The 144,179-nt window shown below is 39.2% G+C and overlaps 4 protein-coding genes, 1 long non-coding RNA gene and 1 pseudogene across 19 annotated transcripts; 5 read left to right on the plus strand and 1 right to left on the minus strand.

Annotated features, from left to right (window-relative positions):
* The first annotated feature begins 23,244 nt into the window (after window positions 1-23,244).
* LOC107778821 (protein argonaute 5-like) lies at window positions 23,245-29,176 on the plus strand. The gene is made up of 21 exons (XM_016599131.2): window positions 23,245-23,610; window positions 24,167-24,363; window positions 24,438-24,587; window positions 24,682-24,815; window positions 24,907-25,019; window positions 25,138-25,241; window positions 25,525-25,657; window positions 25,767-25,883; window positions 26,362-26,436; window positions 26,742-26,864; window positions 26,952-27,096; window positions 27,212-27,345; window positions 27,424-27,549; window positions 27,653-27,792; window positions 27,872-27,934; window positions 28,017-28,080; window positions 28,202-28,328; window positions 28,440-28,513; window positions 28,587-28,681; window positions 28,748-28,779; window positions 28,882-29,176. The coding sequence occupies exons 1-21, from the start codon at window positions 23,332-23,334 to the stop codon at window positions 28,998-29,000; spliced, it is 2,544 nt and encodes an 847-aa protein (XP_016454617.2). The 5' UTR covers window positions 23,245-23,331; the 3' UTR covers window positions 29,001-29,176.
* Window positions 29,177-30,234: 1,058 nt separating this feature from the next.
* On the plus strand, window positions 30,235-32,543 carry LOC107778822 (putative dolichyl-diphosphooligosaccharide--protein glycosyltransferase subunit 3B). Of its 2 annotated transcripts, XM_075227598.1 has the most exons (2): window positions 30,235-31,229; window positions 32,388-32,543. In XM_075227598.1, exons 1-2 carry the CDS (start codon window positions 30,322-30,324, stop codon window positions 32,446-32,448), a joined length of 969 nt encoding a protein of 322 aa, XP_075083699.1. In that variant the 5' UTR covers window positions 30,235-30,321; the 3' UTR covers window positions 32,449-32,543. The 2 variants fall into 2 exon arrangements, with proteins under 2 accessions (XP_075083699.1, XP_016454618.2); XM_016599132.2 differs by lacking the exon at window positions 32,388-32,543 and having other exon boundaries at window positions 30,235-31,375.
* A 344-nt stretch (window positions 32,544-32,887) lies between these two features.
* On the plus strand, window positions 32,888-33,488 carry LOC107778824 (uncharacterized). Its single transcript, XR_001646489.2, has 3 exons — window positions 32,888-33,104; window positions 33,255-33,320; window positions 33,411-33,488. It is a non-coding gene; the product is annotated as an uncharacterized LOC107778824 (long non-coding RNA).
* A 3,160-nt stretch (window positions 33,489-36,648) lies between these two features.
* LOC107778823 (F-box protein CPR1-like) lies at window positions 36,649-39,326 on the plus strand. 2 transcript variants are annotated; one of them, XM_075227599.1, is made up of 3 exons: window positions 36,649-36,739; window positions 38,063-38,756; window positions 38,864-39,326. In XM_075227599.1, the coding sequence occupies exons 1-3, from the start codon at window positions 36,674-36,676 to the stop codon at window positions 38,953-38,955; spliced, it is 852 nt and encodes a 283-aa protein (XP_075083700.1). In that variant the 5' UTR covers window positions 36,649-36,673; the 3' UTR covers window positions 38,956-39,326. The 2 variants fall into 2 exon arrangements, with proteins under 2 accessions (XP_075083700.1, XP_016454619.2); XM_016599133.2 differs by having other exon boundaries at window positions 38,063-39,326.
* Window positions 39,327-39,726: 400 nt separating this feature from the next.
* LOC107761742 (protein FORGETTER 1-like) lies at window positions 39,727-101,924 on the minus strand. Of its 13 annotated transcripts, none has more exons than XM_075226961.1 (8): window positions 101,663-101,923; window positions 101,518-101,595; window positions 101,318-101,436; window positions 99,843-99,896; window positions 99,390-99,669; window positions 98,886-99,014; window positions 70,280-70,391; window positions 40,320-46,007 (listed from the first exon to the last, which is right to left on the minus strand). In XM_075226961.1, the coding sequence occupies exon 8, from the start codon at window positions 42,148-42,150 to the stop codon at window positions 41,197-41,199; it is 954 nt and encodes a 317-aa protein (XP_075083062.1). In that variant the 5' UTR covers window positions 42,151-46,007; window positions 70,280-70,391; window positions 98,886-99,014; window positions 99,390-99,669; window positions 99,843-99,896; window positions 101,318-101,436; window positions 101,518-101,595; window positions 101,663-101,923; the 3' UTR covers window positions 40,320-41,196. The 13 variants fall into 13 exon arrangements, 12 of the variants coding, with proteins under 12 accessions (XP_075083067.1, XP_075083062.1, XP_075083060.1 ...); XM_075226959.1 differs by having other exon boundaries at window positions 99,390-99,710; XM_075226956.1 differs by lacking the exon at window positions 99,390-99,669 and having other exon boundaries at window positions 101,663-101,920.
* Window positions 66,828-70,285, plus strand: LOC107761740 (putative dolichyl-diphosphooligosaccharide--protein glycosyltransferase subunit 3B; annotated as a pseudogene).
* Window positions 101,925-144,179: the final 42,255 nt, after the last annotated feature.

Here is a 144,179-nt window from a genome sequence, read left to right on the forward strand (position 1 = left end):
ACTGGGATGATAAGGTGTTGATAGGATCCTTTTGATTTTGTGAATTTTGATAAATTTGGTTACTTTGCTTCCGATGAATTGTACATACAATCTCAGATGCTATCCTGAACCGACGTATGATGTGGTCCCAAATGAAGTCTATCACCTCCTTTTCTCTGACTTTCTCGAAAGCCTATGCTTCAACCCATTTAGAGAAATAATCAGTCATTAACAAAATAAATTGAGCCTTACCTGGGGCCGATGGAAGGGGGCCGACGATGTCCATTCCCCATTTCATGAAAGGCCAAGAATATAGGACCGAGTGGAGAAGCTCCCCGGGTTGATGAATCATGGGCGCATGTCTCTGACATTTATTGCATTTTTCGAATGAACTCCCTTGCATCTTTGTCCATATCGATCCAATAATATCCTGCTCTGATTGTTTTGTGGACCAAAGAATTGGCACCGGAATGATTCCCACAAGTTCCATCGTGAATCTCACGTAGGATGTAATCGGTGTCTCTCTGCCCCAAACATATTGCCAATGGAACATCGAACGTCCTCCTAAATAGCGTTCCGTCTTCGGACAAGGTGAAATATGATGCCTTTGGGCTTAGAGCCCTCGATTCTTTTGGGTCTGATGGAAGCTTCCCATTCTTGAAGTACTCTATATATTTGTTTCTCCAATCCCATGTTTGACTTGTGGAGTTTATCTCGGCATGAACTTCTTCGATGATCGATTTCATGAGTTGTACGATAGTCCCCGAGTTGAGTTCATCATCTTTGACCGACGAACCTATGTTTGCCAGAGCATCGGCCTCACTGTTCTTCTCCCGAAGTATATGTTGCAAAGTCCATTCCTTAAATCGATGTAGAGTCACTTGTAATTTATCCAAGTACCTCTGCATTCAATCTTCTCGGACTTCAAAAGTCCTGTTGACTTGATTTACCACAAGGATGGAATCACATTTAGCCTCAACGACCTCGGCTCCCAAACTTCTGGCTAGTTCGAGACCTGCAATCACGGCCTCATACTCGGCCTCATTGTTGGTCAATTTTATAGTTTTAATAGACTGTCTAACTACATTACAAGTGGGAAATTTTAGTACGATGCCCAGTCTGGACCCTTTCGGTTCGAGGTACCGTCCGTAAAGAAGGTCTAGACTCCCAAAGAGATACCCGATTTTATCAGTAATTCTTTTTCAATCTCGGGTACAAAGGCCGGCGTAAATTCATCCACGGAGTCCGCTAAGATTTGAGATTTGATGGCGGTTCGAGGTCGATACTCGATGTCGTACCCGCCAATCTCTATGGCCCATTTGGCCAATCTCTATGGAATTGCGTACCTCGTTCGTCTCGAATTAGGACTCCACTCACCGCTATCTCCGAGACAGCTAGATACAGATAAAGTTATTCATCTGCCTTCGGGGTATAAAATAATGGAGGGCTCGATAAATACAGTTTTAGCTCTTCCAAAGCCTGCTGACATTCCGGAGTCCATGAAAAATTACTTTTCTTTTTAAGCAAATAGAAAAATCGGTGGCTCCTATCCGAGGATCTCGAAATGAATCGTCCCAGCGCGGCTATCCGTCCTGTTAGCCTTTGCACGGTCTTTACATTATCTACCACTGTGATGTCCTCGGTTGCTTTGATTTTATCGAGGTTAATCTCGATTCCTAGATTGGACACCATGAAACCGAGAAACTTGCCCGAGACAACCCTGAAAGCACAGTTTTCGGGATTTAGCTTCATATTGTACTCCCTTAGTATGTCAAAAGTTTCCTGCAAATGCTTTAAATTGTCCTTTTCTCGCAGTGATTTAACTAACATGTCATCAATATAAACTTCCATTAATTTTCCTATTTACTTTTCGAACATTCTGTTTACTAGGCGTTGATAAGTTGCACCAGCATTTTTAGGCCAAATGGCATTACATTATAATAGTAGGTCCCGTACTTAGTGATAAATGAGGTCTTTTCCTGATCCTCCGAGTTCATCTGTATTTTGTTGTACCGGAAATAGGCATCGAGAAAACTGAGAGTCTCGTGGCCGGCCGTGGCATCGATCATACGATCGATATTAGGCAAAGGAAGAATCCCTCGGGAAGAGTTAGAATGGCAGTTCCCGCCCCTTGGGCGGTACCAAATAAAAGAGTCCTTAGGACATGCTTTATTCAGGTCTTTATAATCTATACACATTCTAAGTTTGCTCTCCTTTTTAGAGACTACCACCACATTTGCTAGCCATTCGGGGTACTTTACTTCCCGAATGGACCCTATTTTAAGAAGTTTGGTTACCTCATTTTGTATGAAGGCGTGTTTGACCTCGAACTGGGCCTTCTATTTTGTTTTACCGGGTGAAATTTTGGGTCCAAGCTCGACTTATGAGTGGTGATTCCCGGTGGGATCCATGTCATGTCAAGATGGGACCAAGCGAAATAATATATGTTACCTATAAGAAATTGAATAAGCTTTCTTCTGAGCTCGGGATCTAACCCCGTGCCCAGGTATACCTTTCGTTCGGGCAGATATTCAATTAGTATGACTTGCTTCAGTTCTTTGATTATTGATTGGGTGGCGTCAGAATCATCGGGAACCACAAAATATCGAGTGATCCTATGTTCATCATCTTTGTCAGTCTTCTGATTCTCTAATTGGGTCGAAGCTGACGTTTTATGATTGCTATTTGGTATGTCATTCCTCCTTAAAATTCGATCCTTTTGGTGATGAAAATGATGATATCAGAATCACTTCATCGACGACAAACATTTATTTTATGGTCGGTTGCTCCCGGTAGACCGTTTTGATTCCCTCCGATGTTGGGAACTTCAAAACCTGGTGGAGGGTCGAGGGTACAACCCTCATATTGTGGATCCACGACCTTCCAAACAGGGCGTTGTATCTCATATCACCTTCGATCACGTGGAACTTCGTTTCTTGGATGGCTCCGGCCACGTTAACTGGCAGGTTTATTTCGCCCTTAGTAGTTTCACATGCTATATTGAATTCATTTAGTACCAAGGTTACATGCACAACTTGGTCCTGTAGACCGAGTTTCTCTACGACCCTCGATCGAATGATGTTGGCCGAACTACCTAGAATAATTAACACACGTTTAACTTGAGTTTTATTCATAAGTATAGATATTACCAGTGCATCGTTATGTGGTTGCATGATTCCTTTCGCGTCTTCGTTATTAAAGGACAAGGTTCCTTCCGGGGTGTAATCATGAGTCCAGGATCGCTTTTCTCTTACAACTGACTTCTTAGTGCCCACCGGCACCTGGGGGGTATCGATCCCACCAATGATCATGTGGATGATGTGTTGTGGCTCTTCTTGTTCGTTTTGTCTATTGAAATTCCTATTTTTGAAATGGTTGTTGGCCCTATCACTTAAAAATTCTCGAAGGTGCCCTTTGTTGAATAACCGAGCTAACTTCTTCTCTTAGTTCCTTGCAATATTCCGTTCTATGGCCATGAGTGCCATGATATTTGCACATTTGATTGGGATTCCTCTGGGGAGGATCGGTCTGCATAGGTCGAGGCCATTTAGTATCTTTGACGCGTCCGATAGTGGATGCATCAATGCTGATGTTATACTCCGATAACCGAGGTGCTTCCTTAGGTTTGGTATGCATGTCGAACCCATTCCTATTCATCAGCCCCCGAGACTCTTGGCCTCGATCATTTCTTCTTTCACCTCGTACGGGGATGTGTGAAGGTTTGCTACCCCTACGATCTTCGTTATACGGCCGATATCGATCCTTGTTTGACCTTGGTTCTCGGTCGATATCCCTTTAAATATCGGACCCAGAACCCAACTGGTCATCTTCGACTCTTATTTTGGATTGATACCGATTGTGCACATCGGCCCAAGTAATAGCTGGGTACTCGATCAGGTTATGCTTCAGCTGCCGTGAATCCATCGAGCTTCGTTTGTTTAGACCTTGGGTGAAAGCTTGAACATCCCAATCGCCTGTGACTGATGGTAGATCCATTCGCTCCATTTGGAAACGAGATACGAATTCTCTTAGCATCTCGTTATCATTTTGTCTTACCTTGAATATGTCCAACTTCCTGGTCTCGACCTTTATGGCCCCAGCATGTGCTTTTACGAAAGAATCTGCAAGCATAGCAAAAGAATCAATAGAGTTAGACGGTAAATTATGATACCATATAATTGCTTCCTTTGACAGGGTTTCACCGAATTTTTTCAATAATACAGATTCGATCTCATCGTCCTCTAGATCGTTCCCTTTGATGGCACATGTGTAAGAAGTGACATGTTCATTGGGGTCGGTCGTTCCATTATATTTAGGAATCTCGGGCATGCGAAACTTCTTTGGGATCGGTTTCACTCAGGGGGAAAGGCTTTTGTATGAATTTTTTGGAATCTAAGCCCTTCAATATCGGTGGTGCCCCCGGGATCTGATCAACCGTGAAGTTATATGTTTCCACTTTTTTTTCGTTTGCCTCGATCCTCCTTTCTCCTGACTCTATTTGTTTTTTCAGTTCTTCGAGCATCTTAACAATTTCAGGATTAGTCCCCGATTCTTGCTCATTTGACCTTACTATAGCTTGCCTCGTTTTGTGGGTGACTTTTTGGGGTGGACTGGGCTCGAGTCTGGTCGGTGCCTGGGTTTGGCTCTGCAACTGGGATATTGCTACTTGTTGAGCTTGCAACATCTCGAAAATCATACGCAAACTGATTCCGTTTTCCTCAGCATTTTGTGTATTTCGAGCTGCAGACCGAGTTTCACCATGAATGTTATTTTCAAGGTCGTAATGTTGGTTCGCCTCGATGGCTGCATGTGAATTGACGTCTATTAGCTCTTCGACCCGATCTCCAACGGGATCGACGAGTGGCCTTCCACCCCCGGGGGTTAAGTTGTTGTTCTCATCTTGAAAGCCAGCTTCGTTGTCAATAGGTAGAGCCATTAATTGAGAATTCATCGGTTTCAACCTGAAATTAAAGATACTTCCAATAGTAAGTGTAAAATGGTGTGTTTTGTAGAGATTCATACTAAACAACCACTATTATCCTTAGCCCCACGGTGGGCGCCAAACTGTTTACCCGAAAAATGAATAAAGTTAAATTTATACGTAGTTCTAAGGGTACGTAGTATAACTTGGCACAAATCGTAAAAGTAAGTAGAAATATATTGAGTATTGACTATGTAAAGAATGAAATGCAAATCAAATTGAATATATGACTACTTTATGAACAAGCAAGGTGAATCAATGTATAAATCTCACAAGAGAATAATCTCAATATGAATATCAGTATGTTTTTCTCTGTGAATATCAATAATGTGAGAGTGTATATATGCCTTAATGTTCGATTCTTTACAGAAATATTAGTTATCCCTCTTATAGTGGAAGAATCCTACTTTAGATATAATTTAAAATATATAGTGGAGATTCCATGATAGATTAGCTTTTTCCTAATTCCCGCCGAGATTCTCTCCCTTGGTGCGACTATAACGGCTCTTGTCTTTTGACTCGATCTTGGTCGGATTCGATATTGGTCGATTTCAAGATTTAGAACTCGATATTAACTCGAGCTCGATATTGACTCGAGCTCAATATTAGCTCGGGGCTCGGTATCGAATCGGACTCGATATTGGTCGGTCTCTGGCTCTTAAGCTCGACGACACCGCTTCACTTCATAGTTCGATTTGTACTCGGGTTCGGTAATGACTTCGAGCTCGGTATTTGATCGGTCCCAGAAATTTGAGCTCGGTAACCTGGATTCGAATCTCATACCCGATATTATGAAGATGACTTTCGGTCCATTATGTTCCAATCTTGATTAATCATACGAAGGTCGAAACCGATTTTGACCGTATACAACTAATTATTTATTATTTGGTCAATTATAATTTTTTTTCTTTTCAAATCCTACCAAATTAGGAGGATTTATAATATTTTCACACTTTTTCTCTAGCGTGATTCGAACCCAAGACCTAACGGTCGTGGATAAAGGTACTTTTACCAACTAAGGAAGCTCACATAATGACATAAAATGAATTTGTTAAGTGTGGAAGAAGTTACGTTACTATTCCAAAGGTTGTTATAAATAAAAATTGGTTGGGAGATTCCAAAGCACGTGAAGACGAATGACATACAAAAACAAAGAGGAGAGCTCAAGAGGTTACGTGGATAACTGTAAAGTCTTGCCACCTGAAGCAGCAAATTGAAGAAGCAAGGCGACGCGAGATTGTTTCCTCGCGTTTAAGCTCGCGACGCGCGGCGTAACACGAGGTTCTTCCTTTGGTTACGCGCTTCGACGCACGGTATTGGGTTTCGAGGCTATTTTGTCTTTTTTTAATTTTTGATTTGATTATTTCGTCTAATTTTTTTTTCTATACCTTTAAATAGTCATTAAATATAATTTTTATATTCTTTTGATCGAGAGAGCGCACGAAGCCACCGTGGATACCGAATTTCATCTCTTCATCTATCAAACTTAGTAATTTTATATTTTTTTGGATGATTTATTATTTCGCTACCATATCTATGTGGAGCTAAACTTTACTTTCTTGATTTGTGGTTCTTCCATGATTATTGTTATTCGAATATTGATTTCGATTTCTTGATTTATCATATTGGTTTATTTATTAAATCATGTGCTTAATTATTTGATTGCTTGATCACCAATTAAATACTATCTACGAATCTAGAGTTGAACTCGAAAGTGAAAATTATGGATTACATATAGGATTGAGTAGAGCAAGTCCTTTAACCTGGGCATCGGAGAATAGATTCGCGGTTAGGATAGACATATGCTAATTGCTTGTTTGATTATTATACGAGAATTATAAACATATCCTTGTTGATTCTAACTCTATAGACGTATATGTGTTAGGTTAACTTGAATAGGCGGGTAAGAGATCGACATATTCTTATGAGCAATATTAACCTCGTCAACCAATAAACCAGATAAATTAATTAGCCAAGTCAAGTGAAGAATACAATAGGATTGTTAGATAGCTCATAACCCTAGATCGTTTTTATCATATTGATAACATAAAAAATTGCTCTTCTTTTGTTCAAGTTCACTGTTTGTTTTTCTTTATTTTAATTAGTTTAGAATCAAATACTTCTAGATAGTTTAGGATCGTCTAATTTATTTAATAATTAATCACAAGTCCTTGTGAATTCGACATCTGACTTCTAGTCACTTTATTACTTAACGACTTCGTATACTTGCGTGTGTGTTTGGCCGCAAAAATATACCATGCTTATTACACTTATAAATCCTCGAGGCAGTCAAATTGAGTTGCAACGTAAAAATTTCTCCTATTATAATTATGTTACATAGTTCACATACGAACGAATTTATATAAGGCAAAATATTAATTGATTTTAAAGTACTGAATTTTAGGTGTTTTTGTTTAAGAAATCAATATTTTAGTTGAGTAAAAAAATTTAAATATTAGGAAGATAAGTAATGATTATTTTATCCAGTATAAAATAAGTATATTTTTAAAGGGTAAAAAAGTAAATAATATTTCGCTAAGGGTGTTCATACTTTTAATATAGTAGGTAGATAGATAAATAGATAGATAGATATAAAAGATAAATATAAATTTTTATATTTAATATTAACAGGGCGAAGCACAAACACCATAAATATTAAATATAATACGGAGTATTTTATAAACAATAGATTAAGCACATTCACTATTTCAAAGTTTTCTTACTACGGTGATATTATTTCAAACTTATGAAGAAAATATGGTTCAAAGGAAATGTGTTTTGTTAGTTAGTTTTTTTATAAGAAAAAAGCTATAGAGTATAGTTGAATTCCTTGGACAAAAATATTTACAAGGTAAAATTTGTGCAGAACAAAATTCTGTTCCGTTAGATATCCTGAAAGAAAGACTTAGGTGCTCTATGAGTGTTCTCAAAAGGTTATTTTAGAAAATCGCTTCAAGAAACTTTCAACAAAAAAAAGCTGAAAATTTTGAAAATTATCAAATAAATTTTGAGAAACTTTATGAACAGATGGTCATTCAAGGATGACGGACCCATTAATTGTCTTTTAAATGTTATACTAGATAGGTTTGTCCTTAAATATTAATGTTTTCTTCAAAATCTATTGCATAGCAGGGGAATAATTGTAATTATTGCATTAAACAAGCAAAAGATAAAATATGAGGTGAAAGGAGCAACTTTTGTTGCCAATAAAAGCTCCACACAAAAACAAACAAAGGGAATGTAATATAATGTGGATGGTAATTGTTGCTCCAAAGTCCAAACGCACACGCAAGTATACATGATCGTACAAGTAATAAAATGATAAGTCGAGTGTCGAACCCATAGAGACTTGTATTAACTACCCACTAAATTCACCAAGATTGTTATTCAGTCGAGCCAATCCGAGTTCAAAAGTGTAATTATACTAAACAATAATTCTAACTAGTAACTAAATTATCAAGCAATAAAATAGTTGTTGTGTATTCGATAGAGACAAATATTCCATAGTTGTGATCGATTCACCAATCCTATTGTGTTTTAGTTAACTGTCTCTTTCATATAATTCACTCATGATTGCTAATTAATCGAACAATTGCTCTCGTAACCTTCTCCCAAAGTACTACTCGCCTATTCAAAATAGATTAACGTCTATATACATATGAAATCAATCTATTAAGAACTCATTAAGATTACGATATTTAATTAAGCACGGTGACTAGGTATATTCCTATCCTAACCACAAATTCTCCCTACCCCCCAGAGTTAAGATCGTGCTCTCTTCAATTATTCTCTAATCTAAACACGACTTTCCAAAGCATATCATAGATAGTAAATAGAACCTAACTATTGACCAGACAATTAAGCAATTAATCACAGAATTGAAGAACACAACCATATGTTGGTGAATTATAATTAAGGTTAAGTCAACGTTAAACAACAATATTCATGGCTAAATCACAACCCAAAAACTATGGATTTTAGCCAGTCATGGTAATATCAAACAATTTCATAAGGGTTGGATAATTGAAAATACTAAGAAAAGATGAAAAAACTGAGATATCCTCGCTCCCGAATATTTCTCGTATGTATTTTTCCTTCAAAGTGATGTCTCTCCTATCAAAATAGGCTTAGTCTTGCTTTTATACGAGTTGGGTAGGTCTAGGGCCGGAATAACCTTGTCCCGGGCAAAGTTGGAGAAATTTTCATCACCAGAGTCCAGGGTAGAGCATGGCGCTGGCCTGCTGAACATTCTGTAAACGGCGCCACAGGTGGCTCGGGGCACTGCCTGTGACGCTGGAATTCAACATTTTCCATTTTTCTCCGTTTTGACTCTAATCTCGCACCTTTCGCCCCATATTACATTCGGATGATTCCTACATATTAAAACACCACGAATTAACATAAATTAATATATTTTACATCTGAAATCCATGAAACACGACTAAAATATGAGGCGATATACATATAAATATATATACTTTAAGCTAAATATCAACACCCCACACTTAGACTCTTACTAAATATCAGATTTTGACTCAACTGTTGTGAAGCCAATGAGCTTCAAGTATTGAGTCCTTGGGTGAAGGCTTGAGCGACCCAATCATCTGCGACCAGAGGTAGGTCAATCCTTTCCATTTGAAATCTCGATACGAATAACCTCAACATCTCGTTATCCCGTTGCTTTACCTTGAAAAGGTCTGATTTTCTGATCTCGACCTTAATGGCCCCTACGTGTGCTTTTACAAAGGCATCTGCAAGCATAGCAGACGTGTCAATAGAATTATGGGGTAAGTTGTGATACCATATCATGCCTCCTTTCGACAAGGTCTCTCTGAACTTTTTCAGCAGAACGGATTCGGTTTCATTATCTTCCAAGTTGTTTCCCTTGATGTCGCACGTGTAGGAGGTCACATGTTCATTTGGATCGGTTGTTCCGTTGTACTTCAAAATTTCGGGCATGCGGAATTTCTTTGGGATCGGCTTTGGAGCTGCACTCGGAGGGAAAGGTTTTTGAACAAACTTCTTGGAATCCAAGCACTTCAATATTAGTGGTGCTCCTGGGATTTGGTCGACCTTAGAGTTGAAGGTTTCTACTTTTTTGTCATTAGTTTCGATTTTCTTTCCCCCCGATTCCACCCGTTTCGTCAGTTTCTTAAGCATCTTTATTATCTCAGGGTAGGTCCAGGGCTCTGCTTCATCCGGCCTTTCTGTGGCCGGTTCATTTTTACGAAAGTTTTTTCGGGACGATTCAGGCTCAACTCTGCTAGGGGCGCGACTTTGGTTCAGAAACTGGGCTATCACTGTCTGTTGAGCCTGTAACATCTCAAAGATCACACGAAAGTTGATCCCGTCACCTTCGCCGTCGTGTGTACTCCTGGCCATCGACCAGGCTCCCACGCGAATGCTATTTTCGGGGTCAGTAGACAAGTTTGCCTCAATAGCCACATGTGAGTTAGCGTCGATCGGATCGGCGACTGGACTCCATTGGGGTCAACAAGGGGTACCCCGTTACTGGGTACTACATTGCTGTTCTCGCCATGGTGGCTAGACGGAGCATCCTTATTCAAAGGGGCAAATTGGGAGTTCGACATTTTAAATTTTGACTTGAAATTAAAAGCTCAAAGAACAAGTGAAAAACAGAGTGTGTTATGAAAATTTGTATCAAATTTTCACATTATCCTTAGCCCCACGGTGGACGCCAAGCTATTTACCCTCGAAAACGGGTTACAATTAAATTAATAATTGATTTTAAGGATACATTGATTAATTCAATACAAGCCATTAATTATGTTAGATTAAATAAATAAATGATGTGATAAATTGTCAAACCGCTCTATGGGTGATTCCGGACTCAATAACAACCTTTAAGAGATGCATACCCTCGATCCAGGACTCACAGTAACGAAACACTGATGAACAAAAGCGAGAACTTTGAATAAGAAAGAAAAATAAAAGTATATTGCCTTGATATGTGTGTTATAGTGTTGTTAATGAACAATCAGACCCCATTTTTATAGTAGGGAAGTCCTACTCTAAATACAATTTTATAAAAGGTAAAAATCTTTCGTTTAACCAATCACCGGATTCCTGCCGATGCGTGCCGAGATCCACACCGTGATATCCGGTTAGTCACGGATATCACAATCTTTTGTTGGTCGTGTTCGATTGCCTGGTACTGGTAGTGCTCCCCGAGGCCTTTGGGATTCAAACCGAACCCGGAGTCATGGGCCCGATAATTCCAAGGCCGGGCGCTTTGCCCGGACCCCGGCTCGAGAAGACCCTTGCCTCGATTCCGATTCCTTGTCATCACGTCTCTTACTCGATTTACCTTATTGGAAATCGAGGCGTCTCATGAGCCCGATTTTACTTAAACTTTTAATATCAATCCTACTTCATCGTAACTAAAAGCCTCCTATAAATGATTTAGGTATTTTCCTTTTGCTAGACACACACACAAAAGAAAGAAAGAGGAAACGACAACCAACGACTATATGGCATTGAATGTAAATCAACTTCATAGTCCGCCAATGTAGGTCTGTGTCACTTTAAAGGACAAACGTCGACCACAATCTGCAAAATGAATGATTGGTGCTTTTTGCCGTATCTTTATATGGGCCCACTTGAGCAAAACATGTTTGTTCCTGTTCACACGACTCCAATTTTTCTTCTCATGATGATTACCCTTTATTAACGAGTACGTTACCCTTTATTAAAGAAGTTCTCAGTCCCTGTGCTCTGTACACACGCTGCGGGAGTCTTGCGGCAATGATAGTGACAGCGACAGCGACAGCGACAGCGGAGTGTACGTAATTCAGAAATTCATATGGAAGGAAATCTGAGTGTATGTTATTCAGAAATTCACAGCTTCTATCTACTGCATATGCAAGAATTTCTGTTCATTGTCTTTTTTTTCTCTTTTCGTCATGGAAGACTTTTTTCAACATGCACAAATTTTGGTGCTTAATTTTAATTCTTTCAACAGTTTATGATATTTTACGGAAAAGGGCCATAATTACTCATCTATGTCGAAAACTAGTAATATTTATCATTGGTTTTATTTTTTAATTAAAAATAACGTTACCATAATTTACTATTGGTTTTACCCTCATGCGTTAAATTCTCTTCCAAAACTTATAAAGCCATGTTGCACGATGTGATTGCCCGTAAAAGACCCATTCCAAATATTTACCCGCCCAATTAATTTTCTTTGTATTTTTTACTTCTCCTTCGTTGAAAAATTCCTCATGGTCGGTTCTTGCTCCTATATTAGATTAAAAGACACAGTAGCAAAGCATGTTGTGTACGAGTGAAATTGGGGGCAAAAGTCTTCTCCGATTCCCCGATGAGAGAACGAAGGAGAAGCATGGATTGGCGTAATTATAATCGAGGCCAAAACCCCCTCATATCGAAGCCTGGGAAGAATAAACGATGTATCCGATATCGACATGGTAAAGCGACGTATCCCAGACCGAGTATAACTTATTGACCTCAGGAAATCCTCATGCCGAGATCCAGGAAGGACGAACGATATATCTGGGATCGGACACATCAAAGCAATGTACCCGGATCAAACACGACTCCTGGATCTCGGGAGACGGGGTAGGCAGTTATGCATGACGGATAGGGGACCGTAATATTCACCCGAATTTTACGGCGTGAATTCTGTCGGTATCAATTATGAATTCACAATTAACGGGAAAACTAAATTTTTACCTTTTTTAGATTTGTATTAGAGTTGAAATTCATCTACTATATAAAAGGAGAAATATTTCTCTAGTCTGACACATTATAACACGTAATTCAAGGTAATAAAAAGCTTTTTTTTGTCCTCTAGCTATTGTTCGACTTGTTTGTTCTATCCTTTACTCATGATCGAGCTTGTACCGAGGTCCGATCAATGGCGAATCCCACTGCTTAGTCTAAGAACAAGCTTGGTCATCATATCACAATTGGTTTGATCGTTTATTTTGTGTTCAATCCATCTATTTGTTGTTCTTAATAATTCGTATTGGATTAAATCACGTATTCTTTAAATCGTGTACAAATTTAATTATTATCTATTTTTGGGAAAGACACATATAAATGATCTAAATGGAATTTTCAAGATTTCAGCTTCATTTTTTCTGTTTTTCTTTTTTAATCTTGTTGAAGTGACGGACTCCCTTTATTGTTGTTGGTTTTACAATAGCATGAAGGTGTTTGCCCTCTTTATTCTGTTATTCCCGGTCAATATTCCTGTATTTGTAAATATTAATTCTGCAAAATATAAGTTAACGTAATGAAACAATAATAATGAATTCGAGCCCACTGAATTCACAGTGTTTCCTTAAGGAATTTAATCCCCTCCTAGTACCCAAGGTAATGGATTATTTCCTCCCAGGATAGAACGAATTACACACTGGTGTAGCGGTACTTCAAACCCCAGTGTTTCGGCGAACACAAAGTTCGGTAGCAAATCACACTTACAGTTGCTTTGTTTGAAGTTTAAAAACAATGCAGAACAAAGGAGGAGATACTCAGAAAATCGAATGGAAATGCTGAGAGGAAGGAATGCAATGTATAGCTAATTGTATGTTGAGTTCTTGTTTTTTCCTTCAACATTGCTGCTCATTTATATAGCAACCAAGAAGGAGTGCAAGACCAAAACGTCCACCCTTCATGGTGGAGCAAGCATTAAGTGTTTGTGGAGCAAGCACTTCATGGTGTGTGGAGCAAGCACTTCATGGTGGGAAGACCATTATCCGGCTGCCAATTATCAATACACGGATTGGAAAATATCCGTTACAAATACGGATAATCTTACGTTAATATTTACTATTAACAAATAAATTTGGTCCAAAAAATTAATCAATCAATCGATCATTTGACCAAATCCAAATCCGAATCCGTATCCGTAGCCGTAGCCGTAGCCGTAGCCGTAGCCGTAGCCGAAGCCGAGCCGAGCGAGCGAGCGACGACGACGGCGCGAGGCTTGCTTTCTTCTTAACTCTTTAAGAGCTACAAGAAGAGCAATCATATATATACCCACCAAAAATGTCTTCCACTTCCAATATGGGACAATGTCTTATTGTTAAGAGGGGAAACTTAAAATTTTACTCAAAATTTTATTTTCCCTCCATTTCCCATTCACCCTCATTTTAAGAATATTACATCTTAAAATAAAACCTCAACAATCCCCCACATGAATGGGGAATGGCTATATCACGGAAGTATGCATGAAAAACTGTGTGATTTACAAGCAAGGATTAATTGCATCTGGATAAGTAGGTTTCCCTTTGAACTTTCCGTAGTAAACTTATGTCGGATATACTCGGTCAATCGGTAGATTTGATATCTTTGAACCGTCGATCTTTGGTGTATACCTAGACAACCATAAGTCACACAATCAACCCTTAACCGTCTTTGGTTCTCATTGTTGTGTTCGTTTCAGCCATGAACACCGCCTGGTTCATAAGTGCGTAGAGAACTGGCCTTACAAAGTTCTCCTTGAAGCGGCTCACACTTCACACTTAAATAGGTGATTCCTAAACGTGTCATCCTGTAGATACACTATTTGATATACCCCGTATCAAATTTAGAAATTATTAAAAAGCCTTAATGCTCTATCCTTGGTACTGAACATTGTCTCATCACGAGAATGGACTAAAATTTTATTTGACAATGTTGAACCGTCATTAATGACTTTGTTTGATCTCTTTGAACCTAGATCTTGGGATCTCCAGTCTTCTAGGTAGAGTTACCGCCACAATGACTTGTTCTCGGCCATAGCCCCATTCCCCTTGATGATTTCTCAACTACCTCTCTAGTTAGGCCTTTTGTAAGTGGATCCGACACATTATCACTTGACTTTACATAGTCAATTGTGATAATTCCTCTAGAGAGTAATTGCCTAACGGTTTTATGTCTTCGTCGTATATGACGAGATTTACCGTTATACATGACGCTCCCAGCCCTTCCAATTGCCGCTTGACTATCACAATGTATGCATATTGATGTCAACGGTTTGGGCCAAAATGGAATGTCTTCCAAGAAATTCCGGAGCCATTCAGCTTCTTCACCGGCTTTATCTAAGGCTATGAATTCAGCCTCCATTGTAGAGCGGGCAATACATGTTTGTTTGGACGACTTCCAAGATACCGCTCCTCCACCAATAGTGAAAACATATCCACTCGTGGACTTAGAATCAGTTGAACCGGTGATCCAATTTGCATCACAGTATCCCTCAATCACCGCAGGGAAATTACTGTAGTGCAATTCAAAGTTCTGGGTATGTTCTAAATATCCCAAAACTCGTTTCATTGCCATCCAATGAGATTGGCCTGGATTGCTCGTATATCGACTCAGTTTACTTATAGCACAAGCTATGTCTGGTCGTGTACAATTCATGATATACATTAAGCATCCCAATACACGAGCATAATCCAATTGTGATATGCTTTGGCCTTTGTTCTTTGCTAATGCAAGATTCACGTCAATTGGAGTCTTTGCAACTTTAAAGCCCAAGTGCTTGAATTTTTCAAGTACTGTCTTAATATAATGAGATTGTGACAATGCCAGACCTTGAGGAGTCTTATTGATCTTAATTCCCAGAATTAAATCAGCAACTCCCAAGTCTTTCATATCAAATTTGCTATTGAACATACGCTTAGTAGCATTTATGTTGGCAATGTCATTACTCATTATCAACATATCATCCACATATAGGCAAACAATGACTATGTGATTTGGAACATTTTTAATGTACACGCATTTATCACATTCATTTATCTTAAAACCATTTGACAACATTGTTTGGTCAAATTTCGCATGCCATTGTTTGGGTGCTTGTTTTAGTCCGTAAAGAGACTTAACAAGTCTACATACCTTCTTTTCTTTACCTGGAACCACAAACCCTTCGGGTTGTTCCATGTAAATTTCTTCCTCCAACTCTCCATTTAAGAAGGCCGTCTTAACATCCATTTGATGAATTTCAAGACCATACACTGCAACTAATGCTACTAACATCCGTATGGACGTAATTCTTGTAACTGGAGAGTATGTATCAAAGTAGTCTAGACCTTCTCGTTGTCTATACCCTTTGACTACGAGCCTTGCCTTGAATTTATCAATAGTGCCATCATCTTTGATTTTTCTCTTAAAAATCCATTTAGAACCCAAAGGTTTATTTCCAGGAGGAAGATCAACCAATTCCCAGGTATGGTTGTTCAATATGGATTCTATTTCACTATTGACTGCCTCTTTCCAAAACAATGATTCCGAAGAAGTCATAGCTTCTTTAAATGTTTGAGGCTCATTCTCCAATAAGAAAGTCACAAAATCTGGTCCAAATGAAGTAGACGTTCTTTGACGTTTACTACGTCTTGGATTCTCCTGATTACATGTACTTTCTTTTGTTTCTTCCCGAGGTCGTTTAGATCCTTCACCAAACGACTCACATTCCTTTTTATACGGATATATATTTTCAAAAAACTCAGCATTATCTGATTCTATAACCGTATTATTATGAATCTCGGGATTTTCTGATTTATGAACCAGAAATCGATATGCTTTACTATTTGTCGCATATCCTATGAAAACACAATCAACGGTTTTCGGTCCTATCTTTACCCTTTTGGGTTTAGGAACTTGCACTTTTGCCAAACACCCCCACACTTTAAAATAATTCAAGTTGGGCTTCCTTCCTTTCCATTGTTCATAAGGAATGGATTGTGTTTTGCTATGGGGCACTCGATTTAATATTCGATTAGCCGTAAGAATGGCTTCCCCCACAAGTTCTGTGGCAAACCAGAACTTATCAACAACGCATTCATCATCTCCTTTAATGTGCGATTCTTTCTTTCCGCAATCCCATTAGATTGGGGCGTGTAAGGGGCTGTTGTTTGATGAATAATTCCATATTCTAAACATATTTCTTCAAAAGGAGATTCATATTCACCACCCCTATCACTTCTTATCATTTTTACTTTCTTGTTAAGTTGCGTTTCAACTTCATTTTTGTATTGCCTGAATGCGTCTATTGCTTCATCTTTACTATTCAGTAAGTAAACATAGCAATATCGAGTACCATCGTCAATAAAAGTTATGAAATACTTCTTTCCACCGCGAGATGGTATTGACTTCATGTCACAAATATCTGTGTGAATTAAGTCTAAAGGATTCGAATTCCTTTCAACTGACTTATAAGGATGTTTAACATACTTACATTCCACACATATTTGACATTTTGATTTTTCGCATTCAAACTTGGGCAGTACTTCCAAGTTAATCATTTTCCGCAAGGTTTTATAATTGACATGACCCAAACGCACATGCCATAAATCATTTGACTCAAGTAAGTAAGAAGAAGCTGGAATATTATTATTATTTTCAACAACCATTACATTGAGATTGAAAAGGCCCTCGGTGAGGTAACCTTTTCCCACAAATATTCCATTCTTACTAATTACAACCTTGTTGGATACAAAAACGCACTTAAAACTGTGCTTAACAAGAAGTCCAGTAGAGACTAAATTCTTTCTCATTTCGGGAACATGAAGGACATTGTTCAAAGTCATGACCTTGCCAGAAGTCATTTTTAGAAATACCTTCCCATATCCTTCAACTTTTGCTGTTGAAGCATTTCCCATATAAACTGTCTCTCCGGGTTAAGCAAGAGCATAGGTAGCAAAAGCCTCTCTAACTCCACAAACATGGCGAGTGGCTCCTGAATCAAACCACCACAGTTTAGGATTTCCCACCAAGTTACATTCAGAGAGCATGGCACACAAGTTATCAACATCATCATGGTTTACTACCATGTTTGCTTGACCCCTTTTCTTGTCTTTCTTCGGAGCACGACACTCCGTAGATTTGTGTCCGGATTTCCCACAGTTGTAGCAGTTTCCACTGAACCGCTTCTTGCTTGGGTTGTATTTCGGACCAGAAGCCTTCTTCCTCTTTTTGTTAGCTTCAACAATATTTGCTCCCATTATTGTTGAATTTCCACGGCCTCTCCTTTCAGCAGCTTTATTGTCCTCTTCGATTCTCAACCGAACAATGAGATCTTCAAGGGACATTTCCTTTCGTTTGTGTTTCAAATAATTTTTGAAGTCCTTCCACAACGGAGGCAACTTCTCAATCATTGCTGCTACTTGGAATGCTTCGTTGATTACAAGACCTTCAGCAAGTAGATCATGAATAATCACTTGCAATTCCTGGACTTGAGTAATAACAGACTTGCTATCTATCATTTTGTAGTCCAGAAATTTTGCGGCAACGAATTTCTTCATCCCGGCATCTTCAGTCTTATATTTCTTTTCAAGCGCATTCCACAATTCTTTGGATGTCTCCATGCTACTGTATACATTATACAGATTATCATCCAGTCCGCTAAGAATATAATTCTTGCATAAAAAATCAGAATGCTTCCACGCTTCAATCACGAGAAAGCGTTCATTATCTGGAGTTTTATCCGGCAGATCAGGAACATCTTCCTTGATGAACTTCTGTAAACATAACGTAGTTAAGTAGAAGAACATCTTCTGCTGCCAGCGTTTGAAATCAATCCCGGAAAATTTTTCGGGTTTTTCTGCCGGTGCCAACGCCGGTGTTCGGCTTGTCGTTGCGTTGGCAGTCGCCATCGGAACAGCTTGGTTTTCGTTTTCAGTCATCATCTTTTCAGGGAAAAGAATGACACAAACAAACGTTTAATACACGTTTTCAAACTGGAGTAAAAATCACGTAGATTTTAATATCCAACAAAACGCCACGAAGGCTTTACTCTCCAAAACGGGAGTACACAAAACCACAAAGGTTTTAGTTTGCAGAATAATAAGAATAACACAAGTACAGAAATAAATATTAAATTCATTTTTTCTGTTTTTCTTTTTTAATCTTGTTGAAGTGACGGACTCCCTTTATTGTTGTTGGTTTTACAATAGCATGAAGGTGTTTGCCCTCTTTATTCTGTTATTCCCGGTCAATATTCCTGTATTTGTAAATATTAATTCTGCAAAATATAAGTTAACGTAATGAAACAATAATAATGAATTCGAGCCCACTGAATTCACAGTGTTTCCTTAAGGAATTTAATCCCCTCCTAGTACCCAAGGTAATGGATTATTTCCTCCCAGGATAGAACGAATTACACACTGGTGTAGCGGTACTTCAAACCCCAGTGTTTCGGCGAACACAAAGTTCGGTAGCAAATCACACTTACAGTTGCTTTGTTTGAAGTTTAAAAACAATGCAGAACAAAGGAGGAGATACTCAGAAAATCGAATGGAAATGCTGAGAGGAAGGAATGCAATGTATAGCTAATTGTATGTTGAGTTCTTGTTTTTTCCTTCAACATTGCTGCTCATTTATATAGCAACCAAGAAGGAGTGCAAGACCAAAACGTCCACCCTTCATGGTGGAGCAAGCATTAAGTGTTTGTGGAGCAAGCACTTCATGGTGTGTGGAGCAAGCACTTCATGGTGGGAAGACCATTATCCGGCTGCCAATTATCAATACACGGATTGGAAAATATCCGTTACAAATACGGATCAATCGATCATTTGACCAAATCCGAATCCGTAGCCGTAGCCGTAGCCGTAGCCGTAGCCGTAGCCGTAGCCGTAGCCGTAGCCGTAGCCGTAGCCGTAGCCGTAGCCGAGCCGAGCGAGCGAGCGACGACGACGGCGCGAGGCTTGCTTTCTTCTTAACTCTTTAAGAGCTACAAGAAGAGCAATCATATATATACCCACCAAAAATGTCTTCCACTTCCAATATGGGACAATGTCTTATTGTTAAGAGGGGGAAACTTAAAATTTTACTCAAAATTTCATTTTCCCTCCATTTCCCATTCACCCTCATTTTAAGAATATTACATCTTAAAATAAAACCTCAACATATTCTTCATTTCTTTCTCCCTTGTAAATTTTCTTCTGGGTGTTGTTAATCGTGATGGATTCTCTGTCTTTATTCTTAGTATTTGTCATTTCGATAATTGCAAAGATATACTCCTATATTGCAATAGGTTAATATTGCGTCCTATTTGTTTGAATATTCTAGAGCATGTGATCTTGAGGTGTAATATTCACGGGGAGAAAGATTTTGGTTGAGTTATGAGTTTGGTTGGAAATACGGTGCATAGTGGAATTAAATTTGGCTGATCAACAACAGGGGCCGGATGTAGCTATCCGAGTACGGGTTTAACCGACGCTACTAGAAAACTAGCATATTTCGTCCAAGGCATATCGAATGAAATCGCTCGAAAAAAAACCCGACCGAAATCGATCGAAAATTGCTAAATTGGTCGCAAAAGTCAACAAAAATATTTCTGACAACGGAAATAGTGGTCCTACAGCAAAAAAAATAAAAATTTCGACCGATTTCAGTCGGAAATTGGTCAATATTTGACCAACACCTTGTCATACTTGTATATAATGTACAAAAATAATTTTTCCAAATTTCCGGCAGAATTCGGTCGGAAAATTTGAAATTATTATTTCCCGCCTAAGAAAATTGGTTTTAATATAACAAAAATTATATATATTTAATTAACCAACCGGAATAAGTTATAATTAAATATTTCCGACCGAGTTCGGTCGAAAAAATAATTTTAAAATAATTAAAATATAAATTTAATAATATTACCGACCGAAGTCAGTCGGTTTTTATCACCCTTTATATAAATAGCTTTTAAATAAATAATATTTAATACTTATTTGATATATATATATATATATATATATATATATATATATATATATATATATATAGAGCTTATCAATAGCTTTAAAATAAACAATAAATTGTGTGTGTGTGTTTTAAAATTACTTTTATATGGACACTATATCCTATATCTATGTATATATATATATATATATATATATATATATCTATGTATATATATAGCCTATATATACATATATACACTATACTATATGTACATTTTATATAACTTATATACTATACACTTAGTATATATACTACACTACACTATATCGAATATAGCCTATATATATAGCTTATAGCTTCTATACCAATTACTTAATCAATGTATGATATATTTAATTCTGGTTTGTTAATATATTTTTTTTATATAAAACAATTAATGTGTTATTTTAGGTTTATAAATGAAATTTTAGAAAAAATAACTAAGCATATTTTTACATTAAAATGTAATGATAATTTTATTCACTTGAAATATTGTTTTTTGATTTATAGAATCCTTATTTAATGCACTCTTTTTTTCATAAAAAAGAAAGAAAGAAACAAATAATAAAATGGATAGATTAGTAAATAAATATTCCATGGGAAGAGAAGTAGTGGGGTTTTCCATGGGAAAATAAGTTTTTATTAAAATGTTTCAAAAATTATGACCGATTACGGTCGAAATTTGAAGTTATTTTCTTGTCCCACATCGGCTGAAATGGAAAAATAATTTTTTATTAAATGTTTTCAAAAATTTCGACCGATTTCGGTCGGAAATTGGCTTGTCCCACATCGACTGAAAGATGTGAGCTTTTCCATCTTATAAGTTGAGCTTTGATGCATAGAGTCCAACAATTGTGGACTAACAAAAAATAAGCAAATATAGGAAGGGTTGTAGTTAGTGCTTAGTAATAAGATTTAAAAATTCTATATTTAGAATTAGAATTCAATAAAATAATAATGATAATATATACTAGTACTAATTAGTAATATAGTGAGATATAATATTGTGGTGCTATGATATCTAGGGTTGTGGAGTATACATGCGATACAAAAAAATATATATCTGTAATATTTCTAAAATTATTATATATTTAAAATTCTCTGACCAATTTCGGTTGGTATTTTAAAAATTAAATAAAAAATAATTTAATTAATACCAACCGATTTCGATCGGTATTTTTAAAATTAAATATAAAAAAATTAATTAATACCGACCGATTTCGGTCGGTATTTTGAAAATTAAATTTAAAAAAAATTAATTAATACCGAGCGATTCGGTCGGTAAATGTAATTTGACTGTCAGTTAACGCATTGAAATTTCTGTCCGATTTCGGTCGAAACACCTTAGCGACCATCATTTTTCTGACTAATGAAAAACGGTCAAAAATCGGTCGCTTTTTCTCAATTTTCGACCGATTTCGGTCGGTTTTTCTAGACGAAATTAGCTAATTTTTTAGTAGTGTGTGTTTATCCTAAAAACGAATAACAGTTAAATTTGTACGTGATTTTAGGAATATGTGAATTGATTCAATATAAATACCACGTTTTAAACCCATAATGTTAATTGTATAATGAGTTCAATAATAAATACATAGAGATTGAACCCCATCAAATTAAAATCCTTAATCTGCCTTTGCTCATCAATGTTTCCAATTTAAAGTGTTACGTGATCTGGTTTGGTGATTTTATTTGTTCTAGCAAAGTCATAATATAGTGGTTCCGAAAAAAGATAAGCATGGACGATCATATATGATTATGGTGACAAGGAAGAAAATAGTTTGGAATAGTTAAAGCTAGATCTCTAAGCACGCTGCCTGCTTGATTAAAAAGAGTAACAAATAAATATTCCATAATTTAGTGTTATTTCATGTAATCAAACGAGTTGGAATTAACAGTTAATGTTTGTTATCTGCAATTTCTAGTATGTTTTTTCAAGACTTAGCTAAGGAAATTTCACCATAGTGTGTTCTTTTCATGAGTTTTCTCTATTTGCTTTTCTTGATTAATTTGCTTCCTTTAGCATTTTGATATACTCTTTTCGGTACTATTCATGGGTTTAATAAAGTTTGTTTTCTGCTTGGGACAAGCCACTATACTCGTTATTCCTTAGTGTTGTTGTTACAATACTAATTAAGGAAAGAAAGAATGAGAAAGCATGCAAAACTACTGCTTAGTGTTGCATGGACAAGCCACTGCTTAGTGTTGTTGTTACAATACTATACTAATTAGCAATAACTTCTTGCACAATTAAGGAAAGGAAGAATGAGAAAGCATGCAAAACTACTATAACATAGTCCAACTCCATCATGGACTAAAAGCCTACTATAAATGACTACTATAACATTTAGTTGCCAAGAATAAGAAATGTTTTTATTAAAGTAAATTGGACTAGACGATATTCCAATAAAAAATGAAGAACTATTGGGGGCTGCTTATTCCCTAAGTAAGAAAGAAATTGCGTTTCAAATCCTTTTTAAGTTGCAGCTTTTCCCCTACATTCCACCTTTTCTCTCTCTTCTCTCCACGTGCAAATACATGTATATATATATATATAGACACACCAATCCCAACTTCTTTTTAAGTTGCAGCTTTTCCCCCTACATTCCACCTTTTCTCTCTCTCTCCGCTCTCCCTATTTCCTTTTTCCTTTCTCTAGGCGTTTCCGGCGTTTCAGAAGGCTTTTCCTTACAATGTTTTCGAAGGAGGGGCCGTCTTATGCGCATGTACTTGTCCAAGGGAAGAAAAGCTCGGCGTCAAAAACTGATCAGTCGCCGTCAAAAGCAGTTCAGTCGCCTGTAAAAACTGATAAGACGCCTGTACAAACTGATAAGACGCCTATAAAAACTGATGAGTCGCCGTCAAAGCTTCCGAGGAGACCAGGGTACGGTAAAAGTGGAGTTCCTTGTAAAGTGAGAGCTAATCTTCTTTGCACTCAGCTGCAAAAGGAGGTTAAAATGTATTTCTACGAAGTAAGTCCTGATTCATTTGTGTAAGTCATTTTTTTATGTTTTTGTGAGTACTATTACATGTGTGTAAGTCAGCGTAAGTCATTTGTATGTTTTTGTGTCTCTGTGTATATATTTTTTTATTTTTGTATATCCTTCTAGAGTTCTGTTATGTGTAATATATGTATATGGCATTTGTATGACGGTATTTTTTGTCAATGAATCTGTGTGTGTAAATAAAATTGGAACACCATATTTTTGTTGTGTCAAGGTATATAGCATTGAAGTGTCTTTGTGTCTCTGTATTTTGGATAATATGAAATGTGCATCGATATTTATTAGTCTGTATGCGAGCCTCTATATGTTTAGCATGTGTGTATGTCATTGTATTAGGGTCTTTTAATGAAAAGCAGATGTGTTATCATGGACCAATATTAGAGTTTGTCATAGCTTTTGGTGAATAAGAGTTCATACTTTTTGTGAGCTCCACTTGCTTCAATTTTTATCTTGTTACTCCATCCTTCAATGCTGCATGTCGAATTCTCCAGTTATTAAACAACTTTTAAATTTTGACTTTCAGGTGAAATTCTCTCCCGCGATTTGGTCAAAGAAATGGTCAACAAAAGTTATACTCCAGCTCTATGTGGACTCTAAGCATCTCTTGAATCAACACAAATTAGCATATGATGGTAAAAGCTGTGTTTACACTTCTAAGCGGCTTCCATTTGAGTCTGAAGACTTTGATGTCAAGCTTACTGGAACTAATGGTGGAAAAGAGTAAGTTTGATTTTGGTGTTTGAGTTCTTAAACACTACAATATGAATACCTTTGGGCTGTTTTTTGTTTTTCAGGTGGTTAATGGAATACAAAGTCTCTTTCAAGTTTATTAGAGAAGTTGATATAACCAGTTTGAATCAGTTCATAGAAAGGTCAAGAACGGACTATCCACAAGAAGCTATAAAAGCTCTGAATGTGGTGCTTCAAACACCACCATTAGCCACGTATAATTCCTTCATTTTTCTTATTCGTTTCATTTACTTTTGAATGATAGTAAATGATAATATATAGGTCTAAACTGAATTCTTTCAATTGTAGATACGAATTAGTGGGAGATTCATTTTTCGATAGATCGTTGGGAGATCCTCGTTCCCTAACTGAAGGTTTAGAATTGTGGGTTGGCTATTTTCAGAGCCTTCGGCCAAGACAGATGGGGCTGTCTTTGAATATTAGTAAGTGGTCCCCCCCCCCCCCCCCTCTTTCTTTTGTCCAATCTTATTGGATAATTTCCTCTAAAACCCTTGTCCTGCTACTATGCTCCAGATAGTTTAGCCAGACCATTCTACCAGACAATAGATGTATATGAATTTGTTGCAAAGAACCTTGAAGTCAGGGATCTTAGTGGGTACATTATGTCTGATAAGGACCGTATCAAGGTACCAGAAAATTGCTTATTTGTTTATTGCTATGTTCTAGCCACAATTTGAAGACTTCAAATCACTCTCTCTAAGCAAATTTAAGATATGTAGGATGATACTAGTTTCATAATTTCAGGCCATATGCCTTTTGAAAGATCTTATGGTGGAGATGCTTCACGAGGGTCGTGTCGTTCGCTACAAAGTCTATGCATTGTCGGATCAACCAGCGGTAGAGTTAATGTATGTTATGATTTCAGTTATTTGATGCTTTAAACATTAATATGCTTTAAGTTGCCATCAAGTCTTAATGTTGTTATATATATATATATATATATATATATATATATATATATATATATATATATATATATATTCTATTGTTGCTATGACTGGTTTAAAAGAATATGTTCTTAGATTGTTATTGCCTTGTTAAATAGTTTTACTTTTCTTGTGTTGTTTTTACAGTTTCTTTACAGGAACTTTTCGTGTTTTCGACTAATTTTTGACGATTATGTTGTTTAAGGGTCTCCCATGATCCCGAAGGGGAGATATCTCTTTTCGATCGCTACAGTAAACTCTACCTGACTCAAATGAAATACCCAAATTTGCATGCTATTCAGATTCGAAAGAGTACTCCTGAATATATTCCCATGGAGGTTACTTACTCTTATTGTCATTCTGCATCTTTTCATTTTATTTTTCAACTTTTCTATGGCTATTATCTCTTCATGTACTTTTTTTCCTTTCTCATATATTTAATTTCAGTTATTCAAAATTGCCCCGGGACAAAGATATAGAAGTACACTAAATGCCAAGCAGGTCTCAGGGATGCGAAAAGCAAATTGTCAAAAACCAACTGATAGAGAGAAAATTATTAAGAAGGCATGTATACGCCACATATGTCTTACATAAGACCAGTCCGGCTCGCAATTGATTTCACATGCTTTTAAAATCTATTTTTAATTAGATGTCGCTTCTTCCTGTAGGTTGTGAAGTCTAATATCTATGATGCTGAGAACATGCCTTCCCAAAAAGATAATGCTGATGAAACGATGATTGACAAGGTATTTCAATAGCCAGTCTCAGTTATCCTCTGAGTAAATAGTGATTCATCTAAGGAGTTTTTGTTCAAAGCTTATAATTGATTTCACGTGCTTTTTAACATCTGTATTTTAATTAGATGATGTTGATGATGAACGAATTCGGTATTTCGGTTCAGAATGGCCTCACCACCATTGATGCACATGTTCTTTCGGCTCCACAGGCAATTTCTTGGGCTATGCTTGTTTTAGGCATCTATGGATTCATTGAAACGTTAGCTCATGGGATTTTAACATCTTCATTGTTTCTGGTCTTGCAGCTGAAGTATAATCTTGAATCAGGGAAACAAATACAAGTGCTGCCTGAGGATGGTCACTGGAATATGATCGACAAGGTTCTTCGATAGTCACGTATATTAGTTGACTATATAGCGATTCATTAGAGGAGTAATATTGTTCTAACATTTCTGTTTGTTATTATTGTTAACGTTGATATTATTTATACTATTTATCATTTCGTGCATGTAAAGTGAGTTTACTCAGAAGTCATAAAGAACACGAACTGAGTTTCATATGCATCTCTTGCCATTTTGTCGAAATCTGTCATATTGGTTATTAATGTTCTTTACCTTTTTTTTAATCAGTGACATTATTTTACTGCTAGTATTTAGGTCTCGATCTGTGATTTTTTTTTTTCTAGAAAATGATCAATGGTGGCAGCGTAACATCCTGGACATGTGTCAGCTTCTCAAGGACTAAGTTATCGTCGCAGCCAGAGGAGTTCTGCAAATCACTGATTAGAATGTGTCGCTGTTTAGGAATGGTAAGGCAATATGTCACTTTCATAATTTGTAAGTATTTGCTTCTGCTTATCATGTCACATTCTTAGTCTTGTTGTATTTGGTTGTAGAAGTTCAACAACGATCCTTTGGTTCCTATTCGCTCAGCTGATGCTGGTCAAATAGAGGAAACTCTGGTCGGTATCGTTGAAGAGTCTGGGAAGACACCTCTTCAGCTTTTAATTGTGATTCTACCAAAGGATTCAGGATATTATGGTCAGTGATAAAGATTGTTCGAATTACTGATAAGGAATAGGAACATTCACGATAAAGATTGAAGTTATGTGGTTTAATGGTGATTTCGCTTCGAATGACATCTTTATCTTTTCAGGAGAGATCAAAACTATATGTGAAACTAGACTTGGTCTTGTTTCCCAATGCTGTCAGTCAAAGAAAGCATTTTCCAAAGATACAGAGTTTATTGAGCGGTACCTTGAGTACTTAGCACTGAAGATAAACGTCAAGGTTTGCTAATTAAGCTGTGCGTTTTTAAAAGACATTCTGTCAGTCCTTTACCAAATTCTGATGTGCAATTTACTTTAGGTAGGTGGAAGAAACTTCGTATTGCAGCACGCAATACTGGCTCTCACTGCTGTCCCAACTATTGTCTTTGGTTCTGATGTGTCACATCCTTCACCAGGAGATGTTTGTAGTCCATCCATAGCTGCAGTATGTGAAGTCTATTACTTAACATCTGTTAATTATAAATTGTTTTACTATTGTTGCTTATGCTCTTCCCGCGGAACTAATAGTATAATATTTTCTTTTATAGATGGTCGCGTCTATGGATTGGCCAGAGCTTACTAAATATAGGAGTGTGGTTTCTGCACAGAGCAGTAGGCAAGAGATCATTATGGACCTGTACAAAGAAGACACAAATGATGGAAAGACTGTTGGTGCTGGAATGATTAGGTACAAGTCCCTGGTTATAATGTTACATTGTGTTTTCCATACCATAGTTCTTGTCTTAGAAATTAATTGTTTTTCCCAGGGAATTGCTACTTGCTTTTAAAGAGTCTACAGGGATATGTCCTCAAAGAATAATCTTCTATAGGTAAGTCTTTTTTCCTGTTGATTCGTGATTTTGTCTCCCTTTTCAAAGTTATGATCCAGTCAAACTTTGCCGTGAATGACAGAGATGGAGTGGGAGAAAGTCAGTTCAGTGAGGTTTTGGAAAAAGAAGTAGCTGCTATTCGCATGGTATAAATTCCTGTCTATTGTCTTGGGATCTGTCGCCAGTTCTGTTTTTGCACATTTGATTTTGATGAATCAACTCATCTTTATACATATTTTTTACATGCAAAGCTCACCTTTTTTTTAGGCATGTAAATCACTCGGCGAAACGTATAAGCCCCGACTTACCTTTGTGGTAGTACAGAAAAGACACCAGACACGTCTTTTTCCGGCTGATGAGAAGTTGATACCCAAGAGTGGAAACATTTTGCCAGGTTTCATAATTTTGTTCTTAGTATCTGGTAATAGAAGCATATGAAATTGTATTTGTATGAGTACTTTAATGAATACTTAATCATATGACTGCTACTATTTTTTAAAAATAGGTACCGTAGTAGATACCAAGATTTGCCACCCTATGGAGTTTGATTTTTATCTGTGCAGCCATGGTTCCATGGAGGTAAAGTTGTTATTTTAGTTCATTACCAGTTGTATGCTCCTTCATACGCTGATGTCTACTATTAATAAATCAGGGTACTAGTCATCCCGCGCATTACCACGTCTTATGCGATGATAATGGATTCGATGCAGAAACCATTCAGGATTTAACATACCACTTGTGTTACAGGTAATATCTTGAACTTAATTTCCTTGTATGCTTGAATATCTTGTAATCAACTTCCGTTCATCTCAGGGATGCAAGGTGCACATCATCGCTTGCCATCGGTTAGTTTTGCGCCTAGATTGTTGTTTATAAATATCTTGTCTCTCTTTCGAGTTATATTCAGGTATTTTTATTCTTTAACTAATTACATCTCTTATATGCAGTGGCACCAGCTTATTATGCCCACTTAGCTGCTGGTCGTGCACGTTATTATGTTGACAAGGCGGGGATCATGAGTCTTCCTAAGATTAAAAAGCAAAGTGAAATAATGTATTATTGCTGAGTGGTAGCTAATAAATGGACTTGATCCATCTATTATAGCTTCACTCCCAATATTTGTTTACAAGCAAAGTGATGACCATGACACGGATGAGGCAATTACTAATCCGATTGAGTGTTCAGTTTGTTTGAGTATTCTTGAAAATGGTGAAATTGCTAGGATTTTTGCCTGATTGCAAACACACTTTCCATAACTTGTCTTTGTACCAAACGACTCCTGAATGTGTTCGCGCCTATTAGTGTAATATCAAGCACGTGTTTGTTTGTGCGCCTAACTTTTACATTAAAAACTTTTGACAAACTTTCAGCTATAGAAGTTACATAATATAGCTTCTCAAATATTTATCAAACTCCCTTCAATATCCTTTACTAATTTTATGGTGGCTGGTCTAACATTAAAAGGATTATAGTTCATCTTTCTGTCTACTTTGCCTTGCATCGAAAGGAATGAAATGGACCAAAGGAAATACAAAGAAGCATTTACTTTTAATAGAGTAACCTAGCTTTTCTATCTAATTATTAACTAACCGCCAAAGATTATCGTGACGTGGTAAATACTTTTTCGTCCTTAATCAGAGGTTCAAGTCCGAACCCTGAATACGGAGTAGTCTTTGGTAGGGAGCGCTCTACCCCAAAGTGATTTTTCTTAGCTAGAACCCATATAGGCTACCGGACATTGGATAGGAATTTAAACAATAAAATCTATCTATTAAGATTTGTTTTCTCATTCTACCAAAGAAGCATTTACTTTTAAGAGGGTAACCTAGCTTTTCTATCTATTTATTAACTAACAACCAAAGATTATCATAGTGTAGTAAATAATCCTTCATCCTTAATTAGTGGTTCGGGTTCGAGCCTTGGATATAGAGCTGTCGTTGGTAAAAAGCGCTTTACCCTCAAAGTGGTACTTCGAAGTGCAAATCTAGATTAGTGAGAACCCAAATAGGCTACCGGACATCGGGTAGGAATTTAAACAAAAACAATCTATTTATTAGCTTTTCAAGGAGACATAATCTGCATTTAAAAGATTCTTCAGCCTCACGTAAAATTCAATAGTGCAAAGACTGTCATTAACATCATAATTTAGGTGTAGATGGAGATTTGCTGCTAAAAGTCCAGATAAATAGGATCATTTTTTAATATAATAAATAGATAGTAGTAAATCCAGAATTAAATGCTAAATATTGAATTCATAATCCTAAAATAGACAAATTTAATTAGGAACACACCATGTGGAGCCTAAGTATGGGCAAAATGTTTAGCAATCAACAGTACAAAAGTTCAGGTGATTGTATGAAACAGAACATTCAGAATTAACAGTTACAATGGCTATCTCATACAACACAACATCATTTTTCTTCACTTTCCTTTTACTCCTCGTACCCGAAAATCATCCCTTAACTTCAGATGATTTAGTTTCTGAATTGATCATCCTTCGTTCTAAATCTCCCACCGGTGTTATTCACCTTTCTAACAAACTACTTAGACGAATTTTATGGATACCTGTCCCTAGGCCATTTTCTTTCCTTATATTCTTCGATTCACAGAAGCTACATTCAGAGCCAGAGATTTCACTTCCAAGTCGTAAAAAAGAGTTCTTGATTCTCTCCTCCTCATTCCACACAAACAATCCACATAACAAGAAACTGTTTTTCTTTGACATTGTGTTTCAAGAATCACAAGCTTCTTTTGCTCTATTTGGAGTCAAGTCTCTCCCCTATATATGTTTAGTCCCCCCTTTAGCTACTGATTTCAAAAGGGATTCTATTCGAATGAAGTCTTCAGATTTCTCTGGGCATGCTGAATCGATGGCAGAATTCGTGGAGGCTAAAACTAAGCTCACTGTTGGTCCCATACAACGGCCAGGTTTCATTTCCAAGAAACAAAAGATAATTATCATCGCTTTGGGGCTAATCTTGACTCCATTTCTAGTGAAAAAGACTGTTGCTGGAAACACCCTTTTACATAACAAGCATATATGGATGGCGGGGTCAGTTTTCCTGTACTTCTTCAGTGTTTCAGGGACAATGTACAACATAATCAATAAAATACCAATTGCTGTGGTGGATAGAGATGATCCTAAAAAGTTGGTTTTCTTTTATAAAGGATTTGGGATGCAGTTAGAGTTAGGGGGCGAGGGGTTTACAGTCGGGTTCTTGTACACGATTTTCGGGCTGTTGTTGGCCTTTATCACTCATGTTCTTGTCCATGTGAAGAGTAGGAATATCCAGAGGTTGGTGATGCTTTTAGCTATCTTTGTTTCATTCTGGGCTGTAAAGAATGTGATTTACCTGTATAATTGGAAGACTGGGTCTGGTCTTCCTGCTTACTGACCTGTGTTGGAAATAATAGCAATGTTTGGCTGATATATACCATATATGTAAGAATATTGTACCATATAATCTCCTTCGTATATCCAATTCTGCTCCGATTATCTTGTTGATCGTTCTTATTTCGTGGGATGTTTGAAATTCTTGGGAAAAAATAGAAAATTTGTTGAAGAAAAACATATTTTTTCTTGTAAATTTTCCTTACTCCAACTGATGAGAAAACAAGCGAAAGAGTTAGGACATAGTTAAATCCTATATTAGTGATTATTAATTTGTTATAGCTACCATTTACTAAATTACTTCCTATAGCTATGTTTTCAGTTGTTATAGATTGTATTCAATGTATTTTTGCTACTATATACCATTTACTAAATTACTTCCTATAGCTATGTTTTCAGTTGTTATAGATTGTATTCAATGTATTTTTGCTACTATATTCATGAATATAGTAGCAAAACTCGGCAGAAAACAGGGGAGTCCAGCTAAGCATATAATGTTTAAAACTCCACCTTCACTAGTGAATTTGCACCCAAGGGATTCTAAAGTGCCCAAAGATATGAGATTTTTCTTCAACTCAGGAACATATCTAACATCGGTGAGAGTTCTCACCACATCATCGTGCATTCTGAACCGAATTGTACCTTTGCCAATAACGTTACAAGTAACATTGTTACCCAGTTGGACAACTCCACCTGCAACTGAATCATATGTAGAAAACAAGTCCCTGCTAGGACACATATGATATGAACAACCGGAATCTAAAATCCACTCATTGTCTAATCCGAAACTAGTTTCAGTTGCTAAAAATATAGTTCCCTCAATCTCATCAGTTGCTACACTAGCTTCGGCGGTGTCAACATTTTTGTTCTCATTTTTTCTTTCTTTATGCTTTTCTTTATTTTTCAATTTATAGCATTCAGAGATATTGTGGAAAGTTTGAATACGGCAAAGTGTTGAGATAGAGCCATCCCTGTGTACATGTAGAGAATTGGATTAGTTTATTTCAATCAGTTTGGGACTAAGAGTTTGATTTTTGATATTTGAGAATTTTTGTGTTGCAGAGGAATTTGTGAATGTGGCTGTAGACTGTGGTGCTGTTCCAGCTTTGGTGAAGCATCCTAAGGTGCCGTCCCTCGGGAGTGAATTAGGAGATAGTGGACAGATGCCGTACAAGCATGAGATCTAGAAAGGAAGTGCTTTTACACTTGGGCTTCTTGCAATAAAAGTTAGTATCTGGAATCGTATTTATGTTCTTTGAATTGCTCCATAATATCTGCAGTTCTGCACTTCAGCATATACAGGAGCTATGTTCTGTTATTGAATACACTAGCTTCCTTGCTTACAGAATAGAAGCTATGTCTTGTTATTGAATACATTCCACTTCAATTGGTATTTTGGTTTTACTTGCATATTTGCATGTATCATTTGGTTTAATTGTGCACACTCTCTTGCCACTTTTGAAAAAGATGCATTAGCAATGACAGTAGAATGATTGCATACTTGTGTTTCTTATCAGTTCTTTTTTGCTCAACGGGAATTTGGATTTCTAGTCTATCCTGTATGTACCTTCGTTTATTAAGTGTTTGTTTTTAACTGTTACTGTGTCTTTAAACAGCCGGAGCAACAGCAACTCATTGTTGATGCTGGAGCTCTGCCCCATCTTGTGGATCTGCTGAAGAGGCACAATAAAGCACAAAACCTCGTGCAGTCAATGGTGTTATCCGGAGAGCAGTTGATGCAATCACCAATCTTAATAACAGCATTAAAAGTCGCAGCAGGTTAATTTCTTTGTTCTCTGAAATTTTGGGTTTCTAAAAAAAAAATTCAAAAGAAGACATGTTGTTCATACTTCATCTGTATTTTGTATATGTAGGATTGAAGGTTGTATTCCTCCTCTTGTTGAATTGATTGAGTTTGTTGATTCGTAGGTGCAAAGAGCAGCTGCAGGAGCCTTGCGAACTTTGGCATTTAAAAACGATGAAAACAAAAATCAGGTTAGTAGCTTCATTCTGATTTATGGAAATTATCTTTGAACTTCTTGCATTATCTGTTCTAATGGGAGAATTTCTCCAAATTGATTTCAGATTGTTGATTGCAATGTACTACCTATTCTTATTCTATTGCTGCGGTCCAAAGATACGGGCATACAGTATGAAGCGGTTAGGCATCATTTTACAAGTTCATAATACTATTTCTATTTTTGTTTCATATTTAATTAGGTATAAAGTTCTGGCAATGCTTCAAGTGATAATCATCCTTAGACGTAACAAAATTGTGGCATGACAGGTTGGAGTCAATGGAAATCTGGTGCACTCATCATCAAATATCAAAAAGGAAGTTCTTCTTGCTGGAGCTTTACAACCTGTCATTGGGTTGCTTAGGTATAGTTGGATCTAGTAATTTGAGTGGCTGGTCATGTACAGCTTCTACTTCTTAGCTGCTTATCATATGCAGAATTCCATATATGACCTAGATGTTTTATGATTTGCTTTTTCTTTTCCTCTTTATGGTAAGTCTTTTTATATGATAGTTCCTCCTGTTCGGAGAGTCAAAGGGAAGCAGCTTTATTGCTTGGACAATTTGCAGCAACCAACACAGATTGCAAGGTTGATGATACCAATGTACTCTGTTAATGTCACGAAGAGTTGTAAAACTCTTGATTTATTATTATTTAAAGCAACTTTATCTGATTTATGCTTTAATATTTTGTGATGGTTTTGTAGATACACATTGTGCAAAGAGGTGCTGTACCACCACTAATTGAGATGCTCCAATCTCCTGATGCTCAACTTAGGGAAATGTCAGCCTTTGCCCTGGGAAGGTTGGCACAGGTGACTTGAAATCCTTACAGAACTTCTTTAGGGTACTTTGTTTCCTTGTGGTTAGCATGTAATATTTCTGTTCTGTTATTTGTTGTTCTCTGGGCCATTATTTTTCTGATTATTCTGTTTACCACTCGGATTTTTTCTGGCATTACTTGTGATGATAGTTGATGATCATTGACTTACCTTTAATGAATAATGGGGTCTGTTTTGAAGTGTGACACATGCTCGTGCCTAGGGGTGTACATAAGTCGGGTTGGTTCGGATTTTTAATTTATCAAACCAAATCAATGGTGTCAGGTTTTTAAATTTATAAACCAAACCAAACCAACAAAGTCGGGTTTTCCAATGTCGAATTTTCTCGGGTTTCTTGATTTTTTTCTGGTAAAGTCTTCATATCATAAAATATGTAACTTGTGCTCCAAATTTTTCTTAAGTCCTAGTAAAATACAACTATATAATGTGTTTTCCAAGAAACTAATCTAATAATGCTATGAGATAAGTCATAGCATTATACTAAAATATTCAATAACAAAGATAAAATAATAAAATTACATAAAACAAATATTGCTAATTAATAAGCCATAATAAAAATTAACATAATCTAAAAATACTATATAGGTCATGCTAAAATAAGTATAGCTAATAAGTACTAATATTAATTACATAACTAAGCACTAAAGAAAAAGATAAACTAAGTTATGCATTTTCATTATAAACCAATGTAAAACTAAAATAATTATCCAACACTTTCGTCATTTATAGTATTGAATTGAATTTCTTTTGTTAGCATTAGTATTGATTTAAACTTTGTTTGAGTTACTACATTTATGGGCTATAAAATTTATTTACCATAAAAGAATGTTAAGTTTAAATTTGAAATAATACGTTAAAAGATAAAACTGTGAAAAAGTTTAAGAAATATTTATAAATTACATTACAATAAATATTTATATGTATAATATATTTTTAAAAATTATATAAATGTACTATCGGGTTTGTTTGGTTTCAAGTTTGACTTTTTTTAGTTAAAACCAAACCAATTATGGTCGGGTTTTATTTTCCAATACCAAACCAAACCACATCGGATTTTTTTTCCGGTTTGACTCGGATTATCGGTTTGGTACGGTTTATCGGTTTTCTTTGTACACACCCTACTCGTGGCATCTTCGACATGGCCTTATCCCCTTTTATGAATCAAAACTTATACCAGAAAATATACTCATAGTAGTGGTTCCAGCAGACCATGTTTCTCTGATTATTCAGCAAATTTAGCATTCAAGAATTTATTTTCTGCCTTTACCTGTGTGTCGATAATGAATAGGCATGGGTTGTGCCTTAATGGAGTAGAATGATTACAGAGGATTCATATGGCATTGATTGATTGACTTGTATTTTTGGATGATGGATCATGTAGTGACACTTGATTACTTGTTTTTAGTTTTGTTGGTAGATTCAAATACTGTTGAGTATTTGATTATGGTATAACGTTGAATTCCACTGGCGGGAAGGACTAATAGTATGTTCTAAGAAGGTGCACTTCATATTATTGTTAATGGAAGAAAGAATTACTAGCATGTTTCTTTCTAAAAAAAGAAAAACGAATTACTAGCTTGTTAAATGATGAAGAAGTTCATGTTGATTATCGCCACTAACTCTGTCAGGGATGATCTTTTCTACTATGTTGTTGCTTGGGTAACTTACATCTAATCCATGTAATATGACTTCTTTACCATGAAATAGCATAAAATCCAACTAATGCGTCTTAACTAACACCTAATTTTGCTAGGGTAGAGAAGGAAATGTAATACTCCAAAATATATATGGAGTTAACGACAAACTTTTCTAGTCTACTTTCCTTTGGTAAAATTTTATTGACGGCAAAATTTTGTTGACTACTAGAAAAGTCGTACTCCAAAATATAAAATATTCCTAGATTAATTTTTATTAACTACAAAAAAAAATCTCCTAAGCCTAAAAGAAGAAATTTAATACTCCGAAATATAAAAGGAAAACTTTAATTCTCCAAAATATATATGGAGTTAACGGCAAAATATTTTGACTACAAGAAAAGTCTCCTAAACATAGAAGGAGAAATTTAGTACTCCAAAATATAAAAATTTCCAAGATTGTTAATATAGAAGAATGATTAATTTAGGGAAAATTAAATGACTATTTCTAAATTGTAGAAAATTAATTAAATAATTATTCCTAAATATTAAAAAAATACACAAATGACTATTTTTAAACGGTAAAAAAGACGAATGATATTTCGCTAAGGCTATTCGTATTTTTAATATAAAATATAAATATAAAATTTAAGTAAAAAATAAACAATATAGATATAGATATTGTAGGAAAAAAGTAATTATAGTAATAAAACAATTTCCAGTTGTGACGGCGTCGTACTTTTATAGTCGACCCAATTGACAAAACCTTGGCTTTATTTCTTATTTATATCGTTATGCCCTCCCACATTCTCCTTCATCTCTTTCCTTGCGGCATAGCAAAAAAATACTGAAACTATGAAGGAGTTTACTGTTACTCGAGGTAGACGGGTAAAATTTCAGAACTGGGAACTGCAAAAAAAGGTAGCAACTTCTTTTGATATTATGTATATGTATAAATTAGTATTAAAGCTGCGTAAATTTTGTATAAATATTTTATTTGAATCCACTTGACAACTACTATTTTACGACTAAAATTATGTACCTCTAAGATTGAACCCGCTTGCACAAAATTCTGGGTCCGCCACTGGTTACATTTTATATTGTATCGCATTATTACTTTAAATACAATATTTGTTTTGAATGTTATGGTATCATATTGTTAAATAATAACGAAAAGTGACATTTTATGTAAACGGTCGATTTGGTGTGGTCGCGTCTAAGGGTGTTCAAACGAATCGAAAAACCGCATCAAACTGATTAAAAAACCGATTAGGTTTGGTATTGAGTAAAAAAGTCAAACCAAACCGATATATAAATATATAATTTTTATATATACTTTTAAGTCTTTATATAGAATTTTCTTTAAAAAAATATCTAGAAATATTTGGGAACCTCTCATAGGATCATATGATCTATTATTTAATAGAACTATGAAGTGCTTCCATTTTATTTATTTTTAATAATGGATTGTATCATTACTTTTTTATCAAGTATTATTCTCTTTGTTCTTCTACATTCATATGTCAATATCTATTTAATTCTTATATCTTTTTCGAATTTGAAATAGTATTTCAATAATTTTAAACTTAAATATCTTTATTTAGGTTTCATATTGATTTTTATGTTTAATTATTAAATTCGGTTAACCTTGAAAACATACATCAATAAAACTATTGTTAGACGATTAAGAAAATAACTATAATGTGTTACAATGTTTGTCATTTGTTTTACTAAGCATATATTCACTTATCAAATTTTATCTCTAACTTTAACAAAATAAGATTTAAATAATATTTATATAACCGAAAAACCCGATAGAACCAAACCAATCCAAACCTATATAGTTGGTTTGGTTTGGTTTTGATAAAAAACGAACTAACACGGTCCACGTACAATTTTATTTATTCTTTACCCTACCTTTTTATATTCTACTTTATTCGTATCTTTTTTTCTTTATGAGTAATATTTCAAGTTTATTCTTCGTAATATTGGTGCATGACATTATAAAACGATGACAAAAAATACAATCTATATATCCAAACATTGAAAATATCAAAACGATACAGTTCAATGCAATATAATACGATACGATACATTATGAAACGACACATAACAACCATATATCCAAACAAGTTGTCAAGGGTTTAGATTAATTTTTAGTGTATTGATTGAAGTTTTTTGCTGAATGATATTGGGTTTAATTGAAATTATCGTAATATGTGCTGTTGTTTGATGCTATTGCAGCCTAACAAGTCAATACTAAGGAAAAGTACAGAGGAAGAGGAGGGGAATAATAATAATGAGTTTAACAATCTACCTGTTGATGTTATAAGCTCTATTTTTATAAGATGCCCGGCGAATACGTTATCCATGTTAAGGTGCGCATCAAAGTCGTGGAATGACTTGATTGCTAGTCCTTTGTTCGTTCATTCTCACCTGGAACATTCAACGGAAACTTCCCAACTTCTTTTTCTGCAACTCAATTATTTGCCACGGTCAAAGAGGCGCAGACTACGATTTGTTTCAGTCGACATGGAAGGAAATGAGGGAGAAAGCAATGAGTTATACGCTGTCACTTTATCTCGTTTCCCATGTTCCGGCCTTTCCGGTTTCCATGTTTCCGCTGGTTTAGTTTTCTTTTCAATGGGTGATCATCGCATGTATTTGTGCAATCCTGTGAAGCAACAATTCTTTGAATTGCCGAAATGTTCACCTACTGTTTTTGATGGAAGTGACAAATTTGGGTTTGGATATCTTCGTTCAACTAAGGAATATAAAGTGGTGCGTATTTTCAATGGGGATCCCGAGATTAATGATTGGAAACCTCAGCTAAGAGGCAAGGTGCTTACCCTAAATGGCATTATTTCTAGTGAATGGAAAGAAATTGCTGAGATTCCTCCATGTGGTCCGTATGGTCCAGGACTGCTAGTAAATGAATGTATGTATTGGCCGAATAATATGAATTCTTTTTGCGATCAAATTTTATCATTTGACTTTGAAAATGGAAAATTTCTAACTATATCTTGCCCATCATCTTATAATAAGGTTATGGAGTTGAGAATGGTGGATTTGAAAGGGATACTTTGCCTGCCAGATATGGATATGTGGAGTTCAACTCTAGACCTGTGGATACTTAAAGATAAAATAAGTTGCATTTGGGTGAAGGAGTGTAGCATCAATTTGGTTGGGCTCGGGTGTAATTCACCTATCTTGAGGACATGGAATGAAGAAATAATAGTTGGCGGTTGGTCAAATAGGTTTGTCTTCTATGACCTAAAAGGAAAATGCTTTAGAGAAAGGAGAATTAATATTGGACTTTGCCGAGACGCAGTGGGTTTTGAAATTTACCAGAAAACCTTGTTTTCATTAGGAAACACATAGGTCCTTCCCTTCCTATTTATTATGTTGCAGGAAATATGTATTATTGCATATGAAACATAATTGGTGAGGATTGTAACAAAGGTTAATGTTATTTTTGATAATCGAAAAATATAATGATGACTTATAACACTCTTCAGCAGTAGTTATTTGCAATTAAATTTATTAGTTGAATATTGATGGATTGATGATTCAGTTCCATGGTTAAAACCTGCAAAATTATAAAGCATTAATACTTATTTGTCAGTTGTCGTTCCTTTACTGACATATGTTCTTGAACTTGTAAAGACTAAATTGACAATTCGGGTAGAACTCTAATACCTTGTGCTTTTTCTTTGTTTGTGCAAATGGCATGTGAAATTGTGATTTTATTGACCTACTTGTCTGCAGGGAGGAGCTTATTTTGATATTATTAAATGGAATACAACATGAAATTCGAAACTGACAATTAGTATACAAGTTTATTTTGAACTATATATGTTAGGGAAACTAAAACTTCAATATTGACAAGACTGCCTACGTGGTTAAGATTGAGAATTAATCTTGATCCCTCTCGAATAAAATATAGATTACATAATGTATTATTCGTAAGTACCGAAATAACATTTCTTTGAAGAGGACCCATCATTTTATGAGCACAAAATGATGAGGAATGAGCAGCATCGAATATATATATATTTTTTAACTCATACTGTCATACACACCCTTTCAACTGCACGTATGACGACATATGAGAAGTTCCATTTGAGAAGTCCCGTGTTCAACCAAGTCACCCGAAGGGTCTTTTATTTAATATTGGCCAAACTCATAAGCGGCCCGGTTCCGCTTTTCATTTTGACACATTATTTAGGCCTTTTCCATTTTGACACTCCAACCCCTTACCTCATGTATCATTTAAACACAAAACACTGACATGTCACATTGAGTGATCCTCGTCGCGCGTGGGGCCTCTAGGAGGGGTAAAATCACTCCCCTTTTAACAGTATTAAATTTTACCGTTGGAGTCTCATTCATACCCGACTTTCCTCTACCCTTTCTCCATTATCAGATGTAAAAAAGGCCCTAATTCTCAAAAGCTCCATCTCCATGAATATTCAAAGCTGCTTTCTTTTCTGCAATTTGTCGAAGCTTTAGTCGAAATTAATAGGAAAGTGAACAAGTTAAAAAGGAAGAGAATAGTGAATGGTACTATCAGAAAATGGAATTCTATGTTGTCTAGCCATTGGACATACATTGCATAAAAATGGTTGTTTAGTTGACACCTTATTTGACAGAAATGAAATAGATCTCATCTTGGCAAATGGAATGTGACCTAATCTTTGATGCCAAAATACATCATCTTTATTACCAACAATAGATGGATTACAATATGAACTATGAGATACAGAATGATCAACAGAATTTGAAACAACAGTAGTGCTAGGATCAGAAACAGAAACATTAGACTGACCAGAAGAAGAAACAGAACTAGGAACAAATAAAGGAAAATGAGAATCAGTTGAATGCAGGAAGTACAATCCATTTGCAGCCTTACCAATATCTAGAGGCCTCCTCAGAGAAAGGCCCTATAAAATACAGTTAGAAATAGTGAAGATTGCAAGACATTTGAACTGAATAAGTAACTTGTGTACAAAGATCAAATTGAAATGGAATGAGGGAACTAATAAGACATTATGTAAAATCATATCTGCCCTGAGGATCAAAGAATCAGTAGATATGACTTTTACTTTATATCTATTAGGTAGAGTAATTAGGAAAGGTGTTACTAAAGGCTTAAGATTGTGAAGTAAGTGTTTATGTGGTGTCATGTGGTTGGTGGCACCAGAATCTATGATCCAAGGGTGGGTTTAAACCTAAGTGTGAAACTGTACATGCATGAAAATAAGCTGAATGCACCTCAGGGTGATTGTATAAACCTACAAAGTTGGCAAATCCTGCATTTTCAATGACAACATTCTCAGAATGAAGAGTAGGAGATGTGTGGACTTGTTGAAGCAGAGTCATGAGATGTTGGTATTGTTCTTTACTGAATCCATGTCCACTGTATCAAAGGAATTTGGTTTGGTAAAGGCAAGTTCCAGAAGATGTCCATCAGACTGAACACAAGTTGCAAACCTCCTATTCTTGGTAAACTTAAAATCTGAGGGGAAGCCATGTAGCTTATAACACTTATCAATGGTATGCCCGAGCTTCTTACAATATCTGCATGGAAGGTTGGAAGATGAACTAGAACCTCTATTTGTATCAAATTGGACCCTCTGATTAAAACCCTTAGAAGTGTTTAAAGAACCAGCTAAAGCATTGAAGGAGGCAAAATCATGGGAGAAACCAGGGACAGGAATATAAGTCTCTTTCTGTTTCTCATCATGTTGTAGCATGGAGTATGCCTTACTTAGGGAAGGAATGGATGGCATCCTAAGGATGTTGCTCTTGCAGGTACAGTACGACTCATTCAGACCACTGAGGAATTGATAGATTTTTTGCTCTTCAATGAATTTGGGGAGAGCACCACAGGAACAAACAAGACCAACATAAGCAGTACTAAGCTCATCCCAAAGACCTCCCAGTTTAGTAAAATAGGTAGCAATATCTAAATGAACTTGGGAAGTGAGACTAATTTCCCTTTGAAGTTGAATGTACTTAGAACCATTAGAAGTACCAAATCTCTCATTAATGTCAGTCCATACATCCTTAGCAGTGTCAAAACACATCACACTGTTGGCTATATCCCTAGACAAAGAGTTTGTTATCCATGCAATGATCATGTCATTGCACCTTCCCCAAAAATGATAATAAGGAGAGTTAAATTGTAGTTTGGATACCCTACCAGTGATGAGACCTAACTTGTTTTTAACAGAGAGGATAGTAAGCATGTTTTTGTGCCAAATGACAAAACCATCGCCATCAAAGGGATGGGATACCAGGTGATCACCTAGACTTTCCAAGGGATGCATGTAGAAAGGATGAGAGGGAGGTATAGTAAAATTATCAAAACTATCAACTGTAGTTGACGATCTCACTTCAGGACTACTCCATTTCTAAGTTAGGTCAAGTTTGTACACAAAAACATAAAATTGGTATCTACCAACACTTCAACCCAAAATTGAGTAATGAAAGGATATTATCGTCCTTCTTTGCGACCTAAAGAAAAAATGCCTTCAATTTATCACAAAGAAAACCACCACGACCTTTGATACCACCGGTAGAGTCGGAAATTGGGGATGAATGTACTCTGCAGAATCGAGCCACAAATTTGCCAAAGAAATAGCTCACCTTCTCTGAAACTCTTTAGCATTCATCATTTATGACCAAATCGTTCAAAAATCGAAGAAAAAATTCAGAAATTTTCCGGCAATGAAAATTTCGACAAGAAAGAAACTTGAGAAACAAACACCGTCAGTGGATATGTGGAGCCATAAACGATCGATAATAGGCTTTGATACCATGTTAATTCATTGATCCTTAGTGTAATCGAAAGATTTGATTTAGAATTGAAACTCTAATAATGAGAAGAGAGAGGTAAACGAAAAGAGAAAAATATTAGAGAGAGAGAAAATGAATTTATTCTTTTATTAGTTCTGTCCAAAATTTTCTATATGTATTGTATATACAAATGAATGAGTAAAATAAAAATGGGTCGGATATACAGAGAGGACCAAACTAAGTATAAAACTATGAGGCCCAACAGTTAATCATTTTAGTTGCTGTCAAGTGGCCCAGTATTGTCAACAAAGAAAAAGAGCAACCCTGTCACGCTAGTCAATAAAGAAGGAAATTGTGGTTAGAGAAGAAATCGTTTTCCATTTTCTTTCTCTTTTTTCCACTTCGGGCTACATGAAAAAGAAAATCAAATAAGGGAAATTGTTGGGCATTCTCTATAGTAGCAATGGAAGGTATCAACAAGATGAAAACAGGAAGCTGGAGTCTCTATCAGGACAAAAACTAGGACGAGATGTCAACAACAAGGTTTCAATAGTACATGGAGAAGTTTCTAACTTCATCGGGAAAGAAGGAATTATCCTTACATAGTAAAAACGATAAATGGTATAGAAAGATAAGCATTCATGGGGTACTAGTTGTGTTAAAGCGTGAGTTGACTGTGTTTACTCAAAAAATGGATAGAGTTAAATTTATACGTAGTTCTAAGGATATATGGTGTAACTTAACACAAATCGTAAGGATAAATAGAAATTATCAAATACGGATTGTAAAGAATGAAAAATATACAAGGTTGGAAAGAAGATGATTTAAGGACTAAGCAAGATGAATCAATATGTGAATTCAAAAAGTGTAATCCTTCAATATAGTGTATGGTATTTTGGTTACAATGTAAGCAAAAATTATTTTTTTTACAGAAATGTAGCCATCTTCTTTATAGTGGAGGATCCTACTTTAGATATAATTAAAAATACATAGTGGGGAACCAATGATAAATAAGCTTTTCCCTAATTCCCGCCGAGATTCTCTCCCTTAGTGCGGTTGCAACGACTCTTGTCTGTGAGCTCGAGCTAGATCGGATTCGGTGTTGGTCGATATTGTTTTTAGAGCTCGATGCGGAATTGAGCTCGATGCCGACTCGGGATCTGGTAATGACTCGGGCTCGGTATCGGTATCGATTGGCCTCTGCCCCTTAAGCTCGATTCCATAACATCTCATCATAGTTCGTTTCGGACCCGAGCTCGATAATGATTTTGAACTCGGTGTTTGACCTATACCTAAAATTTGAAGCTCGTTCGTTCCATCTTCGGAATTTATCTCGATATTATGAAGTCTTTCTTTGGTCCATTATGATACCATCTCGATCAATCGTACGATGACCGAAATCAGTTTCGACCGTATATAGACTGACGAGTAATACATGCCATTGCTATGTAAGCTAGTAGCTATCCTCTTAATAAGGAATCTTGCAAGAACCATTAATGTGCAAGAATCTCCTTAATAAGAGAGTCGGGTCTGAGCCCTGAATATAGAGTAGTCTATGGTAGGGAGCGCCTTACTCCCAAAGTTTTTTTTCAAAGTGCGAATCTAGATTAGCCAGAACCTAAATAGGCTACCGAAACGTTTGGTAGGAATTTAAACAAAAAAAATATATCTATTAACTTTTCAAGAAGATATAATCTTCATTTAAAAGATTCTTCTTCCTCACGTAAAATTCAATAGTGCAAAAGCTGTCATTAACATCATAACATAGGTGTAGATGGAGATTTCAGCTGCAAAAGGTCCAGACAAATATGACCATTTTAAAATATAATTAATAGAAAGTAGTAAATCCATAATTAAATGCTAATTATTGAATTATTAATCCTAAAACAGATAACTTTATTAGGAACACACCATGTGGACTCTAAGTATGGGCAAAATTTTATCAACCAGCAGTACAAAGGTATGAAACAGAACATTAAGAATTAATACAGCTACAATGGCTATCTCATACAAAGGTGAGGATATCAGAATTGCTTATTCGACGACAAACATTTCTCTCGCGGCCGGTTGTTCACCGTACATTGTTTTGACTCTCTTCGATGTTGGGAATTTAAGAACCTGGTGTAGGATTGACGGTACAGCTCTCATGTTGTGGATCCATGGCCTTCCAAAAAGGGCGTTGTACCTCATGTCGCCTTCGATTACGTGGAACTTCATTTCCTGGATGGTCCCGACCATATTTATCGGCAGAATTATCTCGCCTTTGGTGGTTTCACATGCCATATTGAATCCGTTTAGAACCAGGGCTGCGGGTACGACCTGGTCCTGTAAATCGAGTTATTTTACAACCTTCGATCTAATAATATTGGCCGAGCTACCTGGATCAATTAGCACACGCTTAACTTTAGTTTTATTCATAAGTACGGATATTATCAGTGCATCGTTATGAGGTTGCATGACTCCTTCTGCATCTTTATTATTAAAAGACAAAGTTCCTATGGGCGCGGAATCCTGAGTTTGAGGCCGCTTTTCTCTCATAACCGAGGTCTTAGTGCGTTTAAGCACCGACACTTGAGGGGTATCGACGTCGCCGATGATCATGTGGATGATGTACCGTGGTTCTTTTTGTTCGTTTTGTTTGCCGAAATCCCTATTTTTGAAATGGTTCTTGGCCCTGTCGCTTAAACATTCTTGAAGGTGCCCTTTATTGAATAACCGGGCTATCTCCTCTCTTAGTTGCCTGCAATCTTCCATTCTGTGGCCATGGGTACCATGATATTCACACATTTGATTGGGATTCCTCTGGGTAGGATCAATCTGCATGGGTCGAGGCCATTTAGTGTCTTTGATGCGTCCGATAGCCGACACGATGGCAGGTGCATCAATGCTGAAGTTATACTCCGATAACCGTAGTGCTTCTTTAGATCCGGTAGGTCTGTCGAACCCATTTCTGTTCATCAGCCCCCGAGACCCCTGGCCTCGATCACATTTTTTGTTGCTTTGTCCGGGGTTACGTCTCAATCATTGGTTCTGTGGTTTTCGCTATACGGTCGGTATCGGTCCCTGATCAGACCTTGTTCTCGATTGATATCCCTTCAAGCAGCGGGTTCAGACCCCAACTGATCATCTTCGACTCTAATTTTTGATTGGTATCGATTATGCACATCGGCCCAAGTAATAGTTGGGTACACGATCAGATTATGCTTCAACCGCCGTGAAGCCGTCGAATTTCGTTCGTTCAAACCTTAAGTGAAAGCCTGAACAGTCCAATCGTCTGTGACTGGTCTCGACTTTTATGGCCCCAGCGTGTGCTTTTGTCTTACTTTGAACAGGTCCGATTTCCTGGTCTCGACTTTTATGGCCCCGACGTGTGCTCTTACGAAGGAATCTGCAAGCATAGCAAAATAATCGATAGAATTATGTTACACCTCGTGTTTTCGTACGTGAAAGTACGCCATAAGTTAATTGATGAAAGCTAGGAAATGAGATATTACATCCCGTATTTTCGTATGTTAAAGTTTCGTAGTAAGTTAATCGACGTAAAATTTGGAAATGAGGTTATTTTTAAAATATAAGCATTATGCTATTTCAAACATGTGATGATTAAATTTGTGAAGGAAAAAGGGTAAGCAAATTGAAGAAAAGGAATTTCGTCTAAGTTTGACATTTTGGGATGAAATACGGTCCAAGCTATGATACCCGATATTTACGGACTAGTACCATACAAGGTACCACATGGCCATGATAGTAAGGTTTATATATGCAAAAAAATGAGCAATATTTTAAGTAATTTGGGATAATTATTAATTATACGGATAATTAATTAATTATCGAGTAACATGACATATAAGTTGGATAATGATTAAAATCCCCACCCCACCCTCACGTGGAGGCAAGCCACTAAACCAAGCAAATGACTCTTAAGTCATATTAGATTAGGTGGCAAACAAAGGATACTTATCTTCCAACATAAGGATTTCTAATTTCAAAACAAACGGTTACACATATTTGAACCATTTGGACTCGTCGTGAAAACCATTAGAAGGTGTATATCTTGGTAAAATCATGACCAAGGAGATAAGGACCATATACTTATCTTTCAACATCAAAGAATAGCAACTCAATCTGGAGCAACATAGGAAAGTGCGGATATTCAATGATTCAAACCGAGATTTCATAGCATCTTAAGCAATGTGTGAGTTTGCAATTTTAAGGAAGTACAGTGCAATTCTTCTCAAAAATATCATACGGATTTTCCCTACTCCAGGTATGTTAAGGCTATCCCTTCTTTCCTTTCGGCATGATCTATACGACACGAACGAAATGAGCAAATGCACAATTTCCATAAATGACTCTATTCATAGAAATATTAGGGGTGTCTATATTCTTGACTCCCCATGTGAATTATTATTATATCTTCTGTTCATGGGTCTCAAAAAAATATGTATTTGATAAAATTTATCCGACAGGCATATTATTTTTATGACCTTCCAAGAAAATCTTATTAACGTATTTCTTAAGGTATATTATTTTTATGACATCCCGAGAAAATATTATTAACGTATTTCTTATGCATTTATACATATACATTGACCCATGACCAGATGGCATTATATATGCGTATATATGTATATTATATGTATATGGAATATGGGAAACGGTTATGGCGGTATATACGCACCACCACCTGATCAGCGGGTATACGTTGATGATTTGTCTACAATGGATGAAATGATATGATGGGATGCCCTCAGAGGCTTGATGATGTTATGAACGCATATACCTATGCATGGTATGCCATTTATACATATATGCATGGCATTATAAAAATGAAATGATTCACAGAGCTATGCAGACGTACATGTCAAGTGTTTTACTTCATGTTTCTCTCATGTTTATTATTTACTGATTTTTATTCCTTACATACTCGGTACATTATTTGTACTGACGTCCCTTTTGACTGGGGATGCTGCGTTTCTTGCCCGCAGATCCCGATAGACAGGTCAATAGTCCTCCAAGTAGGCGATCAGCTGAGCGGAAGATGTTGGTGCACTCCATTTACTCCGGAGTTGCTTGTTTGGTTAGTACGATTTAGATGTGTATTGTTTGGTATGGCGAGGCTCTGTCCTGACCTTTATGACATTTCTGTACCCTTAGAGGCTTGTAGACATATGTCGTGTACGTGAAAGATTGTACGGCCTTGTCGGCCTATGTTTTGAGTTTATAAATGATCATGTTGGCCTATTAGGCCCGTATGTCACATGTATATGATGATGTAATAAGAAAGATACGTTACGTTGGTACTCGGTTGAGTATGCCCGTCGCGGCCCATCGGTTTGGGTCGTGACAAAAGTGATATCAGAGCAGTTCTGTCCTATGGAGTCTACAAGTCGTGTCTAGTAGAGTCTTGTTTATGGGTGTGTCGTGCACCACACTTATAAGCAGGAGGCTACAGAGCATTTAGGACTGTCACTCTTTCTTCTTACTCTAGATCGTGTGGTAGAGCTTAGTTGTAAGAATTCAATTTCCTAAACTCTATCCTATTTGTAATTCAACGATGCCTACATTTAGAAAGACGGTTGGTAAGAGATATAGCTGTGCAAGAGTTGAGTCAGAGGGACTCGATTTTTGTATCATGCTTATGATGGATAAACATGCGGTATTCAGTAGATCATGTCTGTACTAAGACGTGTAAGCCTCTTGATAAAGAGCCTTAAGGCAAGAATATTTATCCACCTTTATGGTGAAAGACAATGAGAGATTCAGAAGATAAATACAAGTTTCAAGGAGTAAAAGAAGCAAGATGAAGAAGGGTACAAGGTACCCAGTTAATAAAGATTATCATTATTCAGGAAGGGAGATATAAGCATTTTGAGTTACCTTCAACAGTGACAGATGTATATACAATTGGCCACACTGATCTCAGTTATGCCCTATGGGAGCTAACAGACATAGTTTAAGAGAAGAACGGGTTATCAGGATCCGACTGGGGATAGAGTAACCCAAAATAGTGAATGGATTGGTAGAGTTGGTTGACATTTCCGAAGCATAGTGCAAACATGGTAATGGATCTCCTGGTGAGACACCTCGATGGTGCACCCTACAATAGTACAACTAGATATGAGTACTACAAATATAAGCACTGGAAGCCTGGAAAGGATAAATATTATCTTAGTATGGCTCCCGTCCCTAGTAGAGAGAGAATGTTAGGCAACCCGAAGAGCCAGTAGATGGAGCAAGGGGCTCTAAAAGCAAGAGAATGTCTTGTTGAAGTTTTCAGAATAAGGTGATAGATAGAGATGTTAGCAAGGAAATAAGAAGAGAGTTAATGAAGCATTATGAGTAAGATGTCAACATGGATGACAACGGTAGATCAAAACAAAAATAGCAGTATTATAGAGTCAATAGTAAGGGGAGGGAAAATACGAGAGGTGACAGGTTTTGAGGCAACAAAAGAGTATAGGCCATAAAGTCATATTCTCACTTCGAAAAATAGGTTCGTGACTCCAACGCAACTACCGGAAGGAAACGTTAGACCCCAGAATAATAGAAATAAGTATGGGGTGGTGAACAAGATAAACTAAACATGAATTAGGGACTGAGTGACTTGATAATAGTCAGTATCACGAGAATTTCAGATTTGCATTCCGGCGATAATAGAATGGACAAGAGAAGACGATTCATGAGAAATTCAGAAAATGGTCATTCAGGAAGACGCTTCCCTAAATTAAGCAATATGAGCAAAGTTAAGCTTAAGGGATTGTATGTGCCAGTTGCACTAAGTGTCACCATTGCGAGTAAGGGAATTTGTTATCCTTGGTACAGAAGGATTGCCGCAAGCGAGTAAGGGTTATTGATGTTGTGAAATGACGCCAAATATGAAGAGGTAAAACATCTATAGGTAGATCCTCGTGGCTTTAGCTCTCAGTACTCCCCTAAAGAGGGGAATATGGAGTTACGTGGCATTAAGTCGGAATTAAGTAATTCTAGTAACTATGGAATGGTAAAGGAAGAGTGCGACAAAAATGAAAAGGGGATGAGATTGCACTTATTTAAATCCTACAGATGTGCTACGATTCCAGAATATTATGCAAGCACGACGTCAAGGAGAGGAAGTAAGGGTTCCTGCCTGAGATGTTATTGATAGATAAGGAGCACGTGTGAGACATAAGTTAAGATAAAGGAAATGACCCAAGAAAGATTACACGAAATATTGATATGAGAATGGGCCAACGAGTAGTCAGTAATTGATTCAGGAAGAGCCTAGTTTTTGGTTAAACAGGGGATTACAAATGAGGTAGTAGATCCTGCAAGATAAACATAGTAAAACCCAATATGGGGAATTCAGTCTCACAGATATGACCTCGAAACCGTTGAGAAAAATTCAGATAGAAGTTGGGGTAGTTAAAGATGACATATAAGTGTTACCGAAATAAAAGAGGATGCCACTGGAAACAATCAAAATTTAAGTTCAAAAGTAACCCTACAAGAACACGAGCGTAAACTACGGATAATTATAGGAGAGAAAGGACATTAAGTATTAGGTGTAATTAGCTCGCAGCTTTACAAGAGTTTGAGAATCCTCCCTAAACACTACAATGATAGACTGGTTGAGAAAGTAAGGAAGGAAGCTTTAACCTAAGCTGGGTGACCTAAGGAGGAAATGGTCTTATAACAACAGTCTCACAACAACATTGTATGCACTCCATAAGAAAATAGCACCTACTGTGGCTAATGAACGGGAAGTAAAATTAGAAGTGATATTCAAGAGCATATGAGTTGTATGGACTTCCAATATGCATGGGCACGAAGATAAGCTAAGTATGCACGCAAAAAGGGGGCAGAAAGACTAGGAAAAGTAATTGCTTACGTTTGAAGAAAGATGAGATGGAACAAAAAGAATTATTCGATTCATGATCCAGAGTTAGTTACATTATGAACGCACTTAAGAGTTTGGAAGTTTTATAAATGCAACATATACAACTGTAGAAGATTCTAGTATAAGTTAAAAGAAAGAATTAAGCCCAGGTCATAGATGAAGGATTGTATTATTAAAGGATTGTATCATGTACATTCCTCAGCGCCTGTGAAAGGCTAAACGTAATAACTAATACCATGAACCACATATCGGGAGGTAGCTTAAGCCTACATAAAGACTGATTAGAAGAAGGAGAAAACTAAAGAGTTATATCAACGAAGTAAATCAAGAGTCTGATTATTGGACCCAGAAAAATATAGAAATCGTGATTGAGAACATTACAGGATCACTCTTAATATCAGAGGTACAAGAGAGCTAGTACAGTAGCCATATTCTATAATCGCTCTACGATAAAGCCAGTTAGAAGAGTACCAGCCTCATAAGAAGTCAGTACGAAACTCCCACCGGATTGTGTATACAACAATGGTGTAAGTATTATAATAGAGATTCAAGTTATGGACGTGAATTATACCTATATGGAAGGGAGGTCCTGAAAGATATAGAAGATACCATGCGAGATTTTAAGGTAAGTAAGGTAAAGGTGAACAACGTACAAGATACTCAAAGGAAAGAGATCGTGAATAGTCCATGCTTCGGATAGAAGACTAGATGTACTGGGATTCAATATCCAAGAACAATAGCAGCGTCATCAGTGGCGTACCTTCTAGCCTATGGGTTTTAAGTACCGAGAGATCTAATCAAGAGAGTAAAGAAGAGTTAGAGACGATGTGATATCTCGCTTAATGTTCCAGAATAACATAAGGGAATCAATGGTGCAAACAAGTTGAAGGAAGGTTGTGAATAGTATAAATAGATACGTAGAGGTCACAAGCTAAAGTATAGTAAAGCGACAAGGTTTTATGACAGGAGTAAGGATGAGAAAGGGCGAGTAAGAAAGTGACGAGAATGGGTCAGTTCTCGGGATTAAGCCCATAAAAACATGAGAGCCGATGGGTTCTCTAAGTTATAGAAGGCTCAATATAGCCTGAATGAACTCAAAGGAGTCTAAGACTAGTAGCATTTAGAAGAGATGGAATGCTGCCCTGGTAGTGAAATGAAGGTGTAATTGTGACAGATAAAAGATAACGGTTGGGCCTTCGACTGAATAATGATTTGAAGAAAGAAAAAAAAGGGAGAAGGAGAAAAGATTTCGCGAATGGCACGAGATCAAAATACCCCCATAAGGCGAATCACATCGAGATACTATGAAATACGATTACAGAAATCACTTCAAATATTCGTCGATGCAACGTAAGCCCTAGTGGCAAGGTTTTACGTAAGAAGTTTCAAATTATCAGTGGTATATTGTAGATCAATATTGAGGCAAATCATAATTGATGGACAAAAGTCACATAGTATAAGCTGAGATTAGGTCATCATTCTTAAGATGAACAATAATGAGGAAGCATTAAAGGACTTAGATTTATACATATGTGATAAGCAACAAGAGTAAGCTGGAATTTGGTAGCAGACCTCCGCAACGATAAATCGAAGTAAGAATTATGGTATAGTATGGCTTAAAGATAATGACGCCCAGAGGGACAGCTTGACATAATTTTGTATATATTCACAAAGTGAAGTCTAGAGATTGGCTAAAAGCTGGAGGAAAGACAAGAGAAGAGTCGCATAGGCGCACATACAAAGTTAGAGTCATAAAGGCTACATGATAGAAGGTAGCAACATTTACGAGATTAGAAGGGTTCCGACTACAAGTCGTGGTGTGAGAAAGAGGCTTAAAGGGGGAAAATGCCCTGGCCTTTGGATTTATTCAAAGAACAGTTTCCTAAATGGCAAGAAGAATGTTAAAGTATTCACAAGAGCTATGGGTTAAGAGAATGATAAATGCATCAATCAACATTCGAGGACGAATGTTCCAAAGGGGGAGATGATGTTACACCCCATGTTTTCGTACATGAAAGTACGCCATAAGTAAATTGATGAAAGCTAGGAAATTGGATATTATATCCCGTATTTTCGTATGTTAAAGTTTCGTCGTAAGTTAATCGATGTAAAATTCGGGACTGAGGTTATTTTAAAATTTTAAGCATTATGCTATTTCAAACACGTGATGATTAAATTTGTGAAGAAAAAAGGGTAAGCAAATCGAAGAAAAAGAATTTCGTGAAAGTTTGACATTTTTGGGATAAAATACGGTCTAAGCTATGATACCCAATATTTACGGACTAGTACCATACAAGGTACCACATGGCCATGATAGTGAGGTGTATAAGGTATGCAAAAAATGAGAAATATTTTAAGTAATTTAGGACAATGCTTAATTATGCGGGTAATTGGTTAATTACCGAGTAACGAGACATTACCTAATTAACTAATAAGTTAGATAATGATTAAAATCCCTACCCCACCCCCACGTGGAAGCAAGCCACTAAACCAAGCAAATGACTCTTAAGTCATATTAGATTAGGTGGCAAACAAAGGATACTTATCTTCCCACATAAGGATTTCTAAATCCAAAACAAACGGTTACACATCTTTGAACCATTTGGACTCGTCGTGAGAATCATTAGAAGGTGTATATCTTGGTAAAATCATGACCAAGGAGATAAGGACCATATACTCATCTTTCAACATCAAAGAATAGCAACGCAATCTGGAGCAACATAAGAAAGTGCGGATATTCAATGATTCAAACCGAGATTTCATAGCATCTTAATCAACATGTGAGTTTGCAATTTTAAGAAAGTACGGTGCAATCCTTCTCAAAAATATCATACGGATTTTTCTTACTCCAGGTATGTTAAGGCTATCCCTTCTTTCCTTTCGGCATGATCTATACGACACGAACGAAATGAGCAAATGCACAATTTTCATAAATGATTCTATTCATAGAAATATTAGGGGTGTCTATATTCTTGATTCCCCATGTGAATTATTATTATATCCTCTGTTCATGGGTCTCAGAAAAATACGTAATTGATAAAATTTATCCGACATGTATATTATTTTTATGACCTTCCGAGAAAATCTTATTAACGTATTTCTTAAGGCATATTATTTTTATGACATTCCGAGAAAATATTATTATTGTATTTCTTATGCATTTCATGCATTTATACATATACATTGACCCATGACCAGATGGCGTTATATATGCGTATATATGTATATGGAATATGGGAAACAGTTATGGCGTTATATACGCACCACCACCTGATCAGCTGGAATACGTTGATGATTTGCCCACAATGACCGAAATGATATGATGGGATACCCTCAAAGGCTTGATGATGTTATGAACGCATATACCTATGCATGGTATGACATTTATATGCATATGCATGACATTATAAAAATGAAATGATTCACAGAGCTATGCAGACGTACATGTTGAGTCTTTTACTCCATGTTTCTCTCATGTCTATTATTTACTAATTTTCATTCCTTAGATACTCGGTACATTATTGATACCGACGTCCCTTTTTCCTGGGAACGCTGTGTTTCATGTCCGCAGGTCCCGATAGACAGGTCGAGAGTCCTCCAAGTAGGCGATCAGCTGAGTGAAAGATGTTGGTCCACTCCATTTACTCCGGAGTTGCTTGTTTGATTAGTAAGATTTAGATATGTATTGTTTGGTATGGAGGGGCTCTGTCCTGACCTTTATGACATTTTTGTACCCTTAGAGGCTTGTAGACATATATCGTATACGTGAAAGATTGTACAGCCTTGTCGGCCTATGTTTTGAGTTTTTAAATGATCATGTTGGTCTATTAGGCCCGTATGTCACGTATATATGATGATGTAATAAGAAAGATACGTTACATTGGTACTTGGTTGGGTAAGGTACCGGGTGCCCGTCGCGACCCATCGGTTTGGGTCGTAACAAAATAGATGGTAAATTATGATACCTTATCATTGCTCCCTTTGACAGGGTTCCACCGAATTTCTTCAATAATACGGATTCGATCTCATCATCCTCTAGATCGTTCCCTTTGATGGCACATGTGTATGAGGTGACATGTTCGTTGGGATCGGTAGTTCCATTATATTTAGGAATCTCGGGCATGTGAAATTTCTTTGGGATCGGTTTAGGAGCCACACTTTGGGAGAATGGCTTTTGTACGAATTTTTTGGAATCTAAGCCCTTCAATATCGGTGGTGCCACCGAGATCTGATCAACCCTGGAGTTATATGTTTCCACCTTTTTGTCGTTTGCTTTGATCCTTATTTCTCCCGATTTTATTTATTTTGTCAGTTCTTCGAACATCTTAGAAATTTCAGGGTTAGTCCTCGACTCCTGCTTATTTGATCTCACTATAGTTGGTTCCGTTGTATGGGCAATTTCTCAAGGTTGACTGGGCTCCGACCTGTTCGGTATTTGGGTTTAACTCTGCAACTTAGCTATTGCTGCCTGTTGAGCTTGGAATATTTCAAAAATCATACGCGAGCTGATGCTGTTTTCCTTGACGTTGTGGGTATCTCGAGCTGCGGATCGAGTGCCACCATGAATGCTATTTTCAGGTTCAGAATGTAGGTTCGTCTCAATGGCCACATGCGAATTAATGTCTATCAACACTTCGATTCAAGCTCCAACGGCGTTGACAAGTGGTCTTTCGGTACTGGTGTCAAGTTGTTGTTCTCATCTTGAAGACCAGCTTCATTGTCGATAGATAAAGCCGATAGTTAGTCGTTGCTAATCCTAAATCAAAGACACTTCCGGAAACAAGCACAGAACGGTGTGTTTCTGCAGATTCGTATCAAATAACCACTGTTATTCTTAACCCCACGGTGGGCGCTAAATTGTTTACCCGAAAAACGGATAGAGTTGAATTTGTACGTAGTTCTAAGGATATGTGGTGTAACTTAACACAAATCATAAGGATAAATAGAAATTATCAAATACGGATTGTAAAGAATGAAAAATACACAAGGTTGGAAATAAGATGATTTAAGGACTAAGCAAGATAAATCAATCCGTGAAACCAAAAAGTGTAATCCTTCAATATAGTGTATGGTATTTTGGTTACAATGTAAGAAAAAAATTTCCTTTTACAGAAATGTAGCCATCCTCTTTATAGTGAAGGATCCTACTTTAGATATAATTAAAAATACATAGTAGGGAACCCATGATAAATCAGTTTTTTTCTAATGCCCGCCGAGATTCTCTCCTTTAGTGCGATTGCAACGATTCTTGTCTGTGAGCTCGAGCTTGATCGGACTCGATGCTGGTCGGTATTGTTTTTAGAGCTCGATGCAGACTTGAGATCGATGCCCACTCGGGATTTGGTAATGACTCGGGCTCGGTATCAGTTGGCCTCTTCCCCTTAAGCTTGATTCCATAACATCTCATCATAGTTCGATTCGGACCCGAGCTCAATAATGACTTTGAACTCGGTGTTTGACCTAAACCTGAAATCTGAAGCTCGTTCATACCATCTTCGAAACCCATCTCGATATTACGAAGTCTTCCTTTAGTCCATTATGATCCCATATCGATCAATCGTACGAAGGCGGAAATCAATTTTGACCGTATACATATAGACCCCTCGTTTCTCGGGAAGGATGAGGTGAGAAACGATATGATTTCTCAATGGCTCGATTGGATATGCACTGACGTTTGCATCGAGACCGACCATGACGTACCTGATAGCTGTCCCGTCGGTTTAGTTTATCAATGCATTTAATGCGTGTTAGACGGTGGTCGACCACCGCTGATATTGAATCTCCATTGCTTCAATCTATAAATAGCCCTTCCTTGTACCATTTATCACTTTTACATCTTCAATCTACCAAATTTTCCAAGTTCCTTTTCGTATCTTCTGAGTTCATTCGCAAATCTGTGATTCTTTTCTGTAAAATCCTTCTTCAAAACCACAAAATCTTTGTCACCTCCTTTAAATACAAAATGGTGAAAACATCAAAAACCGCCCCCCCAAAAGAAAAAGTTCTTCTTCCCAATCTTACGCCGACAAAACACCGGTGGATCCACGACCTGAGGAGTGCGTTTCGGTGGCGTGTGTTCTTACCTACGATTTTAAGGTCAACAAAGGCTTTATGGTTCCGGGCCGATGTGAGCTGGTATCGTGGTATATGTGTTCGATAACCGGGAGATATCTCGAACATGTAAAAAAAGATTGTAACTAGGGAAACAAAGAAGTGGTAGTCCTTTCTTCTGACAAAGATATTACCGCTTACGTGAAAGGGTTTTTAGGTGTGTATACTTACCCTTTCACGTTAGGTCCCCTCGACCCCGTTATTATTAATTTCTGCCGTAAATACCAAATAATCCTAGGCCAGATCCATCCTTCTTTTTGGCGTATAGTTATTTTGATCCGATACTTTGTCCTTTCACCCTCGATCATCTCATCCGATTGTACTGTCCTCGCCACTTTCGAGGCGGGTTAATAAAACTTCAGCGTCGGGCTACCAAGGTTCTGTTCTCGAGCATAGACGAGGACAGGGATCGAGGCTGGATGTGCAGGTTCATTTGAGTAAGGACTTCAGACCTGATTCCGACTGAAAATATGCCTTTTCCCGAAGTGTGGAACATGAAGCGTAAGTGTAATTCTGCTGTTATCTCCTACTATTTTGTCCTTTCATTTATTTTCTCATCGATATCCCCCTTTTTGTGATGCAACGGTTCCCTGGATGCCCGACGTAGTTCCCGATCTCAAGAACTGTGTACGAGATCTGGCTTCGACCTCCACATACGCCGAGCGCTCATGGCGTGATTTGTCAAAGGGCCGATGGGAGGCCAAAAATCATGGTAATCTCCTTTCTCACATCATTGATAGTTCGAACTATTTTCCGTATACTTAAATTAATTTTCTTGTGTGTAGGTTTGGGCAAGGATGCGGTTTTGAGACCCCTGTCCGGCGAGGAGGAAACTTCGGCCCCGATTTCTAAACCGGCGAAGGACAATAAAAGAAAGAGGGTCTCTACTTCCGAAAACCCAAAGCCGAAGGCTCGTAAGTCAAAGAATAATACCATCTCTTTAACCTTAGAATCAGTTCGGTGCTTGAGGGATGAAGACGAGGAAGAAGAAAAACACAATGGGTCTGTACTGGTGGCCCGAATGAAGAAAACCATTGATGCCCCACAGGCAACTAGATCGATGGTGGTTTACAAGGCTCTACCTCGAACTGAGGATGTATAGGAGAAAGATTCGGGCAAAGTCCCCGAGCCGTTAGGAATCGAGAATATCTCCCATCGAAGTCAACGGATGGTGGATATGCCTGAAGGGGCCGATCCTGACTCTCTTTGAATCAAAGAGAACGACCTAAGCGATTCACTTGGGGCAGTAGTAATCCAAGACTCGCCCACTTTCCCTGCTTTTTACGAAGGGGCAATTCGGGAAGCCCAAGCTTTGGGGGGCCTTGAGGTAGATGGATCTCATGAGGGAGATAATCCTTTTCGTGATTTGTTTACCGATGTCGAGGACGTTATCGGCACTAGTGATGCATCTGATCTTTTCCTCGGAGTGCAGCAGGCTTTGAATCAGGTAAGCCTTAACTCACTTCGTTGGTAATGCTTTTATGCTTGTTTTTCTTTTCTAACTTCGTTTTTTCTTTCTTTGCAGGCCGCAGCAGTTCATCGAGAAGCATGTTCTCGGTCTCGAACCGAGCTGCGTCGATATGAGGCCCACTTTTAATTGGTCACGGAGGAGAAGAACTCCCTTAAACTCCTCTTAGGTCAAAGGCGAGAGGAAATCAAAGACCTTCGAGCTGAGTTGGCCAAGGCTCACCAAGATCAGACCGATCTGTCCGAGCAGGTAATGATACGTTTAAAAGTCTGTGGGCTTGATAGCAGAACGATGACTAATTTTTCGGTCTCACAGCTACATCAAAAAATTGAGATGATCGGGAAACTCCGTGAGGAGGTCAATGTGATAAAAGCAGAGTCCTTGAAGTGGAAAGAAGGTATGGACCGCTTCGCTGTAGAGAAAGAGGCTGCTCGAGCCCAATTATTATCGGCCGAAAACCAACTTCAAAGTATGAAGGAGAAAAGCTCGGTTCAAGCAAGAAAAATAGAGGAGCTCGAGGCTCGGTTGGCTTCTGAACTTGCCAAGGCCGAATCTGATGCCGAAAAGGCAAAGGCCGATGTGGATGCACTTGTGGCCATCTATCGGGCCGATGTTGAAGCTGCTCAGGTACAAGCAAGAGAGGCAGACGATACCACCGACACTCGAGCACATTGGTTTGCTGAACTTGCTAAGTGCCGATCTCGGAGGGAGACCCTCGAGGAGATCCATGCTCGAGGTTTCGACCTCACTGAAGAGATAAAAAGGGCTAAAGAGCTCGAAGCCTAAGCTGAAGCCTTGGATTCCGATGATGACGATGATGATGATAACGATGATGGTAGCAAGAGTGGGTCTGAGAGTGGGGAGGAGCCCGATGGAGAAGAGACTGCCCCCGGGGATAACCAAGAAACTTAGCCCTTAGTTTCTATTTCGGATGTTGCAAACAATCATGTAAACAATCTTGTACATATATACAAATATCATTTCTCTTCCCGTCTTGCCTCTGTTTTATTTCCTGGCTTGTGAAGATTTTGTTTTACTTATGCCTTATGAAAGTTTTCATAAGGCTTTAGGAAATTTGATCGAATTTGGAATTTGTAGCCTTTATAACCAAGTGAGCGCTTACTCAAACTCGAAATAAGGTAGCCGATAGGCTTAGTAGTCAAGTTGAGTGATTGCTTAAACTCGAAGTAATATAGCTTGTAGGCTTATTAGTAGCGTGAGTGATAGCTCAAACTCGAGATGATGTTGCCCATAGGCTTTATTGTTTGCTCGAACTTGAAATAAGAGTAGCTAGTAGGCTTAATGGTCGAGTGAGTGATTCTAACTTGAAGTAATGTAACCTGTAGGATTAATAGTCGAGTGAGCGCTTGCTTAAACTCAGAATGAAAGTAGCCCGTAGGCTTAGTAGTCGAGTGAGTGTTTGTTCGAACTTGGAATAAAAGTAGCCCGTGGGCTTAGTAGTCGAGTGAGTGATTCGAACTCGAAGTAATGTAGCCCGTAGGAGTAATAGTCGAGTGAGTGATTTGAACTCAAAGTAATGTATCCCGTAGGCATAATGGTCGAGTGAGTGCTTGCTCGAACTCGAAGTAAAAGTAGCCCGTAGACTTAGTAGTCGAGTGAGTGATTGCTCGAATTCAGAATAAAAGTATCATGTGGTCTTAGTAGTCAAGTGAGTGATTCGAACTCGAAGTAATATAGCTCGTAGGCATAATAGTCGAGTGAGTGATTCGAACTCGAGGTAATATAGCCCGTAGGCATAATGGTCGAGTGAGTGCTTGCTCGAACTCGAAGTAAAAGTAACCCATAGGCTTAGTAGTCAAGTGAGTGCTTGCTCGAACTCGAAATAAAAGTAGCATGTGGGCTTAGTAGTCGATTGAGTGATTCGAACTCGAAGTAAAGTAGCCCGTAGGCTTAGTAGTCGAGTGAGTGCTTGCTCGAACTCGGAATAAAAGTAGCCCATAGGCTGAGTGATTCGAACTCGAAGTAATTCGAACTCGAAGTAATGTAGCCCGTAGGCTTAATAGTCGAGTGAGTGATTCGAACTCGAAGTAATGTAGCCCGTAGGCGTAATGGTTGAGTAAGTGCTTGCTCAAACTCGAAGTAAAAGTAGCCCGTAAGCTTAGTAGTCGAGTGAGTGCTTGCTCGAACTCGGAATAAATATAGCCTGTGGGCTTAGTAGTCGAGTGAGTGATTCGAACTCGAAGTAATATACCAGTAGGCTTAGTAGTCGAGTGAGTACTTGGTCGAACTCGGAATAAAAGTAGCATGTGGGCTTAGTAGTCGAGTGAGTGATTCGAACTCGAAGTAATGTTGCCCGTAGGCATAATGGTCGAGTGAGTGATTCGAACTCGAAGTAATGTAGCCCGTAGGCATAATGTTTCTTGGATATAAGATATCGATAAAGAATAAATATTTCTTTGTAAGTCATTATACATGTGTTCATGTTTTGCGTCAGGGCTCGGGCCAACTACATGAGCATGGTTCGTTTTGACCATTTGGCTCTTACAATTTTTCTTATCGGAACCTTGTTGAAGTAACTTTCTTACATCGACTTGATATATTTGCTTGATATATTTGAGGGGTAATTCCCCCACAGTATTCGAGGTCGATTGTAAAGAGGTCTCGGATACTGTCGAATTATTTCTAAGTTAGCACGATCAATGGTTGCCTTATTAAAAACCTTGCCGAAAAACCCATTTGGGATAAAACCGGTCTAAGGGAAAAAGGTTGCAACGCGTGCTTTCAGACCTAGGGCTTCGTATTGAAGGATCCATCCTTGTTCCTGATCGGACTCATGCAAGGGTTAGTTTCGAAATATAAACGAATATGGGAGGGTCGTACCTTAGCAGTAGTATCGTTTTAGGTGCGACACATTCCAATTGCTTGATAGTTGTTTGCCGTTTATAATACCGAGCTTGTAGGATCCTTTTCCGACATTTTCGAGAACCTGATATGGTCCTTCCCAATTTGGACCCAGTTTTCCTTCGTTTGAATTTCGGGTACTGAGGGTTACTTTCCTTAGCACTAAGTCCCCAAGTTTAAAATGGCGAAACTTGGTTCTTCGATTATAGTATCTTTCGATTTGTTGCTTTTGGGCGGCCAATCGGACGAGACCAACTTCTCGTTTTTCATCCGATAATTTGAGGCTAGTATTCATAGCCTCGTGATTTGACTCTTCTGTTGTATATCGAAACCTGGCACTGGGTTCCCCGACTTTGACCAGAATAAAGGCTTCGGAGCCATATACTAAGGAGAACGGGGTTGCCCGTTGCCCCCGTACTAGATTTTGATGTTGTTCGATATGCCTAAAGAACTTCGGGTAGGATTTCTCTCTATTTTCCCTTAGCGTCGTTCAACCTTTTCTTTAGGTTTTGAATGATAGTTTTGTTCGTTGATTCGGTATGTCCGTTCCCACTAGGGTGATACGGTGTTGATAATATCCTTTTTATTTTGTGGTCTTCGCGGAATTTCGTCACTTTGCTTCCGATAAACTGTTTCCCACTGTCACACACTAATTCGGCGGGTATCCCGAATTGACATACGATACGATCCCAGATAAAGTCTATAACCTCTTTCTCTCTTACTTTCACGAACGTCTGTGTTTCAATCCATTTAGAGAAATAGTCAGTCATAAATAAAATGTACTTAGCTTTACCTGGGGCCGATGGCAGAGGGCCGACGATATGCATTCCCCATTTCATGAATGGCCATGGGGATAGGACTGAGTGAAGTTGCTCTCCGGGCTGATGGATCATTGGTGCAAACCTTTGACATTTGTCACATTTTCGAACAAACTCCTTTGCATCTTTGTCCATATCTATCCAATAATACCCTGCCTTGATTATTTTTTGAACTAATGAATCGGCACCGGAGTGATTTCCACAAGTACCCTCGTGAATCTCTCGTAGGATGTATCGGTGTCTCCTGGACCTAAGCATACTGCAATGGTCCATCGAATGCCCTTCGGTATAATGTTCCATCTACAGTCAATGTGAATCGAGCAGCTTTGGTTCGTAGGGCCTTCGAATGTTTAGGTTCCGATGGGAGCTTTCCGTTCTCTAAGTATTTAATATACTTATTCCTCCAATCCCAGGTTAAGCTTGTATATCTCGACATGACCTTCTTCGATCACGGATCTCGAGAGTTGAACGACAGTCCTCGAGATTATTTCGTCTTGCTCGACCGATGATCCCAAATTCACAAGTGCATCGGCCTCACCGTTTTGTTCTCGTGGTACATGCTGTAAAGTTCACTCTTTGAAACGGTGCAAAGTGACCTGCAGTTTGTCCAAATACCTTTGCATTCTATCCTCTCGAACTTCAAAGGTTTTGTTTATTTGATACCACCAGTAAAGACTAAAGAGTCACATTTGGCTTTAATGACTTCTGCTCCCAAGCCTTTAGCTAGCTCGAGACCTGCAATCATGGCCTCATACTCGGCCTCGTTGTTAGTCAATCTAATAGTTTTGATAGATTGCCTGATAGTGCTACCTATAGGCGGCTTTAAAACGATGCCTAGCCCGGACCCCTTCACGTTTGAAGCCCCGTCTGTGAAAAGGATCCATACCCCTGATAATGTACCCGATTTCAATAAGAGTTCCTTTTTGACTTCGGGTACAAGGGGTGGCATGAAATCGGCCACGAAGTCCGCTAAAATTTGAGACTTGATGGCCGTACGGGGTTGATATTCGATATCGTACCCACTGAGTTCGACGGCCCATTTGGCCAATCGGCCTGATAGTTCGGGCTTGTGCAAAATATTACGAAGTGGGTAAGTGATTAATACGCATATGGGGTGACATTGAAAGTACGGTCTTAACTTTCTAGAGGCACTTATCAGTGCAAGTGATAATTTCTCTAAGTGTGGATATCAGGTTTCTGTTTCTCCTAAGGTTCGACTTACATCATAAACGGGAAATTGCGTGCCTTGCTCTTCTCGAACTAGGACACCACTTACCGCGATTTCCGATACTGCTAAGTACAAGCAAAGTTTTTCGTTTATATTTGGAGTATGAAGCAGTGGTGGGCTCGTTAGATATCGCTTCAATTCCTCTAATGCTCGTTGGCATTCCGGTGTCCAAGCGAAATCATTCTTCTTTTTGAGTAGAGAGAAAAAATTGTGACTTCAATATGACGACCTTGAAATGAATCGGCCTAAGGTAGCAATCCGTCCCATTAGCCTCTGCACGGCTTTTACACTGTCCATGATGGCAATGTCTTTGATGGCCTTGATTTTATCGGGGTTGATCTCGATCCCCCGATTTGATACCATGAAGCCTAGGAACTTGCCCGAACCGACCCCGAAAGCATATTATTCGGGGTTAAGCTTCATGTTGTATTTCTTCAAAATCTCGAATGTTTCCTGCAAATGAGCCAAATGGTCCTCTGCACGCACGGACTTAACTAGCATGTCATCAATATACACTTCCATTGATTTACTTATTTGTTCCTCGAACATTTTATTTACTAGGTGTTGGTAAGTAGCTCCTGCATTTTTTAAGCCCAAAGGGCATCACATTATACCAATATGTTCCATATTTGGTGACAAATGAAGTCTTTTCCCTGTCTTCCGGGTTCATTTGGATTTGATTATACCCAAAATAGACATCGAGAAAAGTAAGGACCTCGTGGCCGGCCGTGGCATCGATCATGCGATCGATGTTGGGAAGCAGAAAAGAATCTTTGGGGTATGCTTTGTTTAAATATTTATAATCTACACACATTCTACGTTTGATCCCTTTTTTAGGGACTACAACTACATTGGCTAACCATTATGGATATTTCACCTCCCGAATGGACCCTATTTTGAGACGTTTAGTTACCTCGTCCTTTATGAATGCGTGCTTTACCTCGGACTGGGGTCTTCTCTTTTGCTTCATCGGTTTGAACCTAGGGTCCAAGCTTAGCCGATGCATCGTTATATCCGGTGGGATCCCTGTTATATCTAAATGGGACCAAGCAAAACAATCTATGTTATCGATAAGAAATTGAATAAGCTTTTTCCTGAGTTCGGGGTTAATCCCGTTCACAGGTATACCTTTCGTTCTGGCAAGTGCTTGATTAGTATGACTTGCTCCAATTCTTCAATCATTGATTGGGTAGCGTCAGAATCATCGGGAACCACGAAGGATCGAGGGATCCTTTGATCATCATCTTCATCGATCTTCTGATTTTCTGGTTGAGTTAAAGCTGATGTCTGTAATTGCTATTTGGCATCTCATTTCCCTTTTGAGTCCGACCCATTTTGTTGACAAATGTGAGGATATAGGAATTTCTTCTTCGGCGGCAAACATTTCTCTCGCGGTCGGTTGTTCTCCGTATACTGTTTTGACTCCCTTCGATGTTGGGAGTTTAAGAACCTGGTGTAAGGTTGACGGTACAACTCTCATGTTGTGGATCCATGGCCTTCCAAAAAGGACGTTGTACCTCATGTCGCCTTCGATTACGTGGAACTTCGTTTCCTGGATGGCCCCGACCACGTTTATTGGCAGAATTATCTCGCCTTTGATGGTTTCACATGCCATATTGAATCCGTTTAGAACCAGGGCTGCAGGTAGGACCTGGTCCTGTAAACCGAGTTGTTCTACAATCTTCGATCTAATAATGTTGGCCGAGCTACCTGGATCAATTATCACATGCTTAACTTTAGTTTTATTCATAAGTACGGATATTACTAGTGCATCGTTAATTGGTTGCATGACTCCTTCTGCATCTTCATCATTAAAAGACAAAGTTCCTATGGGCGCATAATCCTGAGTTCGAGGTCACTTTTCTCTCATAACCGAGGTCTTAGTACGTTTAAGCACCGACCTATGAGGGGTATCGACGTCGCCGATGATCATGTGTTGTGGTTCTTTTTGTTCGTTTTGTTTGCCGAAATCCATGTTTTTGAAATGGTTCTTGGACATGTCGCTTAAAAATTCTCGAAGGTGCCCTTTATTGAATAATCAGGCTATCTCCTCTCTTAGTTGCCTGCAATCTTCCGTTCTGTGGCCATGGGTGCCATGATATTCGCACATTTGATTGGGATTCCTATGGGAAGGATCGGTCTACATGGGTCGAGGCCTTTTAGTGTCTTTGATGCATCCGATAGCCGACACGATGGCAAATGCATTAGTGCTGAAGTTATACTCCGATAACCGTGGTGCTTCTTTAGATCCGGTAGGTATGTCAAACCCATTTTTGTTCATCAGCCCCCGAGACCCTTGACCTCGATCACTTATTTTGTTGCTTTGTCCGGGGTTACATCTCGATCATTGATTATGTGGTTTCCGATATACGGTCAGTATCGGTCCCTGATCGGACCTTGTTCTCGATTGATATCCTTTCAAGCAGCGGGTTCAGACCCCAACTGATCATCTTCGACTCTAATTTTGGATTGGTATCGATTATGCACGTCGGCCCAAGTAATAGCTAGGTACTCGATCAGATTATGCTTCAACCGCCGTGAAGCCATCGAATTTCGTTCGTTCAAACCTTGAGTGAAAGCCTGAACAACCCAATCGTCTGTGACTGGAGGCAGATCCATTCGTTCCATTTGAAAACGAGATACGAACTCCCTTAACATCTCGTTATCCTTTTGTCTTACTTTGAACAGGTCCAACTTCCTCGTCTCGACTTTTATGGCCCCGACGTGTGCTTTTGCGAAGGAGTCTGTAAGCATAGCAAAAGAATCGATAGAATCAGATGGTAAATTATGATACCATATCATTGCTCCCTTTGATAGGGTTTTACCAAATTTCTTCAATAATACGGATTCGATCTCATCATCCTCTAGATCGTTCCCTTTGATGGCACATGTGTATGAGGTGACATGTTCGTTGGGATCGTTAGTTTCGTTATATTTAGGAATCTAGGGCATGCGAAATTTCTTTGGGATCGGTTTAGGAGCCGCGCTTGGGGGGAATGGCTTTTGTACGAATTGTTTGGAATCTAAGCCCTTCAATATCGGTGGTGTCCCCGGGATCTGATCAACCCTGGAGTTAAATATTTCCACTTTTTTGTCGTTTGCTTCGATCCTTCTTTTTCCTCCGATTCTATTCGTTTGGTCAGTTCTTCGAACATCTTAGCAATTTCGGGGTTAGTCCCCGACTCCTGCTCATTTGATCTCACTATAGCTGGTTCCGTTGTATGTGCGTTTTCTCGAGGTTGACTGGGCTCTGGCCTGCTCGGTATTTGGGTTTGACTCTGCAACTGAGCTATTGCTGCATTTTGAGCTTGCAACATTTCGAAAATCATATGCAAGCTGACGCCGTTTTCCTTGACGTTATGGGTATCTCGAGCCGCGGATTGAGTGCCACCATGAACGTTATTTTCAGGTTCAGAATGTAGGTTCGCCTCAATGGCCACATGCGAATTAATGTCTATCGGCAGTTCGATTCGAGCTCCAACGGCGTTGACAAGTGGTCCTTCGGTACTGGCTGTCAAGTTGTTGTTCTCATCTTGAAGACCAGTTTCGTTGTCGATAGGTAAGGCTATTTAATTGATAGTTAGTTGTTGCTAATCCGAAATCAAAGATACTTCCAGAAACAAGCACAGAACGGTGTGTTTCTGCAGATTCGTATCAAATAACCACTGTTATTCTTAGCCCCACGGTGGGCGCCAAATTATTTACCCGTAAAACGGATAGAGTTGAATTTGTACGTAGTTCCTAAGGATATGTGGTGTAACTTAACACAAATCATATGGATAAATAGAAATTATCAAATACGGATTGTAAAGAATGAAAAATACACAAGGTTAGAAAGAAGATAATTTAAGGACTAAGCAGGATGAATCAATCTGTGAAGCCAAAAAGTATAATCCTACAATATAGTGTATGGTATTTTGGTTACAATGTAAGCAAAAACTATCCTTTTACAGAAATGTAGCCATCCTCTTTATAGTGAAGGATCCTACTTTAGATATAATTAAAAATATATAGTGGGGAACCCATGATAAATCACTTTTTCCCTAATTCCTGCCGAGATTCTCTCCCTTAGTGCGGTTGCAATGACTCTTGTCTGTGAGCTCGAGCTTGATCGGACTCGGTGCTGGTCGGTATTGTTTTTAGAGCTCGATGAGGACTTGAGCTCGATGCCGACTCGGGATCTGGTAATGAATCGGGCTCGGTATCGGTTGTCTTTTGCCCCTTAAGCTCGATTCCATAACATCTCATCATAGTTCGATTCGGACCCGAGCTCAATAATGACTTTGAACTCGGTGTTTGACCTATACCTGAAATCTGAAGGTCGTTCGTACCATCTTCGGAACCCATCATAATATTACGAAGTCTTCCTTTGGTCCATTATTATCCCATATCGATCAATCGTACGAAAGCCGAAATCAACTTCGACCGTATACAGACTGATGAGTAATGCATGCCATTGCTATGTAAGCTAGTAGCTATCCTCTTAATAAGGAATCTTGCAAGAACCATTAATGTGCAAGAAGTTCCTTAATAAGAGAGCCGAACCTGAGCCTTGAATACGGAGTAGTCTATGGTAGGGAGTGCCTTACCCCCCAAAGTTTTTTTTCAAAGTACGAATCTAGATTAGCCACAACCCAAATAGGCTACCGAACGTTTGGTAGGAATTTAAACAAAAAATCTATCTATTAACTTTTCAAGAAGATATAATCTGCATTTAAAAGATTCTTCTTCCTCACTTAAAATTCAATAGTGCAAAGACTGTCATTAACATCATAACATAGGTGTAGATGGAGATTTCAGCTGCAAAAGGTCAAGACAAATAGGACCATTTTAAAATATAATTAATAGGAAGTAGTAAATCCAGAATTAAATGCTAATTATTGAATTCTTAATCCTAAAATAGATAACTATATTAGGAACACACCATGTGGACTCCAAGTATGAGCAAAATTTTATCAACCAGCAGTACAAAGGTATGAAACAGAACATTGAATTAATACAGCTACAATGGCTATCTCATACAACACAACATCCTTTTTGTTCTTTGCTGTTCTTTTGCTCCTCGTACCCAAAAATCATTCCTTAACCTCAGATGATTTAGTATCTGAATTGATCATCCTTCGTTTTCAATCTTCCACTGTTGTGGTTCACCTTTCTAACAAACTACTTAGACGAATTTTATCGATACCTGTCCCTAGGCCATTTTCTTTCGTTATATTCTTCGATTTACAGAAGCTACATTCAGAGCCAGAGATTTCATTTCCAAGTCATACAAAAGAGTTCTTGCTTCTCCCCTCCTCATTCGAAACAAACAATCCACATAACAAGTTATTTTTCTCTGACATTAAGTTTCAAGAATCATAAGCTTCTTTTGCTCTGTTTGGAGCCAAATCTCTCCCCTATATATGTTTAGTCCCCCCTTTAGCCACTAATTTCAAAAGGGATTCTATTCGAATGAAGTCCTCAGATTTCTCTGGGCATGCTGAATCGATGGCAGAATTCATCGAGGCTCACTGGTGGTCCCATACATCGGCCAGGTTTCATTTCCATGAAACAAAAGATAATTATCATCTCTTTGGGGCTAATTTTGACTCCATTTCTAGTGAAAAAGATTGTTGCTGGAAACACCTTTTTGCATAACAAGCATATAGGGATGGCGGGGTCAGTTTTCGGTACTTCTTCAGTGTTTCAGGGACAATGTACAACATAATCAATAAAATACCAATTGCTATGGTGGATAGAGATGATCCTAAGAAGTTGGTTTTCTTTTATGAAGGAAATGGGATGCAGTTAGGGGCCGAGGGGTTTACCGTCGGGTTCTTGTACACGATTTTCGGGCTGTTGTTGGCCTTTATCACTCATGTTCTTGTCCATGTGAAGAATAGGAATATCCAGAGGTTGGTGATGCTTTTAGCTATCTTTGTTTCATTCTGGGCTGTAAAGAAGGTGATTTACATGTATAATTGGAACTGGTTTTGGTCCTCATGTTTACTGACCCCAAGTTGGAAATGATAGCAATGTAGTATTGTTGGGTAAATTGTTTGGCTGATATACAATATTTAAGGATATTGTACCAGCTTATACTAGTTGCTACTAAGTAGTGACACATAGACAGAGAATTGGTTACCTACTCTTAACGGGTAAAGCGAGCCCTTTTATGTGAAGTAAAGAAACCAGAATTAATCAAATCTCTCCAAGTAAGATTCAAACCTACAACAGAATATTATTAGCTTCTTTCTAGATGGATGGATCTTTTCTATTTTATATGGAAGCATCTCTGGTCATAATTGATATTATTAGCTATTTTTTTTCTTTTCAAATGTACATATATTGATTGTTGAATCCCATTAACACAAGGGAAGTTTCTTTTGTAGTGACAAAAATGTTTTAGGTCATCAATTCGACTCCCCGCTGTGACATTTTAGCATTTAAACGTCATGTTTCCGCCACCATTATCCATATTGTCAAACTAAGAAAGCTCGGTTTTAATCAGAAAGGGGGAGCTAATGAAAAGGGTAAAAACATCGAGCAATTGTAAATGAGGCCGAAATAATCCCGGAATTCCCTACATGTATAGAAAGGATACTTTCCTTTTGGCATCCATTGTACATACCAAAGTACTACCTTTTTGGTGATTATTAATCTACAAGTTTACATTACCTTCTCAAAAATATAGTGAGCAATGGACAGTTTTACACTCAAGTGGCCAAGAGGATAAGGTCAATGTAGAATATCCCTCTTTTACTGCTCCTATAGAAGAATTAGTTCGGACTTAATTTAACTAATATATATATACCTTTTTTTTAATTTCAACTATATAGCTCGAGCTAGAGGCAGTAGGTACGCTCATCCTCTGCCTCAACTACACAAGCTGGCAAGAACCAATGGCGGAACCAGGAATTTACACAAGGGGATTCCAAAAAATACTACAATGTCTAACCACTTGTGATCTTAAACAATTTTTGAACCCCCTTTGTCACTACACTAGATTTTTTTCCTTGTGTCAAGGGGATTCAACAATTTCTATATAACCAAAAAAAATTATTTTCTTTCTCTATTTTCATAGTATAACTTTTTGACGAAGGAACTTCAATTGAATCCCCTTACTCCTAGCTGGCTCAGCTCCTGGCCCCAACACCATATAAGCAGACAGACAACGCATCCCTCAACCAATATGAAAAAAACAACCATCCCTACTAATATGGGACACATAACAAGAGGAATCAAACCCCCAAAGTTGGTTGCAATGCACTAAGATACAATTGTGAAAGGAGAGAATCAAGAGTATTATAACCTTGAAGCACTGGTTCTACTGCTGCATCCGGGATAAGCAACCCTACAATTCGTTGATTGTCAGTAGTTGTCACAATCCGTACAATGCGGATTCTCTGATGGCTTTGGCGAGCCTGTATCCAACAACAATTGGGAACCAATAAACGAGTGAGGATGGTGCAACAACCCTTTTAGAAGAAAATTATCTCTCTCGACGCAAGAAATACAGCACAAACGATCGTAAGCAAAATTTCTGGTGCCTCGTGAAATCTCAGATTGAGCCTGCTCACTTTAAACCTACAGTATCCCTTTTTTGTGCGGCAAGTGTCAACTATGGTAGTGATATCTGGCAGTTGGAATACTGTACTTGAATCTTGATAAATCAACTAAATTTACTGGCAAATGATTTCAGCCAAAGAATAGCACGATGTGCTATCTAATTCATTGGTAACTTCACTTGTATTAGTGTTACATAATGAAAAGCGGAAAAAATCAGTCATGACCACCTATCTTCCTCATATATAAAAGTACATGCAGAGGGAAAACAGCAAACAGTCAGAACCCAGAACCTTCAGATCAGAAGATAAAACCATCTATAGTGAATCAGCCAAAAATCTGTGAAACAGTAGGGATGCAGGCATTGTCATGTTGGTGTGGGATAGATAGAAACACTTTTATGTGAAGTAAAGAAACCAGAATTAATCAAATCTCTCCAAGTAAGATTCAAACCTACAACAGAATATTATTAGCTTCTTTCTAGATGGATGAATCTTTTCTATTTTATATGGAAGCATCTCTGGTCATAATTGAATATTATTAGCCTTTTTTTTTCTTTTCAAATGTACATGTATTGATTGTTGAATCCCATTAACACAACGGAAGTTTCTTTTGTAGTGACAAAAATGTTTTAGGTCATCATTTCGACTCCCCGCTGTGGCATTTTAGCATTTGAATGTCCTGTCTCCGCCACCATTATCCATATTGTCAAACTAAGAAAGTTCGGTTTTAATCAGAAAGGGGGAGCTAATGAAAAGGGTAAAAACATCAAGCAATTGTAAATGAGGCCGAAATAATCCCGGAATTCCCTACATGCATAGAAAGGATACTTTCCTTTTGGCAGCCATAAGTAACCTTTTTGGTGCTTATTAATCTATAAGCTTACATTACCTTCTCAAAAATAGTGAGCAATGGACAGTTTTACACTGAAGAACAGTATAAAACCATAAAAAAATAACTGAGAAAAGAGGTGTTACTTCAGATAAAAAAAACCTACATATATAAATGGTGATGTCCCCTTTTCCGGCATTTCAAAGTCAAGACTAACAGGAGTACATCTTCTAAACTCAAAGCTCTCTTGTAAAACTCTGTCTAGGGTTTCGAAAACAGATCAGGAGATATATAGAAAATATGCAAATTTTGTCCTTGTACTATACAAAATACTATCTTAATTTGAAAGAAACAAGCACCAAGGCAAAAAGAGTATACAAAACTGATGCAATGAGATATTTTCTTCAGTGTTTGATTAGTAGCTTATTGTAATTAATCTTGGCTATATAGCCAAGAAGAATTACAACAAGTTATTATCAAACACTTTCTATTCTTCTTGGATGATTTGTTTTCCTCCATTGGCATTGAATATATAGAGGAGAACATATTCATCCAACGGCAAGCAGAAGCAGATATCGACCCGTGAAAGCAGAAATCGACCCGTGAATTCTCCATATGGAGAGGCAAGCACAAATGCACAGTGAACTCATTGGGAACTTGACAGAGACGAACAAGGAATATGCGGAGCATATCCGTCTTATGTTTTTGGGCTGGGGTTTATGGAAAATTGACAAGTGAGCCCACCCAATTGATATCCCATTATTATATAGTACAACCTACCAAACAAACAAAAAAACAATTTAAATAATAATTTTCCAATTTGGATTACAAATTAGGTCAACTTTAAATATGTTAAATTTGTGCGGAGCAAAATGAACCGGTTTAATAAATGGAATACACTCAAGGCGAATCATACACCCTTAATATAAAGGATAAAACATTGAGAATCGCATGCAAATGCTTATTCTAGGTGATTGTAGATGTGATTAAAACGATTCAATCATTTAAAATAATAATTCTTTTTTAGAAAAATAGTGAAAAGCTCCTTTTACATATAAACTCAAATGATTTCAAAAATCATACGCAAGCTGATTCCGTTTTCCTCAGCGTTTTGGGTATTTCGAGCTGCAGATCGAGTTCCACCATGAATGTTATTTTCAGGGTCGGAACGTTAGTTTGCCTCGATGGCCACATGTGAGTTAACGTCTATTGGTTCCTCAACTCGAGCTCCAACGATATCGACAAGTGGCCTTTCACCCCCGGCTGTTAAGTTGTTGTTTTCATCTTGAAGGCCAGCTTCGTTTTCGATGGGTTGGGCTATTAATTGAGAATTCGTCGTTTTCAGCATGAAATCAAAGACACTTCCAAGAGCAAGGGTAAAATAGTGTGTTTCATAGAGATTCGTACCAAATAACCACTATTATCCTTAGCCCTAGGAGTGGGCATAATACCGACCGAACCGAAAATTTCGGTTTATTCGATTTCGGTTTTTCGGTCGGTTTCGGTTTATAGTTTTAAAAATTTTGGTGTTCGGTTCGGTGATTGGTTTTAACGGTTCGGTTTTCGGTTAAACCGAAAAACTGAATTTCTTTACCTATTTTTTTTTACTCTTAGTCCCTTACCGTTAATGTACGTTAACTATTATTAAATGAGATATGTTTATAAAAGAAAACATAGAGTATAGACTATTTATAATAATAACCAAGTATAAGAATCATACTACAAACATTTTATACGAGATAAAAATAATATATCATAGGTGTAGAGAGAACAAATTTAAAAACATATGAGGGGCTCTTTTACGTCTTGTAATTCGGTTGACGCTCCTACAAATTGGATATTTTTTTATTTCATCTATATTAAGGTATAATTTTTTTATGTTGTCAGACCGTCATTTCATAAGTCATTATACAACATTAGCAGTATAATAGCAACGAGGGAAAGCTAAATATACAATGATTCAAATATGTTTAATTGTTCATTAAATTCGTAAAAGAATTTTTGAACTGTCAAATATGTTTTTGGTATTCTTTTTTAGTGTATCCATAACTCTTGCACAAAGATTCTTATCTTTTTAGTGTATTTGATGGGATTTCTTATTTTTTTTATTTTTTTCTGTCAACAAGTAATCTATTTTTGTTGTTTCGTTCTATTTTTGCCAGGACTTAAAATCGAAAAAACCGAACCGATTAAACCGAACCGAACATGAATAAACCGAACCGAACCGAACCGAAGTTATTATGGTTCAGTTTTGGTTATTAAAATCACAAACCGAAAACCGAACCAAAATTCTACAAAACCGAACCGAACCGAACCGACCGATGCCCACCCCTACTTAGCCCCACAGTGAGCGCCAAACTGTTTACCCGAAAAATGAATAGAGTTGAATTTATACGTAGTTCTAAGGATACGTGGTATAGCTTAGTACAAATCGAAAAAGTATGTAGAAAAATATCGAATATTAACTGTAAAAAAGGAATAAAATACAAACTAAACTCAGTAAAAAATGATTTATGAAAAAACAAGATGAATCAATGTACAAGGATCACAAAAGAATAATTTCTCCCGTATCTATATGTGAATATCAATAATATTTTCAATAAGGGAGTGTGTAGATGCCTTAATGTTCAATTGCTCCCTTACAGAAATGATAGCCCCTCTTTTATAGTGGAGGGATCCTACTTTGGATATAATAAAAAATTTATAGCGGGGATCCCATGATAGATTAGTTAATTTAGCTTTTCCTTAATTCCCGCCGAGATTCTCTCCCCAAGTACGGCTATAACGACTCTTGTCTCTTAGCTCGATCTTGGTCGGACTTGATATTGGTCGATCTCCAGATTTCGAGCTCGATACTAACTCGAGCTCAATATTGACTCGAGCTCGGTATTGACTCGAGCTCGGATCTTGAATTCGATAATGTCACTTCACATCATAGTTCGATTTGGACTCGAGCTCGATAATGACTTCGAGCTCGGTATTGATCGGTCCCTGAATCTTGAGCTTGGTAACCTGGTTTCAGATCTCATATCGGTATTATGAAAACGATCCTCGGTCCATCATGTTCCAATCTTGACTAATTATATGAAGGGCAAAACCGACTTTGACCGTATACAGATGGTCCCCTAGTTTCTCGAGAAGAATGTGGCAAGAAACGGCATGATTTTCAAATGATACGACTAGATATACACTGACGTTTGCATCGAGCTCGACCATGACGTACGTGATAAATGTCCCGTCGGTTCAGTTACCAAGGCATTAAATATGTGTCAGTCGATGTTGGCCACTGCAAGTTTTGAACCGTCATTGTGCAACCTATAAATAGCCTCCTTATTGTTTCATATCAAACTTTTACTTTCAACTCTTCTCATTCTAAATTTTACGGTTCTTTGCCTTATGCAAAATTACCTATTTTCAAGTTCTTAAAATTTCTTTGCTTGTTCTTCACCAACCACAAAAAATATTTCAATTTTCCGTCTTCTTTTCAACTCTTTAAAATTTAGATGGCCAAGATATCTAAAATCATTCCTCAAAAAGAGGCTGCTTCCCCGTCTCGACCGACCGGTGAGAAACTGGTGGTGGAACCACACCTTGAAGAACTATTCCCGGGGGATGTGTTATTGATTCTGATTTTAAAGTTGATAAACCCTCTTCGGTTGTTGGTCGGTGCGAACCGGTATCGAGATACATATGCTCGATACCAGTAAGTTTCCTTGATGTGGTGAAGAAAGATTGTAATTGGGTAAACAAAGAGGTTATGATACCAGCACCGGAGGAATCGATCATTACCCACGTGGAAGGGTACCTGAGTGTTTATACTTATACTTTCACGTTGGGTCCCCTCGATCCAGTCATCATCGATTTTTGCAAGAAATATCAGATGACTCTCGGCCAAATTCATCCTTCTTTCTGTAGGATCGTGATCTCAATTCGTTTCTTTGTGAGTAAAATCGATGGGCTTTCATTTACCCTCGACCACCTTATAAGATTGTATAGTCCTCGACTTTACCGAGGCAGACTGATAAAGATTCAACGTCGTTCCACCAAGGTGTTTACGTCGAGCATAGATGAAGATAAGGATCGGGGTTGGATGGACCGGTTTATTCGAGTGAAGACCTCGGACCTGATCCCGGCAGAGAGCATGCCATTTCCTGAGAAATGGAATATGAAACGTAAGTACGATCCCATTTTAAATTTCTGTTTGTCTTACTTCTTCACCCTTTCTTATTAGTGTCTTTATCGATATAGCCGTTGCTTGGATGCCGGGTGCGATTCCTCACCTCGAGAACTGGGTCAAAAACCTGGTCTCGACGTCAACATTTGTCGAGCGCTCATGGCGCGATTTGTCGAAGGGTCGATGGGAAGCTCGTACTCATGGTAAGTTTCATCTTGGTTTACTGATTCATTTGTCATTCGAGGTGACATATTTACTCGAAGGATGAGTTTTACTTATCTTCTTCTTCCTTCGCAGGTCTTGGAAAAGATGCGGTCATGAGGCCCCTGACCGATGGTGAAGAAGTTTTACCGCTTGTCTCGAAGCCGTTGAAGGAAAATAAGAGAAAAAGGACTTCAGACCCCGTGGGTAAAAAAAAACCTAAGAAGAGGGCAGTTCGTAAGCCAATACCACTGACTATGGATTCGGTCCTACGTCTGAGGGAAGAAGAGGAAGAAGAAGAAGAAGAAGAAGGAGGCAACTTTGGGCTGGTGGCCCATGCACGGGCTGACACCGATATTGGTAAAACTTTAGGATCGGTAGGGACCGATTCTGTTTCTCCTAGGCCCGACAAGGTTGAAGAGAATACTTCGACCCAAGTTCCAGAGCAAAGGGGAATCGAGGACGTTATACTTCGGGGCAAAGAACTCGTCGAAGAGGCGGTTGACAAATATGCGGGGAACGAGCTTGAGGTTCCCCGAGATGGAGACAGTGCCTCGAAAAACATGATCGGGGGAATAGAAATCGGTGATTCCTCTTCTTTTCCTTCATTTTCCAAGTCTATGATACATGACGCCCAAGTCGTGAAGGTTTAGCATGGGGAGGGGGTCCATGGAGAGGAAGATCCTTTCCATGGTTATGTTTTTTTGGGATTGAAGATGTTGCCGGTCCGAGCGATTCAGAGGTTTTGAAGAAGAGCTCGGGCAAAGCGGGGATTCCTTGTATTTTCGATGAAGCTCAGCAAGCCCTGAATTGGGTAAGTTTGCTTTCCCTTTTTAATTTTCATACTTGTATTTTCTCTTTTGTATAACTCCTTTTTATCTTTTGTAGGCTTATTCGCTCTGTCACGAAGCGTTTTTCTGATCTTGAGAGGAGCTAAGCCGGTCCGAAACCGTAATTTGAAGGCTTACTGAGGATAGAGACACCTTCAAGCTTCTCAGTTAGCAGAAGGAATGAGAAGCAAAAGGACTTCGAGCCAAGCTAGAAGCAGCTAGGAAAGAACAAACCGACTTGTCTGAGCAGGCAAAGAGGATCCTTGAAGTTACTGATACTGATTTGGGCGTGACATCTAATAGTTCGGTCTCGTAGGTTCAGCAAAAGCTCGATGTGATTAGGCAACTTCGTGCTAAGGTAGACGTAGTGAAAGCGGGGGCCGAAAAATGGAAAAAAAACACGGATCACCTTGCCGCTAAAAGGGAGACCGCCCGGGCTCAACTGGCCTCGGCCGAGGAACAACTTCAGAGCTTGAAAGAAAGAGCCTTAGTGCAAGCCAAGAATATCGAGGAGTTCCAGTATCAGTTGGACTTAGTGACTTCTGATCGAGATAGATTGTCCTCGGAACTAGAAGGGGCCAAATCGGGGCCCGAAATAGCCATGGCTAATACTGAAGGCAATGGTGGTTATTTATCGATCCGATGCTGAAGCTGCTCAAGTTCGAGCAAAGGAGGTTGCTGAGGCTGCTCAAGCTCAATCAAATTGGGTTGTCGAGCATGCTAAATGCCAATCTCAAGGGAGACTCAAGAGAAGATCCATATTCGTGGCTTCGATCTTTCAGCCGAGATCGAGAATGCAAAAAAGTTTGAAACTGAATCCAGAGTGTTGGCCTTTCCCGATGATGATGATATCGGGAGTATGAGTGGTTCTGAGAGCGGAGGCTTCGAGGGTGAAGATGCCGCTCCTGGAGAGGACTAAGGTCTTTTAGAATTTTTCTTCTTCCTTTTAAGACTGTTTTGATCTTTTTATAGAAAAACTTGATCGGCCATGGTGCCCTTGTAAATAATTTTGGTATATAAAAGCTTAGTCTTTCTTTTTGTGGCTTTCGAATCTTTTGCCTAATTTATACAAAGGCCAAAAGGTGCCTAAGCATGAGATAATTATCTGAAAGTTTGAGTGAGTGTTCGAACTCGATCATTTCTTATAGGTAGTCCCCGAGTAGGTGTTCGAATTTGAATTGAGATAGCTTTTTTAAATAGGGTTCAAGTGAAATAATTTGTTTGAACTTGAATTTGTGTATCCCTTAGGCTTTATGGTCGAGTGAGAATGATTTCTCGAACTCGAGTTAAGGCAACCCTTAGGCTTTTCAGGTGAGTGAGAATAATTTATCGAACTCAAATTAATGACAGCCCTTGGGCTCGATAGATAGTCCCCAAGTGAGAATGGTTATTCGAACTCGAGTTAGGGTAGCCCTTATGCTTTTATAGTCGAGTGAGGATTTTCTCAAACTCGAAATAAGAATAGCCCTTAGGCTTAGTGGTCGAATGAGGACTTGCTCGAACTCGAAATAAGGTAGCCCTTGGGCTTTATAGTCGAGTGAGTGTTTGCTCGAACTCTAATTAAGGTAGCTCTTAGGCTCGATAGATAGTCTCCGAGTGAGAATGGTTTCTCGAACTCGAGTTAGGATAGCCCTTAGGATTTATAGTCGAGTGAGGATTTGTTCGAAATCAAAATAAGAATAGCCCTTAGGCTTAGCGGTCGAGTGAGGACTTGCTCGAACTTAAAGAAATGTAGACCTTTGGCTTTGTAGTCGAGTGAGTGTTTGCTCGAACTCAAATTAAGGTAGCCCTTAGACTTGATAAATAGACCCCGAGTAAGAATGGTTGCTCGAACTCGAGTTAGGGTAGCCCTTAGGATTTATAGTCGAGTGAGGATTTGCTCGAACTCGAAATAAGAATAGCCCTTAGGCTTAGCGGTCGAGTGAGGACTTGCTCGAACTCGAAATAAGGTAGCCCTTGGGCTTTGTAGTCGAATGAGTGTTTTCTCAAACTCGAATTAAGGTAGCCCTTAGACTCGATAAATAGTCCCCGAGTGAGAATGGTTGCTCGAACTCGAGTTAGGGTAGCCCTTAGGATTTATAGTCAGGTGAGTATTTGCTCGAACGCCAAATAAGAATAGCCCTTAGGCTTAACGATCGAGTGAGGACTTGCTCGAACTCGAAATAAGGTAGCCCTTGAGCTTTGTAGTCGAGTGAGTGTTTGCTCGAACTCAAATTAAGGTAGCCATTAGACTCGATAAATAGTCCCCGAGTGAGAATGGTTGCTCGAACTCGAGTTAGGGTAGCCCTTAGGCTTTATAGTCGAGTAAGGATTTGCTCAAACTTGAAATACGAATAGCCCTTAGGCTTAGTGGTCGAGTGAGGACTTGATCGAACTCAAAATAAGGTATCCATTGGGCTTTGTAGTCGAGTGAGTGTTTGCTCGAACTCGAATTAAGGTAGCCCTAACACTCGATAAATAGTCCCCGAGTGAGAATGGTTTCTCGAACTCAAGTTAGGGTATCCCTTAGGCTTTATAGTCGAGTGAGGATTTGCTTGAACTCGAAATAAGAATAGCCCTTAGGCTTAGCGGTCGAGTGAGGACTTGCTCGAACTCGAAGTAAGGAAGCCATTGGGCTTTATAGTCGAGTGAGTGTTTGCCCGAACTCGAATTAAGGTAGCCCTTAGGCTCGATAGATAGTCCCCGAGTGAGAGTGGTTACTCGAACTCGAGTTAGGGTATCCCTTAGGATTTATAGTTGAGTGAAGATTTGCTCGAACTCGAAATAAGAATAGCCCTTAGGCTTAGTGGTCGAGTGAGGACTTGCTCGAACTCGAAATTAGGTAGCCATTGGGCTTTGTAGTCGAGTGAGTGTTTGCTCGAACTCGAATTAAGGTAGACCTTAGGCTCGATAGATAGTCCCCGAGTGAGAATGGTTGCTCGAACTCGAGTTAGGGTAGCCCTTAGACTTTAGAGTCGAGTGAGGATTTTTGTCGAACTCGAAATAAGAATAGCCATTAGGCTTAGTGGTCGAGTGAGGACTTGCTCGAACTCGAAATTAGGTTGCCCTTGGTCTTTGTAGTCGAGTGAGAATGATTTCTCGAACTCGAATTAATGGCAGCCTTTGGGCTTGATGGCCGAGTGAGTATTTGCTCGAACTCGAAGTAATGTAGCCCTTAGGCTTATGTGGAGCTTGATCTCGTTGATTTTTCGATTGGCATTCCCCGATTTATGGGGTAATATTTCAAACTCCGGTCATGGTCGACCCTTGAGCTTATTTGCATAATAGATCATGAAATAGAAAAATCTTTCCGAGATATGAGATATCGGTAAGAAGAAATTTCTCTTTACAAGTCATTATACATGTGTTCATGTTTTGTTCCAGGGCTCGAGCAAACTACACGGGCATGGTTCGTTTTGACCATTTGGCCCTTACAATATTTCCTATCGAAACCATGCCGCCATGAAGTGACTTTCTTGCATCGAACTTTACATATTCGAGGGTAATGCCCCCAGTATTCGAGGTTGATTGTAAAAAGGATTCGGATACTGTTGAATTGTTCTAAGTTAGCATGATCAATGGTTGCCTCATTTAAACCCTTGCCGAAAAACCCATTAAGGACAAAACCGGTCTAAGGGAAAAAGAGTGCAACGTGTGCTTTCAGGACTAAAGGCTTCGAGTTTAATAATCCATCCGTGTTTTTGGTCGAACATCTTCAAGGTTTAATTTCGAAATATCAATGAACATGTGAGGGTCGTACCTTAGCAGTAGTATCATTTTAGGTGTGAAACGTTCTTGGTAGTTGCTTGCCGTTTATCACGCCGAGCTTGTAGGATCCCTTTCCAACGATTTCGAGGACCTGATATGGTCCTTCCCAATTCGGACCCAGTTTTCCTTCATTCGGATTTCGAGTGTTGGGGTGACTTTCCTTAGTACCAAGTCCCCGATTTCAAAATATCGAAGATTGGTTCTTCGATTGTAGTATCTTTCGATCCGCTGTTTTTGGGCGGCCAATAATTTGGGCGGCCTCTCGTTTTTTGTCCAATAATTCAAGGCTCGTGTTCATGGTCTCGTTATTCGACTCCTTTGTTGCATATCGAAACCTGATGCTAGGTTCTCGACCTCAATCGGGATCAAAGCTTCGGCGCCATAGACCAACGAGAATAGCGTTGCTCCGGTACTGGATTTTGATGTTGTGCGATATGCCCATAGGACCTCGGGCAGTATTTCTTTCCATTTTCCTTTGGCGTTGGTCAATCTCTTCTTAAGATTTTAGATAATGGTTTTGTTGGTTGATTCGGCTTGTCTGTTTCTGTTGGGATGGTACGGTGTTGATAGGATCCTTTTGATCTTGTGATCCTCGAGAAATTTAGTTATTTTGCTACCGATGAATTGTTTTCCATTATCACATACAATCTCGACTGGCACCCCAAATCGATATACGATGTGGTCCCAAATGAAGTCTATCACTTCATTTTCTCTGACTTTCTCGAAAGCCTGTGCTTTAACCAATTTAGAAAAATAATCAGTCATAAACAAAATAAACTGAGCTTTACCTGGGGCCGATGGGAGAGGACCGACGATGTCCATTACCCATTTCATGAAAGGCCATGAAGATAGGACCGAATGGAGTAGCTCCCCGAGTTGATGAATCACAGGCGCATGTTTTTGGCATTTGTCGTATTTTCGAACGAACTCCTTCACATCTTTTCTCATATCGGTCCAATAATACCCTGCTCTGATCGCTTTGCGGACCAGCGAATCGGCACCAGAATGGTTTCCATAAGTGCCCTCGTGAATTTCCCGTAGTATATAATCGGTATCTCCTGGTCCCAAACATATTGCCAATGGTCCATCAAAAGTCCTTCTGAATAGCGTTCTGTCTTCGGATAGGGTGAATCGTGCTGCCTTTGTGCGCAAATTTCTCGATTCCTTTGGATCTGATGGAAGCTCCCCATTCTTGAAGTACTCTATATATTTGGTTCTCCAATCCCAAGTTAGACTTGTGGAATTTTTCTCGGCGTGACCTTCTTCGATCACCGATTTTATGAGTTGTACGATAGTCCCCGAGTTGAGTTCATCATCTTTGACTGATGAACCTAAGTTTGCAAGAGTGCCGGCCTCGCTATTTTGTTCTCGGGGTATATGTTGCAAAGCCCATTCTTTAAATTGATGTAGAGTCACCTGTAATTTATCCAAGTACCTTTGTATTCGATTTTCTAGGACTTCAAAAGTCCCGTTAACTTGGTTTACTACGAGGAGGGAATCACACTTAGCTTTTATGATCTCTGCTCTCAAGCTTCTAGCTAGTTCGAGACCTACAATCATGGCCTCATACTTGGCCTCATTGTTAGTCAATTTTGTAGTTCTGATAGATTGTCTAATTACATTACTTGTGTGTGATTTTAGTACAATGCTTAATTCGGACCCCTTCGCGTTCGAGGCACCGTCCGTAAAAAGTGTGATGACCCAAAATATCATCTTTAAATTTAATAATTTATTTTGTGTTCTAAGACCTCGAAAAGTACTATTTATTATTTCTCGACTTGCGTGCACAGTCAGTAAAAAGTTTTGAAAAGTTTTCAGGTGAAAAATGGATTAAAAAGTGAATTAGAGGTTTAAAACTCAACTAAATTGACTTTGGTCAACATTTTGAGAAAACAGACTCAGATCTGTGTTTTAACAGTTCCAGTAGGTTCGTATCATGAATTGGGACTTGGGCGTATGCCCGGAATCAAATTCCGAGGTCCCTAGCCCGAGATATGAAATTTGGATGAAAGTTAAAAGTTTAAGTTCAAATAGTGACCGGATGTCGAATTTTGTGCAAACGACCCTGGAATAGAATTTTGATGATTCCAACAGCTCCGTATGGTGATTTTGGACTTAGGAGCGTGATCGGAATTTTATTTGGAAGTTCGTAGTGAAATTAGGCTTGAAACGGCTAAAATAAGAATTTAAAGTTTGGAAGTTTGACCGGGGAGTTGACTTTTTGATATCGGGGTCGGAATCCAGTTTTGAAAATTTTCACAGTTCCGTTATGTCATTTATGACTTGGGTGCAAAATTTGAGGTCAATCGGACTTGATTTGATAGGTTCCGACATCGAATATAGAAGTTGAAAATTCTTAGCTTCATTAAGCTTAAATTGGGGTATGATTCGTGGTTTTAGCGTTGTTTGATGTGATTTAGAGGTTCGACTAAGTTCGTATGATGTTTTAGGACTTGTTGGTATATTTGGTTGAGGTCCCGAGGGCCTCGGGTGAGTTTCGGATGGTTAACGGATCAGAAGTTGGATTAAAAACAGCTGCTGCAATTTTTCTTTTCTGTTGGAAATCGAGGCCCAAAAATCGAGCTCCCAAGATCGAGCTCCCACGATCGAACTGGACAGATCGAGCTCCCAAGATCGAACTGGACATATCTGTAAGTTATAAAAACAGAGGCATTCAACCCATTTGCCATTTTTGACAAACTTGAGCTTGAACAGAGGCGACTTTTGACAAATTTTCAAGGAAAGACATTTGGGGTAAGTGATTCCAACTCGGATTTGGTCTATATACACAAATATATTATTTTTTCACCATTTAATTAGTGTTTTGAGATTGAAATTTGAAAAATTTAGAAAATCTCATAGAACAAATTTTTGAGATTTCGGTATCGATTCGGAGTCAGATTTGAGTAAAACTGGTATGGTTGGACTCGTAATTGAATGAGTTGTCATATTTTGTGAGTTTTGCCGGATTCCGAGGCATGGGCCCCACGGGAGATTTTTGAGCTAAATTCGGATTTTATTGAAAAATATAGTATTTTCTTACGAGATTGATTCCTATAATTTTTGTTGACTGTATCGAATTAATTATGACTAGATACGAGTCGATCAGAGTCAGAAAATCGAGGAAAAAGTATAATACTTGGTTAAATTCGAGCAAGTCGAGGTAAGTAACTTGTCTAACCTTGTGTGGGGGAAATTTCCCCTAGAATTGATATTAATGTGATTATTGAAATGTGTTGAAAGTCGTGTACATGAGGTGACAAGTGTGTACACGGGCTAAATGTGAAAGATTATATTTTTAAATTGTGTAGATCACTGTTGTGCATTTATTAAATTATTTTATCTTGTTATATTCTTCATCATTGATCTGAGATATATACTTCAAATTTGTTTGACCTTTTTCAACTAATTATTTTACCTGTTTAGTTGAAACTTGGTTTCTTTTATTCTGTGCATTATTTGAAGGTTGATTTTCTTTAAATTAAATATTATTAATATGAAGTATTTGACATTTTTAAACTTGATATTGAAGCAACGTATTAAAGATTTTGAAATATTATTGTTGAATTATTTAGACATGAGCCGTGAGCTCTTTATTGTGGAAAAATATTGTTGTTGAATTATTTTGGCAAGTTATATTATTTAAGCACTTGAGGTGCAAATTATGATATATTGTGATATTGATACGCATGCGGTGGTCTAAGGTCTGGGTATTGAAACGCATGCGGTGAGATAAGGGTGGCTTGATACGCGTGGCTAGTAGGGGGAACTACTAGAAGCCATGCGGTGTGATAAGGATGGCTAAAACGCGGGATGCTATTTCGGGAAAAATATTTTCTTTAAAATAAATTGTGAAGGCTCCCGCGGTGAGATAAGAAAATGAGATATAGTGAATTTATTTATGATTTGGGACTACGAGGTGGTACCTCGGGAGTGCCCTTGTTGATATTGATTATGGCCGCAGTTGCCTTTGATTATTGTTGTAATTTTCTTAAAGTTGAAAAGGATTCTGTTTTGTTTCCACGAGGTATTTATTTGCCATTATTTGGTGTAATTAAATATAACATACTATTTGATTCATTTCCATTGTCATTTTACCTTATAATATTGTTTAAACATTTTACCATGCCATTATGTATTCTCCAGTAGGGCCTGACCTGACCTCGTCACTACTCTACCGAGGTTAGGCTTGGCACTTACTAGGTACCGCTGTGGTGTACTCATACTACGCTTCTGCACATCTTTTTGTGCAGATCCAGGTACATCTTATCTGACCAGGTATCAATAAACTAGTTGTACGAGGAGACTTCGAGGTATATCTGCCAGCGTCCGCAGACTCCGGAGTCCCCTTCTATCTTACTATGTTGTCTTCCTTATTTGCTTTAGACTCTGATTTATAGAGACATAGAGAATAAATTCTTAGAAGCTTGTGACTTATTTCTACCGTGTTTTGGGAGTTGAAATTGTTTGAATTGTAATTTTAATTATTTTAGATATTTATTATTATTCCGCATTGATAGGCTTACCTAATCTTAGAGACTAGGTGCCATCACAACATCCTACGGAGGGAATTTGGGGTCGTAATAAGTTGGTATCAGAGCACTAGGTTCATAGGTGTTATGAGTCACAAGCAGGTTTAGTAGAGTCTTGCAGATCGGTACGGAGACGTCTGTACTTATCTTCGAGAGGCTATGGAACTGTTAGGAAATATTCACTTCTTTGATTCTTTATCGTGCGCCCTTATTGATTTCAAAGTTCTAAACAATTGTATTTCTATTCTCTCACAGATGGTGAGGACACGCACAACTGGATCTGATGATCAGATACCCGCGCCCCTTGTTGGAGCCGCAAGAGGCCGGGGTCTGGGCCGAGGCCGAGCCAGAGGCCGAGGAAGACCCCGTGGTGCAGCCAGAGTACCTGCACGAGCTACTACATCACAGCCACCAGTAGCTCCAGTTGGAGAACAGGCACCTGAGACGCCTGTTACTACTCTTGCACTTCAGGAGACTCTTGCCTAATTGTTTTAGCATGTTTGGCATTCTAGCTCAGGCACGGTTAATTCCATTTGCTCCTGCCGCATCTCAGGCCGGGGGAGGAGCACAGACCCCCGCCGTCCGTACTCCAGAACCACGGGCCCAAGTTGACCATGCTATAGAGGTTATACCAGTGCAGCCAGTTGTCCCAGTTCGGCCTGAGATTAGGACAACAGTTTCAGAGGGAGAGCAGCTTAGGCTCGAGAGGTATAAGAAGTACCACCCTCCCACTTTCAGCGGTCTAGCTTCAGAGGATGCTCAGGGTTTTCTGGAGGAATGTCACCGTATCCTTCGTACTATGGGTATTGTGGATTCCAATGGGGTTTCTTTCACAGCATTCCAGTTTAGAGGAGCAGCCTACCAGTGGTGGCGGGCATATGAGTTGAATAGTCCGGCTGAGGCAGTTTCACTTACTTGGACTCATTTTTCAGATATGTTCTTGAGGGAGTATGTTCCTCAGAGTCTTAGGGATGCTTGGCGCGTAGAGTTTGAGCAGCTGCGCCAGGGTTCTATGACCGTGTCAGAATATGCGGTCCGATTCAGTGATTTGGCTAGTCATGCACCAGCCTTAGTTGCCACTGTTTGAGAGTGGGTTCGCAGATTTATTGAGGGTCTTCACCCTAGTATCAGATACAGTATGGCCCGAGAGCTAGAGATGGACATCACATATCAACAGGTGGTGTCAATTGCTAGGAGATTGGAAGGTATGCGGACTCGGGAGAGGGAAGCTAAGAGACCCTGATATTCTGGCACATATAATAATTCTCGTGCCCCAATTGCAGCCCGTCATAGTAGAGGTTATGTGAGTCGTCCTATTCATTCAGCACTTCCAACTTCCAGTGGTATTCTGACTACTCTCAGACCTCAGGTTCCATATTATGCACCACCAGTGTCTTCTGCACCGTATTATGCACCACCAGTGTCTTCTGCATCTCCTGTACAGGGTGCTTTCAGCGGGCAGTCTAGTCAATTAGGTCCGAGCCAGTCTCAGCAGACACGTCCTCCGAGGGCTTGTTTTGAGTGTGGTGACACTCGTCATATCATGAGGGATTGCCCCATACTTAGGAGGGGTGTACCTCCACGAATTTCTCAGGTCCCACCTATTCTACAAGGTCCTCAGGCTTCTCAGGCCATGATTACTACACCAGTTGCCACTCCACCTACACATCTAGCTAGAGGTGGAGGTCGGACAGGTAAAGGTCTCCCTAGAGGGGGAGGCCAGGCAAGATATTATGCCTTTCCTGCTAGGACAGATGTTGTTGCATCCGATTCTGTTATCACAAGTATTATTCTGATCTGTCATAGAGATGCGTCAATCTTATTTGATTCAGGCTCCACTTATTCTTATGTGTCATCTTATTTTGCCCCGTATTTGGGCGTATCACGTGATTCCTTGAGTTCTTCTGTTTATGTATCTACACCTGTGGGTGAATCTATTATTGTGGATCGTGTGTATCGATCGTGTTTAATTGTTATCAGTGGTTTTGAGACCAGAGCTGATTTATTATTGCTCATTATGGTGGATTTCGAAATTATTTTGGGCATGGACTGGTTGTCGCCCTATCATGTTATTCTTGATTGTTACGCCAAGACGGTGACGTTGGCTATGCCAGGTTTACCGAGGCTAGAGTGGAGAGGTACCTCAGATTATGTTCCTAGCAGGATTGTTTCATTTCTTAAAGCTCAACGAATGGTTGAGAAGGGTGTGATGCATATCTGGCCTATGTGAGAGATGTTAGTATTGATACTTCTAATGTGGAGTCAGTTCCTGTAGTAATGGATTTTCCTGATGTATTTCCAGCGGATCTTCCGGGTATGCCGCCCGACAGGGATGTTGACTTTGGCATTGATTTGTTACCGGGCACTCAGCCCATTTCTATTCCACCATATGGTATGGACCCAACAGAGTTGAAAAAATTAAAAGAACAGTTACAGGAGTTGCTTGATAAGGGTTTCATTCGGCCTAGTGTATCGCCTTGGGGTGCTCCTGTCTTATTTGTAAAGAAGAAGGATGGTTCTATGCTGATGTGTATTGATTACTGCCAGTTGAACAAGATTACAGTGAAGAACATGTATCCATTGCCACGTTTGATGACCTATTTGATCAGCTTCAGGGTGCCAGGGTATTCTCAAAAATTGACTTGCGTTCAGGCTATCATCAGTTGAATATTCGAGATCCAGATATCCCAAAGACTACTTTCAGGACTCGGTACGGTCATTATGAGTTCCTTGTGATGTCTTTTGGGCTGACCAATGCCCCACCAACATTTATGCACTTAATGAATAGTGTATTTCAACCCTATCTTGATTCCTTCATCATTGTGTTTATTGACGACATTCTAGTGTATTCCCAGAGTCAGGAAGATCATGAACAACACCTGAGGACTATGCTTCGGATTTTAAGAGAAAATAAGTTATATGCAAAAATTTTAAAGTGTGAATTCTGGCTTGATTCAGTGGGATTTTTGGGTCATATAGTTTCGTGCGAGGGGATCAAGGTAGTTCCAAAGAAGATTGAAGCAGTGCAGAGTTGGTCCAGACCGTCCTCAGTTACGAAAATCCAGAGTTTTCTTGGTTTGGCTGGGTATTATTGCTGATTTGTAAAAGGCTTCTCTTCTATTGCCACATCTATGACCAAATTGACCCAGAAGGGTGCTCCATTCAGGTGGACCAAGGAATGTGAGGAAAGCTTCCAAAAGCTCAAGACAGCTTTGACTACAACCCCAGTATTGGTATTACCTACAGTTACAGGATCTTATACTGTGTATTGTGACGCGTCGTGTATTGGTCTTGGCACAATGTTGATGCAAGACGGTAAGGTGATTGCCTACGTGTCCAGATAGTTAAAGGTGCATGAGAAGAATTATCATGTACATGACCTGGAGTTAGCAGCTATTGTTCATGCCTTAAAATTTTGGCGGCATTACTTGTATGGTATCCATTATGAAATCTACACCGATCACCAGAGTCTACAACATCTGTTTAAATAGAAGGATCTTAATTTGCGGCAGCGAATATGGTTGGAATTGCTTAAGGATTATGATATCACCATTCTCTATCATCTGGGGAAGGCCAATGTGATGGCCGATGCCTTGAGTCGTAAGGCGGAGAGTTTGGGCAGCTTAGCATATTTACCGGTAGTAGAAAGGTCTTTAGCCTTAGATGTTCAGGCCTTGGCCAACCAGTTTGTTAGATTGGATGTTTCCGAGCCGAGTCGGATTTTGGCTTGTGTGGTTTCTCAGTCTTCACTTTATGATCGTATCAGGGAACATCAGTATGATGACCCTCATCTGCTTGTCCTTAAGGATACAGTTCAGCACGGTGATGCCAAGGAAGTCACTATTGGAGATGACGATGTACTACGGATGTAGGGCAGGCTATGTGTGCCTAATGTGGATGGCTTGCGTGAGTTGATTCTCCAGGAGGATCACAGTTCGCGGTACTCCATTCATCCGGATGCTGCAAAGATGTATCAGGACTTGAGACAACACTATTGGTGGAGGCGAATGAAGAAAGACATAGTGGGGTATGTATCTCGGTGTCTAAATTGTCAACAGGTGAAATATGAGCATCAGCGGCAAGGTGGATTACTTCAGAAGTTAGAGATTCCAGAATGGAAATGGGAGCGGATAACTATGGATTTCGTTGTTGGGCTCCCACGGACTCGGCGGAAGTTTGACGCAGTTTGGGTGATTGTGGATAGGCTGACCAAATCAGCTCATTTCATTTCTGTGATTACTACTTACTCTTCAGAGTAGCTGGCTCAGGTATATATTCGCGAGATTGTCAGACTTCACGGTGTACCGGTATCTATCATCTCTGACCGGGGTACACAGTTTACCTCACGATTTTGGAGGGCAGTACAACGTGAGTTGGGTATCCGGGTAGAGTTGAGTACAACATTTCACCCTCAGACGGACGGGCAGTCCGAACGCACTATTTAGATACTAGAGGATATACTTCGTGTGTGTGTGTTAGATTTTGGGGGTGCTTGGGAACAGTTCTTACCACTTGCGGAGTTTGCTTACAACAGTTACCAGTCAAGCATTCAAATGGCTCCGTATGAGGCTTTGTATGGTAGGCGGTGCCGGTCTCTAGTGGGTTGGTTCGAACCGGGCGAGGCTAGACTATTGGGTACAGACTTGGTTCAGGATGCCTTGGAAAAGGCTAAGTTGATTCAGGATCGACTTCGTACATACCAATCTAGACAGAAGAGTTATGCAGATCGGAAGGTTCGTGATGTTGCATTCATGGTTGGTGAGCGGGTATTGCTCCGGGTTTCGCCTATGAAGGGTGTGATGAGGTTCGGGAAGAAAGGCAAGTTGAGCCCTAGGTATATTGGGCCTTTTGAGATTCTTGAAAGAGTTGGAGAGGTGGCTTACAGACTTGCGCTACCACCTAGTCTCTCTACGGTTCATCCAGTATTCCATGTTTCTATGCTTCGAAAATATCATGGTGATCCGTCTCATGTGTTAGACTTCAGTTCGGTTCAGTTAGACAAGGATCTATCTTATGTTGAGGAACCAGTGGTTATTTTAGATAGGCATGTTCGAAAGCTGAGGTCAAAGAACATTGCTTCTGTGAAGGTTCAGTGAAGGGGTCATTCGATCGAGGAGGCGACTTGGGAGATCGAGCTTGATATACGCAGCCGTTATCCACACTTATTCACCAGCTCAGGTACTTTTTTTTAACTCCGTTCGAGGACAAACGTTTGTTTTAGAGGTAGAGAATGTGATGTCCCAAAGTGTCATCTTTAAATTTAATAATTAATTTTGTGTTCTAAGACCTCGAAAAGCATAATTTATTATTCCTCGACTTGCGTGCGCAGTCACTAAAATTTTCCGAAAAGTTTTCAGGTGAAAAATGGATTAAAATGTGAATTAGAGGTTTAAAACCCAACTGAATTGACTTTGGCCAATATTTTGAGCAAACGGACTCGGATCTGTGTTTTCACAGTTCTGGTATGTCCATATCGTGAATTGGGACTTGGGCGTATGCCCGGAATCAAATTCCGAGCTCCCTAACCCGAGATATGGAATTTGGATGAAAAGTTAAAAGTTTAAGTTCAAATAGTGACCGGATGTCGAATTTTGTGCAAACGACCCCGGAATAGAATTTTGATGATTCCAACATCTCCGTATGGTGATTTTGGACTCAGGAGCGTGATCGGAATTTTATTTGGAAGTCCGTAGTGAAATTAGACTTGAAACGGCTAAAATAAGAATTTAAAGTTTGGAAGTTTGACCGGGGAGTTGATTTTTTGATATCAGGGTCGGAATCCAGTTTTGAAATTTTTCACAGCTCCGTTATGTCATTTATGACTTGGGTGCAAAATTTGAGGTCAATCGGACTTGATTTGATAGGTTCCGACATCGAATATAGAAGTTGAAAATTCTTAGTTTCATTAAGCTTGAATTGGGGTATGATTCGTGGTTTTAGCGTTGTTTGATGTGATTTAGAGGTTCGACTAAGTTCGTATGATGTTTTAGGACTTGTTGGTATATTTGGTTGAGGTCCCGAGGGCCTCAGGTGAGTTTCGGATGGTTAACGGATCAAAAGTTGGATTTAAAACAACTGCTGCAATTTTTCCTTTTTGTTGGAAATCGCGGCCCAAAAATCGAGCTCCCAAAAATCGAGCTCCCAAGATCGAGCTCCCAAGATCGAGATCCCAAGATCGAGCTCCCAAGATTGAGCTCCCGGGATCGAGCTCCCAAGATCGAACTGGACAGATCGAGCTCCCAAGATCGAGCTCCCAAAAATCGAGCTCCCAAAATCGAGCAGGACAGATTTGTAAGTTATAAAAATATAGGCATTCAACCCATTTGCCATTTTTGACAAACTTGAGCTTGAACAGATGCGACTTTTGACAAATTTTCAAGGAAAGACATTTGGGGTAAGTGATTCCCACTCGGATTTGGTCTATATACACAAATATATCATTGTTTTCACCATTTAATTAGTGTTATGAGATTGAAATTTGGAAAATTTTAGAAAATCTCATAGAACAAATTTTTGAGATTTCGGTATCGATTCGGAGTCGGATTTGAGTGAAACTAGTATGGTTGGACTCGTAATTGAATGGGTTATCATATTTTGTGAGTTTTGCCGGATTCCGAGGCGTGGGTCCCACGGGCAATTTTTGAGCTAAATTCGGATTTATTGAAAAATATAGTTTTTTCTTATGAGATTGATTCCTATAATTTTTGTTGACTATATGGAATTAATTATGACTAGATACGAGTTGATCGGAGTCATAAAATCGAGAAAAAGCATAATACTTGGTTAAATTCGGGCAAGTCGAGGTAAGTGACTTGTCTAACCTTGTGTGGGGAAATTTCCCCTAGAATTGATATTAATGTGATTATTGAAATGTGTTGAAAGTCGTGTACACAAAGTGACGAGTGTGTACACGGGCTAAATGTGAAAGATTATATTTTTAAATTGTGTAGATCACTGTTGTGCATTTATTAAATTATTTTATTTTGTTATATTTTTCATCATTGATCTGAGATATATACTTCAAATTTGTTTGACCTTTTCCAACTAATTATTTTACCTGTTTAGTTGAAACTTGGTTTCTTTTATTCTGTGCATTATTTGAAGGTTGATTTTCTTTAAATTAAATATTATTAATATGAAGTATTTGACATTTTTAAACTTGATATTGAAGCAACGTATTAAAGATTTTGAAATATTATTATTGAATTATTTAGACATGAGCCGTGAGCTCTTTATTGTGAAAAAATATTGTTGTTGAATTATTTTGGCAAGTTATATTATTTAAGCACTTGAGGTGCAAATTATGATATATTGTGATATTGATACGCATGCGGTGGTCTAAGGTCTGGTATTGAAACGCATGCGGTGAGATAAGGGTGGCTTGATACGCGTGGCTAGTAGGGGGAACTACTAGAAGTCATGCGGTGTGATAAGGATGGCTAAAACGCAGGATGCTATTTCGGGAAAAATATTTTCTTTAAAATAAATTGTGAAGGCTCCCGCGGTGAGATAAGAAAATGAGATATAATGAATTTATTTATGATTTGGGACTACGAGGTGGTACCTCGGGAGTGCCCTTGTTGATATTGATTATGGCCGCAGTTGCCTTTGATTATTGTTGTAATTTTCTTAAAGTTGAAAAGGATTCTGTTTTGTTTCCACGAGGTATTTATTTGCCATTATTTGGTGTAATTAAATATAACATACTATTTGATTCATTTCCATTGTCATTTTACCTTATAATATTGTTTAAACATTTTACCATGCCATTATGTATTCTCCAGTAGGGCCTGACCTGACCTCGTCACTACTCTACCGAGGTTAGGCTTGGCACTTACTAGGTACCGCTGTGGTGTACTCATACTACGCTTCTGCACATCTTTTTGTGCAGATCCAGGTACATCTTATCTGACCAGGTATCAATAAACTAGTTGTACGAGGAGACTTCGAGGTATATCTGCCAGCGTCCGCAGACTCCGGAGTCCCCTTCTATCTTACTATGTTGTCTTCCTTATTTGCTTTAGACTCTGATTTATAGAGACATAGAGAATAAATTCTTAGAAGCTTGTGACTTATTTCTACCGTGTTTTGGGAGTTGAAATTGTTTGAATTGTAATTTTAATTATTTCAGATATTTATTATTATTCCGCATTGATAGGCTTACCTAATCTTAGAGACTAGGTGCCATCACGACATCCTACGGAGGGAATTTGGGGTCGTGACAAAAAAGGTCCAGACTCCCGAAGAGGTTCCCAATTTTATAAGTAGCTCTCTTTCAATCTCGGGCACGAGGGTTAGTAAAAAGTCAGCGACGAAGTATGTTAAGATTTAAGACTTGATAGAGGTTCAGAGCCAATACTCGATATCATACCCACCGATTTCTATGGCCTATTTGGCCAATCGACCCGAAAGCTCGGGTTTGCACAAAATGTTTCGAAGAGGATAAGTTATTACAGCATGTATCGATTGAGAATGGAAATATGGTTTTAATTTCCTAGAGGTGCTTATTAAAGCAAGCGCTAATCTTTCTAAGTGTGGATATCTAGTTTCGATCTCGCCTAAGGTCTGACTGACATAATAAATAGGGAATTGCGTACCTAGTTATTCTCAAACTAGGACTCCACTTACCGTTATCTCCGAGACAGCTAAGTACAAGTAAAGTTGTTCATCCACTTTCGGGGTACGAAGTAGAGGCGGGCTCGATAAATACTGCTTTAGTTCTTCCAAAGTGTGTTGGCATTCCGGAGTCCATGCAAAGTTGCTTTTCTTCTTAAGCAGTGAGAAACATCGGTGGCTCCTATCCGAGGATCGCGAAATGAATCGTCCCAAGGCGGCTATTCTCCCCGTTAACCTTTGCACGACCTTCACATTATCTACTACCGTGATGTCCTCAATAGCTTTGATTTTATCGGGGTTGATTTTGATTCCTCGGTTGGATACCATGAAACCAAGAAACTTGCCCAAGCCAACCCCGAATGCAGATTTTTCGGGGTTGAGCTTCATATTGTACTTCTTTAGCACGTCGAAAGTTTCCTGCAAAAGTTTTAAATGGTTCTCTACTCGTAGGGACTTAACTAACATGTCGTCAATATGAACTTCCATTGATTTTCCAATTTGTTTTCGAACATTCGATTTACTAGGCGTTGATAAGTTGCACCAACATTTTTTAGACCGAATGACATTACGTTATAACAATAGGTATCGTACTTAGTGACAAACGAGGTCTTTTCTTGATCCTCCGGGTTCATTTGTATTTGGTTGTACCTAGAGTAGGCATCGAGAAAACTGAGAGTCTCGTGGCCGGTCGTGGCATCGATCATACGATCGATGCTAGGCAAAGGAAAGGAATCCTTAGGGCATGCTTTGTTCAAGTCTTTATAATCTATACACATTCTAAGTTTATTTCCTTTCTTAGGGACCACCACCACATTTGCTAGCCATTCAGGATATTTAACTTCTCGAATGGATCCTATTTTAAGAAATTTGGTTACCTCGTCCTTGATGAAGGCGTGTTTGACCTCGGACTGGGCCTTCTTTTTTTTTGCTTTATCGGATGGAATTTTGGATCCAAGCTTAGTCTATGAGTGGCTATCTCCGGTGGGATCCCTGTTATGTCAAGATGGGACCAAGCGAAACAGTTCATGTTAGCTATAAGAGATTGAATAAGCTTTTTCCTGAGCTCGGGATCTAAGCCCGTGCCCAGGTATACCTTTTATTCGGGCAGATGTTCGTCTAGCGTGATTTGCTCTAGTTCTTCGACCGTTGACTGGGTAGTGTCGGTATCATCGGGGATCACGAAGGGTCGAGGGATCCCATAGTCATCGTCTTCGTCAGTCTTCTGATTCTCTAGTTGGGTCGAAGCTGACGTTTGTGATTGCTATTTGGTATCATGTTCCTCCTTCGAATCTGATCAATTTGTCGATGATAGCGTAGATAGCGGAATCACCTCATCGATGGCAAACATTTCTTTTGAGGTCGGTTGCTCTCCGTAGACCGTTTTGACTCCCTCCGATGTTGGGAATTTCAGAACCTAGTAGAGGGCCGAGGGTACAACTCTCATATTGTGGATCCACGGTCTTCCAAAAATAGCGTTATACCTCATGTCGCCTTCGATTACGTGGAACTTCATTTCTTGGATGGTCCCGGCCATGTTTATTGGCAGTATTATCTCGCCCTTAGTAGTTTCACATGCCATATTGAATCCATTTAGAACCGGGGTTGCGGGCACGACCTGGTCCTGTAGACCGAGCTGCTCTACGACCTTCGATCTAATAATGTTGGCCGAACTACCTGGATCAATTAACACACGCTTAACTTAAGTTTTATTCATAAGTACAGATATTACTAGTGCATCGTTATGGGGTTGCATGATTCCTTCTGCATCTTCATCACTAAAGGACAAGATTCCTTTAGGTGTGTTATCCTGAGACCAAGACCGCTTCTCTCTTTCAATCGACATCTTAGTGCGTTTAAGCACCGGCCCTTGGGGGATATCGATCCCACCGATGATCATGTGGATGATGTGTTGTGGCTCTTCTTGTTTGTTTGGTCTTCTGAAATCCCTGTTTTTGAAATGGTTTTTGGCCTGGTCACTTAAAAATTCTCGAAGGTGCCCTTTATTGAATAGTCGGGCTACCTCCTCTCTCAATTTCCTGCAATCTTCCGTTTTGTGGCCATGAGTGCCATGATATTCACACATTTGATTGGGATTCCTATGGGTTGGATCGGTATGCAGAGGTCGAGGCTATTTAGTATCTTTGATGCATCCGATAGCCGACACGATGGCGGATGCATCGATGTTGAAGTTATTTTCCGATAATTGCGGTGCTTCCTTAGGTCCAGTATGCTTGTCGAACCCATTCCTGTTTATCAGCCCCCGAGATCCTTGGCCTCGATCGCTTCTTTTATTGCTTTGTACGAGGTTACATCTTCGTTCGTTACCCCTATAATCTCCATTATACGGCCGGTATCGGTCCTTGATTGACCTTTGTTCTCTGTTGATGTCCCTTTTAATAACGAACCCTATTCTTGCTCATTTGACCTCACTATAGCTAGCCCCGTTTTGTGGGTGACTTCTTGGGATGGACTGGGCTCGAGCCTGGTCGGTGCCTGGGTTTGGCTCTGCAACTAGGATATTGCTACTTGTTGAGCTTGCAACATTTCGAAAATCATACGCAAGCTGATTCCGTTTTCCTCAGCGTTTTGGGTATTTCGAGCTGCAAATCGAGTTCCACCATGAATGCTATTTTCAGGGTCGGAACGTTGGTTTCCCTCGATTGCCACATGTGAGTTAACGTCTATTGGTTCCTCGACCCGAGCTCCAACGAGATCGATAAGTGGCCTTTCACCCCCCGGGTGTTAAGTTGTTGTTTTCATCTTGAAGGCCAGCTTCGTTGTCGATAGGTAGGGCCATTAATTGAGAATTCGTCGTTTTCGGTCTAAAATCAAAGACACTTCCAAGAGTAAGTGTAAAATAGTGTGTTTCACAGAGATTCGTACCAAATAACCTTTATTATCCTTAGCCCTACGATGTGCGCCAAATTGTTTACCCAAAAAACGGATAGAGTTGAATTTATACGTAGTTCTAAGGATACGTGGTATAGCTTGGTACAAATCGAAAAAGTATGTAGAAAAATATCGAATATTGACTGTAAAAAAGGAATGAAATACAAACCAAACGGAGTAGAAAACGATTTATGAACACGCAAGATAAATCAATGTACAAGGCTCACAAAAGGATAATTTCTCCGGTATCTATATGTGAATATCAATAATCTTTTCAATAAGGGAGTGTGTAGATGCCTTAATGTTCAATTGCCCCCTTACAGAAATAATAGCCATTCTTTTATAGTGGAGGGATCCTACTTTGTATATAATAAAAAATACATAGTGAAAATCCCATGATAGATTAGTTAATTTAGTTTTTTCTTAATTTCCGCCGAGATTCTCTCACCAAGTGCGGCTACAACGACTCTTGTCTCGTAGCTCGATCTTGATCGGAATTGATATTGGTCGATCTCCAGATTTTGGGCTAACTCGAGCTCAATATTGACTCGGGTTCGGTATTGACTCGAGCTCGAATCTTGAATTCAATAACGCCACTTCGCATCATAGTTCGATTTGGACTCGAGCTCGATAATGACTTCAAGCTCGGTATTGATCGGTCTCTGAATCTTGAGCTTGGTAACCTAGTTTCAGATCTCATCTCGGTATTATGAAAACGACACTCGGTCCATCATGTTCCAATCTTGACTAATTACATGAAGGGCAAAACCGGCTTTGACTATACAAATTCTTTTTTAGAAAAATAGTGAAAAGTTCCTTTCATCTTAAGTTGGGGTATGCCCAATAAAAAACGACCTGATCAATATGTTGCCCACCTTTCGTGTCTATCTTTACATTGGTATTAAAATAGATACAAAACTAAATCACAGGACATGGCACCTCGGAAATCTAGCAGCCATTTTGAGACCCACTTCATTTCTGTGTTCATATAGAACTCTCTTAAATTTTCTACCCTAGAAACAAACATGACAGATACAAACACGTACAAAAGCTGGTCCCAACGAGACATTTATTTGGTTTGCAATACACCAAGATAAAATGACAGACTTATGATGGACAAACACCTCTGAGTTTAGACCTCCAAGATTTATTCAATGTGGCTGTAGATCAAAAATCCACAATTGCAGACAACATAAGAACTGTATAATCGTAATACTGAGGTAATCACTGGGGGAAATAAACTTGGTTATTGAATAGGCATGAGAGGTTGGATGGAAATCCAGACTCAACATGATCAGTTGACAAAAAAGGACAGTTTTTCAGTGGAATCTATTTGGTTGAATGGCAGCCCAGGAAGCATTAGTGACATTGGACAGGGTGAATAAAGTAGGCGTACACTTGTGCTAACAGATGCCCCATGAGTGGTAAAAAGGAAGAGACTATAGCACACTTGTTTATTCACTGTACTATGGCTACTTGTGAAATACTTTTCTTAACCTCTAAGAACTCCACTTGACTGTGCCTATCAGTGTGGCCAGATGTTCCAAAATGTGGCAAGGAAATCCAGTACCAAAGAAACTACGGAAGTTGTTGAAAGCTGTTACTTTTTGCTTTGGTCGGACATTATTGAACGAGAGAAGAGAATATGTTCCAATGACATGCAACAAATTCTAGTAGCCTTAAGAAAAGATGTTTGCACAAGTTTTTTCTTTCCTGAACAGACACCATTGTTTTAACTAGTCTAGAAAATCTCCCACCTTTTTGAGCTCCTTGGAGCCGAAAGTGCAAGCTTTCTATGAATTATATGGACAGTAATTTTGTGTGAAAATTATATGATTATTAACCCATCCCCCCACCCCACAAAAGAATTCTACTTAGAAAACATGGGCAAACTACTGGTGAATAAGGAAGGGATAAAAAGCCTTAACTGTGAAACAAGATCTTAAAGGAAATGGACAGAGGGTGTGAGGCAGTTATCAAAGATTGTGCTCTCTGTGTGGCAGGTACTGGGTTCATTATATAATTCTAATCATCGCTTATCCTTGGAATTTTTGCAGATTGAAATGAACATTTTCAGTGGAAGTGTTATAGTCGGTACTATAGCAAGCTGACACAAGCATCGTGTGCTGGTTCTGTTTGACGTTTCAGGCAATGGTCACACAACATTCTGTTTGGCAAGAGCCTTACAGTTACGGGTCAAAATATTACTTGATAGGAGCCATTTCCATTTGCTGTCCTTCTAAAGCCAACTTACATTGCGCATAGTTTTGGATTTTGTTGGTCGTAAACAGTTTTTTCATAAGCAAGATAATCAGCTCTCAGTATTTTATATCTACTTTCTTTATCTTCAGACTTTCTCTATCTCTTGATTCACTTACCACGAGATACTCTTATTCTTTAGCGTATTCCTACTCAAAATTAGCACTTATGGATTTCTCAGCTCATGTATCGCACGTGACACATCCAAGATATATCAGAGAATATACTGGAGGAAAATGATATTGAAAAATAATTGAAAGAAGAATATCTTACTTGCTTAGAGAGCACCCTCTCAACAGTTCCCCACACAGGAAGTATAAGCCCACCTAACACATTAACTTCTTGTAATCTTCTACCGACTGTGCAGAAACTGCCTAGCTTACAATTTGGGCCATGCATACACTGCAGGTGAAACCCAGAATGAGTTCTGAAAGAAGTGATGCTTGAAATACTCAGAAACAACGAATCCACGAATACTCCAAGGGCATTTTCATAATCCAATAAAACAAAACAAAGTTAGCTGAGATTTTTATGGCAATAAGGTGAGCCTCCTCTCTCTACATTCCTTACAACATAAGGGTGATCCTCTTGTTTTTTCCCCATGAAGCCTAGCTGGAATCAACATTTTTGTGTTATACAAGTTTGCTTCATCAAATTGCTTTTATTTCATTTTATTTTCTATTTACAGGCAAATAAAGAAGTATTAGAAATGCAATAAAAGGAGGAATGCAGCCTGTTCAAATCAAGGCATACCAGCTATATACTACGAATACATACACTGAAATCTAAAAATTGTTCCAGATCTATCCACATCCTGTGCCTAGTACTCTCTGAAAGCACAAATACAAGGTTACTTATCAAGGTTAATCTTTTATTCAGCAGTGTACATCATTGTCTTTTTCCTCTTTAAATCATCATTGTTCAAGCTACAGTCCAGCCTTTGAATTCTATCACAATATTCATCAAAAGATTTTAGCCTTTTCCTCATCTGAGCCCCAGGAAATACCGAATTCCGCTGAAAATCTTGCGCCGGTTGCTATTTGAGAAGAGATTATGTCTGAAACGAGGATTGTAATTAATAGTGCGAGGGGCATCTCCCTAGAAATTGAGAAGTGTAAAGTAAAACACAGTACAAGGAAGAGGAAGATGGGTTAGGGTGCAGACATGAAGCAGTCAATTCCTAAAAGGAAGAAGTTAACCTAAAGCCTAAAAGTCAAAAGCCTTTAGTACCTAAGGGCCTCTCCAACAATTGGACGAAATACCTCGTACATTCCTGAAGCAGAACTGAAATAACCACGAAACAGAAAGATCAAAATCACGGGCATTTTGGACCAAAGGCACTTCTATGAACAAAATTAACATTGCATTCTTAAAACAGATCAAAATTGAACATTTTAAAAGAAAAAATCCAACTACAGGAAAAAGACTTGGACCATGCATGACCCTACATTAGTTGTGAAAGAAAGGCAGCTAGGGGAACATCATGCTATGTCTCTTTCATATTCATACAAAATCTTCAAATTGCTAGATGAAAGCTTATAAATGGTGCACGTTGTTCGTAGATAATTTTGTGTTAATTGATGAAACCAGCAAGGAACCAACTAAAAGCTGGAAATGTAGAGAACCCCTCTAGAGAGTAATAGGAGAAGTAGAAGTAAGACAGAAGGTATACATGTACATCCTCTTGTTTACACCAGAATGCCAATAAATATAAACATCTATCTCAATAACAATATCTCATGAAAGAAAGAAGGCATTCCCTGTGTGTCAGAAGATCCACTTTAGCATGACCCACTGAGTAAGCGTATGAATCTTTAGAGTTAAAAGAGTTATCTTTTGTTTCTGGTGAATTTTTTGCATACCCAGCCACAAGGTCTATTAGGTTAGATAATTGGATGTCATTCTTGAGAACCATATTTTCTCTAAGTCGGCTACTCTTTTGTATACTTGTATATTGGGGTTTTCTCCTAAAATATTCCTTCATCAAAATAATACATAAAAATTAGATAAAATTCTGAAATGGAGGAGCCTCACGAGATTGGAAAATGTCTAACAAGTTATATAGGACAATTGTGAGGCCACTAATGTTAGAATAGATGAATTCCGTTGAAATGAAAATGTTAAGATAGATGCACAATCATTTAAGATTGAACAAGATTACAATGATCACATACAACAACAGATGCAAGCAGCATAAATAGATGCTAAAATGAGAAAAGATAGCATGAGATGGTCTAGTTACGACCTAAGTTGAATATGATTATCTAAGGTCTTAAAATTAGATGAGATAACCTTAAAATCACATGGAGAGAAGTTGTCACGGAAAACCTTAGGTTTCTCCTAATAAATGCATACTTAGCTAAAAATAAAACAAATGGATCTATATAAGTTCTACCAACTATTTGGGATTAAACTAGTTATCAATGTAAGGTAAGTGTGAGATATAGAAAATCCTTAAGTTGCCTTAAAGGTCAGCCATGTGCATTAAGTGTGAGATATAGAAAATACTTGGGTAGAGCGGAAAAGATACAAATCATTCATAAAGCCCAGCTGAGTTGGGATGGGGATTGAAAAGTAGTTGACTGATTGACGTACACATAATCCAATCTGGTCCCTAATACCAAGTTCAATAAGGTTGACTGCACTTGCAAACCAAAATACCAATATACAGAAATAACAAAATAACCGACCAAGAATTTCCATACCCTTCAAATGCTAATAGAAAATGCCGTTTTCCCAACCATTCTCGTTTGGATTCATAGAATCCACTATTAGTTGAACTAGACTCATCCTTTTGCTTCTCTTCAAGCAACGCATACGCTGACTACAGGTGGAAAATAAAAGGTTACAAAGCAAACTTGGAAGGTAGCCATCTAACTCAAGTTTATAATGGTAATATATATACCTCCCAAATGAGTCCACGATCCAATGCAAAAGAAAACGATATGGTTGAAGCCCCGGACAAGTTGTCAATATGAACAATCTGTAGTAGGTTGATGTCACAACATGTTTTATATAAGAATGCAAAGACAAAATAGGAACAGCATAACCTTTAAATTTGGCGCCGGAGACCAAGCTTTTGCTTTTTCTACTACTCGGGTTAGTGTTTGTTATTGGGTTCTTCTTCCCAATTTACGCAGAAAGAGGCGAGCTTTCCTAAACCCTTAACCCACGCCACCTGCTTCCTGCTCTGCCAGTATAACGGGCCGGGTAAAAGTCGGGCCTCTGATCCAATTATGGACCTTAAAACAATAGCCCCATTTTTTAACATCTTTAAGAAGTGGCCTCTGATCCAATTATGCACTTAGCAACAGCGACGGTGCAAGTTGGTAGGATTTTAGCTTTTATTCATAGTAATGTTATGATAAATTGGTCGAACTTTATGCTATATTCAAATTTAGCTATCATATTAGATAATTCACAAACTCTACCACAATGTCTATGTTATTTACACTCAAGCTTATAAGAGACGACTTTAAGTTATACTACTATTTTTCATTAATCGGTAATATTTGTCTCATATCCCATACATCTATAATATATTCCTCCTTTCTCACAACTAACCCCACTCATGTACCCCTCTAATCCTCTTTAGTTTTGTGGTATTTGACAAGAGTGGGTTGCTCTAGTGGTAAGCACTCTCTACTTCCAACCAAGAGGTTGTGAGTTCGAGTCACCCCAAGAGCAAGGTGGGGAGTTCTTGGAGAGAGGGAGCCGAGGGTCTATCGGAAACAGCCTCTCTACCCCAGGGTAGGGGTAAGGTTTGCGTACACACTACCCTCCCCAGACCCCACTAGTGGGATTATACTGGGTTGTTGTTGTTGTTGTTGTTGTTGTTGTTGTTTGAACTATTAAATAAAAGTTTAAACTTCTGAAATTGATGGATATTGATCTAATATAGATAACTTGTTATAAAAAAAATAATTTAGTAAAACATGAATAAGAAATGGAGATAGAGAGAAGGAAGAGATTTTCTTCTTCAATTGTGTGTATTTTCCTATCTATTACAAGACCTTTATATAGGCATGAAAAGTGAAGAAAAATATGTCATTAAGCATTTAAGAAGATCATGGAGGAAGAGTAGACATCCACCATAATTTAATTTTTCTTATAACACTCCCCTTGGATGTCCATAGATAATGTGCCTAGTTAAAACCTTATTAGGAAAAAACCCTATGGGAAAAAAATCCTAGTGAAGGAAAAAGAGTACACATATTTAGAAATACGCCTTTTGGTTGCCTCGTTAAAAAACTTACAAGAAAAACCCAGTGGGATAAAACCTTGTAAGGAAAAAATAGTACCACACGTATTAACTCCCCATGATAAGAGCATAAATTCACATCCTTGAGCCTTCGCGTCCCAATCTTGTACACTAGTTTCTTGAAGGTTGACGTCGGTAGAGATTTGGTGAACAAATCAGCCATATTATCACTTTAACGGATCTGTTGCACATTGATATCACCATTCTTTTGAAGATCATGTGTGAAAAATAACTTTGGTGAAATGTGTTTTGTCCTATCCCCTTTTATGAATCCTCTCTTCAACTAGGTTATGCATGTTGCATTGTCTTCATACAAAATTATGGATAGTTTGTTACACTTCAAACCATATTTGTCTCGAATAAGGTGTATTATAGACCTCAACCATACACATTCTCGACTTGATTCATGAATTGCAATTATCTCAGCATGATTAGATGAAGTAGCCACGATTGATTGCTTAGTCGATCGCCAAGATATGGCAGTGCCTCCATATGTAAACACATAGCCTATTTGAGATCGAACCTTTTGTGGGTTATATAAATACCCAGCATCAGCATAACCAACAAGATCAGGATTGCAATCATTGCCATAAAATAATCTCATACCGGTAGTCCCTTTTAGATACCACAATATATGTTTGATTCCATTCCACTGTCTCCTTGTAGGAGCAGAGCTATATCTTGTTAAGACATTAACTGAAAAAGTTATGTTAGAACTTGTAATGTTAGAAAGATACATTAGTGCACCAATTGCACTAAGATATGGTACGTCGGGACCAAGAAGCTCTTCATTATTTTCATGAGGTCGGAATGAATGTGCTTTATCCATATAAAATCGCTTTAAAATCATTTTACTGTATGTTGACTGATGGAAAAAATTTCATCTTTCATATACTCTATTTGTAGACCAAGACAAAATTTTGTCTTTCCAAGATTTTTCATTTCAAATTCTTTCCTTAAATAGTCTACTACTTTAGGAAGCTCTACTGCTTTAGGAAGCTCCCTATGAGTTCCAATGATATTTAAATCATCAACATACACGGTGATTATAACAAATTTAGATCCAGATCTTTTTATAAAGACACAAGGTCAAATTGAATCATTCTTGTACCCTTCTTTCAACAGGTACTCACTCAGGCGATTATACCACATGCACCCTGATTGTTTCAATTCGTATAAGGATTTTTGAAGCTTTATTTAATAAATTTCTTGAAAACCTTAATATGCTTCAGAACAGTTTAAATCATTCAATGATTTCTATTATACGCATATCACGTTTTTCTTGTATTGCCAGATTAAAACCTGAAATGGCGACATCCACCAAAGGAGAACATGTCTCTATATAATCAATGCCATGATATTTACAAATCTTCTTGTGACACAAGTCGTCTTTATGTCTATCGACTTGACCCTTTTTTTCGCACAAAAACACATTTATACTTCCATTGGCTTTATACTTTCAGGTATTGGGACTATCCGTCCAACATCATATTTTTCATGTGAAATCAATTTTCATTGCGTATTTTTCATTTGGACAATCATTTATCTGTCCAAATTTCATGATAGATTTGAGCTCAAGATCCTCGTCAATATAAATAATATTGAGCGCTACATTATATTAACAATATCGTTGATGATCATTTTATATCGGTTCTACTATTACCCAATAAAGACATAACTTATTGAGATCTCTTTATCTTATTATTTTCAGGTACCTGAGCCTCTCCCATGAGGTCTTATGAAGTGGTATGTCGTGGTACTATTCTAGAGCACTTGCCTCCTTATTATGACCATCTTGAACATTTGCTCCTCTCCTTCTTCAAGGAGTTTTATCTTTGGAACCGATTAGTCTATTATGCTTTATGCATGCCATGGACTCTATTCATTATGAACTTTATTTTATTTGGAGCATTAGCAGCTGAATATGACATTTAGCTATGGGTCAGCAAATACGCCTGGTAATATTTTGCAAATGAATTATCACTTAAACTTCAAGTTCACATTTTCTCGTACGAGGATCTCAATGTACTCATAATAATTCATTACATGCATTACTTTTTCAGCTGCCCATTTTCTCCCCCTATTGTTGGGATCACCAACACATATCCCTAGCCTTATTTGGGGATCCATCTTTGTGCATTGTGGTACAACAATTAAATCATATAGCATATTCATATTTCTAGATGGAAATTATTTGGTTCCAGACCCTGAACCGATTGTGATAGGGAGAACTTATCATAACTTGGCTAGATGCGTACAAGTGCTGTTGTATATTAAATAATACATCACATACCAAATTTTATTTTGGCAATTTTATTCTCATAACCAATGGTTTAGATATAATTGGAGGCATACAATTTCTGCTAAACCAACTTGAATTTAAACCAGTATTATCAAGATAAATCATCATAATTTATATTCTGGAACTGTGCTCTAATAATTTGAGCAATCAATCTTGCAAAAGCCAAACTGCAAGTTGATAACAAATGCACATGTGACCATAGAATAGATGCATCTATTAAAATCATATAATAGTAAACGGTCCACATGGAAGGTGACTGGGCCCATATATTTATCACCTTTTATTCATTCCAGAAATCAAGGGATTCAATCCCAACTTTAACTGGTATATCATGAGAATAAGCAGCACAAGAGAATTCTTGAAGAATCTTATATTTCTTCAATATATGTCAATGTAATTCTTAATTAATTTTTTCGCATCATAATTGAACTGAGATGGTCAACCGGTCATGCCAACTAATATTTATTTCAGTAAACCTCTAGTTTACTTGTGGCTTGTGATTGCATCATCATGCTTATACTTGTGTAGTACAAATAGAAAAAAAGTGAGGTAACCTTTCATATTTACCCGGTATGATTATAGTAATATAAAGATATTCAATCTTCTTTTTATTTATAGTCTCAATATGCCAACCACTTTGGCTAATATATTTGTAAATCAAAATATTTCTTTTGAGATTTACTACAATATTAATGTCATGAACAATTTCATTCATCCAGGTAGTAACAAATTAGTACTTTCCGAGTTCTTAACTGCTTTTGTACTACAAGATCTTTTGTCACACCATCCATATAATGAATGTCTCCTTCATAAAGAGAATCATATCATAATAATTGTCATGTTCAAAATCATCACAAGCAAAATAATTTCTTGCTTTAATTTTGCTTTTAATAACTTTTATAAGGCATGACAAAATATTTTTGGCGTATCATATGCATGCGACGAATGATATATTCATGTAACTACATAATAATATTCATTATCTTTCTTTGTCTCAAAACTCCCTTAGAGGCGAGTTGTAGTATTTATCCAACTATGCACAAGTATATTATTATGCATAATCTTTATCATATATATATTTTCACATTCACTTTCAGGAATGAGTATGCAATCTCAATGTTTATCACAAGTCACATTCTCTTCAAAGAATTTCTCCCTTTTTATAATTACCATAGTGATAACTATTATTATTTTGGCCTTTCGCACGCCCACATTCATTGGTCAACCACTTGTCTTTATTTAGACTTATCATGTACTGCTATCACATTCATTTCAAGAATGGATCAAATCAAGTGGGACAAGCTTCATGCTTTTTCATGAAAATTACATTATTTTTTATTTAGTTATTATTATTATTATTATTATTATTATTATTATTATTATTATTATCAATATGGTGCATTAGGACTCAAACCCAATGCCTTACCCATATAAAGGCATGATAGGCCATAATGCATTGGAACTTGAATCCAACGTCTTTTCATCAACATAGTGCGTTGGGACTTGAACCCATCGTCTTACCCTCAATTTTTGGCATAATAGGCCAAATTTTACTAGGACTCGCACTTGAGCCTTTAAAATATTATTACTTCATAATTATAGGCATAAGTAAATTAACTTTCAAGAAGACATATATAACTATTTCAATCTTGATACAGTTCCTCTACAACAAAAATTCTAGTTAGGATATATGTCAATTTTGCTTTCAATGAAATACATCATGTTATGGTAAAAATATTATTACTTAATTACCTTAATAAGTATCTATCATAGTATTACTAAATTACCTTAATAATTATCTATCATAGTATGTAAAAGGTCAGAACATATATATACGTTAGAATATTATCTTTGTCCTATAAGAGATGTAGCAAATAAAGACATACCTTTCCAGTTCTTTATTTCACTGGATACAATTGAAAAAAATATTTTTACTAAACACTGCACATAAAGTTAATGCAAAGATATGAAAGTATGAATGGGTTTAGATGGATGTAAAACTTATCTTTGTATTATCATCCAAGACATTTTTCATTGTACTTGATCTCATTGTCTGCTTATAATTTACATAGTCTTGACGTAGAAGATCATGAAATGAGCAATTCGTACTGATAACGTGTTATAAAATAAAAGCAATTTAGTAAAACATGAACAAGAACAAGTTATGATGTAACGACCCGGCCGGTCGTTTTGAGAATTTGAGCATCGATCCCCTAATATCTGCTTTCCCCGTATTTGTTTATGCATTTGGGATTTGCCGGAGTGATTGGTTAAGGAATTCAGAGAGTTTTGGGACACTTAGTCCCTAGTTGTGAGTTTAAGGCTTAGAATTTGGGCCGTAGTTGAAACTGTATGAAGACGGATCCAGAATGGAATTCCGTCAATTCCGTTAGCTCTGTTGAGTGATTTTGGGATTAGGAGCGTGTCCAGAATGTGTTTTGGAGGTCTGTAGTAGATTTAGGCTTGAATTGGCGAAAGTTAGTTTTTCAGCGATTTCGGCCGATAGTGAAAATTTTGATATAAAGCTCGGAATGGAATTCCAAAAGTGGTTGTAGGTTTGTAATGTCATTTGTGACCTGTGCGTAAAATTTGAGGTCATTCGGACTAGATTTGATGTAGTTCGGTGTCGTTTGTAGAATTTGGAAAACTTTAAATTCTTAGGCTTGAATCCGTGCTTAATTCCTTATTTTGGTGTTGTTCGGCATGGTTTAAAGGCTCGACTAAGTTCGTATGGTGTTTTAGGATTGGTTGGTATGTTTGGTTGAGGTCTCGGGGGCCTCGGGTGTGTTTCAGATGCTTAACGGGAAGAAACTTGGACTTAGGAGAAATCTGGTGCCTTTGTTGGTTCTGGTATTTTCGCACCTGCGAAAAAGAGACCGCAGGTGTGCGAGCCGCACATACGGAGGGAAGGTGCGCAGATGTGAAGGAATGAGGGGTTGGCCAGTTTCCGCAGAAGCGGAGTATGGAGTGCAGGTGCGCTTTCGCAGGTGCGAAGAATTTGGTCGCATCTGCGAGCCCGCATGTGCGAGGAATGGAGCGCAGGTGCGGAAGCTGGGGAATTTAGTGGAGTTCGCGGATGCGGCGCCTTGACCGCATGTGCGGGCCCTCATGAGCGGAAAAAAAGCCCGCATATGCAAAAAACCTGGGCAGAAATCATAAATAGAACCCTTCACGAATTTGGTTCATTTCCACCATTTTCAAGTCGGTTTTTGGAGCTTTTGGAGGTATTTCTGAAGGGTGATTCAAGGGCTATCAGTGAGGTAAGTTGCTTGAGCCTAATACTCGTATATATGATGATTTTCCCGTTGTTTAATCATTATAATTAGTGAAAATGAGTGGTTAGGGCTTGAAATATTTGGAGAGTAATTTAAGGATTTTTAGGACCAAACGATGTCGGATTTTGATGAATTTGATATGGTTGGACTCGTGAGTGAATGATCTTTCTAGTTTTGTGAATTTTGTCGGGATTCGATACGTGGGCCCGGGGGTGGGTTTGAGCCAATTTCGGGGTTTTGGCCTAATTTTTGTAATTTTCTTGTGGGATACATTCCATTAGCGCGTATTGATGTTATTGTACTGTTTTGAATAGATTTGGGCTATTTGGAGTCGGATACTCGTGGCAAAAATGTGATATCAAGTTGATTTGAGCGGTTCGAGGTAAGTGGCTTACCTAACCCTGTGTTGGGGACTTCCCCCCTTAGGATATCTTGATATTATTTGGTGTGAGGGCGCCGTGTACGTGAGGTGACGAGTACGTACATGGGCTATTATTGCAAAAATCCCGTTTTTTCTTTCTAAATCATAAATTATTTTTTTCCCTTATTAAATTGCATTAATACGTTTAATTATGAAACTTAGACTAGAGAAGCATGCTTACGTGTTTTAACTGCCTAATTGACATTATGTGCGTCATGTTTAGTTAAGTCCTTATTTTCCTTATCTATGTCCAGTATAAACTTTATAACTCGATGCCATACCTGCCATTTAATCTTGCATTGCATATTTAAATTGGGACTACGGACGTATTCCGGGAGATCCCCCTGTACTGCATATTTAAATTGGGACTACGGACGTATTCCGGGAGATCCCCCTGTACTGCATATTTAAATTGGGACTACGGACGTATTCCGGGAGATCCCCCAGCACTGCATATTTACTTTGGGACTACGGACGTATTCCGGGAGATCCCCCTGTACTGCATATTTACTTTGGGACTACGGACGTATTCTGGGAGATCCCCCAGCACTGCATATTTACTTTGGGACTACGGACGTATTCCGGGAGATCCCCCTGTACTGCATATTTCGGAACCGATGGCTCCCTTTAACTGTGTTATCATAAATTTTACTTACATCTTTTACTGTTTAATTTATTATATTTACTCTGGTAGGACCTTGACCTTACCTCGTCACTACTCGACCGAGGTTAGGCTTGGCACTTACTGGGTACCATTGTGGTGTACTCATGCCCTTTCCTGCACATATTTTTGTGTGCAGATCCAAGTATGAGCTATCAGCCTCGGGGTTAGCGCATGTTACTAATTCTAGGAGACTTCAAGGTACTTCTGCTTGCGTCCGCAAATCTTCGGAGTCCCCTTCTACTCCCTCGCCTAGAGACTTTCTTTATTATCTTCAGACTTTTGTGTAGAGCTACATAGATTATAGCAGCTTGTGACTTAGCGATATTCCGGGTCTTGGGAAATTATTTTGTATATGCCGAGTGGCACTACTCTTGGCTATTTAAAATATGTTGTTTATCTTTAAAGTGTTGTGTTTCTTTATATGTTCTGCAATATTAGGCTTACCTAGTCGTAAAGGCTAGGTGCCATCACGACACCTTACGGAGGGTTAATTTGGGTCGTGACAAGTTGGTATCAGAGCACTAGGTTCATAGGAGTCGCGAGTCACAAGCCGGTTTATTAGAGTCTCGCGGATCGGTGCAGAGACATCCGTACTTATCTTCGGGAGGCTATGTAACTGTTAGGAACAATCATATTTCTTTGATTTCCTTGTCGTGCGAGTTATTGACACCAAAAATACTAAGATTCTATTTTATTCTTTCTCAAAGATGGTGAGGACCCGCAATGGGAGGACCGACGATCAGGCACCCGAGCCCCCTGCCAGAGCCGCCAGAGGCCGGGGTCAGGGTAGAGGATGACCACGCGGTACAGCCCGAGCACCTGCGAGAGCTGCGTCAGAAGATCCCCCAGCATCTCCAGCTGGAGGGCCAGCACCGGAGATCCCTATTACTACTCCAACCCTCGAGGAGACTTTAGCTCAGTTCTTGAGCATGTTCAGCACTATGGCTCAGGCTGGACTATTTCCGATAGCTCCCACTAAATCTCAGGCCAGGGGAGGGGCACAGACTCCTGCAGCCCGCACTCCTGAGCAGAGGGTCCATGTTGATCAGGCCTCAGAGTATATTCTTATGCCCCCAGTGGCTCCGGTTCAGCATGAGATCAGGGTAGCTACTTCTGAGGTAGAGCAGCTCAGACTTTAGAGGTACAAGAAGTACCACCCACCTACTTTCAGCGCACTAGCTTCAGATGATGCTCTGGGTTTTCTTGAGGAGTGTTATCGTATTCTCCGCACTATGGGCATTGTGGAGACGAGTGGAGTTTCTTTCACCGCTTTCCAGCTGAGGGGAGCAACATATCAGTGGTGGCGTGCCTATGAGCTGAGTAGTCTGGACGAGGCAACCTCACTCACTTGGACTCAATTTTCAGAGATTTTCTTGCGTGAGTATGTTCCTCAGAGCCTCAGGGATGCTTGGCGCGCAGAGTTTGAGCAGTTGCGTTAGGGTCTATAACTGTGTCGGAGTATGCAGTTCGTTTTAGTGGGTTAGCTCGCCATGCACCGGCTCTGGTTGCTACAGTCAGAGAGAGGGTTCGTCACTTCATTGAGGGACTCCACCCCAGTATTTGGACCAGTATGGCCAGTGAGTTGGAGATGGACATCACTTATCAGCAGGCGGTGAGCATTGCAAGGAGAGTGGAGGGCATGTTTGCCCGGGACAGAGAGGAGAGATAGGCCAAGAGGTCTCGAGAGACTGGTCATTATTCAGGAGCTCGTGCACCAGTAGCACGCTATGGTAGGGGTTTTGTGAGTCGCCCTGTTCATTCAGCTCTTCCAGCAGCCAGTGGTGTTCTAGCTCCTCCTAGACCTCAGGAGCCCTATTATGCACCGTTAGTAGCCAGTATGCCTCCTACTCGAGGTGCTATTACCGGCCAGTCCAGTAGGCCAGGTCCGAGTCAGTCTCAGCCGTCGCGTCCTCTGAGAGGTTGTTTTGAGTGTGGTGACACTCATCACCTGGTTAGAGATTGCCCCAGAGCCAGGAGGGGTGCACCTCCACAGACTTATCATCCTCCACGTGCTCCACCGGGTCCTCCGGCCATTCTTCCAGCACCAGCTGCTACCCCACTTCCTCAGCCAGCTCGAGGTAGAGGTCGAGAAGGTCGAGGTCGCCCTAGAGAGGGGCCAGGCCAGGTAATATGCCCTTCCAGCCCATTCAGAGGCTGTTGCTTCAGATTCAGTCATCACAAGTATCATCCATGCCTGTCATAGGGATGCATCAGTATTATTTGACCCAGGCTCTATGTATTCATATGTGTCTTCTTATTTTGCTCCATATTTGGGGATATCTCGGGATTCTTTGAGTTCCCCTGTTTATGTATCTACTCCCGCGAGAGATTCTCTTGTTGTGGACCGTGTATATCGGTCGTGTTTGATTGCTCTTAGTGGTTTTGAGACCAAAGCCAATTTGTTATTACTCAGTATGGTAGATTTTGATATTATCTTGGGCATGGACTGGTTGTCGCCTCATTATGCTATTATTGATTGTCACGCTAAGACCGTGACGCTGGCTATGCCAGGCTTGCCGAGATTAGAGTGAAGAGGTACCTTAGAGTATACTCCCCGCGGGGTCATTTCATTTCTTAAGGCTCAGCAAATGGTTGAGAAGGGGTATGATGCGTATTTGGCCTATGTGAGAGATGTCAGTATTGATATCTCTACAGTCGAGTCAGTTCCAGTAGTGAGGGACTTTCCAGATGTGTTTCCAGCTGATCTTCCGGGCATGCCGCCCGATAGAGATATTGATTTTGGCATTGATTTGTTGCCGGGTACTCAGCCCATCTCTATTCCTCCATATCGTATAGCTCCTCCTGAATTAAAGGAGTTGAAGGAGCAGTTGCATGAGTTGCTTGATAAGGGTTTCATCATGCCCAGTGTATCACCTTGGGGTGCTCCGGTCTTATTTGTGAAGAAGAAGGATGGCTCTATGCGTATGTGTATTGATTATCGGCAGTTGGACAAAGTTACAGTGAAGAAAAGGTATCCTTTGCCTCGTATCGATGATTTATTTGATCAGTTACAGGGTGACAGGGTGTTTTCCAAGATTGACTTGCGTTCTGGCTATCATCAATTGAAGATTCGGGAGCCGGACATCCCGAAGATTGCTTTTAGGACCAGATACGGTCACTATGGGTTTCTTGTCATGTCATTTGGGCTGACCAATGCCCCAGCAGCCTTTATGTATTTAATGCACAGTGTGTCCTGACCTTATCTTGATTCCTTCGTCATTGTGTTTATTGACGACATCCTGGTGTATTCCCGGTCTCGGGAAGATCATGAGCAACACCTGAGGACTGTGCTTCAGACTTTGAGGGAGAAGAGGTTGTATGCAAAATTTCCTAAGTGTGAATTCTGGCTTGATTCAGTGGCATTCTTGGGCCACATAGTGTCTTATGATAGGATCAAGGTAGATCCGAAAGAAGATTGAAGCAGTGAAGAGTTGGCCCAGGCCGTCCTCAGCTACGAAGATCCGGAGTTTTCTTGGTTTGGCGGGGTATTACCGTCGCTTTGTAGAGGGATTTTCATCCATTGCAGCACCTATGACCAGGCTGACCCAGAAGGGTGCTCCATTCAGGTGGACCGAGGAGTGTGAGGAGAGCTTTCAGAAGCTCAAGACAGCTTTGACTACAGCCCTAGTATTAGTATTACCTACAAGTTTGGGTTCCTACACTGTCTATTGTGATGCCTCGAGGATTGACCTTGGAGCGGTATTGATGCAAGACGGTAGGGTGATTGCCTATGCTTCTAGACAGTTGAAGGTGCATGAGAAGAATTATTCAGTTCATGATCTCGAGTTAGCAGCTATTGTTGATTCCCTGAAGATCTGGCGTCATTATTTGTACGGTGTTCCTTGTGAGATTTACACTAATCACCGGAGTTTGCAGTACTTTTCCAGGCAGAAGGACCTTAATTTGTATCAGCGGAGGTGGTTGGAGCTACTTAAAGACTATGATATCACTATATTGTACCACCAGGGGAAGGCCAATGTAATGGCCGACACCTTGAGTCGCCGGGCAGAGAGTTTGGGGAGTTTGGCATATCTTCCGGCAGTTGAGAGGCCCTTAGCCTTGGATATTCAGGCCTTAGCCAGCCAGTTGGTGAGATTGGAAATTTCAAAGCCTAGCTGGGTATTAGCTTGTGTGGTTGATTGGTCTTCTCTTTATGACCGTATCAGGGAGCGCCAGTATGATGATCCTCATCTTCTAGTTCTTCAGGACAGGGTTCGATGAGGTGATGTTAGAGATGTGACTATTGGTGATGACAGTGTGATGAGGATGCAGGGCCGGATCTGTGTGCCCAATGTAGATGGGCTTCAGGAGTTGATTCTCAAGGAGGCCCACAGTTCGCGGTACTCCATTCATCCCGGTGCCGCGAAGATGTACTTGGATGTGAGCCAACACTATTGGTGGAGAAGAATGAAAAAGGATATAGTTGGGATTGTGGCCAAGTGTCTCAACTATCAGCAGGTTAAATATGAGCATCAGAGAACGGGTTGATTACTTCAGAGGTTAGAGATCCCAAAGTGGAAGTGGGAGCGGATCACCATGGACTTTGTGGTTGGACTTCCTCGGACTTTGAGAAAGTTCGATGCTATTTGGGTGATCGTGGATTGGCTGACCAAGTCAGCCCATTTCATTCCAGTGTGGACTACATATTCTTTCGAGAGGTTGGCCGAGATTTATATCAGAGAGATTGTCCGCCTTCATGGTATTCCAGTATCCATCATTTTAGACAGAGGTACACAGTTCACATCACGGTTTTGGAGAGTCGTACAACGGGAGTTGGGTACTAGGGTGGAGTTGAGCACAACCTTTCACCCTCAGACGGACGGGCAGTCCGAGCGCACGATTCAGATTCTTGAGGATATGCTATGTGCCTATGTGATGGAGTTCGAAGGGTCATGGGACCAATACTTGCCACTTGCAGAGTTTGCCTACAACAACAGTTATCAGTCAAGCATTCAAATGGCATCGTATGAGGCTTTGTATGGTAGGCGGTGCCGGTCCCCAATGGGATGGTTTGAGTTGGGCGAAGCCCGATTGTTGGGTACAGATTTGGTTCAGGATGCCCTGGATAAGGTGAAGATGATTAAGGAGAGACTTCGCACAGCCCAGTCCAGACAGAAGAGTTTTGCGGACCAGAAGGTTCGTGATTTGGCATTTATGATTGGTGAGCGGGTCTTGCTTTGGGTATCGCCTATGAAGGGCGTCATGAGGTTCGGGAAGAAGGGCAAGCTAAGCTCGAGGTTCATTGGTCCTTTTGAGATATTGCGGTGAGTTGGGGAGGTTGCTTATGAGCTTGCCTTGCATCCCAACCTAGCAGGAGTTCGCCCGGTATTTCGCGTGTCTATGCTCTGGAAGTATCACGGTGATACGACTCATGTATTTGATTTCAGCTCAGTCCAGTTGGACAAAGATCTATCTTATGTTGAGGAGCCAGTAGCCATTTTGGATAGGCAGGTCAGAAAGCTCAGGTTAAAGAATATTGCTTCAGTAAATATCCAGTGGAGGGGTCAGCCGGTCGCGGAGGCGACTTGGGAGACTGAGAAGGATATGCGCAGCCAGTACCCTCATCTTTTTACAGTTTCAGGTATGTCTTTATACTCGTTCAAGGACGAACGATTGTTTTAAGAGGGGGAGGATGTAACGACCCGGCCGGTCGTTTTGAGAATTTGAGCCCAAATCCCATAATATCTGCTTTCCCCATATTTGTTTTTGGTTTTGGGATTTGCCGGAGTGATTGGTTATGGAATTCAGAGAGTTTTGGGACACTTAGTCCCTAATTGTGAGTTTAAGCCTTAGAATTTGGACCGTAGTCGGAACTGTGTGAAGACGGATCCGGAATGGAATTCTGCCGACTCCGTTAGCTCCGTTGAGTGATTTTGGGGTTAGGAGCATGCCCGGAATGTGTTTTGGAGGTGTGTAGTAGATTTAGGCTTGAATTGGCAAAAGTTAGTTTTTCGACGATTTCGGGTTTCGGCCGATAGCGGAAATTTTGATATCAAGTTCGGAATGGAATTCCGAAAGTGGATGTAGGTTCGTAATGTTATTTGTGACCTGTGTGTAAAATTTGAAGTCATTCGGACTAGATTTGATGTGGTTCGGCGTCGTTTGTAGAATTTGGAAAACTTTAAATTCGTAGGCTTGAATCCGTGCTTAATTCCTGATTTTAGTGTTGTTCAACATGGTTTAAAGGTTCGACTAAGTTCGTATGATGTTTTAGGATTGGTTGGTATGTTTGGTTGAGGTCCCGAGGGCCTCGGGTGTGTTTCGGATGCTTAACGGGAAGAAACTTGGACTTAGGAGAAATCTGGTGTCTTTGCTGGTTCTGGTGTTTTCGCACCTGCGGAAAAGAGACCGCAGGTGCGCGAGCCGCACATGCGGAGGGAAGGTGCGCAGATGCGAAGGAATGAGGGGTTGGCCAGTTTCCGCAGAAGTGGAGTGTGGAGCGCAGGGGTTGACCAAACGATGTCGGATTTTGATGAATTTGATATGGTTGGACTCGTGAGTGAATGAGCTTTTTAGTTTCGTGATTTTTTTCGGGTTTCGAGACGTGGGCCTGGGGGCTGGGTTTGAGCCAATTTCGGGGTTTTGGCCTAATTTTTGTAGTTTTCTTGTGGGATACATTCCATTAGCGCGTATTGATGTTATTGTATTGTTTTGAATAGATTCGGGCTATTTGGAGTCGGATACTCGTGGCAAAAACATGATATCAAGTTGATTTGAGCGGTTCGAGGTAAGTGGCTTGCCTAACCATGTGTTGGGGACTTCCCCCTTAGGATATCTTGATATTATTTGGTGTGAGGGCGCCGTGTACATGAGGTGACGAGTACGTACACGGGCTATTATTGCAAAAATTCCGTTTTTCCTTTCTAAATCATAAATTGTTTTTTTCCCCTTATTAAATTGCACTAATACGTTTAATTGTAAAACTTAGACTAGAGAAGCATGCTTACGTATTTTAACTGCCTAATTGACATTCTGTGCGTCATGTTTAGTTAAGTCCTTATTTGCCTTATCTGTGTCCAGTATAAACTGTATAACTCGATGCCATACCTGCCATTTCATCTTGCATTGCATATTTAAATTGGGACTACAGACGTATTCCGGGAGATCCCCCTGTACTGCATATTTAAATTGGGACTACGAACGTATTTTGGGAGATCCTCATGTACTGCATATTTAAATTGGGACTACGGACGTATTCCGGGAGATCCCCATATACTGCATATTTACTTTGGGATTACGGACGTATTCCGGGAGATCCCCCTGCACTGCATATTCATTTGAAACTACGGGATGATATCCCGAGAGATTTTCCACTGTGTTTACCTTGTTCGGAACCGAGGGCTCTCTTTAACTGTGTTTTCATAAATTTTACTTACATCTTTTACTGTTTAATTTACTATGTTTACTCCGGTAGGGCCTTAACCTGACCTCGTCACTACTCGACCGAGGTTATGCTTGGCACTTACTTGGTACCATTATGGTGTACTCATGCCCTTTCCTGCACATATTTTTTGTGTGCAGATCCAGGTACGAGCTATCAGCCTTGGGGTTAGCGCGTGTTGCTGATTCTAGGAGACTTCAAGGTACTTCTGCTTGCGTCCACAGACATTCGGAGTCCCCTTCTACTCCCTCACCTAGAGACTTTCTTTATTATCTTCAGACTTTTGTGTAGAGCTACATAGATTATAGCAACTTGTGACTTAGCGATATTCCGGGTCTTGGGAAATTATTTTGTATATGCCGAGTGACACTACTCTTGGCTATTTAAAATATGTTATTTATTTTAAAGTGTTGTGTTTCTTTATATGTTCTGCAATATTAGGCTTACCTAGTCGTAAAGACTGGGTGCCATCGTGACACGTTACGGAGGGTTAATTTGGGTCGTGACTTATGAAATAAAAGCAATTTAGTAAAACATGAACAAGAAATGGAGATAGAGAGAAGGAATAGATTTTATTCTTCAATTGTGTGTATTTTTCTATCTATTACAAGGCCTTTATATAGGCATGAAAAGTGAAGAAAAATATGTCATTGAATATGTCATTAAGCATTTGAGAAGATCATGGAGGAAGAGTAGACATCCACCATAATTTAATTTTTCTTATAACATAACTCAATAAATAAAGAGAATCTGTCTCATAAATTTCCTCAATCATCATTCCATTCAATGTATGTATTCAACTTAAACTCATTGCCAACTCTATAATTTTATCACCAAATTTCACAATTTATCATATTTCATTTTCAGTTTTAATAAGAATACATAGCATTTGAAGATCTTAGAGTTTTTTTTTTAATTTTAATTTTTTAAAGTTATTTTGAAGTTCATTTTTGTTGCATGTGTGGTAATTTTCAAGTTCACTCTAATAGACACAAACATGTTCAACTAAGATTTTCAAATCTTAAATATTAAAAAAATAATTAAAGGATAACTTTGTGTAGTGTGAAATGGATTTTCAAAAGGAATCTTTACACAAATAATTGGACGGATTTGCTATTTACTTTTCTTATTAGGTATACATATATTATACATTAGCTGCCTATTTTTAGTTTAAGCGGTTGGATGGACGGTTATATAGGTTAACTCTTCATTTTTAAAGTTAAAAAGCCCATCAACATTAAATATAGGGATAATGCATAAAATGCTCCTCGACCTATCACCATATTACCAACTACACACCTTTTCGTTTCGGGAGTCCTATTACCCCCCATAACCTTTTTTTTCAGAATCTCTTTAACCTTATACGCTTAATTAAACCTGACCCCCATTTATAATACAAACGGTGTATACACGTGCTAATGGGTCCCACTCAATTCCCTTTTATTTTATCAGTTCCTTTTTATTTTCAACTAGGGTCCCTAAGTTATTAATTCTTTTGTAATGACCCGACCAGTTGTTTTGAGCATTTGCACTTAGCTCGATAGTTTGAGGGCATGAGTAGCTCTGTATGATGTATTATGACTTGTGTGAATCATCGATTTTGATTTTTGGGTTATTCAGAATTGATTTGGAATAACGATTCTCAACTACGAAGTTTTAAGTTGGAAGAGTTGACTAAGTTTGTATTTGTGAATTTGACCTCGAAACAGAGTTTTGATGATTCTAATAGTTTCATATGGTGATTTTAGACTTAGGACCATGTTCAGAAAATTATTTGGAACTCCGTAGTTAAATTAGGTTTGTAATGGCTAAAATAGAAATTTAAGTTTGGAAGTTTGACGGGGGAGTTGACTTTTTGATATCGGGGTTAGAATTTAGTTTTTAAAATTTTTATAGGTCCGTTATGTTATTTATAATTTGTGTGCAAAATTTGAGGTCAATCGGACTTGATTTGATAGGTTTCGGCATCGAATGTAGAAGTTGAAATTTATTAGTTTCGTTAAGGTTGAATTGGGGTATGATTTGTGGTTTTAGCGTTGTTTGATGTGATTTGAGATTTCGATTAAGTTCTTATCATGGTTTAAGACTTGTTGGTATGATTGAAGGGGGTCCCGAAGGGCTCTGGTGTATTTTGGATCACTGGTTGAGAAAATAGTTTAGTTAAGGATTTGGAGTTTGACCATGATCAGTATCGGGTCAATATGACCTATTTTCGGTGTTTTTAGTGCGCGAGAAAGTTCGTAGAGTGTTTTATGATTGAAACACGTAGATGGTTTGTATCCGGGAGGTTCCGAATGAGATTTGGGTGCTAAAACGAAAATTCCTCTGTTGTAGATTTTCTGTTGTAAAATAATTACGAAAATGTCATTTTTTATCTCTTAAATTTCCAGACTTTATTTAAATCTTCAAAACATCATATCTCCCTCATTTTAAAGCCAAATTGGGTAATTCAAAAGCCTAACTTGACTGAAATTTCACAAGAAATCCATTGGAGATATCAAAAGAGAGTTTTGGGATTGTTTGGCACACAAAACAAGGCAGAACAGCTGGACAGAAAATATTTAATATCGAGGATTTATTCATTTTTTATTTTTGACGAATTGGACCTCGGGAAGAGGCGATTTTCGAGAGATTTAAAAAATAACAATGGGGTAAGTGTTCTTCACTCAATATTGGTCAAATTACCCGAATTCATGGTTGTTTTTAACATTTAATTGGTGAATTAAGCTGGAAAATGTAGAAAACCCTCTTGGTTTAATTTGAGAATTTGAGGGACGAGTTAATATCGGAATTTGATAAAATTGGTATGGTTGGATTCGTGGTTGAATGAGCGTTCATATTTTGTAACCTTTTTAGGGTTCCGAGAACAATTTTGAGTGTAATTTTGGATTATTAAGAAAAATTAGTATTTTGATAGGAAATTAATTCCTATAATTTGTGTTGACTCAATCGAATTAATTGTGTCACGATCCAAAATCTGACCATGGTCGTGATGGCGCCTATCGTATTACAAGGCAAGCTTACTTCCCAAAATATTTTTACTAAACCGATTATAAGAATTTAATAAAATATTTCAACATTTGAATTTCTCATAAACTAAATCAACTCTAAATATAATTTTAGAAATACGGAAACGGGCCCCAAATATCGGGGTGTCACTAAGTCATGAGCGTCTAAATCTATGAACTAAGAAATGAAACTGTCTAACTGTCAATACAATCCAAAAGAAGAAATGATAAAAGGAGTAACAAGGTCATGCAGACACTAGCAGCTACCTTGCAATCTCCACAGATAGCCGACCTGAACTCAACGATTGCCGCGCTCTAACTCACCTGAATCTGCATATAAAGTGCAGGGTGTAGCATGAGGACAACCACCTCAGCAAGTAACAGAAATAACTAAGGAACTGAGCAGTAGTGACGAGCTAAGTAAAACAGTCCAATTATTTATTTTTACAATTTAAAAATAAACGGAAATAAACAGGTAAATTCCATAACTCTGTAAATGCCACAAAGAAGTTTAATAGACAAATGCAGCAATAACACAAATAAATACAACCTCACAGTAGTGTCACACCATCACTCATCACTCGCACTCAGCACTCAATACTCAAAACACTCAACACTCTGCGCTCACTGGGGTGTGTACAGACTCCGGAGGGCCTACCAAACCCCAAGCGCTAAGCACGGACAACTCACGTGCCATCATATCAATACCTGGATCCGCACGGTCAATTCTCGTGCTACGCGGACAACTCACGCGCTATGGTATCAATACCTGGACCCGCACGGTTAACTCACGTGCTACGCGGACAACTCATGCGCTATGGTATTAATATCCTCACAACCAGGCCCTCGGCCTCACTCAGTCATGTACCTCTCCAGCCTCACAATGCACCACCAATAAGGGGACACAACCCACATCAAGTATCACAACATATCAGTAAAATAATAGAGACTGAGGTAAACATGTACAATAATTTCTATGACTGAGTACAAGTAACGTAAGCATGAATGAAGCCTAAGCATGATCTCTAACATGAAGGCAAACAAGTTCAACAACAAATAAACACATAACCACAGATAATGGCCATTAGGCCTCACAGCCTCACGGGACGAACCAAATCTCAATCCCTCACGGTGCACACCCACACGCTCGTCACCTAGCATGGGTATCACTTTCAAACAATCACGTGATGTCAAATCTCTGGGTTTATACTCTCAAAGCCAGAGTTAAAACTGTTACTTACCTTAACAGCGTAAAAATCCTACTCCGACATGCCCTCGTCTCTAGACTCGGTCTCCAAATGCTTTGAATCTAATCATAATCAGTACAATACCATCAATATACGCTAATAGAATGAATTCCACAAGAAAAACTACAAAATATGCCAAAAATCCGAAACCGACCAAAACCCGACCCCCGGGCCCACGTCTCGAAATTAGTCAAAAATGGAAGAATAATAAATCTTGTCCCTTCCCGAGTCTAACCATATAAAATTCATCAATATCCGACATCGTTTGGTCCTTCAAATCCTTAAATTACTTCTCCAAATTACCAAGCCCTAACCCCTCATTTTCACTAATTACAACGATTAAACATCGAAAAATCACCATATATACAAGTATTAGGGCTCAAGTAACTTACCTCAACGAAACACCCTTGATTCCCTCTTCAAAACTCTCCCAAAAGCTCCAAAAACCAAATAGAAATGGAAAGAACGCACCAAAAATCGCGAAATGTGATATATAGGGTTTGCCCCAGGGATTCCGCACCTGCGGACCCTTTCTTGCACCTGCGGACTCGCATCTGCGGTCCCAGGTGCACATATGCGAAAGTCACTTAGACGCCAAGCTTCGCACCTGCGGGCTCGCAGGTGCGATCCTCTCTTCCGCACCTGCGACCATCTCCGCATCTGCGAGCCTCCCACACACCTGTGATCATCGCACCTGCGGTTCCCAATCCGCAGGTGCGGACACACCAGAACAACAGCTCCAACTGCATTTTCCAATTTCTAAACTCCCCGATACCTATCCGAAATCATCCCGAAACCCCCGGGACCTCAACCAAAAATACCAACAAGTCATATATCAACATACCAACTTAATCGACCCTTCGAATCACTCAAAACAACACCAAATCATCAAATTACCCTTAGATTCAAGCCTAAGAACTTCTAAATTTCCAAATTCGGCAACCGATGCCGAAACCAACCAAACCACGTCCGAATGACCTCAAATTTTGCACACACGTCACAAATGACACTACGAACCTACTCCAACTTCCAGAATTCTATTCTGACCCCGATATCAAAATTTCCATTGCCGACCGAAATCGCCAATTTCCAATTTCGCCAATTCAAGCCTAATTCTACCACGGACCTCCAAATTACATTCCGTGTGTGCTCCTAAGTCCAAAATCACCTAACGAAGCTAATGGAACTATCAGAATTCTAATCCGAGGTCAAATGCTAAAGAGTCAAATTTTGGTCAACTCTCCCAATTTAAAGCTTCAACAATGAAATTCTTTCTTCCAATTCGATTCCGAAATACCTGCAACCCACCGATGATTCACACAAGTCAAAGTACATCATACGGAGCTACTAATGCCCTCAAACACCCGAGCAAAGTGCAAATGTTCAAAACGACCGGTCGGGTCATTACATTCTCCCCCTCTTAAACATACGTTCGTCCTCGAACGAGTCTAATAGAAGAACATACCTGAAATCATAGCATCTGGCCTGGCTGGGAGGGCATAGAAACGGGCCTGACCACCCCCTAATCTTCCTCCCCCTCTCGGGTGACCCATAGCTGACTGGGCTCCGCCCCTAGCAGGCTGAACTCCACCCCTAGCTGGCTGGGCGGGTGGTTAGGTAACTGATGCTGTAGTGGGAGGTTGATTACTCTGTTGCGGAGTCCCCCCCAACATCCTAAGGCAATACCTCGCAATGTGACCAAAATCCCCGCACTCGAAACAACCCATCCTCTGACGAAACTGTTGCTCCTGATGCCCAAAAGAATTACCCGACGATACCTGAGCGGGCGGGGCATAATGAGAACCCTATGCTGGCAATGCACTGAATGATGACTGGCCCTGCTGAAACTGGTCCTGCTGAAACTGACCTCCCTGAGGAGCACCATTGAAACCACCCTGACCACGAGGCCTTTTATCCTCTCTCTCAGTCCTCTCCTGACCTCGAACCATCTCAATCTGTCGAGCAATGTCGACAACCTCATCAAAGCTAATCCCAGATACTCTCTCCCTGGTCATAAGCAATCGAAGCTGAAAATCGAGGCCATCTATAAGCCTCTTGATCCCCTCTCGGTCTGTGGGAACCAACCAGACCGCATGACGAGCTAACTCGGAGAACCGCATCTCATACTGTGTAACAAATATCTCACCCTGGCGAAGCTGTTCAAACTGCCTGCATAGCTCCTCTCTGCGGGACTCAGGTACAAACTTCTCCAGAAAAAGAACAGAGAACTGCTGCCAAGTAAGGGGTGCTGCGCCAACAGGCCTACGCCTCTCGTAAGTCTCCCACCATCTGAGTACAGCCCCAGAAAACTGAAAGGTAGTGAATGAGACCCCACAAGTCTCCAAAATACCAGCAGTACAGAGTATCCTTTGACACCTGTCCAAGAAATCCTGAGCGTCCTCTCTCTCTGTGCCACTGAATGGTGGTGGCTGGAATCTCCCAAACCTCTCCAACCTACACTGATCATCCTCAGGCATAGCAGGAACTACATAATCCTATGCAGCTACAACCGGCTGGGCTGGTGGTGCCTTCGGTGTCTGAAGTCCCTAAACAACCTGCTCGAGTATGCAAGCGACGGGAGTCTGAGTGCCTCCCCCAGCCTGAGAAGTGATTACGGCCGTCGAAATAGAGACCGCCTGAGCAAGGCCGGTACACGCTGTCAGAATCTGAGCTAGAGCCTCCTGAAGGCCCGGAATCACAATAAGCACAAGTGGTGCCTGAGCTGGTGCATCAACAGCTGGAACCTGGTCCTGGTCTGTAACAATCGGTGGATCTGCAGGTACTGTCCTAGCTGCTGTACGGGATGCACCTCTGCCCCTACCACGGGCTCTACCACGGCCTCGGCCTCTCGCGGCCCGAACTGGTGGCTGACCTTCTTGACCGGTAGCACGAGTCCTCACCATCCGTGAGAGAATGAAATACAGATGTTTAGTTACTAGAATACACAAAACGCATGATAAGAATCCAAGAATGTGAAATTTTTCCTAAAGGTTCTGCAGCCTCTCGAAGATAAGTACAGACGTCTCCGTACCGATCCGCAAGACTCTAATAAACCCGCTCATGACTCATGATACCTATGTAACCTAGATCTCTAATACCAACTTGTCACGACCCAAATTCTGATCATGGTCGTGATGGCGCCTATCGTGTTACAAGGCAAGCCTACTTCCCAAAATATTTTTACTAAATCGATTATAAGAATTTAATAAAACATTTCAACATTTGAATTTTTCATAAACTAAATCAACTCTAAATATAATTTTAGAAATACGAAAACGGCCCCCAAACATCGAGGTGTCACTAAGTCATGAGCGTCTAAATCTATGAACTAAGAAATGAAACTGTCTAACTGTCAATACAATCCAAAAGAAGAAATGATAAAAGGAGTAACAAGGTCCTGCGGACACTAGCAGCTACCTTGCAATCTCCACAGATAGCCGACCTGAACTCAACGATAGCCGCGCTCTAACTCACTTGAATCTGCACATAAAGTGCAGGGTGTAGCATGAGTACAACCACCCTAGTAAGTAACAGAAATAACTAAGGAACTGAGCAGTAGTGACGAGCTAAGTAAAACAATCCAATTATTTATTTTCACAATTTAAAAATAATCGTAAATAAATAGGTAAATTTCATAACTCTGTAAATGCCACAAAGAAGTTTAACAGATAAATGTAGTAACAACACAAATAAATATAACCTCACAGCAGTGTCACACCATCACTCATCACTCACACTCAGTACTCAATACTCAAAACACTCAACACTCTGCGCTCACTGGGGGTGTGTACAGACTCCGGAGGGCCTCCCAAAGCCTAAGCGCTAAGCACAGACAACTCAGGTGCCATCATATCAATACCTGGATCCGTACGGTCAACTCACGTGCTACGCGGATAACTCTCGCACTATGGTATCAATACCTGGACCTGCACGGTCAACTCACGTGCTACATAGACAACTCACACGCTATGGTATTAATATCCTCACAACCAGGCCCTCAGCCTCACTCAGTCATGTACCTCTCCAGCCTCACAATGCACCACCAATAAGGGGACACAACCCACATCAAGTATCACAACATATCAGTAAAATAATAGAGACTGAGGTAAACATGTACAATAATTTCTATGACTGAGTACAAGTAACGTGAGCATGAATGAAGCCTAAGCATGATCTCTAACATAAAGGCAAACAAGTTCAACAACAAATAAACACATAACCACAGATAATGGCCATTAGGCCTCACAGCCTCATGGGACAGACCAAGTCTCAATCCCTCGCGGTGCACACCCACACGCTCGTCACTTAGCGTGGGCATCACTTTCAAACAATCACGTGATGTCAAATCTCCGGTTTTATACCTTCAAAGCCAGAGTTAAAACTGTTACTTACCTTAACATCGTAAAAATCCTATTTCGGGATGCTCTCATCTCTCGACTCGATCTCCATATGCTCCGAATCTAATCACAATCAGTACAATACCATCAATATACGCTAATAAAATGAATTCCACAAGAAAAATAACAAAATATGCCAAAAATCCGAAATCGACCAAAACCCGACCCCCGGGCCCATGGCTCGAAATTAGTCAAAAATATTAGAATAATAAACCTTGTCCTCTCCCGAGTCTAACCGTATAAAATTCATCAAAATCCGACATCGTTTGGTCCTTCAAATCCTTAAATTACTTCTCCAAAATACCAAGCCCTAACCCCTCATTTTCACTAATTATAATGATTAAACAACGAAAAATCACCATATATACAAGTATTAGGGCTCAAGTAACTTACCTCAACAAAACCCCCTTGATTCCCTCTTCAAACCTCTCCCAAAAGCTCCAAAAACTGAATAGAAATGGTGAAGAACGCATCAAAATTTGCGAAGTGTGATATATAGGGTCTGCCCCAGGAATTCCGCACCCGCGGACCCTTTCTCGCACCTGCGGACTCGCATCTGCGGTCCTAGGTGCGCATATGCGAAAGTCACTTAGACGCCAAGCTTCGCACTTGCGGCTGCCCCTTCGCACCTGCGGGCTCGCAGGTGCGATCCTCTCTTCTGCACCTGTGACCATCTCTGCATCTACGAGCCTCCCACGCACCTGCGATCATCGCACCTGCGGTTCCCAATCCGCATGTGCGGACACACTAGAACAACAACTCCAACTGCATTTTCCAACTTCCAAACTCCCTGATACCCATCCGAAATCATCCCGAGCCCCTCGGGACCTCAACCAAAAATACCAACAAGTCATACTTCAACATACCAACTTAGTCGACCTTTCGAATCACTCAAAACAATACCAAATCATTAAATTACCCTCAGATTCAAGCCTAAGAACTTCTAAATTTCCAAATTCGGCAACCGGTGCCGAAACCAACCAAACCACGTCCGAATGACCTCAATTTTTTCACACACGTCACAAATAACACTACGAACCTACTCCAACTTTCGGAATTCCATTCCGATCCCGATATCAAATTTTCCACTGCCGACCGAAATTGCCAAATTTTCAATTTTGCCAATTCAAGCCTAATTCTACCATGGACCTCCAAATTACATTCCGGTCGCGCTCCTAAGTCCAAAATCACCTAACAAATCTAATGGAACCATCAGAATTCCAATCCGAGGTCAAATGCTAAAGAGTCAAATTTTGGTCAACTCTCCCAATTTAAAGCTTCAACAATGAAATTCTTTCTTCCAATTCGATTCCGAAATACCTGCAACCCAAAATCAACGATTCACACAAGTCAAAGTACATCATACGGAGCTACTCATGCCCTCAAACACCCGAGCGAAGTACAAATGTACAAAACGACCGGTCAGGTCATTACAAATTGTGACTAGATTCGAGTCGCTCGAAATTTGATACGCGCATAATGAAAATTTTGAAGTATTGCTTAGCTTGATCGACATTGGATTCAGATTGTTTGAGGTAAGTAACTCTTCTAAACTTGGAGTTGAGGGTATGAACCCTGATTATACGTGTTATGTGAATTGTTTGGAGGTGGCGCACGTGCTAGGTGACGGCCGTGTGGGCGTGCAATGTAGAAATTGAGACTTAATTGATTCAGTAGAGCTGTATAGACAATTAATGTCACGGCCCAAAATCCATTAAGGTCGTGATGGCGCCGGACATCACTGTCAGGCAAGCCAACAATAAATACTAAATTTGGTTCTCATTTTTAATATTTTTGAAATCATATTTTCCTTCAAATTAAATAGTAAAGGATGAAATTTTCAGAGTAAATAATAATATTTTTATCAATTTCAATACTGAGCAACCCATAATCATCCCAAAACCCGGTGTCACAAGTGCATGAGCATTTACTAGGAATAATAAATAAAATACAGCAACTGTACGGAATATAAATTAGACAGGGAAAAATATAAATAACTCTGAAGGAGACTCTACTGGTTGCGGATCGTAATATAGAATGTAACTCACCTAAGTCTCCGCATTAACCACACCTCTGCGCTCACAAGGCCGCTAGGCATATACGTACATGCACAAAAATGTGCAGCAAGTGTAGTATGAGTACGTAAATAACGTGTACCCAGTAAGTATCAAGTCTAATCTCGAAGAGGTAGAGACGAGATGCTCGACTTTGACACTCACTAAGGGTCAATAATAATAAATAACATAAAAATAGAATTATTTAAATCAACATGATTCACAGAGTTAACAATAATTTTGTTTAACCAACAGAAATAATTAAATTTCTTCAAATGCAACAATTCCCAATCTATTAATTTAAATTCACAAGATGCAATTAAAAATAGCAAAGTATCGTGTAATTATTATTATTAGGCACGATTTCTGCCGAGGTCGTACGACCCGATCCAGAGTGTTGTGTACACTGCCGAGGGATGTGCGGCGCGATCCATAGATGTATCTATACTGCCGAGGCGGTCGACCCGCTCCACAAAAAAGGAGGTCATTTTTTTATGTACCTCCGGAATGAGAATATATTTATTATAAGATTAATTCGAGAGGATGAATAATTTCTTTTAACAATTAATTAATTTAAGCATACAATTAAGTATATAAGATTTCCATCTTTTACTATCTTTCCCTAACAATTCACATTATATTTCTAATAATTTAATTAAATGAAGGATACAATTAATGCACATAATTCATGCTTTGAGTCCTAAACTACCCGAACTTTAGCATAGATAGTAGCTATGTACGGACTCTCGTCACCTCGTGCGTACATAGCCCCCATAATTAGCAACAATTATTAATTTAATCACTTATGGGGTAATTTTCCCCTCACAAGATTAGACAAGAGACTTACCTTGTCTCAAAGTCCACTTTCCGATCACCCCTCCGCGTTAAATTCTCAATTCGATGCCAAAAAATCTGAAACTATCCAAATGATATACAAAATAATTAATACATGATCAATAATTCGAATTTAGGCTATTAAATTAATTACCCAACCCAAAATGGTAAAATTCCTAAAATTCACCTCGGGCCCATATGCCCGGATTTCGGAAATGTTCAAAATTTTTTGGAGGGAATCGTTACCTATAATCTCAAGAACTCAAATATACCATTTCCATCCAATCCCATAGAAATTTTCGTGGTTAAAATCCAAAAACATCAATTTCTAGTGTTTTCTTCAAAATTCCATATTTCTACAAATTTACATGTCTAAATCCATATATAATCCAAGTATTAAACTTGCAATAGGTGGGAATCACTTACCTTGACATAGATAATAAAGATGAAGTGAAAATTGCCAAAACCCCGTTTAAAACAACTCACTGCCTAGCACTGCCCTTCTTCGCGTTCGCGAAAGCCAAATGACTCTACCCCCAAAATTTCTCTTGGCGTTCGCGACCGATACTTCGCGTTCGCAAAGCCTCTGACCCCTGCCCCTTCGCGTGCGCGTTCAAACTCTCGCGTTCGCGAAGGCCAAAATACGACTGCCCAAAATCTCCTTCGCGTTCGTAACCCACTGATCGCGTTCGCGAAGGCCAGCTACCCTGACCCTTCGCGTTCACGTTCCCTTCTACGCGTTCGCGTAGGCCAATTGGCCTCAGGGTTCCTAGATCCCCTTCCTTCTTCATGTTCGCGACCCTTGTGTTGCGTTCGCGAGGAGTAATTTCCTCCAGCCCACAAATCCTTATTCGTGAACATGATCTTCTCACCGCGTTCGCGATGAAGGACACCAAAACCAACATCAACAGTAGAAAAACATGGGAAAAATGACCCGAAACCAACCCGAAACACACCCGAGCCCCTAGGGACCCCGTCCAATCATACCAACCTGTCCCAAAACACGACACGAACTTGCTCGAGATCTCAAATCGCATCAAACAACATCGAAACCATGAATTGCGCATCGATTCAAGCCTAATAAACTATTAAACTTCTAACTTCCACATCCGATGTCGAAACCTATCAAATCCAGTCCGATTGACCTCAGCTTTTGCACAAAGTCATAATTGACATTACAGACCTACTCCAACTTTCAGAATCAAAATTCGACCCCGATATCAAAAAGTTCACTCCCTGGTCAAACTTCCAAACTTAAATTCTTATTTTAGCCATTTCAAGCCCAATTTAACTACGAACTTCCAAATAAGATTCCGAACACGCTCCTCGGACCAAAATCACAATACAGAGCTATTCCCAGGCTCGGAATTTCAAACGGACATCGATTACTCCAATACCTATTCCAAACCAAATTTAAAGAATATTAAACCTTTAAATAGTTAATTTTTACTATTAATCGCCAAAATGCTCCCGGGTTGTCAAAAACCCGATTCGAACATACGCCCAAGTCCAAAATCATCATACGAACCTATTAAAATCGTCAAATCCCGATTCCAGGGGCATTTTCTTAAAATATTGACCGAAGTCAAACTTGCCCTTTTAAAACCAAACTAAGGAATCAATTGTTCCGATTTCAACCCGATTACTTCCAAATTCCGAACTAACCATCCCCGTAAGTCATAAATAATAAAAGCACATCCGGGAAGTCTTGTTTAGGGGAACATGTTTCTAACAGTCAAAACGATCGGTTGGGTCGTTACAATTAACTTGTATTTTTCCATGTAAATGTGTTAGAGAAACTGAGCTGTGACTCATGTTAGAAATTATGCTTAGGCAAATGTTGGTATTATTGGGACCCATTGAGGTCAGTTTAGCTGTCGAAGTTTATGTTTAAATTGTATTTTCGTACTCAAACATTCATTGTATATCATATCTCAGTCTTTGTTGTTATTTATTGACACATTATATCATCATTTTGGGCTAATTTCATGAGACTATGAGCTCGAGAGACTGGAGATATTGATGGCCGAGTGAGGCCGGGAGCCTGATTTTTGATATATTAATACTATATCACGTGAGTTGTCCGTGTAGCACGTGAATTATCCGTGCGGATCCAGATATTGATATTATAACACGTGAGTTGTTCATGCGGATTCAGATATTTATACTATAGCACGCGAGTTGTCCGTGCAGCACGTGCGTTGTCCGTGCAGTTGATAACGCTTGGGCTGGAGGAGCCCTTCCGGAGTCTATACATACCCTCAGTGAGCGCAAGTACCTACTGAGTGCGAGTGCCGAACGATTGGGAGGATTGAGTAACTGTGAGGACTGAGTGACTGTGAGGACTGTGTGAATTGATACTCTGAGAGTATGCATATGGTTTTATTATTGAGTTGCATCGCATTGACATGCACACTTGACATACATGCATAGAGATGCATTTTTCCTCATGATGTACGATGTGAGCACCTAATTTTTGCCCCACATGGGAAATTACTCCTAAAAATAGTCAAAAAATAATTTTATTGGTTTTTATAGAATTTTAGGAGTTTTTCTTTTATTTGTTTTGCATTATTCGCATTGTTCATGCATATTTAGAAATATTTTTTTTAAATCGTAAAAAATCATCAACAATATTTTATCTTTCAGTGTGTTAATTGCATTTAGGAATTAATCATAGAATACAAGCATGGTTAAAACAAAAATCACAAAACAATATATGCAATCTTTCTTTTCTTCTTAGGTTCAACTAATTAGTTAAATTGGGAATACACAAATTAATTAGTATAAGTAGATAATTCAGGAAAATGGTCGATTTGCAAAAAATAAGAAAGTTGGGGTGCAAAAGGGAATGAATTAAAGTTATAACTGCTACCTACAATTAAGGAATAGATTCTTTGCATTTTTGAGAGATACACATCCCTAAAAAAATAGGGAATGCTGAGAATTCCAGACCACCCTCATCTTTCTTATATACTCCCATACTCATCCTCTAAAAGGAAGAACGGATCTTCCCCTTAACCCTAAAAAACCTAGTCCCCACCCCTGCTTTTTCACTCTCTGGAAAGAAAAACGAACGAGACCCCCTCCCCTAAGATGGAACCCTAGCCGCCCCCTCACTCTCTCATCTGATAGCGCGCACACACAATAGCATTCTCATTCATTCACTCATTTTTACATTCTGATTCTCTTATCTTCACATATCAGAAATTTTAAAAATGAAAATCTAGATCTAGAAAAAAACCAAAAAAAAGAAGAGAAAAACAAAAATCTGAAACCAAAAAGAAACGATATAGCTGTCAGATTGATGGAGATCCAAAAACAATTCAAAGTAAAGTTGTAGCCGATTTCTGCGGATTCAAGGAGATTGGCTCACTCATTTTTCGGTTTTCAAAGCTTGAGTAAGCTGTGATTTTGCTGTTTTTGCCGTGATAAGTTGTTGAGCTCCAAATTTCCACTTCTTGGCTTTTATCTGGCCATTTTGCGCTGCTTTTCCTCCTGTTATAGGTAAAACACAAACTCCCTGTACCTAATACTGTGATGAATGATAAGAAATTTTCAATTTCAATTAATCTCTACTGATTCATGTAATTCTAAATTGTGACACCACAATATGCTTTAAATGCTCTATTTGTGCCCAGAACTGTATTTTTTCCAAATTAGCTAAAATTGTTTTAACAATAGCATGAGAGGAAATCATGTATGTGTTCAACCTTCTTACATATCTTAGATGTATTTGTATGATTCATGCCTAATCTTAAGCTTTTAATTAGTTCTTTAGCCTTTATCCCGTTTTGGAACGTTGTTAGACCGGAAATATACAAGGGAAACAGGAAAAAGTTATTATTATTTTTTGAATAAACTGAAGTACACAATGATGTGTAGTGTTAATGAATAGCTAAATATCATCTGTGCAAGCGGGTGCAAATGTTAGTTTAATTTTGATTTGTATTTTTATGGATGATTAATTTTGTAATAAGTAGATACAAATTTGTTGTTTATCAATATGATTGATTTGGGAAGGTCTCGTAAAGAAGAGTCGGATGTGTCGTGAATCATATTTGGGCCTATCTTTGGGGGATTGTCTCTTAGTTACACCCTAGCTCTATATCAGTAGTATTAGAACAACTCATAAACATTGGTAGTTTACTTTAGGCGCGTTTAAATAAATCGTCGTGATTATGGGTACGGTTCCATGGCATAGTCACGATACATAAATCCCAATTTGAGTGCGCGTTTCACGCGACTTGACCACAACTTCAAATAATAATAATAAACATGTTGTAAATCGCGGGTGCGCTTCACGCGGCGCGGTTTGCAATGTGTACCAAAACGACAAGTGTACGACATCATAACCTATTCAAGAAATAACTCCATAAATACTAAAAATATGTTAAATATTAATTAAAAGTGGTTAAAAGGAAAAAATGCACAATAGGTTTTTCAATATGTAATAAATCAGATAATTAGGTCAATTATTAATAGTTGAGCGACCATGCTAAAACCACAGAATTCGGGAGTGCCTTACACCTTCTACCGGGTTAACAAAATTTTTTACCCGGTCTTCTGGTTTTGCAGACTTAAAATAGAGTCAAATTTACTCGATTTGGGATTTAAAAATAAATCGGTGACTTGGGACACCATAAATTATTCCAAGTGACGACTCTGATCAATTAAATAATCCCATTTCGAATAATGTCACTTAAATTGGAAAAATTCTATATTCTCTCGGAAAAAAGGAGATGTGACAGCTCTGACGACTCTGTTGGGGATCAAGCCCAGAATCTCTGGTTCAGGGTTCAGAATTCGAGCTTAGAATAACTGTTATACTTGGCTTTCTTGTGATTGTCTGATATTACATATTTGGGCCTAATTTGCTAATTGCCGCTTTTTATCGCTTTGATAATGTTTGAATTGTATATAAAACTGTTACGAAACCTTTCTTTTCTCTGAGTCTTCTAAATCTTTTGGGAAGTGTACGCTTGCGTGATTTCTTTTCTGTTAGTGTCATATCCTAATTTAGAACGAGGACCGGATCAGTTACAAAGCCAGATGATCTTTTGGTTACCGGTACGTTGCCCCTCGGCTCGAGTTATTCGCTCGGGTAAGCTAGGTCTAGAACAATACACCCAAATTTTAAATTTAGAATTACATAGCCTCATGCCGGATCCCTAGTAGGTACGTTTGTTTGCATCACGTGCATTTGACTTTGGGGACTCAACACAAGGGTTGGGTCCGTCTAGGACAGGTGTACCCAATTTAAAAGACCATCCTGATGCATTTTACGTACTACTTGTGCATTTATTTGTTTCGGCTTGCATGTTGATCGACTTCTAGAATAGGGAAAGAAAATCAAGAAAAATCAAGAGTGAGATAGGAGAAAGAAAATTGACCCGGTTCCTAAAAAGCCCGGTACTTGAAAAAAAAAGAAAACAAAATCTTCTGAAACTCTGCCAAAATTTTGAAAAAAGAAAAGAAGAAGAAATTGGAAAGTCATTTCAAAATGAGTCCAATTTTTTTTTAAAAAAAGACATTTTCCTCCGGTCCTGAAAAACTGTCCGAACTACGCGAGTCTGATTCTCACTGTATGTGAGATACGTAGGCAAACCTCATCGGTTCCGGCCCCAATTTTCAAAAAATTCAAAAATATTTTCTGTTTCCTTAATTCGCTCTTTAGAAAATGCAAAAAAAAAAAAAAAAAAACCAAATCCAAAAGTATTTTCCTTCTTTTCCGAAATCTTTCATTAGATAAAAAAAAATCAAATCAAAATCCAAAATATTTTCTTCCTTCTTTAGAATTCCTTCTTTTAAAAAAAAAAAAAACTCCAAAAAACAACAACATTTAAAAGTCTTTATAGAAAAAAGAAAAAAAGAAAAATGGGTCAGTCTATTCCCGATCTTCCCGAACTACACAAGATCTGATTTATGCGGCGTTATGATACATAGGTAATTCTAATCGGATTCGATCATTGCCATCAAATAAACTGAGTGAAAAAAAAGAAGAGATAAGAAAGAAAGGAGTGACAAAAATAATAAAGGAAAAAAAAAAAGAGTGAACAATTCAAAAAGAGAACTCTGTGTCTAATTTGACAAAGAAAACCGCGGAAAGTTTTCGTGAATATGTTGCCAAATGACGCGAGCAAGCCGCCAGGGTAAAGCTTCAAATGGACGAAGCAAAAATGGTTACGGTCTTCCTAGAGGCCCAAGAGGCGGACTTCTTCCTGAACATGATGTCAGCTATGGGTAATCCGTTCGCCGAGGCTATCAAAATTGGGGAGATAATCGAAGATGGTTAAAAACGAGCTGAATCTTAAGTCATGCTGCCTTTGAGGCCACATCACAGGCCGTTATGAATGGTTCGGGGGTTTTGATGAACAAAAACGGGAGAGAAGAGGGAGCCATGATGGCTTCAAGCTCGAAGGGCCCCACATGTCATTCAACCAATCATATATGTTTTCTAAGGTCTCACAACACTATTATCCCCATCAAGATGTTGCTTATGTCGTGATACCGCCTCCCTATACGGTGATGAATGCGCAACCTTACACGTGGACACAACATTATACACAAAACCGAGCTCCACCTCCCAGATTGGCCCGCCCATACCCAAGCTCCATATAATCCTCAACCATGTTCCCCAACACAATCCTCACCCAAGAGAGTCCCACAGAAGGAATCAGTTCACCCCTATTGGTGAATCATACTCTAACTTGTTCCAAAAGTTGGTCGGGATAGGTCTGCTATAGCCAGTGCCCCGAATCGGCCGAACCCCGAGTCCCCTCGCACCGGGATGATGCTAGATGTGAATACCACTCTGGAGCAGTGAGACATGATACTGAAGACTGTTAGACTCTTAAAAGAGCAGTGGAAGACCTCATCGAGGTCCAGGCAGTAATGCTTAGGGATGAAGAGAACCATAATATGATGAACAATCCTCTGCTTACACCAATGGGCCGTTAGTCGGAATGAGTTGTGAAGATGAAGAATTTGATCTGGCACTGAAGGTCATTGCATCCATTGCCGAGACAGAACAAAAGCTAAAAAATTGTCGCCAAGCCTGAAAGTTCCCCATCAGACGGGAGTCTCGATAGCCATTCTTGCTATCCTTTCTGCTTCCAGATTATCTCAAGGTGTGACCCGGATGTTTTAATTTATTGTCTTATTTTCCGATGTAAACCCTTCTATCTTTAATTTTTTTTTAAAAAAAAGCAAAACCCAAAAAAAAAAATCAAATAAAATTAATATTTCATTGTGCAGGAATGTCTCTTTTCTTAATCTTATCACTTTTATTATTCTCTTTTTAATTCAGTTAAATGCAGATTTCAATAACATGACATGCTTGCGGACTTCATGCCTAGATCCTAAAACGCTGCTAGAATTCGAAATAATGAGTCAAGAATCAGAATGTAATGAAGATAGGTTTAAGGAAATAAAACAAAGAATCAGAACAGCTAAAGAAAAATTGGCTCAAAATTGGAAAGATCTATGCATGGTAACGAAAGTACTGCCAAAAGAGAGCGTTGTTACCGGGGAAACATTGAAGGAAATGTCTCTGAAACAACTATCAATGGAGGTGCAGTCAAAAGGTACTATGTTTGATTGTCTATATAGCATTAATTGCTTCGGTTGGGACGAAGAAGGCTTTCATTCTCGCTACCCAAACACCATTAACCCTTTTGCCAACCTGTCACGACCCAATTTTTCCTCCGTTGGGTATCGTGATGGCACCTAGTCTTAGGGACTAGGTAAGCCTAACAATAATTAAAACAACAATATTAGTTAAATAGAATCTCTTAAAATTCCCAAAACCGGTAGTACAAGTCATAAGCTCTACAGAGTGTTTGCTAGAAAACTTCTAAATACAACTGTCTAGAAATAAGAATAAACAGTGCAAAACGAAAACTGGAAGGTTACTCCGAAGCCTGCGAACGCAGCAACATGTTTACCTTCAGTCTCCACAGCAACAGTCCACACAACTGGCTAAACATGTGCAGAAGAGTAGCATGAGCACACCACAGCGGTGCCCAGTAAGTATCAATACTAACTCGGTGGAGTAGTGACGAGAAACAGTCAAGACACCCACTGGTCTAATAAATTGAACAGATATAAGTACATGAATAACAGAAGTATGATGTCTACATAAAGACTATGCAATATGGCTCACAATACAGTAATGACATTTAAAGCAAGAAATAATAAGTATCAGCGGAATATCATGAAAATGAAGCAGACAAAGTGAATGGAACACATCCTAAATCCGGAATTTCGAATACAGCAAGGACAAGTAATAACTCAGTAATTACAACCGCTTTTACATCAGGTTTTTAGTCAACAACTCCACGAGGTACCGAACCTCGGACAATTCACAACTCACGGGTCTCAATACCTGAACCGTAACACTGGGACCCTAACACCTCACAACCACACTGATGACTCACGTACCAATAGAGCCATTCTCACATAGAAGACAAGTAAACGAGGGTGAATATCTATGCTCAACAATATCAAGAACACCTCTTATCCGATAAGAGTGCTTAACTACGTGTATGCTTGTGCAAGTGTCCTAACATAGTCCATACCAGCAAATAAGCATAAGGAAGAAGAAGAACGGACAACACGTAGAATATTTTTCTCACAACTTTCACAAGATAAAGCTCACACAGGTACATATACCACTACACAAATATCAACGACAAGAATGCCCCTAGGCCATAAATCATCACAAATCAATCCGACACAGCCCACCTTGTCTCGCCACTTGTGCAATAGTAACATAAATACCCGCCTTGTCTTGCCATACGTGCATAATAATGTTCCCTTCATGTCTTGCCACATGCGCAACCCACACACACATATATCCCACCTTGTCTCGCCGTATGTGCAAATATCAATAGTAACAATAGCACGGCAGAAACCTCGTGCAACCCCATAACAACAACCGCACGACTGAAACCTCGTGCATCACCACAACAAATACAACAACAATGGCAATAATACAAAGTACGACAAGTTAATCAACTCAAGAACTTTTAAATCACAGGAAAATATGGGACCAAATCACAAAGAATAACCACAGTAAAGAATGCTAGGCGTAAAGAGAACACACACACACACACACACACACACACACACACACATATATATATATATATATATATATATATATATATATATATATATATATATATATATATATATATATATCCCACCTTGTCACGCCTCATGTGCAAATATCAATAGTAATAATAGCACGATAGAAATCTCGTGCAACCCCATAACAACAACCGCACGACAGAAACTTTGTGCATCACAATAATAACAACCGCACGACAGAAACCTCGTGAATCACCACAACAAATACAACAACAATGGAAATAATACAAAGTACAAGAAGTAAATCAACTCAAGAACTTTTAAATCACATAAAAATGTGAGACCAAATCACTAGGAATAACCACAGTCTGAAATGCTAGGCGTAAAGTGAACAACTCAACAAAAGGAAAAACTAAGGTGTAGCAACGAATCCTACAATATACACTTCAACAACAGGGAAGCTAACACGAGGCCACGTAGGGTAGGCCAGGCAAGCCTTCGCGTTCGCGAGGCCCCTATCGCGTTTGCGAAGGGCATGCATTTTCGGGCTTGGAAAGTTTTTTCTTCGCGAACGCGAGGCTCTTACCGCGTTCGTGAAGAAGGGGGCTGCTGTGCTGGGCAGAATGTTTTAAAAACGGGGCTCTGCCATTTTTTAGCCTATTTTCTGCATTCTCGGGTGATTCTGGAGCTTTTTGAGAGGGGTATTTATCTAGCAAGTTGGAGGTAAGTTAATTCTACCTATTGTGAGATAAATACATATATTATGAGTAGATTTTAACATGTAAATTGTAAAACAATCATAGGTTAGATGAAAAATCTAGGTTTTGATAAAAATGAGATTTCAACCACGTTATAAAATGGGATGAAAATTGTATAGTTGAGTTTTTGAGGTTATGGTAACGATTCCCTATAAAAATTTTCGTTATCCGGGCACGTGGATCCGGGGTGAAATTTAGGAATTCTTCTGATTTAGGTTGGGTAATTAATCAAATAGTTAAATTATGAAGTTTTGAGCATATATTGATTAAATTATATAACATTTGACTAGTTTCGGATTGATCGGCACCGAGTTGGTGCTATATAGCAAAATTGTGACCGGAAAGTGGGTTTTGAGACAAGGTAAGTCTCTTGTCTAACCTTGTAAGAAGGAATTTACCCCATAAGTCATTTAAATTAATGTTTGCTTCTAATTGTAGGGGTTACGTACGTACGAAGTGACGTGAGTCCGTGCGTAGCTACTAATTATGCTTATGCCCGGGTAGTTTTAGGACTCATATCATGAACTACTTGAAATGTTTGCACCTTACTTGTTAATTAAAGTGCCTAAAAATTATATTAGAACTTGCTAGAGGAAACTGTAAAAGGTCGTTAATGAAATTTGTATTATTTTGTGTGCTAATCCTTAAAAACGTTTAAGGCAAATACTTATAAAGTATCTTTCTCTTCTTGTGGACTGGGCCGAATACATCGGCAGTATATAGATGCATCTATGGATCGCGTCGCACGCCCCTTGGCAGTGTACACGTTATTCTGGACCGGGTCGTAGACCTCAACATAAATCGTGCTCATTAATACTTGGAGCATAATTATACTTGATTTTTATTATGTGACTTGTGAAGTTACAATTATATAAGGCATGAATTTACTCGATACGTTTTACATTGTGAGAAAATTAATTGTCCTTTTATGTTGAGGAGTTATTTTTATTGTTTCATATCCCATGTTTCTTTAAATTTTTTGTATCTTATTGTTAGACCATAGTAAGTGTCGATGTCGACCCCTCGTCACTACTTCTTCGAGATTAAACTTGATACTTATTCGGTATACGTTGATTATGTACTCATGCTACATTTCTGCACTGATTGTGCAGGATCTAAGGCATGTGCACTTGGAAATCACCTCGGCATGCATTCTCGTTACCCGGAGGCCTAATGGTGTGCTGCATTTCTGAGCCGTTCCGCAACACCTAGTGTCTCTCCTTTATATTCATTTTTGTCTATTTCTATTTCAGACAGTAGCTAAAGTTTTGTCTAATCCATTAGTGTTCATACACTTGTGACACCAAGTCTTGGTACACACTAGTAGACTTGAGGTTATGGAGTATTATTATGGTTACGACTACACTCAGCTGCTCTCATTTTATGTATTTAAACCTGTTATTTCTCAAATCATTTAAGTAAGGAAAATATTACTTATTCGTAAATTTATTAAAAGAGGAATAATCTGTCTAATTCACTATTTGGATTGCCTAGCGGTAACGTTGGGCACCATCACAACTCATAAGAGAATTGGGTCGTGACAACATGGTATCAAAGCACTAGGTTCACGTAGGTCTCATAAGTTATGATCAGGCCTAATAGAGTCTTGCGGATCGGTGTTGAGATGTACGTACTTATCTTCGAGAGGCTATAGGGTGTTGGGAAACTACCTTTCTTCATCTTCTATCGTGCATTTGATGTGGTACTAAGTATCATTCTCTTATTCTCTCACATATGGTGAGAACGCACTTTACGGATGTTCCAGACCATGGAAGAGTTGCTCCCCTTGTTTCTAGAGACCGAGGCAGAGGCCGAGGGAGGGCTTTAGCCCGTGGTAGGGGACGAGGACGTCCCGGAGTTGCTCCAGCTATGCCACTAGTGGTTCAAGTAGAGGATCCTATTATTGAGGAGCAGGGTGAGGTGCGTGCAGTAGAGCCAACCCCGATAGATTTTATGTCCGCATCGGGATTCCAGGAGGTCATGGGCTGTATGCGGCGCTTCATGGATACTATGACTCATGCCGGTTTATTTCCGGTAGACCCAACCATATCTCAGGCGGGAGGGGGGACACAGACCCCTACCGCTCAGGCTTCAGGGCAAGCAACTGCTGTGTATTAGACCCCGGGTGCATTACTCATGGGCGGAGCTCAGCCAGTTATAGCAGTTGTACCATAGCCTAGACCAACTGCGGTCGGCGAGCAGCATAAGCTATTGGACAGATGGACTAGACTTCATCCTCCTATCATTAGAGGTGAGCTGCATGAGGACCCCCAGGACTTCGTTGATCGATTCAGGGACATACTGCACAACATGAGGATATTGGAGTCCCATGGGGTAGACTTTGCTACTTTTCAGCTGGAGGGCAGGGTCCGTAGGTGGTGGCAGTCTTATCTTCTTGGTAGACCAGTAGATTCTCCTCCCACGACTTGGGTCAGGTTCACCCGTATCTTTCTGGATAGGTATATTCCACCCTATCAGAGGGAAGAGTTGTGGTTTCAGTTCAAGCAGCTCTAGCAGGGTCAGATGTCTGTGACAGACTATGAGGCGAGATTCTCTGAGTTGTCTCACCATGCACTTATGATATTTCCTACTGATGTAGAGAGAGTGTGGAGATTTGTTGCGGGCTTGCATACTGGTATTCGGGCCACTATGGCCCGAGAGGTTGAGATGGGGACTTCTTACGAGCTAGTTGTGGAGATAACTTGGAGGATCGAGGGTGTGCGTCAGCGTAGCCGAGAGCATGCTATGAAGGATAAGCAATTTTGATATTCTAGAGAGTTCAGAGGTGCCCCAATTAGGTGTAGAGGTCAGTTCGTGAAAGGTCAGTCCAGCAAGCCCACTTACCCGGCACCGCCGCCTCCTCGGGGTGCCCCAGCGCGGCCTTATTTCAGTGTTATGCCAGAGACTTACTATCGCCCACCAGCTATCCAGGGTTCCTCCAGTGAGTATTCAAGCCATCAGGGTCAGACTTCAGGTCAGCAGTCCACCGTACCGAGAGGTTATTTTGAGTGCGGGGATCTCAGTCATGTGCGGAGGTTCTGCCATAGATTTCGGGGCAAGGCAGTGCAGCATGGTCATCAGCCTATGATTACAACACCAGTTGTTTCACCAGTCGTCCGACCATCCATAGGCGGAGAGCAGGTGGGTAGGGGCCGTCGTAGAGGTGGATGCTAGTCAGGTGGCTCTCCCAGCTAGGTTCTATGCTTTTTCTAGCTAGACCAGATGCAATGGCCTCAGATGCCGTGATCACATGCATTATTTCTGTCTATGGTAGGGATGTTTCAGTACTATTTGATCCAAGGTCTACATATTCATATATTTCATCTCTGTTTGCTAATTTCCTAGGTGTTTCTCGTGAGTCCCTGTGTACTCCTGTTTATGTGTCCACTCCTGGTGGGCGATTCTGTTATGGATCAGATCTATCGATTTTGCATTGTTACATTCTATGGTTACGAAACTAGAGCAGATCTTCTGCTGCTTGATATGACCGACTTTGAGATCATCCTGGGCATGGACTGGCTTTCTCCATATCATGCCTTCCTAGATTTCCATGCCAAGATTGTTACCTTGGGATCCCAGAGTTGCCTAGATTGGAGTGGGAGGGTTCGTTTGTCATGCATGGGTTATTTCCTTTCTTAAGGCTCGACACATGGTTGAGAATTGTTGTTTGGCTTATCTGGCCTATGTTTGGGACATGACTGCAGAGACTTCGATGATTGATTTAGTGCCCGTAGTCCGAGTGTTCACGTGTTTCCTTCTGATCTCCCAGGCATGCCACTAGATCGTGATATTAATTTCTTTATTAATTCGGGTCCATGTACCCAGCCTATATCTATCCCACCATACCTCATGGCTCCGAAAGAGTTGAAGGAGTTAGAGGAGAAGCTTAAGGAGTTACTAGCAAAAGGGTTCATCAGACCGAGTATGTCTCCTTAGGGTGCACTAGTATTATTTGTGAAGAAAAAAGATGAGACCATGCAAATGTGTATTGATTATCACCAATTGAACAAAGTTACCATTCAGAACAAGTACCCGTTGCCGTGTATTGATGATTTGTTTGACCAGTTGCAGGGTGCTAGAGTGTTCTCTAAGATCGATTTGTGATCGGGGTACCATCAGTTGAAGATTCGGGATTCGGATGTTCCGAAGACTGCTTTCCGGATTAGATATGGCCATTTTAAGTTTCTGGTAATGTCCTTCGATTTGACTAACTCCCCGACGGCGTATATAGATCTGATGAACCGGGTGTTCATGCCGTATATCGACTCATTTTTCATCGTCTTCATTGATGACATTTTGATCTACTCGCGTAGCATGGAGGAGCACGAGCAACATTTGAGAGTGGTGCTTCAGACCTTGTGAGAGCAAAAGCTATATGCTAAGTTTTCAACGGAGTTAGTTTTGGGTAGACTATATAGCATTCTTTGGGCATATTGTATCGGGCGAGGGTATTAAGGTGGATCCCAAAAAGATCAAGGTAGTTCAGGGTTGGCATCATCCCACTTCGACGATTGAGATCGAGAGCATCTTAGGGTTAGCAGGTTATTATCATCGGTTTGTGAAGGGTTTTTCTTCTACCACAACACCATTGACCAGATTGACCCAGAAGGGTGCTCCGTTCCTATGGTCTGATGATTGTGAGGTGAGCTTTCAGAAGCTCAAGACCGTATTGACTTCAGCACCAGTGTTAGTGTTGCCTTATGATTTGGGGATGTATACTATGTATTATGATGCTTCACGCGTTGGTTTGGGTTGTGTATTGATGCCGGATGGGCGAGTCATTGCATATGTTTCACGTCAGCTGAATCCCCACGAGAAGAATTACCATGTACATGATTTGGAGTTGGCTGCGATTGTTCACGCTCTTAAAATCTGGAGGCATTATCTTTATGGGGTGTCCTGTGAGGTTTACACCGATCATCGCAGTTTGTAGCATTTTTTCAAGCAGAGGTATCTCAGTTTGAGACAGCGCATGTGGCTTGAGTTACTAAAATATTATGATATTACCATCCATTATCATCCGGGCAAGGCAAATGTAGTGGCAGATGCCTTGAGCAGAAAGACAGAGAGTATGGGTAGTTTGGCTTTCATTTCAGCAGAGGAGAGGCTAATAGCTTCGGACATCCATTCTTTGGCTAACATACTTATGAGGTTGGATACTTCAGATCCCATCAGAGTCCTTGCATGCGTCTTTGTTCAGTCCTCACTATCCGAGCAGATCAAGGCTCGCTAATTTGATGATCCGCACTTGTTGGTTCTCAGAGGAACGGTACTACAGGGTGGTGCCAAGGAGGTTACTATCGATGAGGATGTTGTTCTGCGACTCCAGGGTCGTCTATATGTTCTTAATGTTGATGGGTTGAGGGAGAAGATCCTAGATGAGGCACACAGTTCTTGATATTCTATTAATCCAGGTGATACGAAGATGTATCGCGACCTGAGGCAGCATTATTGGTGGCGGCGGATGAAGAATGACATAGTTGAGTACTTGACAAGGTATCTAAATTTCTAGAAGGTTAAGTGTGAGTACCAGAGGTTAGGTGGCCTACTTCAGCAGATGACTATATCTGAGTGGAAATGGGAGCGTATTACCATGGATATCGTAGTTGGGTTGCCGCGGACCTTGCGGAAGTTTGATGCAGTTTGGATCATTGTTGACAGGTTGACCAAGTCGGCATACTTCATTCCAGTCGTGACCACGCATTCCTCATAGATGTTGGCCCAGAGTTATATTCAGGAGATTGTTCGGTTACATGGTGTACCAGTTTCCACTATATCAGATAGAGTGCCTCAGTTTACTTCACATTTCTGGAGAGCAGTACAGAGTGAGTTGGGGACCCGTGTAGAGCTCAGCACAGCCTTTCACCCGCAG

The sequence above is a fragment of the Nicotiana tabacum genome, chromosome 12 (assembly GCF_000715075.1).
Source record: "Nicotiana tabacum cultivar K326 chromosome 12, ASM71507v2, whole genome shotgun sequence".
Lineage (NCBI taxonomy): Eukaryota > Viridiplantae > Streptophyta > Magnoliopsida > Solanales > Solanaceae > Nicotiana > Nicotiana tabacum.

Bases quoted from the DNA above. Each gene is read 5' to 3' on its own strand.
- LOC107778821 (XM_016599131.2), top strand. From the start codon at position 23,332: ATGTTTTCGAAGGAGGGGCCGTCTTATGCGCATGTACTTGTCCAAGGG. The intron at 27,097-27,211 runs GTCAGTGATAAA...TTATCTTTTCAG, and splicing joins AAAGGATTCAGGATATTATG to GAGAGATCAAAACTATATGT. The intron at 27,935-28,016 runs GTAAGTCTTTTT...CGTGAATGACAG, and splicing joins CAAAGAATAATCTTCTATAG to AGATGGAGTGGGAGAAAGTC.
- LOC107778823 (XM_016599133.2), top strand. From the start codon at position 36,674: ATGAAGGAGTTTACTGTTACTCGAGGTAGACGGGTAAAATTTCAGAAC. The intron at 36,740-38,062 runs GTAGCAACTTCT...ATGCTATTGCAG, and splicing joins ACTGGGAACTGCAAAAAAAG to CCTAACAAGTCAATACTAAG.
- LOC107778822 (XM_016599132.2), top strand. From the start codon at position 30,322: ATGGCTATCTCATACAACACAACATCATTTTTCTTCACTTTCCTTTTA.
- LOC107761742 (XM_075226963.1), bottom strand. From the start codon at position 42,150: ATGCATCCCTTGGAAAGTCTAGGTGATCACCTGGTATCCCATCCCTTT.